The sequence below is a fragment of the Semicossyphus pulcher genome, unplaced genomic scaffold, assembly GCF_022749685.1.
Source record: "Semicossyphus pulcher isolate SPU_LCO1_2020_fin unplaced genomic scaffold, fSemPul1.0.p SCAF_3, whole genome shotgun sequence".
Lineage (NCBI taxonomy): Eukaryota > Metazoa > Chordata > Actinopteri > Labriformes > Labridae > Semicossyphus > Semicossyphus pulcher.
In genome coordinates this window covers 28,589,749-28,700,539 of record NW_027211704.1, presented here as the reverse complement: position 1 = coordinate 28,700,539, position 110,791 = coordinate 28,589,749, and the positions used below count along the sequence as shown (strand labels likewise).

At 39.5% G+C, this 110,791-nt stretch overlaps 2 protein-coding genes across 3 annotated transcripts; both read right to left on the bottom strand.

Annotated features, from left to right (window-relative positions):
- Positions 1–45,900: 45,900 nt before the first annotated feature.
- Positions 45,901–79,537, bottom strand: phf2 (PHD finger protein 2). Of its 2 annotated transcripts, none has more exons than XM_069678072.1 (22): positions 79,276–79,537; positions 65,475–65,560; positions 65,100–65,214; positions 64,506–64,666; positions 62,759–62,900; positions 62,456–62,642; positions 62,071–62,233; positions 61,255–61,342; positions 60,908–61,014; positions 59,790–59,881; positions 59,617–59,706; positions 58,412–58,759; positions 58,145–58,258; positions 55,651–55,766; positions 55,256–55,434; positions 53,424–53,491; positions 52,311–52,477; positions 51,119–51,426; positions 50,203–50,298; positions 50,005–50,114; positions 49,613–49,928; positions 45,901–48,166 (listed from the first exon to the last, which is right to left on the bottom strand). In XM_069678072.1, exons 1-22 carry the CDS (start codon positions 79,371–79,373, stop codon positions 48,078–48,080), a joined length of 3,240 nt encoding a protein of 1,079 aa, XP_069534173.1. In that variant the 5' UTR covers positions 79,374–79,537; the 3' UTR covers positions 45,901–48,077. The 2 variants fall into 2 exon arrangements, with proteins under 2 accessions (XP_069534173.1, XP_069534172.1); XM_069678071.1 differs by having other exon boundaries at positions 51,119–51,405; positions 79,276–79,481.
- A 1,421-nt stretch (positions 79,538–80,958) lies between these two features.
- Positions 80,959–102,342, bottom strand: LOC138606184 (constitutive coactivator of PPAR-gamma-like protein 1 homolog). Its single transcript, XM_069678647.1, has 17 exons — positions 101,631–102,342; positions 99,537–99,783; positions 99,364–99,446; positions 96,419–96,547; positions 95,265–95,355; positions 93,836–93,924; positions 93,482–93,732; positions 92,443–92,536; positions 92,155–92,361; positions 91,775–91,946; positions 88,949–89,198; positions 88,693–88,807; positions 87,791–88,000; positions 85,194–85,395; positions 84,911–85,040; positions 84,704–84,800; positions 80,959–82,559 (listed from the first exon to the last, which is right to left on the bottom strand). The coding sequence occupies exons 1-17, from the start codon at positions 102,102–102,104 to the stop codon at positions 82,239–82,241; spliced, it is 3,162 nt and encodes a 1,053-aa protein (XP_069534748.1). The 5' UTR covers positions 102,105–102,342; the 3' UTR covers positions 80,959–82,238.
- Between the last annotated feature and the right edge of the window lie 8,449 nt (positions 102,343–110,791).

Here is a 110,791-nt window from a genome sequence, read left to right as displayed (position 1 = left end):
AACAGTGTTTGCATGCCAGGCTCAGTGCTCAATTCTAAGTAGCCTAACATTGGCACAGCTAGCTTCTCCCCTTTGAATTACTGAATCCAGGCAATGTTTTTTCAGATGTACAGTAAATCTCCTCGCCATAATAGTCTTCTGCCAGTTTTCTACCTGTTACTTATTGTAAGCATGCATTGTAATTCCTCTTACTTACATCAGACACATTCTGGAAATCGACGATTTTTAAATAAAGTGCACTCAATAAGTCCCAGGGAATGATTTTAGGCATTTCAAAAATACAAACTGATAGACATTGTGGGTTTCCGCTTTTATGTTTTTCTCTCCAACAATATAAGACAGTGATGATTGATATATTGTTTGAAAAATGTGTGTGAACAGACAAATTAGTCCCCTTACACCTATAACAAACAAGGCATGTTTGAACCATTCATGATATTAGGACAGCTTGACTGCAGCTGCATCATATTATCTTGCGTATGAGTCATTCTAAATTGATTAAACTAACATCAAAGATCAAAGCTGTTTGTAAAGTCCCAATCGAGCTTTTGTTTTAGCTGAAGTGTTACAAGATGTCAAAACAACTAGTTCATGAGCATTAAATGGATTATAACGTCCTCCAAGTGACATCTTTAAAGAATGTGCAGCGCTGAAGTTTCAGCATTCATGTTGTCTGGGTATTTATTTTAACTAGACATGCACAAAACAATCATATTCAACCATTTCCAGCAATTGCTTTTAATTGTACAACCTTCTGTTGTGTGTCCAATCCTCTCTCATTCTGATTTGATTGCAGCCTGTTGGAGTATTCAGCGTGGATTAAAATAGCTGAGGCCTTGGGTGCTTGACGACTTGAAGACACAGGCATAATAATCTCCCAGATGTGCCTCACATGGCTCTGGAACCATTGGAGAAGTTTCCTCTCATGCCTTATGTGCATTTCAGTAAAAACAATCACAAACTTCTGGCACAGGAACTGTAGGTAATTCTATGATGGCCTTGGAGACGGTAACAAGAGGTGACAGTTATAATCACCGTTGTATAGCCATGACTAGTGGCAAGATTTGTGGAAGAGATTCCTTAACATGGATGTAAAAGATGTGCGTGGAAAACATGTTGGACATGAGTTGAACTAAACTGGAGAACCTACCCTTGTATCCTTCCTCCAATCTGTCCAAGCTTTGGATCTATTCTACAGAACACCTTCTTTTTTATCAGGACTATAGCAACAGTTACATATAGTTTAGTAAAAGCTTAACACAAGATATGTTTACGTTTAAATCTGCTAATTGTCTGAATTATGGCAGGAGCAAAGTCAGGAGACTTTTTCACAGCTGACCATAGCTTGTTGCCCTCGTCTTACCGACAGTCAACATCAACTCCTTTAGACCGCGATGGCACTTTTTAACTAAAATTAGATCATACTGATTTGACCATATTGAACTATGGCACATAACATTTGGCATTATTGTCCCAATGTAAGCAGTGATGAAGCTTTTAGTTTCTAGCAGCTGTTGGAGGCAAACATCATGCTGATGGAAAAACTTCTTGCAGACATGTTTATCTGTTTAGTAAAGCTGGAAAAATGTCTGGCAGCCAAGAGGAAACTTTTTCTTCTTTTTCTTTTTGCAGCAGGAAACAAAAGATCTGGTTCATTTTAATAACCTTGTTGTGTCATTGTCAATTATTCTTGGTTTTATGTATGTAGAATTGCTGGATCAACTGTGTTAAGAACCAGCCACCTCTGAAGTTTACCGGCATGAGAGAAAGCTGGTGGTGGAGACTTGACAGCATAGGCTGTCCAATACAGTTTGTCAGTGAACTTCTATAGCTGACAAGCTAATCACTAACACGCTACAGACACTATTACTCTCCGAAACTGTTGTTTAGCTCTGTCGCTACCTGGATTATAAGTTGTCAAAGTTTATTTTGTGAATTAAACTCTACCAGAGTATTGTTAAAAACTAAAATAAAACTTATGCATCAAAAATAATAAGTTACAATAGCTCTCCCAGTCACCATTTCCACACAGGTTAAGCACTGTCCAGACAGCTTGCTGTTGGTCACAACTTTGGCCGAAAATATACTTGCTTTTAACTACGAGTCCACGTGCGCATGATGGCTGCTCGCATGTCCTGCGTCTGTTTTGAGCGTAGGCTGTGCACTACGAGGTCGCAAGATGCAGTATGCACATGAACGGAAGGGGCTGTGTGCAGGCGGAGGGGAGAACAGCAGGGGCAACATGGTAGAAAGTTTTAAAGACAACCTGACGCTTTTTCTGCCGTGATCTCAGAATTAACATAACAGTAACCTCCTCGAGTCTCGCCATGTCTGTTGTTTACATCCCGGTCATACTGTAGTTGCATATGGCCTGAGCTCTGGTGTGCCCTCTAGAGGTATCGTCCAACACGCGTAGTGCATTGACAAGTATGCAAACAATTACTTTCATGAGGCAGCAGGTTGTGTGTACAACGCAAGGTTAAAAAGCAAGTTTATCTCCGGCCAAGGTGAAATATAAAATGTGATTTTAATCCTTTTAGATCACATCCCCAGTAATATTGTACATCTATTTGACAATATAGGCAAAAAAAACAAAACAGAAAATCCATTTCTTCGTATTCTTATATCAAAATTCTATCATATTTCTTCCTGTAAAAAAAAAATATCCTGTATGCTTACGTAAGCTACAACCAACCAATTTCAACCAATCAATCTGCAACATTTAGCCACTGAGCACCAAGAACGCTCGGTCAGTTAGCTAGCTACTGCGCTGTGGAGAACGTCTGTCTACGCCCACTTCTCAACGATCAAATCAAATCCCTCTAATGATATGTCCCGCCTGCACGTCCTGTTTCACTCGGAAATACGTCACGATACGGAAGCTAGATACTCTCGAAATGCGTTTCAGCTCGACTTTAAACATCAAAGTACAAAGATGAACTTGATGCAATTTATTTTGCTGCTAAATTTTATGCAATAACAGAACTGTTTTAAAATGCTAAATGTAGCACCTTTAGCTTAGGGGACGCCATAGAACATATTTTTGCAGTCATTTATAATAACACTTTAAATTAAATTAAAATATACAGACTGACGTCCTTGTCCGTTATACCACACCTGCACTAGTTAACCCTGTCAAGCCAAAACCATCCAATTATTTCCAGAAAATTCTACCACTTTGAATATGTTGTCTTTATTGAGCCTTCTGACACATTAAAAACAATTAGACACAAACACATTGCAAGAATTAGTTTTGTTTTGTATCATGATTGATACCTCAGGCATTTCTGTTTTGCAATTCACTGGTTACATTATGTGTTTTCTAAGCAAATAAAAGCAGTCACAACATTGGACAATTCTTAAAATGTTCCCTAAAGCATCTTAAAACTCAAAAAAATCGTTAGTTTTATGTTGTACATATGTTTATGTTGTTTTGTGAAAATTTATTTTGAAGGACAATTATGCGCAAGCGAGCCAATTACTCATCTATTACTGTAATACAGCAGGTTGGAAGGCAATAAATATCTCGGTGTCCACTCTAAATATTTCCAATTATGTTTTTTAAACCTTGAATTACTTTACTTAAACAATAAAGGTGTTAAAGTGCTAAAAAAAAGTTGGCAGATTAACAGATACATTTTGTTAAATACCTGCAGGATCTAATTTGATTCACACATTTTCAAAAAATATTTGGTCATTATCTTTAGCCTTAATCCAGTTATTGTTCCTCTTAAAGTATCAGTAACAACTTGAATGTTTTTCTCACCTAAACTTTTTCAAAATATCCGTGCATCACCGCATGTGGGTCACAGTTTGACGACCTCCATTTTTAATGTCTCATCCTCTGGGTCTGATATTTTTCCCCATGTTGAATTATCTGTGCACTGCCTGTGTCTGGTTGTATTCAACAGGTGTCTTTTTTAGGAAGAAAGTGATCACAGCGATGATGTTGACTCAAAAACGTATCAAATTGAATCTATTTTTCTTCCACTGCTTCACCGATATCTGCTATAAAGTCAGCATGTGTCCAGATCTCATAGAAATGATAAACAGGACTTTATAAGTCTTCTTTATGTTGTATTTGGTATAGTTGATTAATTTTGTTGCTGCACGAAAGCTTGTCTGGGTCTCAAATAATCAACTGCCTATGATGGTTATGTGAATGTTTTTAATAGACATAAAAAATGAATTACTTTGTTAAAGAACTGAGCTTCCCTTCTTTAGTTTAGCACATGTGATGACAGGCTTTTGCTGCAGGAATGAAATAATGAAAGTTGCTGCACATAATTTCAAAAGTTTTAACATGATATAAAACGTTTTTTCTCTTGTTAACCAAGGCCAACCGAGCCAAAATTACACATTTTGGTTATATTCTAGTCTTACTTTGTCAAATCAAAGATGGACTTCTACCCTCTGCCCTTACAACAACCACCTTAACATGATAACCAAATAACACTGCAGATACCAGGAATATCTCGCCGAGCCATAAACAGTATCTCGTCTCTGCAAAGGCAAAAAAAACTAACTTTGTAGTTCTTCAATGTGAAGATTCATGGCCTGTTAACACACTGGGGGGCTCAGATATGCCAGTGCATCCCATTAGAGCCCAGGACAGTGTGCATTAAGGAGCTGACTCTCTTAAACAGACCGATCAAAACATTAATGGTACGTTATAAACAGTGTGCCTTTATCTGACAGTGATTTACTTTACAAAGACTTTAATCCAATAGCACGGCGCGGCTCTGCTCATTAGCAGTGGCCTTTAACTCACACTCCTGGGTGACACACACACAGGTGGACGCTGAGCCAGGAGTGACTATTGTGTTTATGTTATCTTTTCATAAGCTCCGTTTGAAATTTGTCAAACTGCATCACTGTTTAAATATGTGCCAGTCAAAATTCTCACTGCCAGATGGTTGCCTTTTTACTAACCTTGCCCAAGGCTGCTCAGCCACACAGAATTCTGCTCTATTTTCTCCTCTTTCTCTCTCTATAGTTAACTCTCTGTCCTGTTTGTCCTGCGCCTGCAGCCCTGCAAGCCATGTCAAAAACTGACGACCGAGATTTGAATTTCCTTTTACATGCAAACAAGCGCTGGATATAAATTAGTTCCTGTCTCTGCAGACCAGCTAACATATCACCCTAAGTTTTGCAGAGCAGGCGAGACGTCCTTTTATAAAGCGAGTGAGGTAGGTGTTAATGTTTATGGAAACAGTGCGGGGAAAAGGTTGACACAAAACAAGCTAGTAATTAGCTGCAATTTAGATTTAGTGATAGGACCCACCACACACACACACACACACTCACACGCACGAGTGCAACAGAGTACCTCATCCCCTGTATACGCTCCTCACATCGCCTGCGCAGGAAAGCCTTTTCTCAAACAACTGAAGGGTTCACTGAAAATTAAAAGACTTCTTTATCTTGAAAAATATAAATGGTAAGATAAATAAAGTTATTTTCTACTCTTTTAAGTTAAATTTTTCTTTCAAGTACTGTCATTATATTTTTTAGAAATTTAGATGACTTCTATTCTATTTGTATCTTTCCATCCATACCTGCCATCTATAAAGCCTCACATATCTCATTCCCCTGTGCCACAGAGCTCCACTGACCTCCATTTAAAACACATCAAAGAGTGCTACCTGTTTGAGTTACGCTTACTTAGAAAACAACAGGGCCCGGCTCTTAGGAAATTACTGACTTCTATAATTGTTTTAATCTTCAGTAGGAAGCAAAGGCCCAATGAAAGCCATACACAATGTAGAAAAGTCAGAAAGTATTCACATAAAACAAACTAATTGTTGGTTTTGGTCTTGAATTTTGGATAACAAGATTGCAGAACAGCCACAGCTAACTTTTTGAGTCTGCTATTGGAATCTCTTACTGTCCAAAATATTATTACTATAACCATTATGGCTTGAAATAACAGAAAAATACATTTATGACACACAGCACCGATTTTAGAAATAGCTAATTTAAAAATATAGAATTTAAATAAGACATTACTAACATTCTGGTTCCCTAAAATTATATGAAAAAAAAGTTTTATTTCAGGGTTGCATTATTCTGTTTAAACTCCTCAACCTCTCACCATTGATAAATCACTTTTAATTGTAGGATATCCTCAGTTAATGTTCGAGCCAACATGGTGGTAGAGTTTGGACTAGATGGCCAACAAAGTCCCAGCTCAGTGATTTATGAATAAGCTGAAACACTAATACAAAGCTCTATAATTAGGCTCATCATTAGGATCATTCATCAGACTACTTAAGCGTAAGTCCTGCTTGAAATGAAATCTTTCTGAAAACAAGAAGGAAAAATGTTGCTGTCACCTTGAGTCATTTTCCTCAGAATTCACTTTAATATTTACACGTTTCAAAGCTGCGTTTAGAGAAACACCACTGAGCAGTTTCAGAAAAACTGTGAAGGGAGCAGTTTGAACAGATGTACGGCAGAGTGTGTCAAGAATCTGTTTTGAACAATCATTAAAAGCAGTTGCAGTGCTTTGTTTTGACAAGTTAAAAATGTTTTTTAAACCTAATATTTACAGCAGACAAGCATCTTTGCACTACAGCACACTAGACCGCTGGATGAGCGCCCTAAGTGCTTTGCATTCATTCAGCCGGCTAATGTCCGAGTTGGATTGTGAGCAGTACTCTTGTCATCATATGCCATAAATAAGACAAAATCTAATGTTCTTCTGTGCTGCCTTCTTCTCTGTTATTGTAAGCGTTGTTGGATGTAATGATAGAGAGGCCCAGCTGGTCCTATCAGCGTCAGCTCCCAATCTAAACAGAGTGACACAGTGCAGGTGTCCGCTGCCTCTCCTGGCACCTCAGTGGAAAACATTAGATTGGAGCAGGGCTTCCTTTATAGCTTTTAAATGGAGGCACAGGTCAAGGGCTCCCATCCAAGGCCTCGATCAATACCATGACCCCCTCCACTCAGAGTACTCCGGCCTGGAACAGAGAGAGAGAGGTGTAAACCAGACGCTGACCAATGACCCTCCTGCCAAACTACCTGCACCTACAAAGGATTCTCTCTGATGGATGGCGGCTGAAGATTGCTCACGGTGCATGTTTATACGAATCGTCATTTCACAGCTGCCTCTTGCCTTCTTTGTACAGAGCAACTTTCTTCTGAGGGTTTTAAGGTCAGCTTTTTTTTTCTAAAAACAAGTTTGAACAAATAAAAAAAATGTTGAATCACAACCTAGCCCATGTAGCCATAGCTACAACTGACAGTGCTGTTCGTACACATTGTCCCTGCTCCCTCAGTAAAATGACAAGCTAACGAAACTAGCTTTAGCATTTGACAATGCTAGCCTTACATCTACCCATGATTCATTCATGTATACTGTTGAACCAAAATGATCCCTTAAACTACTCCTCAGATGGTTTTCCTTATTGATTACCTGTTCAGCATTGCTCGCTAATTACATCATTTTCATGCTAGCTAAAATAACTCGTAGCAGGCAACAGGTATTGGTTAGATACAAAGTGCATTTTAGGAGGGCCCCACATGTTTTTTTTTTTCCCATTAGCGTTACACTTAGTCTTGCCCTACAGTGCCTGACTCACTATTACTACAGAGTTGTGAATATGACTTTTCCCAACAGGCCGCTATGTTTGTCTCACATTTAACAACACAAAGTTGTCAAGTAGTTTTCATGCCTCAACCTAAACCAGACCAAGAATGTGGTTTCATTGTGAAACGGTCTTAGTTTGGTTACGTTTAGGAAAAGATTGTGGATAGGGCTTAAACAAACCACAGGTCATGTAATTACATGGGACGCGAAGAGCGGCCGCTTGCACTCCTGCGTGAAAGAGCTACCTGGCAGAAAGCCCTGAAGGCTGAGTGAGAAGAGTACTCGCCAGTTCAAGCACATAAATACTAACCAATCAGAGAACAGTAGGGAGAGATTAGGCGGAATTCTTTTGGGAAAAATATTACACCAACCACCAGAGTATTTTAAATTTTGAATAAAAAGATGGGAACCAAAGCCTCCACTTCCTCATATCATACTGGAATTAAATACCGCTGATTTGTATGTAGTGCTCGGTTGCCTCTCAACTGCGGCAGACAGAGCAGTTAAGGTTGACTTTCATGAATAATGGCCTGCTGATACAGTTAAAGCTTACATCACCAAATGGCATGCAAGAGTTCTGCAAGTGTGACAGATTGGCTCTTATTAAGGAAAATCATTGAAAGGTTTTGGAAAAGGAAAATAGGAGACATCAGTGAGAAAAATTATTCATTAAGAACTTTTCATTAACCTTCTAATATTTCCACCACAGGGAGAGGGCTGTTCTCGCTGCAAGGCTGAAAGTTGTTAATGTTCATTCAAGATGCGCAAAATGCCATTTCCATATAAATCCAGTCAGGTTTGGCTCTGTGTCATCACGTTGCAATGAATGGGCGGTGGCGTAATTCATCAGAAATTCATACCTTTCAATAAGACATTAATCGCCATCTGTCAAAGTCATAGAGTGAGACATTTTCCACGTCTTTGCCCCCAACACCTGAGGGATTAACATCACAGCTTGTGCCCTTAAATAAAGGAGGATATTCACAAAAAGTCTTTATTAACAGTGAGGGAATGTGACTCAGTACATTTACTCAAGTACTGTGTTTGAGTTAGTTTAGCAGCATTTCTACTTTTCTGAAGAACTAAAATTTACATTTTGGGGGGTTACGCACTTTTTAATCCATTACATGCATCTAAGAGCTGTAGTGGTTAACATTGACCAGCTACAACATTATTTTGCCGTTTCCAGGTTTAGCATTTATGTAGAGGATGTGGATACTTTTATAATCACTGACAAATTATAATTGAGTCACGGCCTATACAACAGAAAAATAGAAAATAAACTGATATTTACTGGACTGCGGAAGAAAAAAATATTTCCATGTGTGTCAAAAGGCCGAGTAGAGTCAAATATAATCCAGGCACTACATGCTTCAGTGCTTTCTGCACAAGTCACAACAGCATGGAATATACATATCAGCCTGAGATAGCAGGGGACCACACACAGATAAGATGCAGTCACTGTGTCTGAAACAATATGTTTTGTCTTCCATACTAATCACCACAGTGATCCCTTTGTAATTGTAATTCTGTGCTTTGCAGTCATCAGGAACCAAATGTAATATTTCACAGTGATGTTATGATAGCCTAATTCCTCTGGTCTGCCCTTGGCCTGTGAAACGCAGCGTAAACTGACATACAAGTGCAAACAGCAGAGCAAACCGCAGGTGTTAAAACACTATATGGAGCGCAGGGTAATTTTGACATGTTTTTGTTTCATTAACACTGTATTAATCCATCTGAGCGTCCAGTACACCTGTGCTGTGAACACGGGTACGTTCCTCTGACTGCAGCATTCTTCAGTGACAGCTCGACTTGTCACGCCTCTCCCTCCCCGTGTCCCCACCTGTGGTAGTCACAACAATTTACCCCCCCTCACCACCATTTCTCTATCTGAACATCCACCTCCACTTGACTCAATGTTGTTTTGACAGTGTGGAAAAAACAGCTGCTGGAAGTGCAGGGGCAAACCTTCAACCGTCATGTAAAAGGTCGCTCAAGTGTTGGCTGACACAATCAAAATGCAATCCATTAAGAGCTCTGGGATAATAGCAGCAGCAGTTTGTAACTCATCAGCTTTGTTAATGGCCTGTCTTAATGTTCACCGTTAGCTGATGTCATGGCACGCAAGTTGAGCCTGAATACATAAGTAGGAATGTGTTCTGTCGTGACACGCAACCATTACGGCAAACAGGATCATTTTATTATCACGTCTCAATGACTCACTTGAATGTGTCTCATATGGTTTGAAGTGAGAAGTGACAGCTCGGATTAATAGACAGGCACCTTTAAGTGTTTCTTCCTCAAGCTCTGAAACAAATATCTTCGTGTTCTGAAAAACAAAGAAAATTTAAAAAATGCAAGTACTTACATATGGCTGTACAGATATAGTAGCATATCTTGCTTAAAATCTTTGGAAAAGGTAAAAGAAAAACACATCTAAAAGACCACAGTTTTGTCTCTAATTCAAATACACAAGGACATGGATTTGAAAAGGAGGAATGTAAAAAAGGTTGTTTTATGTTGTTAAATATATGTTATTATTCAGTTTGGACATAATGAACCAGACATTGCCTAAAAGTTAACAACTGTTCTTTCTTTTACTAGTAACTTGCAGCTAAAAAGGCTAGAAACCTAGCTACCTGTAGCTACACATGATATGTAGTAGCCAAATAACACTGGATGCTATATAAGCTAGCAATTCATGCTACTGTCACTGTTTTACCCAACTGCTTTAATGAATCTAAACTAAGTCAAGTCGATGCTGTCACTCTTACTTTTAAATTATGGTAAATCATAAATGAACTGCGTTTATAAAGCACCTTTCTATTCCTTCAACCACTCAAGGAGCTTAAATAAAACACTGTGTTTCAAAGTTCATGTTAGCTTACACTCGCCTCTCAAATTGGACAAGCAGATATACAAAATGAGTCAACAATTCTAAAGTTGCAGTTAAACTACATGATTAAAAATAGCTTAGGTGTACTCCATACACATAAGTAGTGGTGAAAACATCTTGATGAATTGAATTTAACAAAACCAATGTATTTCTGTATATAATAATAATAATAATAATAATAAAGAATAATATAAAGGCCTTTCTCAGCAGTGTTGTAAGCCAAAAAATAATATAATACTTAGCTATAAAAAGGTGTGGTCTAGGCGATGGATGTTTATTTACACAAGAAGCTACTTATTTTTTACTTACGTATATACATTTCAAATTATAATACATTTCATGGGAAAATGCACTTTTAACTTATCTGCATTTAATTGACAACTATGATTAACAATTATATTTTGTATTACAAAAACTACATGAAAACCATCAGTTTCAGGCTTATTTGTTATTAAAAAAAAATTAAGCTCTGGACCTGCAACAATTTTAAAAGGCCACTAACCTGTTCATGCATTCATCATGTGTCAGGAAAACTATGCAGTTTTTGTGATATTTGTGAGATTTGTTACATACATTTTGAATTCAATGCTTTACTCATTGCATTACTAATGTTGTTGCATGACTATTCTTTCGTAAGAAAACTATTCCAGAACTTCTTCTGGACCACAAGCATTTACCCCTTGCTTGAGTAAATAAGCCAACAGTTTAACTGCCGCTTTAAATAGACATCGTTATCACTTTCAAGTTTAACTGGAAAAGGGTAGAGCTAATAAAGTTGAGAATCTGCTGCACAAAAAGCTACTCAGTCACAGGAATGAACATCATCTGATTTATGGCTTCAACCAATGAAAAGAAAAGATGCACTTTTGTTGGAAATAAAGTCTCTTTGTGTCTGCCCTCCTCCCTCTCATGTGTTATTGTGTCAGTATCATAGCAATGAGGCTGTATTTGACTTTGGGAGGCTCAATTGTGGCGGCTGAGTGACGTGAACCCTTGTTGGCCCCTCTTAGAGAGGACATGCTGATTAGGTAATCACCTGTGTACACAAAGCCTCCGCGCTCCTCTCCCTCCATATCCTCTCTGACAGACATGAAGGGACGACACAGTTCTGCTTTCACACCCCTTTTCATCGCAGCGTGGATAACAGCTTTGCTGCAGCCTGCGAGATGGTAGAACATATTTACTGTTTCAACAGAATCACCAGGTGAGGTCTGGTCTGGGCTATTGTACGAACGTGGAAATAAAAGGAAACGATGAAAAGTTAATCTTTTAATGCAAGCCAGGTACAGGCCTTTTACCCGCTCAGCTCTGGATCCTCAGTCTTAAGTGGCTTATGAGCTTTTACTCTGCAGGTATAAAACAGCATTATAAAAGGATGTCATTATATTTTTTGAAACATTACAGTTTGTCTTTTATCTTTCCTCTACTATCCACACAGAGTTTATTATGTGTGTACCAGTTAATTGTTCACCTGGTCCAGTTACTAATGAGATAAATACATCTCAGGTAGAGAATCAACACAGATGCAACAAACTGCAGTACATAAATGTTATCTCAGGGCACACGCTGCCTACATTGCCATTCATGAAACTCTCTCCTAATTAGCTTAGCACTACTAACAGATGAGATGGCCCCGGTAAGAAGAGAAGGGTCTAGGTGGACCGGATGGCCTCAGAGGCCTGATGTGGCTCAGACCTGTCACTGCTCAGCAAATTGATTCAGTGGCACGCTCCGCACTGAATAAAAGAGCAGTGGGTGGGGGTGGCGAGAGACTAGCAGTCCATTCATTAATCACTGAGGTAAACAGGCCATCCAGTGACACCTGGTCGGGTTAATGCCTGGGACCCCAGAGTAATTACCACTCCCCTCCCCAGCCGGCCCCGGCCGACCACTCACATGAAAGCTTGTGATTTTAAAGGAAATGGGAATTAGCAGAAACATTTCAGAGAGGCGGTCCTCAGTTCACTGGTAGCACAGAGGGTTTGCAAAATAAGGAGGAGGAGGGGGGAGAGTTGCTGGAGATGTGGGCTGATTGGAGTTTTCCCCACGGGGCATAAGGGGGAGAAAGGGGGGGTTGGGGTGGGGGGGCAGGGGTCAGGCCCACACCAAATTAGTAGTGTCTGTTATTTGAAACCAAAATAAAGCAGCAGCAGCAGTAAATGATTTCCCCAATGCTGGAGTGCCTTTCTGGGCTCTCTGTTGAAATTACCGAGAGGCCACGTCGCAATTAGTGGTTTGTTTCTTTTAGACTGAAATATGGCCATAATTCATAGCTTTCAACCCATTTCATTGGGAAGATGTATTGGCCGGCCGAACTGAGGAGGTAATTGTAACACATGATATGGCAATTTGTTACCCAAGCAGCAAGTACACAAGGTATTTGCATGGACATGTATAATGCTGCGTTGGTATCCCAGGGAATAAAAGCCATTTGTTTCCAATGGGATGTAATTGAAAACTGCCTGTTGGAGTTTTTACACATCTTTTCATTAGAGAGGTATGAGAGGCATAACACTCCAGCAGCTTGTAATGGTTCCAGTTAGTGTCTTTAATGTCAAAATGAGCTAGGATGGAACATAGCTTACATTTGCTCTTAAGTGAATGTTCTCCAGAGTTTTGGCGCAGTCACAGCCAAGGCCTTCGCCTCGTCAACGCTTTGTTTTCTGTAAAAAAAAACCAGTATCAGTTACTGTGTGTTTACACTTGCAAGGAAAGAAACCTTATTTGATAATCCTGGATGTTTTTCTGCACGCTCGGTGTCCTCCGGGCCCTTTGTTTCCTGGAGATTAACAAACTAATCTTCTTGCAATGACTCATTACGCTCTGAATGTAATAATTACTGTGTGAAGTAATGATCTAAATACAAGTGTTTCCACTCATAATGACTCTTTCATTTTCCAGAATGTTGACCTGGCTCGGCAGCGCTCAAGTCTCTTGCCAGAGTGGATGCAGAACATTAAACCTCTTTTTCCTCCTTATTTTTCCTCCCGCCGTCACAACATTTACAGTAAAACTTCATACTTCCCCAGTGATTTTACAGGGTTCAGCTTTTCATTCAGGTTTAGAAGTCATGGCGGGGCTTTAATACAGCTTCATTTAGAAATATTATGTTGTAATAACCTGCAGATTAACAAGTAAAGTATAGTATAGTTTAATATTTCCAGTCCGGTGCAGACTGCAGAGGCTGAGCTGGATTTCTCTCCAGTCCTCCACCAGCACCAGAGGGGCTATTACCCAAGTCCCTTAATGACACTTAATGATTTAATTGTGTAGAAATCATGGAAACAAAGTGATACATGCCTTACTCATGTTGACGTTTAGCAGACCCAAATCCATGTGTTCCCTCACTGAAGGGAGGTACCACATGCTACCTCCACCTCCCCCTCCTCCCGGTCTGTCCTCACCTTTCTTCTGCACTTTTATAGCTCAAGATTTTAATCGCACTAATCTAGAATTTTTATATCTTGGTAGTAGATGCTTCCGAGATTGCAAAATATGTGTTCCTGGCCTTCACATGACCTATGATGAATCCCCTCAAAGTTAAAGAAGATTGTAACCATAACAAGATGTTTAGAGTATTTTTATACCCATTCATGTTGTATAACTCCACGTGTCAGATATACCATCCTACAGCATGAGCTAGTTAAAATCTTAAGCATAACAGCAATTAATCGCATCATTGAAGTTCTCAGGGAGATGGTTACTCTCTCACTTTGGCATCAAGTATCTTCAGAGAAGGTCTGGTCTGGCAGGGCTCGATCCTGCACGCATCTGCCTGGCAGCTCACCATCCACTGATAAATGGAAAACTACACTTAACATCCTCAAAAGACTCACTCTTTTTTCTTCTTCTTCTTTTGGAAATGGGAAAGTTTACAAGTGCTCTGCAATAAATGAGGCCTCAAGTGCACTTAAAGTGACAGCAAGTGTGGATTTAAATGTCTGGGCTTCTCTGAGCTGCTGAAGAACTACACCGACTGTAGATAGTGCCCAGACTGAGGCTTAATCATGTGAACCAGTATCAACACGTCTTTTGAAATTGAAATTTAACTGAAAAGTTGGTATGGGAAAGATGTTACCAAGCCAAAGCTTAAAGACAAGGTGATTGATGTGATGGCATGTAAGCATTTCTGAATAACATGTTTCAGTAACGGTATTACTTTTTTCAATAAGGGTGGAAAATTGTTAAAATATTAGCACCCATATTTCCATTTAAGCCCACTTAATTTTGAAGCAGTTGTAGTCAGAGCTGACCAGATATTTGCAGCTCCTGTTCCACTCTATGTCTCTGCTGCATAGTCTGCTGAAGGTTTCACCATCACTAGAAGTAAAGTGTCTCCTTGGGAGAGTTGTGGCCTGGGTACCTGTGTTGTAGCTCGGGAAGTAGCTCTTCTATGAGAGGCTCCATAGCCCACCGCTGCAGATGTGGTCAGGAGTACCACGTACTTTAAACTGAAATGTTTTTTAATGTAAAGCTGCTGTGATGAGTTTTCGGTGGTTATGAAGCAGACTGAAATGAATACGGATGCATCTATATGACCTCCAAAAGCAAGCAAGACCAACAGTGACCAGATTGATTATTTTCTATATTTTCAATGCCTGAAACTGCTGCCGGGAAGGTGTCAGACAAGGAGATTAACAGCACATGAGCAAAACAGCTTTTGTTTACATTTTCCACGGCAAAGAACTTGACCGAACACATTCAAATTTGAAAAGTGATATGTTTAAATGTTAAAAGAAAGCAGGATGAGATTTTTCACCAGAAAACATGACTTACACCTGTACAGGACAAGATCAGCAAAGAGATAATAGGTACTTCTTTGTCCATGCACCACAATCGACACAAACTGAATGCTCCTCACAGGAGCTTAAAGTGGTTAAATGTGCACTGTATTTTTTATTTTTGTCAGCGCTTCACCTTGACGTCAGACGGCCCTTTCCCTCAGCACTATGTCTCACTCTGCACAACCACCCTGTATGCAGCGCACAATATCACAACAGCTGTTCTGGTTTATAGAAGAGGCAACAAATAAAAGAAAATATAATATTCTGGAAACAACAAAATGCCTTAGCTTCCGTGTAGGAACTCCGGCCGTGCTGACTGTTGTACGTAGTACCCTTCCTATTAATAAGTACCTCATACATCCTCACTTCAAAAAAACTGAATCATCCCTGGGATATTTTTTTTTAGCTCAATTATTTGTGGGCTCACATGTTGTGTTTACTGCCACTGCAGAGAAATGCTTCTTGCTCATGTATGACATTATGAACAGCACAAACTGGGACTACAGTAAGACAGTGTTCAGCTTTTTCTACTACCGCTTTCAGGGTTTGGGAGTTGAACCAAATTTAAACTCTCCAACTGGGACCCTTACGTCAATCTGGAGACCATAGTCAGCCTAAGTAAAAGGCTTTGGAGGCCTATCTGTATCAGCATGGCCAAGGAATGGCCAGAGATTATGGCTTAACCAAAATTTTATTTCCAATTAGATATATGCAATCTATAAACTTTTTTTTTAAAATCATCCATGTTTAAATTATATGGCCACAAGAATTTGAGTATATAGCCCCAAATTAAATAATATGAAACAAAACAGTTAGGCTCTTTTACTTTGGGCGGGTCTGCTGTCTTACAAGAAGATGCTGTCTCTATGTATCAGCCCTGGTGATCAGTCCAGGGTGTAACCCGCTTCTCGCCCACAGACAGCTGGGATAGGCTCCAGCCCCCCCGAGACCCTGAACAGGATAAGTGGGATAGATAATGGAAGGATGGATGTCTCTTTGCCACAATGATATAGAAACAAGTTTTTACGCAAATGAAAAGAGATAATGATAACGTGACAGTTCAGTGAATAAATAATAATGCTATAATGTGAGTTTTGTACACGGTGGGTTCTGCCAGGGGAACTTCATTCATTATTTCCAAATTCCTTGCAACCTCTTCGCTGTGCATGAATGGATGTCCTTAACTAAATAAATTAAAGTTGCACAAAAGCCTTGTCAAGTGTTGCTTTTTTTTTTTGCAGACAAACCCACATAATCAGCATATAAACCCCTGATAGCTGTGAAGGAAAGACTCCAACACTCAGTTTCACCACAGAGCTTGCAACACTAAAGCTCTGTGAGCTCCTGGGGCTTTTTTTAGGAGCGGAGTTGTTCCGGCTAACTCAAGCAGCAAAATAAACTTGGAATTCCCCCTGGTGAGCTGAGCCGCAATGAGTTGAGACACAGAGGTAGGAGGGCAAAGGCCTCTGGTTGGTACACGTAGACAGGGCAAAGCATGCAGTATCCGTAGAGCTGATTGTAGACTCCACTCTCCAACAGTCGAGTACATTGTCATTTTGACTTGTCTCACTGTTGTCGGCTATGTCTGCCCAGAACTGATGATTCTGCTATTTTTAAGTGTTTTAACATGCAAAGTCACTTTGGCATCAGGGAGAAGTTTTTGTCAGACCTCCATGACTACACAGCAAAAACAGGTAACTCTACCCCCCTGTCCCACTGCCTCTGTGCTCCTTAGTGCCTCATTGTAGCTAACTTTTGACTACAATCATTCATAGTAACTGAAGCCATTTCAGCTGTCTGTGCGATTTCCTGCACCACATGACAGCTCTCCATTAAGCCCAAAATGAGATTTAAGGGCTAACTTTTTTCAATCCACAAAAGTTAAGCACAAAAGCAATCTTACAATGTTTTGGAATCACCTCTTGGCTCTTCCTGCTCTTTTTGAAGATGGATGAAATGGCTTTTAAAGAGTGAAGAAGTGCAGATACCTTGATGAAATATGCCTTGTATACAAAAGAGATTTTATTACTGCATGGTTCAGACAGAGCCATCAGCACAGTGCACTTTTCCACTCTGTGTCTAATGTAAATTCCTGCTCAGTGTTTATAATTTCCACAGCAGGTGATTCACTCAATCAAAGAGGGAACTTCAGTTTCCACAGACCCACAACTAAATCTGGAATTACATGCAGCATCAGAGCGAATAAAAAAATCATAGCTCACAGTGATCATTACTTATTTTTATCCTGAAATAAACTTCAGATTGAGCTCAGAGATGAGATTAAAACTGTTATCCAGCTGCAGAGAGCGCACAACCTCGTATGCTGAATTAACAAAGGTTTCTGCATCGATAATCGTCAATCCTCCATGACAGGAGAGGGTCTTCAGTGCAGGTCAGAGGCTGCCACATGTAATCACGGATGATCAGAAAGTCTCCAGGGGGATCGGAGAGATTTACCAATCCCAGATGGGATTGACTCGCCCTCGCTGTGGCACGTGGATGTCAGGAATTACCTCAGCAACATGCTTAAGCAGCAGAGCTAACAAGCATACTGCAACCCTATAAATGGCCTTCAACAGCAAACTGCAGAAAGCTTCAGATAAGACAAGCAGGCATTCCCTGCGTGATGTTCTGATTGGTATATACTGGTGAGCATCGATAAAATCTAACTAGACATGTGAATGTTTTTGTAAGGTGACTCATTTATATTTTTTTCTTATTAATTTCTGTTACATAATAATAATAATTTACCCATCATCAAGCTTTGGTTGAATACTCCATGCTGCCCATTCTAGATACACTAACAGTTGTCTTCTTCAGTTTATCATAGTCACCTCATTTATTATTAAAGTGTTATTAAACTTTATTAAACTTTTCTGATACGTTACTTCATGTCTTTTGTTCCTGCAACCTGCTGCTTTAACATTAAATACGCTCATAATCCTGTCAACCTTAAAATCATCATTTTGAAGTGGTTAACTATTTGTCCCGATTACAATAATAATTTCCTCTACACAAATTCTTCGCTGTTTCTGCTCACACTGCAACAATCCCTTTAAAAGTTCTTCTTATTTTATCACCATTTAACTGCAGAAAGAAGTTATAATTGTCATTGCTATTGATGTAATTTTGTAAACATGTAGTTGTATCAGCACAGAGATACTAAATAATTTTTAAGAAGAAGAAAGAAACAATAACACACAGCACATTTTGGCTCTTTATACACCTATACCAGACATGCAATATTTTTTGCAAGGCATTCATCATTCAAAACTTCAATGACACAATGAGGGATTACTCTAAAAATGCTGTGTGACAGAAGTGGAAATACAGTTTTATAGTAAATAACGTTCTTTTATTGTGGCCAGCCTAAGGCACACCTGTGCAATAATCATGCTCTAATCAGCATCTTGATATGCCACACCTGTGAGGTGGATCGATTATCTCGGCAAAGGAGAAGTGCTCACTAAAACAGATTTAGACAAATTTGTGAGCAATATTTTAAAGAAATAGGCCTTTTGTGTACATCGAAAAAGTCTTAGATCTTTGAGTTCAGCTCATGAAAAATGGGAGCAAAAACAAAAGTGTTCCGTTTATATTTTTGTTCAGTGTAAATTAACCCTGTATGTTTCACTATTTCTGCCTGTAAGTGCTACCATTTTAAAACAGGAATCATAGTTTCTATGTTTACATGTGTTCAAACAGTAAGTATGGGCCTTAAAATAAGTGGTAGCATTGAAAAGCTCATGTAACCAGTGATTAGAAACTTTGCCACATTAATACACATAAACACAACATTAATCTTGTACATGTATATTTCCAATGGGGTGTGCTGTATTTGCTCTGAGGACTTCAACTGTATAATCTGTACAGTGCCCTATTACGGGGGGTACGATGGTGCCTGACTATCATCAAGAGCTTTGTAATAGAGAACAAGGATTTGAAGTGGCTATGTACTCAGGATTCAGCCAGTGTCTCGTCCAAGGACACTTTAACCTGTGGACTGCAGGGACAGACTGCAAATATTCCGATTAGAAGTGGCTGCTCTACCACTGAGCCACAGCCGCCCTAGCTTCGTTAGCATTAGATAAGGTATCTCTTAGGTGTTAGGAGCCAAGCACAATAACTTTGATAATGATCATTTAGTCTCAAGTAGTAAAAAAATGACTGGTCATCCATGTCTTTATGTCCCTAAAGCATGCTTCTAGCTTAGTTAACAAATTTCATCCATCTCTATTGATAAGTATAATTCAGTATCATCTGCTTAACAATGACAATATAATGTTTCCTGATGACATTATCTAGAGGAAGCATAAATAAGGTGAAAAGAGTCGGACCGAGCACTAAACCTTGTGGAACTCCATGAGTAACATCTATGAACTGAGATTATTCTCATAGGATTCAAACCAACTTAATGCAGTTCCTGTAAGGGCAATCAATTGGTCTTGTCTCTGTGACAGGATGTGATAGTCACTTGTGTCTAATACAGCACTAAGATCTAACAGGACCAGTACAGAGAGAAGTCCTCTGTCTGAAGCAATAAGTAGATAATTGGTTATGATGCTGTATCGGTGCTATGCTGGACTCACATGAACTGTCACTGAAGAAAGTCCCAAAACTGATTTCCCACTGCTGAGAGAAAGAGAAGGCATCTGGTTTTGAAATTCTAAAACTTCCTGTGTTTGAAGGGCAAATCTGAACCATTTAGGGCAAGAAGTTAAATTATCTCTAATGTTTAGAATTGTATCATTAAAGATAGTCACAAAGTCAGTAACCTAGGGCTTTAGGAATATAATGGAGCTATGACTCTCTGTCGGCCTGGCTACAGTGCTGAAAAGATACCTAGGCTTGTTTTTATTTCCTTCTATGAGTAGTGGATGAGTGCACCTCCAGCATGCCGTAGGGCCTTCTGTATTTTTTTAGACTGTCTTGCAAGACTAAACGAGATTCTTCCAGTTTAAAGGAGTGCCAAATTCTTTTAAGTTCTCTCAATGTTGATTTTACCAATGTTGGTTTGGACCTTGGAGCTAGCCTCAGACGTTTTATTGTATTCTTTTTAAAGGGGCTAATAAATTGATTGTAATTGTTAGTGAACCTGCAGCACTATCAACAAAAAGGGGGACAAAAGTAAGCATAAGATCTCTGTTGTAATGAGATATGGCAATGAAATAAATGCTGCTGGAATTGCTTCCTTAAATTTAACGACAGTACTATCAGACTTTTGTCCAGTAATGGGAATTCAAAAGTTAAGGAATAATGATTTATAAAAATTTTTGATTAACTTAAGATTCAATCCTAAACAATGCACTTTGGATTCCAGTCTTCGTGGCTTACAGGTTTATGACATGATTTGTTGTATTGTGTCTTAAATGTTTTCAGTTCTTGTAAAACACAGAGCATTTAATGAGGTGACATCAATCACACTTTTCTACTTGGCCTCAAAATTGAAAACAAACGTCCTCATGCAGCCACACTGAGAAATATGAGGGTTTGCTGTGAAGTGGATGTAAACTCACAAACCATGTCAACACTGTGTGAAAGAGAGTCAGGATGCAGACACAGCTCTCACCTAAACAATGTTAAAATACACTGACAGACATGGATGTTTTCTGCACTCGTTTTATGAACGATCTGTTGAATATAGTGCTACTATATGAACTATGATGTAAGTTATGTTTTACAATAGCTACAAAACAAATCAGCGAAGACTAAACAGCCAATAAATCATTCCTGCAATATGAATCCTTTTTTAATTCAACGCTGCAACAAACTCCTCTCAGCCGATGTGAGTATCCTGTTTAACCTGTAAGATGCACATTGATCAGCATGACATTCACACATTTCCAGCCACTTTATTGGTTTTATTTCATGTGACATTTGTTTTAACAGTGTAATTTAACCACATGAATGTCTTCAGACTTCAGAATCATAACTTATCAAAGATACAGGCAGAGAATAAGTTAGTCAATGTATGTCTTTTGTTATCTTCAATGTATGAACTTGATTAGATCCTCTGCTACAGCAGCTGTCATTTTTTGATTGTCTTTTCTTAACTTGATTTTGTTCTACAAAATCTGTCTGCTGTCTGTCTATTATCATACAATCGATTTGAAAAGGAGTCAGGAGAAAACCTGACCAAAAAAAATTGGGATGCAGTGATCGTGCCAAGGAAAATTAGGTAATACGCTTTCATGATTAAGCTGCTTGAAAAATATGTTGGCAGTCGACAGAGTTCAGTTTCAGTTGGCTAATTGAGCTTGCATGACTTTCCTTGCTGTCACTGCACAATCATAAATTAATTATCTTGTTATCTAGATGTGAAACTGTAATGTATTTGCTCAGACCACAGCTTTAATCACCACGCTGTTGCCTTTGTGAAGGACAAGTTTAACAAGCCTGATGATGGAGCTGAAGGCTAAACCGACTCAAGTGAAACTGACAGGCAGAAGAAGAGATAATGAGTGATCAGCTTCAGAAGACGAGGTCTGACACGGGCAAGCGTGGCTCTTACAAAGAGGAATCTAATCAGGTGTTGATCTTGTCAGAATTTGAGAGTAATAAAGAGAAATGAAGCTGCCTTTTTCACACTCAATAGTGCCATAGAAACATCACTCCAAATAATCAACAGAACGTGCTGCAATTGTTTTTCAAACTGCCACTTTCTAAGATGGACAAAAAGCTACAGTTAAAGCTGCTTCGGTCTCTTCTTTAACCACAAAAACAACCTATTGAATCTACTCAATTAAATTGAGGTAACAATTTGCTTTTTATTTGATTGAATATTTTACCGTATGTTTTGAGTGAGATAGTACCTAAATTTAACAACTATGATACAGTAAAATAAATTAGGTTAATTCTACTTAACATTTCTCATTAGATTACACAACTAATTACTTAATAAAAATGAGTAATAATAACTCTTGACACATAGAGACAGACAACTTTTTACACTCACAGGCAATTTAGAGTCACCAATGAACCTAACATGCATGTCTTTGGACTGTGAGAGGAAGCCAGAGAACCTGGAGGGAATCCACGAATGCACAGGGAGAACATGCAAACTCCACACAGAAAGGGCCACTGCGTCTGAACTGGGATTCGAACCAGGAACCTTTTAGCTGTGAGGCGACAGTGCTAACCACTGCACCACTGTGCGGCCTTTTGGGAATACAAGATGCTCAAATGAAAATAAATTATAATCAACAACATTAGCCTGCATGGGTGAATTTACTTACTAATATTGAGGCAAGTCAGCCAGTCTAACCGCCAAGAGAGGGCTACAAGCACACACGCCGATTGGTCGATTTCAGACGTAGAAACCTGCAGCTTTTCTGAACGGCCCATTTCAGAAGCGACGTTATTCTGGAAAAACACAGAATTATGCAATTGTCACTTTTTCACTGTGAACAATAAACACCCAAAAATGAGAAACCCATGCAAAATATGAGAATATCCATTCAATAATGATGTCCCCTTTCAAAAAAACAAAAGGGGCTTTGAAAGATTATCTTAAAAATAAATGGTTAAGTTACGTGACGTAGTTATGATAGCTAGTTAGCCAGCTAGCTACCTGTTGTTGAGCACAGGAGCAGCGTTTGGTGACGCAAGGGCAAGGAAACAGGAAAACTGGAAATCCTCAATAGACAAGAAGTTTCAGTTCAGTTCAGCCTTAGCGGTCTACACAGAATACGAATGACTCATCCTTCATAGTATGAGTCCTTCAAAGGATGCAGCCCCTGAATTGAGACACAGCTTTAAATGTCAAAATACATTTGTCACTTCATAAAAAATGGCCTTATGTTATTTCTATGTCTATTCTTTTGCTGCAGCATTCTGATATTCTGTATAATGATTGTAATTATTGGATATACTGTATATTAGTTTATTTGGCATACAACCCGCATACATACAGGTTTTGATGTATTGAAATGTAATCCTGAGCGTCTTGTTGCATGTGTATTGACCTTGCGGTATTTAACTTCTGTGTGTTACAGTTGAGTGCTAGAAGAGGTTACTCTGATGTGAAAAAATACCTCTTCCTTGTTGATGATGAGGATTTTCCTCCAGGAACAAGCCAAACGACCCACAGAGGCTCCAAACTGCACCTCATGAATCAGTGGGAAGACCAAATTTTGCCATTAGAGAAACTCAAGTCACGCTAAATTAAGCAGCCTGACAATCACACAGCTTCATGTCGGACTCAAAGCATTCATGTGACTCTCTAGTTGGCTCTCAGGCATACATTTAAAAAGGCAGAAAGATTGGTAGTGATAAGCCAGCACATGTCAGATGGGCAGCAGCTTGTCTGAAATCGTACGTCCAAGAACTGAAATCATTGTATCTGAGGGTTTGTTGAGTTGAGCTGGGTGGAGTTTGAGCAGGAGCTTTCTGCTTCGCCAAAGTCTGATGACACTCTCATTAGACTCAACATATTTGCAAAGTGATATCATTTTTTAAGTCTTATGTTGGTCGACAGTTTGAGTCAGGATTTAGGCCCTTCAAACCCAGGTTAAATATGATGTCAGGGTATGGAACGATTCTTATTCTGCACCTTTGTTTAAATCAACACATTTTTTGAAGACACAAAAGTTTAGATATTTTGCTTATAACATTGACTGCTCAAATATTTGTATGGTAACAGAGTTAAATTCTGAAATCAGTGACATGAAGGCTAGTGCTAAGTGACACACAATTAGAGAAAAGTCATATGGTTGGCTACCCAGCAACAAGATTGATATTATTAACAACCATAACCTACAGGTCACATCAGAGCAGGTAAAGCTGTCGCAATAAAACCACTGAGTGTTCTTTTCTGATTTTTGAGTTTCGTTTTGGGGGTGTTTATTGGACTTATGCATTGGGACTTCAGTCTTCCCATAATGTGAAATACTCTTGAGTGAAACAGAATAAGCAGAAAATTATTTTGGGAGACAATTGACCAATCGTTAAGGAAACAACAGACAACAGAGAGAAAAATAAATTATACCAATCTTGCTCTTACGAAAATGCCAAGCTTTTGTGAACCTGCTGCCTCGTGCCAACGACTGAAGCACAACAGTGCTGATATTCAGCATAACATCACTATCTCTGATGTGACATTTCTTTTAACAGTTATACAAGCAGTTATACAATAGTATTAAAAAGTAATAATCAACACAGATTTTTATTAAGTCGTTCCACAACTTCACTGAAACTGGACTTTTGTTGCCAAGCAGCCCAAACATTATCCTGCACTGTGTGTTTACATGTTATCACAGATAAGCTACTTTTTATCATCATTTACTATCTGTATGTTTAAATTTATCAACCAACCAGTGACTGAGTTGGAGTGATACACAGAGTGAAAAATCCCGGTGATGTTGTTTTCTATATTAGCACTCTAGGAATGCATCTTGTCCAATCAGATTACTTGGTCAGAACTAACTGTTGAATTAAGATATAGGATTTAACTTGATTTTTTTTGGTTTAAGATTAACCACTAAGTATTATCACCATACAACTCTGGACCACAGGTGTTTGTGTGTCAAGAGTAAAAGTAGAAGCTCCAAACCCCCAGGCTGTACTAGTACAATAAAGATGCTGCATGCTGCGTGTCTGCATGTCGTATTAACTGCTGTGTTTCAGGTAAATTATTTTACCTCAATGACAAACACAACAAGAATTTTAGCAACAGATTTGTGATTGAAATGTGATTATATTCCCATTTATCACTGCATTGAAAGGTTTATCCAGGGGGAGGATACGTCTTTAGAAACTGTCCTTTTCATTTGACATGATTCATAGAGACAGACAATACGCAGTCAGCTCAAGAATGATGGTGCTTGTGTGAGGCAAATGGCCCGTGGCAAAGTTCAAACACTGACGCTTGAATTAAACTAGTTTGTAAATGTGTCATAAATCTCCTAGACACAGTATGCGGTGACACTGTATCCACATTTCACACTTCAGAGTTCACCGCCGCTAAATAGCTGGTTATCATTCACCCTGTAAAGCAATTAACTCGTTATTGGCTGTGTTTACAGAGGTGCTGGTGTGAAGGAATTCCCTGGAAATGGAGATTACTGCCTGATTTGGGAATGATTTGAAGAGGAACAAACACTTCAGGGTTAAGTTGTCTTTGAATGTCATTTTTCCTGCCCAAGTTGCCTTTTTTTGTGATTTTAGCAGCCTTACAGATCCACAAAGCATTTCATATATAGCTTCAGCCTGTGTAGCATCCCGCAGGGAGTGAAGCACAAACACAGCAATTAGAACTGTTCTGGAGAATCAACGCTACAAAGAGAGCAGACTGTAATCCCCTCCATGTGAGCAGTGCCAGAGGTTATTGTGTTCCCAGGCTTAATCATCCAAACTGCTGCATAACAAAGCTGTAAAATAATTTGTCACTTAGATTGTAACTTAATTCTACAATGTTTTAGTGTATAAAAGTGATGTTTGCCTCTGGTATGTGCTTTGTCTTATTACAAAAAACCCTGCAAAGCTGAGTGGTGTAATGTGAACACAATGTAGCTCTTCACAAACAGACCATCTTCTGTAACTCCCTTAAATCAGATAATTGTCTAACCGCAGTGGGAAACAGAAGCCTTGTGCTGAGCCTTTCTTAAAGCATCTTCCTCTCCTGAAAACTCAGATCAGACGACGTTACAGTCAGGTTTATGAATCACATATTTAAACATAAAGCTGAATGAAGCTGTCATGGCAGGCCGGTTATTAGCATACAGCGAGCATCTTGCCGCGTGTGATTTTCCAGGTGGGTGGTCCGCACTCTGCTAGATGTGGAAACTGAATTAGTGCCCGGCCAATTTTGCCTGCGATCTGGAAACATTCTTTACCTTCCAGAAATGAGCCCAATATAGAGCTGTAATAAAACACCTCCAGCCTCTGGCTTGTTGTTTTACCAAATAACATCTAACTGGCCATTACTCCCCATTAAGGCTAATGGTCGCACTAATTAGGATAATTCCATAAAAGACTCTGTGTTTGGACCAAACTGTGGACGAGCATTAACTTAATGACATGACTGACCGCTCTCAGACGCTGCCAGTGTGCTCTTTTTTTTAAGCGGGCTATTAGTCTAGAGCCTGTTGGATATTGTAGTTTTCAGCATTGTTGGCTTTGGTATAGCTGTTTGTGAGGTCATGTTACGCTTCATTTCTTTTCATAATGTAACGGGTAATTAAACTGATTTTCACACAGCAATGATGTTTAGGTATGTAAAGTGAGATTGGTGATGAAAAAAGTGATGGACACATGAGAACTATTATGCCATCAGGTCAGACCCATTTAATACTGCATTAATCAATATCTTCAGTATTAAAAATACGTCTATAATATGGACTGTACTTATATAGCGCTTTTCTAGTCTTTGCACCCACTCAAAGCTGCTTTTACACTACATGTCACATTCACCCATTCACACACACACATTCATACACTGATGGCGTTTGAGTGGCATAAAGTGCTTAACTGTCAATCACTTATCACATTCATACCTGTTGGCTATGCCAACGAGAGCAATTGGTGGTTCAGTGTCTTGCCCAAGGAAACTTCGACATGTAGCCTGAGAGAGCTGGGGATTGAACCTCCAACCTTCCTATTGAAAGACGACCAACTCTACCACTGAGCCACAGCCTCCCAACATATATGAATGTATGTGTAATGTGTAATGTGAAAAGTGCTGAGACTTATTTTTGACTTATAGGATATGTAATTTAAGCAACTTATAAGTATTCAAACAGTTCAAACACCCAAAAAAGGTTCAGAACATATTATACCTCCTTTAGCTGTCACTGCTAGCAGGCTGCAAGCAGTGCCTATTTTAGCATCTAGCATACATGTATCAACATGAGCTTTTACTTAAAGTAATGTCTTTGGCCATCTGACTTAAAGAATTCCCACATTCCCACTTTTATCCTATTTTTAGTCTCCACCAACTAGCTAGCTATTTGGATGCTAATTGCTCCAATATGTTCACCAGCTAGTAGCTAACTTGGACTGTTTGCTGTTTGAGTTGCAGGCAGCGTACAGTCGTTTTAGCAATTATCAATTTATCAGTGTTTGTGAAAACAAAGTTGTTGAGAGCAGTGAGACTAAGGTAGAATCTTCGCTAACAGGTTTTAGTTTTAAAGAGGCTCTAAAATTCTATTCATGGTTGTTATTACTATTACTGTAATGTATTTTTGTTGTGTTGTTTTGCGAAACACTTTGTGACTCTGCTCTGTGAAAGGTGATATACCAAGTAAACTTATTATTATTATTATTATAAAATAGAGACTTACCGCTCACTATGTGTCCTTCCCTTAATCGTTGTGCCCCAATAATGTGGCCCTTTTCAGGAGAAGACAAGTGACACCAGCCTTGATTTGCAGGCGCTGCTGGCTTAGTTGTCTGATATTAAGTTACTTATATTCTGCTTGCAAATGCTTCCTTCAGGAGGCAAGCCGAACCAGTCATGTTTCCTGCTATTCAGCCCTACACAGACATTTTTGTGTGCCTGTTTTTTAATGCTATATATTGATTGAGATAAGTTGTAAACCAGGCTAAAACACTCTTCTGGGCTGAGGTAAACGTGGTGATGCAGACGTAGCCTGAACCAAATCAATAAAGTTGTCTGTCATTTAACATAAACAATGTTGCAAGATGCAAAAAATCCTTATTTGGGGGAACTGCATACAGGGGAGACAGGTCTCTGTGGGTTCATCTTAAAGTGAAACGAGCAGTTTGTTCATATAATTTTCTAGTTGCTCTGTGAAAGAGTAAAACTTTGAGGAGCTGTCATCTGTCTCATTAGTGATGGTGATTATCAGTCAGGGATTCCTCTGCCTGAAACCCTTTTAAGAGATGTCGAGTGACACTGAACAAATTCCAGAGGATATGTTTTGTCTGACTGAAACAGAAGAAAATAATTGACTGCAGGGGAGCAAAGAATGCTTTTAAAGCTGCTTGGGTTTTTTGACCCTCTTTCATCTAGTTTCCATGCAAAGTCTTTGCGATCCTTTCAGCAATCAAGACGATTTTCCTTGGATGAACCACACAGCTTCTCCCAAATGTTTAGAGCAGTTTAACACTGTAATTTTTTATTTTCATAAGTGAGGCTGCATGGTTGCATAGAGAGCCAGCATACCGTATTAATTGTATTCTTGTGGGCACTGCTGATTGCCAGTCTGCATTGCCGCTGATTAACACGGGCTCTGGAGCGGCGGCTGTTGTCCCAGGTGCTCTGTGTTTGGAAAGAGAAAGCTTCCAACATTAAATACTTCACAGAGGAAGTCTCTCCCAGGGCCAAGGCTGAGCGGCCAGACCACATTGAAACACTTTCTGTGTGCTTTTACTTCCTCCGCTTTGTGTTGTTAAATGTTAGGATTTATGTAACGGTGATCACAGCGAGCAGCGAGCGGGGCTGAAATCACAAAATGAATTTGCAGCAGGCTTACTCAGAGCTGAAATCAGCAGGCAAGTCCGAACAATTAGCATTGTTTTCTTTATCACAGCATCCAGGGGCAGGCAAGGCATTTCTTTGGATCACTGCTGCTTAGCTTTCAACATACAAGATTAACCTGATTTGTTGTCATCTAAGTGAATGGAAATTGGCGGATTAGTGCCATGATGTTTATACAGCAATTGTCATATACAATAGACACAACAGCTGCTGCAGAGTAACAGATCCAGGAGAGAAAAGTGGCTTTCCCCTCTGCTGCTGCATTATCGTATATTGCTTAGTTTCCTCGTTCCTTTTTTGCTCCACTCAGAGCCAGAAATGTGCGGATGATTTGTATGAATCTTTAACAGTCCTCCAACTCACCATTTCCATGCTGCATTCATTTCAACATGTGTAAGATTGTTAAATGATGCTGGCTCAGCTCCAACGTGCCTAATAAAATAAGTGTTATTATTTCTGACTGGACTTTAGACTGGTGGCCAGAGCCCACAGCACCCAGCCTGTCTAAGCATGTGTGTGTGTGTGTGTGTGTGTGTGTGTGCGTGTGCAGTAGGCAGTGGTGCAGCCCCTCGCCAGTTGAGGAGCTGCTAAACGGAGTTGATTAGCGCAATTGGAGAATTCAAGAACAGAGCAGCTGCTTTGATTCGGCCTGATTGCTGTTTGAAGGAAATGGCCGAGAGAGGCAGTGTTCTGTCAGGAACTGTTTGGCAGACTCCAGATGCCCCTCCCCTGCTCTCTCTCTCACACACACAGAAGGACGCACACACTACTCGCAGACCTCCCACTCGCATATTTTCACTCCCTATTCCTCGGCCGGCTCAACTCAACTCCTGCCATCTGAATATTAACGGTGTGTCAAACTAACCATGAAATAATGAGAGTAATGCTCCTGACATTAGGGATGTGACTCATGCTGGCTCGGAGAACTCAGCAACCAAAATGGCACCCAGAACTCCTGAGCCGAGGTGTTCTGTACTGTTAGGATGAAACCAAATTGTTTCCGTTTTAGATGGGAGTGGGGATAGAACATTTGGACGCTTGGCTAAAGAGTCTGGCATTGTCTGTTCTCTTCTCAGCGTGTTAACGACAGGCTTTGTGTTGTCTCCCAGAGAGCGATGAGCCGTCCGCACCGAGCTTCAGCACAAGCAGCTGCCTGCAGCCAGAGCAGCTGGAACAAATACAGCGCTGACCCTCACGGGGCTGCTTTTTCCACTCAGGACTCGAACAGACTGTGTGCCAGCGTGGTTGAGTGATATCAGTCAGGGTTGCTGATAATGATCACCTTCCAGGTCTGCAGGGTCTCTGCTCACTGGAAAGCTTGCTTTCAGCTTTCTCACTGGCGCTAATTCGGAGGTGATGAATGCTATATCCCCGATAAGCCTTTTCAAAAGGAGAAAGAGAACAGAGGGTGAAAGGAGTCAGATTCAGCTGAATTCAGGTGCAGCTGCTTCAGTTTCCCACTAACTGTTTTCTTAATCTTTTGAGAGTAAGCCATCAAAGACACATGGATTCATATCCTGTGATGATTTTGTCACACAAAACGCCTGCTCCGATGTTTCAGCAAATAGCCACAGCCCTGGAGGATCAGCGGTGTAGCTTTGCTCCGGTACTGTATGTACTTTGTTCTGGCAGTCACTCACCGAGCTGAAACACATTATTTCTCCCATGCCAAGTCGGCTGTAATGAATGAACATACATTGCTGCTGTTTCCTCTGCCTCCCCCCGTCTGCTGCTGAAACATGAATGACTCAAAAGCAGTTCAGGACATTTTTCACAAAACTGTCTTCTCCCCTCAGAACCACTCAATCAAATGCCATTTACGTAGGAGGGTAACATATGGTGAGGTGAATGTGAGTGTTATTGTGCAATTTCGCTCACTTTTATTTGGAAATTACCTTCCTGTCCTTCAGTAAAGAAAATGCCAGGGGAGGAAACAGATTTTATACTGCAGAACTGACACTAATTTGCACTTAATAACAAAATATCCATTATTTCTTTTTCTGTTTTTCAGAAGGTCAAGTTAGAAAAGGCTTCTTGTTCATATAAATTCTTTGTGAAAGGAAAAATACACAAGGAGAAGTTTAGAGGGAGTTAAATTCTTGGACTCCTTCCATTAATAGGTCTTCTACTTATTCACTTCTGCCTAAATATGAGGCCATTTTCAGCCCATGCCAATGACAGGCCGAATTGTTGGGTTAAATATGTCTTCCTCTGCACTCGTTACAAACATGTCAAACGCACTGGAACTGCCTCCAATTTACATCATTAGGCCTGAAATTATTGCTTCCTTCAGTCATGGTGGGAACACAATCTAGCAGCAAAAAGCAATTATCATGCTCAGAGTGATTCCTAGTGGAGGGGAAACATCAGGCTTGTTGATGTCTTTTCCTGAGTTGCTGATAGAATTTTTTAACTTGATCGAATTGGAAGTTAATATGCATTTTTTTACACTCATTTAAAAAAATTCTGACTGAGTGTGTGCATAGGGCAAAAGGGGGCTTGGCCATTGGGGGCAGACCAGACATAAATAGGGGCAAGACTGAAAAAGGGTGGGGTGTCAGGGGAGGCCAGTTGTTTGTAGAGGAGGGTGTTGAGGGGTGCACATCTGAGAGCAATCGCAGCGTGTGACAAAATGCAGACATAACAGTCTCCTCCGACACTTGTTACCAGCACATAAACACTTGCCTCAGTGAGATAGCTGCGGCCGTGGAGGGCTTGTGTCGATCTGTCATTTATCAACCACTAATTAACTGTTAATTTGCCAACCTTTGGGTTCAAGCATGCAGCCAATTCATCACACCTAACAAACAGCGTGTCCCGCCGCTCCCGAGGGGTGGTCCCGCGGCCCGCTCACACCATCCATCTGACGCCCCCGCTGACTGCATGAATCATCTGCAGCCTTTGTTCGGCTGCACCGTGATCTCTCCACACATGGAGGTGACCCTTGTAGCAGGAAGTTGTAAAGACTGATATTCTTGTGTTTGTTTATTACTGCTACTCAACACATTTAGAGTACCCCTACTGCTGACATTTTTCTTCCAAGCACGTACCATGTACCATAACATAAAGAATATACATGTTAGTCTGATGTATCACTTTGCTGATACTTAGCATACAACGAATGGATTAGATTTATTTTTTTAAGGCTGCTTTGTTAAGTGGTGTCTTTTAATAATGCGTGGCAAGGATATTGGGGAAGCTGTTTTCTATAGACAAGATTGTTTAGCAGTCTTGCTAACAGTTGACATGCTAGAAGGCTAACATTAAACATGCTAGGTACAAAAAATCTTTATTATGCTAACATGTTTTTGTGACGTTTAGCTTGGTAGCTTGTTAAAAGGTGAAGGTACCTAACATTATCAGGTAACATTTAGCATTTATCTTCCATATGTTTACTGTTATTGTAACTGTTTGATTTGTAGACTATTATTTGGTATGTTAGTGTTACATACTGTAAATATTACTATTAATGTATGCTAATAGAACTTACTCAGATAATTAATTGATTTTAGCTAGATTTTGGTGGATAAGGTGTAATGCCTTATGCGATCATGTTTCATCTTATTTGTTGTCAGTTATATACCTATGTTTTTTTGTTGTTGTTTTTTTTAAATATTCGAAAATAAACTGGAAACTCATTATATCCATGCATGTTAGCTTTCTTATATTTAACATGTTAGGTGTTTATGCTAATGTCAGATCTGAGGCTGATATTCAGTCATATTTTCCAGGTTAATCGGTATGTCAAAAAGAAAAGTCAGGTGCTGATCATGTCATTATACAAATGCCGTGACAGTCTGCTCAGTTATGCAGATCTTTGTTTTTGGTACAAAGTGATTCAGACAGACGCCAAAGCAACTCATAAAGCCATACTGCTAACATGGCTTTAACTTATGCAAGTGCAATTCATGCGTACATAATTTTGCCTTATTATGTATTTACTAGAAAAATGTAAATATTTCTCAAATATCCTTATTATTATTATTACCTTTATTTTATGTTGATGTTTCGTTACTGCTTCCTTATTTTATCACTATTATTATTTTTAATTATATTTTATGTTTCTATATTTAATTTTTACCTAATCACAGCATTTTTCTAATCGGAGCGTCCCAGCATAAGTATTTCAAATGATTGTACTTGTATAACCGGAGTAAACGTCTTGAATCTTGAATCTTGTTTCATTTGAGGCCAACGGTGAAATGGATGATGAGACTGACTTTCCACCTGGTTAGAAACCACATTTTAACGGTAAACCCTGATGACTGTTTTTTTAACATACAGATGTTCACATACAAAGACACTGACATATCAGCAAAGGATTTCAGGAATTGGCATCTTTAGTTTAATAGCATCCATGTTGGCCTACTCAACAAAAGCTAATGTACTGTTCATGGCAGCAGAGACACACACTTACCACTTAAAAGTGATCTATGATGAAAAATGTCTCGGACTGCAGAGCCAAGTCGTTAAGTTATTCCGGTGAGAAGCTGTCAGCGACTGGAATATTTCTAATCCTGTCCAAACTGATTGTTTTCTTGGCAGCGAGACAACAGGGGTGTGTGTTGAGGATATCTGATAGTGAGTGTTCTGAGTGTGTGTGCTCTTGCAAGAGTGTAAAACAAACTTGTGTGTGTGTACTAACAGCAGTGGCTGTGAGCAGGCAGATGGAAGTGCCTACCACACCGAAGTGACAGCACATGTCAGAGCGGTGGAGGAAATGCCCCCATAAAGCATCGCTGTTGACAGCTTTGGCTCGGTCTGTCTGACACCCGACATGAAGCTCCGCGCCTGGCCGGGTCATGTCTGCTAACACACAAACACACACACACACACACACTTCACACATCAAACCACTCTACTGACATGAGAGATATGAGCTGGGGACAACTCAACAGGTTGCCTCTTCACAAGCTCTTAACAAAAAGCTCAGCCTTCTGTGTCTGCAGTTTGGTTGGTATTAGCTGCAGCACATGCATCATACTTGACAGCAGGCCAATACTAACATCCTCATTTTCTCCACTGACAACAAGAAGAGGGAGATTATGCTCTTGCTTGTTGTGCAAATAGCAAATGACTCCAATAATGAAACCAATTTTCCAAATCAATCTGTTGCCGTGCATGCTCCACTTAAGAGCAATTACTCTGAAACAGAATGTGTGGGGCTAATCCATTTAAAATTAATCACAAACTCAATGATAAATCTTCAGCTAATGTAAATAGAGCGGACCAATTGGGGCTATTTGAAATCCTAACTTCTCCGGCTAATCACCTCTCGGAGCAAACACAGAGCGGGTTTGATTTCAGTCGCAGTTGTTATTAGAGGAAGGTATGCCCAGAGATAGCAAACCCAGAGCTTACCCCCCCACCCCCTGCCAACAATTACGCTCACTCAAGCATTCATGTTGAAGCCTTCTGCCAAATGAGGTCGTTTTGCAGCAATTTGACTTCCTTGAGCAAATCTCGGAGGCACTTTTGAGAAAGGGCAGACTGTTTACAAACAGTCTCTGATTGCGTGTGTCAGTCTCTGGGAGAGACGAGCAGCACACCTGTCAGACCTGGAGCCCACACACCTTCATATTTAAACTGATCTGAACGATTCAGCCTTTAATAAATTGTCTTTATCGTCTACATGAGAGAAAATCCAGTTGTGTATTAAAAGGAGCTCCTAATAAGGCAGCTTTATCCGCTCCGTCAGCTCCTGAATGAAGGCGCTAAGTCTTTTCCACACCATGTTTGCTCCGGCCTCACATTGCTGTTTGATGATTAACGTCTGCATAAGTAATTAATCCTCGTTACATAGAATATTTGTGAAATAGCTAAATGAGGCCTCTTTTTCCAATTTGGCTAACATATTTATATTAGGATTAAAGCAGCAGCGTTTAGCGGCCGCTGAAATACTGGCTCAGTGTGCTCTCCCTGCAGCTGCAAGTTCCAGAGCCGGGGCCTGCTCAGTCTAATGTGCTCTGATAGTCCCACCAGAGGATTTCCTTACACCAACTCCCGGCCGCCGCTCGCTTGATCAGGCCCAGGCCTCAGTGCGCTCATTCATCCCGTGGCCCCCCGTACATGTGTGTGTGGGTCAGTGTGTGTGTGGGTCGGCGTGTGAGAGCTCACCTCGGCGGTAATGACAGCCCACTGAAAGGGGACCTGTGGTGAGTCCGAGCCAGCCAGATCTTTTCAAGATGCCTGCAATCAGGCGCTCAGGACCGTGTCATTGCTGTGCCCTTTGCGCTCGCACACACGCCTGTTGGAGCGCTGATGAGCGAGGTTTCCTCAGACTGTGCCACGGTGAAAATCTATGAGTGTGTGGCCTCTCTGACTCAAAGTGAACATGTCCTTATTCCACTCCTGAATGCTTTTTTGGTCTCTCTACAGAACTCCCACTTTGAATACTGCTCACATTTTGCTTAATCATAACTGAGAGCTGCTGGATATTGCTTTTTCGAGCGATCAAAGCTTCAAATACTTACTATGGTAAACATCGATCCCATTAAGTCTGTTTTACATAATCTGACTCAGGGCAACGGTGAGGCGTATCTCTCTGAAGTTTATTTCCTGTAACACATCATTTAGGGCCAAGTGTTCCCAACAGGTCATTAAAATCCCTATAAAAGGACAAAACTGCAAATGTTTGTGCCACAAGCTGGAAAAACAGCGCTCAATCAAAGCACTTTAATTTTAATCACTCATGTTTCCTTTGCAGTTTGGTGCCCACGCTTTGAAACCAAAGAAACAAAAAATAAACACAGCGCTCCTGGTAAAGAAAACACGGATGAATTCACCCTGCTTGGTCTTTCTGTCTGGGTTTGCCCCATGTTTTCCCCCAGCAGAAGCAAACCACTCACTCCCTCACACACCCACACACAAAGATCAGGTGTGGCTTATATTATTTACATGTGCTTTACATATATAAAAAAAAGTTACCTGAAATTAAAACACGTGCTTAAGAACTTTATTTACATTAGCAAATAATCACTAATGCATGTTAGTAATATCGTTTTTGCTCTGTTTTGTCTCTGCAGTCAGGTCTGCCATGTGAGGTGTTGCTGTGAGACTCTGGCCATGTGTGGACACTGTGCAGGCCGGTCTGCAGCCCAGTCACTCTGCAGCCCTCTCTGTATTATTACAGCTGTAAGTGTGCCAGCCGGAGGAAATTTGTCTGCAATTCACCTGAATTAGAAGCGCTAACCCAGCTCTCCCGTGGCACAGCCTAATGGTTTGTTTATTTTTGAGGTTTTTTGCTTTTAGCAAATCATTCCTTATCTGTCATTTGCTTATTGTCCCATTGAGTCGCTCAAAAAAAGGGGGCTGTGGGGAGGAGGGCCCCTGCCACATGGCCCTGGAAACTCCCAACTTTACACTCTTTAGTCAAACAGCCCGACTTTGTGCAGGTAACACATCCATCCAAGTGCCTGTGTGATGTGTTCACTGCCTCACTCATTTTGGCCTTTTGTTTATCTGACTTGTTCAAGATTTCCAACAAAGAGAGACTTTGAACAAATGCCACAGTTATTCTAAATGAAAGATTCAAAATGTCTAAAAATAGCCTTTGATTATAAAACGTTTATATGCTGACTGCAGCACACATTGTTTAAGCAACACAAGTCACTCTGTAATCAGTGAGGCGGACTCTGCAAATCCTCCCCAGTGAGCCACATGACTGAGTCCATCAAACTGTAAATTATCACATGATTGTCTATAAATCATGTCATATGGTGCACAAATATGGTAATGTGGTAAATATCTTGACTCACCCAAATGCTATAATTTTCTTCAGACATCTCAAATGAGCACAGGGTCATGTTACGCTTATCAATTTTTCCATTACGCATTTTATTTCAGTCAGTCAGAATTTGGTTGTTTCCCTAAACAACTTTTACTTAAACATGGGGAGAGAAGGAGTGAAGATTAAAACAGTGGAAGATGTCTAAAATCACCCAAAGGTGAAGAGATCATTAAGAGACAAACAAATTGACATTTCAGGGGAAGTTTAGCAGGAGTGGCCCAGCGGCCAAGTGCTTCTTGATGTGTGGCTAAGTGTGCGTAATGGCCCTGCAGATGTCTTTAGCGTTCCTCCCCATTGAGATGTGGTCGGTGTGGGATGTGGAGTGGAGTTTTTTGTAGCTGGGATTGAGGGTTTACACAGAGCCGGGCAGCCTCACCGTTCTAAATCAGCCCGTCACACACCACTGCGTCCCTGTCAGAGGCCTATCTGCTACCACTTACTCAGAAATGCAACAAATTTACTTATAATTACTTAAAATTTTGCCGTGCTTGTAAACACTTGTGCTCTGACAGTTCATTTATTTTGTTTGATTGCTGCCGACTATTTATAGTGGAGGGCTGCTTTCATACGGATCCTGCATGTCATCTAGTTTCTGTAATAAGACAAAAGTGGCCGTGATGATTATCCACTAGTTTCAGTTAGTTTATTTACTCACTGAGGTCGAGGAGAATGCAGCTGTAATTGACGTACATTAAAGCTTAGAATGACAATCCTCAGGCTTCGTATGGGAGTGTCTGACAGCAGCAAAGAAGGCTCATTATATCAGAAACCTGTGTTCTTTCCAAAATGATTGCTTCCCATCGTTTTTGTCTGTAGTTTGATGTCTAACGTGAGCAGGTTTCTACGAGCAGCTGCATTAAACAACCGATGGAACATTTGGGATCCAGAGTAGGTGTTAACTGCTCAGCAGTGACCAAGGGAATTTAGCTTCATGGAAAAAGTCTTTTAACACTTTTGGAACCTCGCAGCAACTCCACACTGCAGAAATATCCCAGTGTTAACAGCTCACTGAGTCCATTACTTTCCATCACTTTTTTCTTGCCTTTAACACAAAGCAATTACTTGCAACTATTTGTCACAGATTCACAGATATATCATGGACAGTTCAACTAAAGCTGCACCAACCAGAAGTTTTTTATTACATACATTTTATTACATTATAAAATTGATGTATTTTAGATGTTATATGGCCATAACCAATTATGACCCAACTCTGCAGTTCCGTTCAACTTTATGTTGCTTTTTAGCATCTTTTAGCACTTTGTTCAACTTCAGTTGCAATCAGTTCAGATAAACCGACTGTAGACCACATGGGCAGGACTAAATGGCAGGCTGACAAAAGTAGCCACAAGCTAGTGTAGCATTTAGCCGCTAAAGAGTCAGATATTTTTCTGAGTCGGCTGAGTCAAAACAATTAAACCTGCAAAACTTAAGTTGTAATGCTGAAACAGTCAAGTAACCAGAAACACACACAAATGTTAATGTTGTCTCTGCTGGACAAATGCAATGGTTATATGTCTGTGAAATGTTTCACGCATTCAGCTGCCCCCTAGTGGTTAAAAAAAACAATTAATGCAGCCTTGAAGAGTGACTTTTTTGCAAAATAGATATTATCAGTGGTAGGCTACACATTAGTTTTGCAAAATAAATCTGGGACCAACTGAGTTGTTATTTAAGGTGTTTTTTGCAACACATACAAATAAAAGAACTGTAAGACTCTTGTCACTAAGCGTTCGCCCACCAGCGATGGTATCAGCGGCCTGGTCCCCCACATCTCCACTCCTACAGCACACGAACAATTAAGCACAAAGGGGTGACAATGTGGCCGCTGTCCATCTCCTCAGAGCTTCCAACATCCGCCACGCTCCATTTCAGCTCCACAAACACAACGAGATGTTGGACTGATTAAAGCGTCACTGATACAGAGGGAGTCATGAAAGCAAGAAGAGATTGCTTTGACGAGATAACTTCCAACGTAATTGTCCCAATCAAAACTTCCCTGATTGTACTACATTGCGATATCAAAGTTGCAATTTTCTCTTAAAGGACAGGCGTGTAGGAGAGATTCACACCAATTAGTTGTAATTTGTCATGAGTCATTTTGGCATGTACTCCTGGACTCCTGCTCAGGGCTCATATGGTATAGATACACAGCTGCTACAAAGGGGCTGATGAAGTACAGAGTCCCAGCACTGAAGAGAGAAAAAGTCCCTCACCACAATCTAATAATTTCCAGTTCCAAGTCAGCTGGTTTAAGTAACCTTTCATAAAAATCATTTGAAACTTTTATCACTGAGGATCTGGATTACAATCATGTGCAGGGGTTGCATGGTGAAGTCTCTGTCACCATGGTGGCCTTAAAACTAAACTCTGTTTTGTATTAAAGCCCAATGTCAGCAAGATAACTGCTCAGCATTCATCGCTGTAAAAGAGCCAGGCTGGATTTGTCCCATGTAAGGAGCCCAACTTAGCTGGGTTAAAGGAAAGCATTACAGCCAGCAGGCATGTGACCACATAATTTCAGCCAGAGAGGCCTACGCTTCCTCTGTTTGCTGTCATTATGCCCTCAGTAAGCCACATAAAGGCCCAGCCATCCTGTGGAGATCATTGCACTCCTCGCCGCTCCGCCTGATTGGCTATTATCTAAATGAACCAATGTTCTATATCAGGGCTTTTGACTACATAACTACCCTGTTAATATTCAGAGGAAGTGCTGGAGGTCAGGGAGCTCTCAGTCGCTTGACCTCGGGGTCGCAGGAACCTGAGCTGCAGAGTGGCACATGGCAATGAATGAGCCCTAATGATTTAGATGGTATCTGTTACACAGCCCGGAGAAAGCCAATCTCTCCAGGCAATCTGGCCATGGAGAAAAAGCAGAGATTCAAAAATAAACCCCACTTGTTTCAGAGAGGGGTAATGCTGCCTCACCAGCACAGCACGTCATTGCAATCCTGTGTAGAATGATGAATAATTACACACAGATGAGCACACAGCAGCTTTGGATGCACAGCGGGTAGATGCATTTTGCATGCAGTTGTTTAGGGAACCGAGTCCAGGAAACGCAGCGAGTGATTGGTATTGTTTGTTTGTTTACGCTGTGCTTAAGTGACTTCAGCACCTTGTTAAAGAGGCCTTTGACAGCAGGGCCGGTCACAGGATCCTCTCCAGAGGATTAGGTGAGTGTTTGCTTCAGTTGGGTTAAAAACTGTCCCTTTGTGCAGCCGTTTAAGACACTTGTTGATGCGTGGCACGGCTTTGAGTTTCCCTAAAATACTCCGGTAAACATTGGGCTTATGCACAGCAACAAAACCATGACCTTAAAGAGCACTTTCAAAAGCAATTTCCCTCCCCTACTGCTGCATGTAAACAGAGTAATTGTACTTGGGAGACTCCCAGTGCCAGCTGAGAGTGATTAATTTCCACGTCATCCACAATGAAATCAGAGCCACTGTGATAACTGTTATGACAGCAATAACATTTCTCAATACTTAATACAAGTAACCACTGCTAATGCTGATAATGGATTGGTCAAGATACCGATATAAGTTAGATATACAAAAGTTAGATAATAAAAAAAATGGTATTGTTACTTTTCTGGAACATATGAAGCAAACTGTTTTAATTGAGTCTCTTATATTTAGTTAGTTTGGAACCATATGGTATGCACTTAGCAAGGCATATTACAGTTGCTATCAATGCTATCAGGAAATATAACAGTACATTTTGAGCAGCAAACTAAACTGAAAATCTGATTTACAAAAAGAACAACTCTAAATACTAAGACACTACAAACAAATGAAAATTTGAGATTTTCTTGTCTGAAATGTAATATATTTTACACATTTATAAAAATGTAGTCAACAAAATATTTATAGAAAAAAAACCGAAACACACTTTAGAAGTGCATCTTCATATACATTTTATGTTTTTCAGCCCTCTTTTACAGTTTTTTTTCTGATGTGATGCAAATCGCACTTTGTCCAACTGTGATGGCCACAGCCACACAAGGGTAATATCTCCCTCGCCTTCACCTACACTCTCACCTCAACCCAAAGTTTTCTCAAAAGTCCTGCTGTCTTGTGCCTTACTGCCTGGTCCCTAACACCAACCTTTAATTATGTCAACAGGTTTATCTTCAGTGAAAAAAAGAACATGTTTGGTATTTCTGTGATGCTGTCTTGGCTTATGTATATGCAGTAATCCATATGCCCACTACACCCGTTTGTGCTAGCCTACAAGACACAAGACATCTACCTGGATGATTATAGATTTACTGTATTGTCTTCAAGCGTATTCTTATACTGCAAACAAAAATCCTCTAAAAATAATGCTCCACTGTTCTATGCTTGCATTTGTGTGTTGCAGAGTTAAATATGTTGCATCTGTTGTTGGCTCTGTTTACAGAGATCTATCACAGAGTGTGGATCATAGATGTTTATGTCAGGAGGCCTTGGTGCAATGACAGTGTAAAACACTTCACTCACTCATTTTCTCTTTCCCCTGAGTAAAACACACTTTCTGTGCTCAACTCTGAAATGATCACATTTGTTTGCCGTGTGCAGCTACATGTGTCCTGAGGTCGAGCCAGCAGTTGGAGTTGGATACTTAAAAACAAATAATGTGAAATGAGAAAAATGCAGGAGGTCTGTTAATCAGAAAATGCCAGGAAATGAAAGAGTAATTTACTTTCAAGGATCTGTGAAAAGACGTTAATGTGCTGCAGCTATATAAATATGTATTACAAAGCACATTTTGAAAACAAGAATGAGGCTCCAAATGTGTTCTCTTTGCTTATTTGTCCTTTTGAACTGGTTTGTTTTAGAAGTTCATATTGATTCTGTTCTGCTGTGTAAATCTATCAATCTCCCATCTTTACGAGGCCGACTGATAACTATTCAAAAATAAGTTTATTAATAAAAATTGGCACTTTTAGGCTCAATTGGTAGAGCAGGCGCCCCATATACAGAGGCTATCATTTGGTGCATGTCATCCCCCACTTTTTACTCCCCACGTTTCCTGTCTATCTTCAGCTCTCCTATGCAATAAAGGCAAAAAGCCCCCCAAAATAATAATAATAAAATAAAATGCACTTCAAAGTTCACAAGATCAAAATCAAAGGATGAAATAGCAGTAAGTTCCACTCTCTGAAGCTATCAAGACCAGTAAGCAAGACCAGCTAGCACCTACTAGGACTAGCATATCTGGTAGCCTATATTTATCATACATCGCATAACATTAAGCTAATGACTAGTTTAGTGGGGATACAGACAACATTTTCAGATTCGTCAGTCCATAGGACATGCAAAGTAACATAAGCTAAAGCTAGTAGCTCATTAGCTATTTGCAAGGATAGGAATAATGCTATTTTTATATATTATTACTATTTTTAGATATATCAGGAATTTGACAACTAGCCACACTTTCTGTCCGACTTTGTAAAAACAAAAGCAGAAGTGTCAACAAATTGACACCACTCTGGTGTTACTGGCAGATATAACATACATATAACATACAACAATCTTTTCTACATAGCTGCTACAAGACTGTACAATAAAATAGTTTATTTAGAATATGAGTAACAATAAGGATAAGTGTAACAAACTCATGCATTGATTAAGTGGGCATAAAATTAAACCCTAAACTTCTATCAACATGATTGTAATGCACCACAAGGTTTTTTTTTAATTTATTTTTTTACACGTCTCTGTCATGGAAATTCTGCATTCAGATTTATTTTCCATTGGCTGTGGTCAAACAGATGTTTGAGATTGGGATTCTTGTCAAATTGAACAAGTATTTGTTAACATGAATGTGCAGGTCGTGGGCTTTGCATTGTGGGGCAGAATAGTCTTTTTCTTAATCATGTTGTACAATATGTTTAGAATTTTGACCACCCTTTTTATGCTACTGATACATATATTAAGCTAAAAAGATTCCTGCTCCATTGTAACTGGCTTTACTACAACAGCTGTTTCTGTGAGCAGACGGAGAATAAAACAGCCTTTCCACGAGGCCTTGATCACGCTTACATTAATAATACTCTCATTTGGGTGGGCGCTAACCTCACTCGTGACATTCGTTTCCTTGATGGGCGTCAAAACTTAACGATGAAGTGTTGTTTTCCAGTTCCAAATTTCAGGCCTGCCAAAGGTTAAGGAAACACACCACCATAAAATAGAGCCTCTGTGTTTGTCTTGAATTCAGGCAGTGTTTAGTTGCAATCCTCAAGCTGTCGGAGGCCCACTTTTATTCTGAGGCAAAATTGTGTTGTGTTTGACAACGATTTTTAACTTTTAGCTTCCTCTCACTCCATTTCCAAATGATCTTTAGGCCTTCAAATTGACTTAATTGAAGCAGCAGTATGTCTTGGAAGCTAAACAAGCTTCCCTGTCTTGAGTTTGATCCCAGTACAAGTCACCTGTCCAGGCAAAAGTGACATTGAAATCCAAATATGCACCATGACAACAACCAGTCAAAAGATATTATAAATCCTTTTAAGAGGAATTTAATTGATAGTTTTAGGGAAGCAAACCAAAGTACACAGGAAAAAGATGTGTGTGTATGTGTGTGTATGTGTGTGTATGTGTCGGCAGAAGCCAAACGTCTCTCCGCACTTTTGAGTTCCTGGTGAAACACCAGCAAAAGGAGTTCCTGTTGGCTGACAGAGCAGTTAATCCGCACAGAGGGAAGCAGCTCCAAACAACTGCAGAGAAACGCAAGGTTCAGGATTGCCACTTTTCATCACGGCATCAAAAACCGGCAACGTTAGACTCTTTGTTAGAAGATCGCTCCGGGGCTGGTACACAGTTGCAGATCTCAATAGCTTTACCAATCTGTTGGCAGAGGAATCACCGTGCATTATTACTAATGACAGGCCTGCACTCGGAAGAATGGGATGACTAAAAGGCAGAGCGATGGGGGGGAGGAAAAACAATCTTTCAGCGACTTGTATCATTGCACGGCCACACAAAGGCAAAGCTTAACCTGACATTCCTGTGTAATTAAGACATCTCTCACATGGCACGTTTCTCTTGACCACTTGGGACTCTCACACAGGGCCGGAGGGTTTTCAAAGCAGCCGAGGGCAGCCCATTCACATCTGTGATCACTAGAAAGTGCAACATGGCCATGAATGCAGTTAGACTGTAACACTCTGCAGGCATTGTTTTTAATACACTGACATTTAAATTGTGATCCCACTTGCCCTTTCCAGGCGACCAACTGCACCAGAGGAACTGACGAAGAAACAAGGAGGGAGGAGAGTGTTCATGGACCAGAACCCAGATAAGTAGAAAGATATGGATGCTATTTATCTACATGTTTGATTGTATATTTCGAAGCAGATATACTGTTCATTTCTAATTGTATTATTCATTTCTTCTTTTTCTCCCTTATTTAATGATGGGTACGTTTGCATATGCTGGTGCATCAATGTGTTGATAGTTGCAGAGTACATGTCAATATGTCATACACACGATTTGACCCTTAACAGCTGTTAATGTTGGTACTTTATTGTTTTTATATATACTTTGGTTCTGTATGACTGAAGGATAACAAAAGGTGATAAAGTAAAATAATTGTGTCTAGATGTGAGATGTCTAATCAAAGGAAATATATCAATGATTTATGGACGAAAAAGTTAAAAAAGATTTTAAAACGTTTTTCTTCAAAAAATGCCAGCATAGTGATCATATTTTAATCTTTTTTCTACATAATATAATATATATCAACTTGTTTCAGGTATTTTCTAAAAAAAAACAAAAACATATTTCTAATTTTGTGCATCACCTGCCCAATTTCTTGAAAATGTTGTGGACAAATGTGATTGACATAAGAAAAAAATAAAAATGTGTTCACTTGTTTTCAGTTCTCTGATAAAGACAGAAGTTAGAAGAGAAAGAGACTTTTCATGTACTGAATTTACTTTTGAGGTTAGTTCACATGAGTCTCATTTGCATTCGTCCCTCTTTTTAACTACTTATTTTGAGACATAAAAATACACAGAAAGAATTGGAAATTGATGTCAATTAGACTTCTTTTTTTGCTTCAGCTTTCATCATGCATAAAAAGTTTAAAGCAAGCACAATGATTTCTGACCTCATGTCCCCCGTAGTTTGGCTTAATGTCGAAAAATCTATATTTCCACAAAAAAAATGCTCATATTAAATGCATAGAACTCAGTCTGCAGTGGTTTTGTCTCACTTTCATCCTGGTGCGAGCTCCCTTTAATGTCTGTCTGTGAAAATGTTCCTGAGAGGACAAATTATGTGATTGTTGCATTTGCTGATGTCGGAGCACTTCACGTTCTTGTGTTAACAATTAGCTAACAATAACAACTCACTTTGATGCTAACCAGGGTGGAAGCGGGGTCACGACCTTTAACAGCTGCGTGGCTTCTCCTCAACCCCCCAGACCTGATTCACACACACTGATTGAGAAATTGAATTAAAACATCAAGTTAGGGAAATGCAGATTCCCATGAAGATCTCTGCACACTTTTTATTTTTGTGAAATCAATGGTGTCCAGATGTGTTTTTAGGCCGGGATTAAAACAACAAGAAACAAGCTGTGTGATGTATGAAGGCTTCACATTACTTCCTGATTTATTAAATCAGCATTTTAAGTTAATTGACTTATTTTGGTTGGAAACGCTCATTTATAAATGTGCTGTAACGTATTTTCTTATAATCCCCTCATTGATGTTCACATTTCTTCTTTAAAATTAGTTTCCTTTCTTGGCTGTAATTACAATCATGAAATCTGGAGGCAATTGACATGAAAAAAAAACCCTGGAAAGAATAAAAATGTGTATAAAAAGCTTTTTTGAAATGTCAAACCTGTGAGGAAAATAGTCTAAATATGTCGATCATACTGAAACACAACTGCTCTACAATAGCTGAATCGTGCATGTGTGGCCTGTTTGAACATTACTGCTTTAAGTTGATTTAAACCTATCAGTAGAAATATTGATATATTTTTGGACTCCATCTAGTGGCATAACTGTGCTGTTGCCTTAGAGCTTTAAACTGATGCTGGTTTTATGAGGACCAAGATCAAACGTATATATTGTATGGCATTAAAAGTAAATTAGGAAATATTTTACTAACAAGCAGATCATATGTGAATTCTCTGTACAATATACTTGCTCAGAATGGTGAAAGGGTCTCCTCCAGTATCTCACTACTTGAGAACACTTCTACGTTAATACATTTTTAATGGTGTTGACTTTGGCATGGTTTTAATTAATGACTTGGCTATAGCTCCAGGAGGAAGGTTCCCAAAGTGAGTCCAGAAGCTGAAAGCTCTGGTCCATTTATTTGTTAAAAAAACGGAACCAGATCAGTTTGTGATCAGTGTGATGCTGGACCTGATGCAACTACAAATCATGACAATGTGGAGCAGGAAAAAAACATGTTTAGTCGTCACCACAGAAGCCGTCACATTGCAAGTGGAGGAGGAACACATTACAAAGAAGGTTTTTCCACAGTAACTGTATTGCAAAAGTAAACAAGGCTGACAATCATATCATTCAATAACAATATGTTTGTTCCTCGGAGTCTGCCATTTCTCGATGTCTTAAAAAAGTGAGCCATGATCTCAAACAGAATCGTCTAAATACAGAAAAATATAGATTCAGGTCAAAAAGGATTGTAAATACTACTAGTACTGTAAATAACAGTAAGGGAAGACAGCTACAACAGGTATCATTCACTGTCCTGGCACAGTGGATGCATTTAATAGGTCAGACATACAAAAATAAACCACAACAAAGTAACACACATATTGTACAAATAAAAACCTGAAAATACAGTATGTCCCAATGGCAGAGTTTGATCGGAGCGCATGTCATACTGTATCTGAGAAGTGGACACGTGGTTTACATGTGTGACTAAAACACTGCTGCTATAGAGTATAGCACATTAAACTGTGTTCAAAATGTCCTGACCAAAATAAAACGGTGTGATGGAGGCTTATAATTATAATATTAACAATAATAATAATAATATGTCACATTGGAAATGTTTATCATGATACCATAGACATTGAATGAAGACAGAGTGGAGATAAAAAAAAATGTTTGCCAAAGTAAATTCTAGTGCGTAACATGTTCATGATGCCCCCCAAAAACACATTCAAAAACCAAGAGAAAAACATCCCAAAAAAAACAGAAAAACAAAAATAGTCTGCTAAGGGTATTTTCACAAGTTGATGAAATATTCAAAAACAAAAACTCTTAAGAATTGTACAAGTATAAAAAAGCTACAAACATTAATAAATTACATCACTGACACATAAACACTTCACAAGGTGCTAGTAAAATAATTCCGAAACCCTTCAGGATACTAGAACTCGGACAAGAGGCTGGTCATAGAAACTTTAAGTGTTTTTTTTTTTCCTTTTATATAATTTTCCCCCAAAGCTTCGTCTCTTGTTCAAACAGAATCACAATACAATTAGCTTTGTGTATGTAAGGCCATATGACAATAAAATGTATTTCATCTTCAGTTGTTTTCCAGGCAACACCTTCAAATCTACGGGGGGAAAGAAAACTGTGATAAAAAAACCATAAACAAAATAAATGTTCAAAAATTAGGACTATATTGTATATCCATATATATATATTTTTATTCATTTATTCATAATTAGCAAAACCGGTAAAAATGTAGAATCAAGCCTAAAGGGGAAAGGATACAAAAAGTAGTAATTTAAAAGGCTATGTACAAGCTACATTCTATATACTGTACTGTGTGAAGCCATAAAAATGCCGAGAGGAGTCTAGGGTGTCGGTGCTGCCTGTGAAAGCAAAAGAAGAGAGAAAGTATCCCCATGTAACTGCAGACCTGACATGGATGAGGCTTATCATTAGCTACAGGTTCCTATGCTGTGCATGTCCAAACACACCAAATCCTGTTCAGCAGGCCTCCGTTACCATTTAGTCCTATGTTAGCCTATGTTAAACTGCTGCTGTTTGATACTCTTTGTGCTTTGCAGTTTTTGCCACTTCCTATTCACTGTATGACCCAAAACGAATAAATAAATACGACCGCTGATAGTGCTCTGCAAAAAATAAGTGTTAACATAAAGGGATAAATGCTCAATTTGACACCAATCAACAATAAAGAAGGGAGTCGGTTTTTCCATTTCAACCCGTCGTCATCAGCGTAGCAATGATAAGCTGCATCCATTTAGTAGGAATTAACATGTAAAATCCCCCAACCCTGACCCAAGCGCACATGCAACTGAATACATGCAAGGGATACTTTCAAAAATCTTGGAATGACTGCAATGTACTTCTACTTCATGTTTTAGCAACCCCTGATAAACTGACAGCTGTAGTAAAATGAGACATGTTCTCTTAAAAAATATTTATAGTAGGTTCTGTACACTTCAATATCTGAAAGTTATAAAGTATAAGTAGAGGCAAAAACCTATTTGAGTGATGTTCTTCTTAGAAATTGAAAAATGCATGATTTTCTTTTTTTTCTCCTCATTGTTGGCTTTATTCAGTGAACGGGGGGTGAGGTTGGGATGGACCCAGCTCATGAATTCCCAGTCCTACAGCAGTCTGCTGCGTGCTACAGGAGGAGCTTCCCGTTTCGATGGATCTTTAAAATCTTTCCAAGTCTCTGTTTGGCTGTTGCCATGCCTTTCTTTAGCCGCTTAGCTGTAAAGAGAACAAGAAAAGACAGGAGATAAGAGATCATGTCCAGCTGGAGTGTTAGAGCTCCTGATGTAGCTAAAACTTTAAGATTGTTTTAATAGATGAACAACAGAATGATGTACCAGATACTCAAACATTAGCCTTTTTTACACAAGTTTGCTAGCTAGGAGTCTTCCCTGCTTTCCTGCTGGAGAATCGTTGTGTTCTTGACTCATTACTGCCACCAATTGACCATAAGTGGAATAGGATGAATATATTGGCAGTAATGTGTATTGTAGCACCTTCCTGCTGCCACAGAAACACTTGTCCCTAGCACAACTATAGGTCAAAAACTCCACAGGGTGCCTTAAAGCTAAAAGAAATACTCATTTGAGTCAAAGTTCCTCTTCATTTCCAGGAGAGGTCAACAGTTTGAACAGATAAGGCAATGTTCCATTAAACAGAATTGTCGGAGATATTTTAGGTTATTCAAGTTTAATTACATAAAGTGATCATAACCTGTAATGTGAACAGTACATTAAATACAGGGGACACAACCTGGTCAGTGCACACACATTTACTTTTTTACGTTTTTCAAATCCCTATCAGAGGCTTTTTTAGAGGACCTGCATTTATCTCCAGGGTTGCCTGGTCTGGGTCCATCTGCAGCACCAAACATACAGCTCTTTTACACAATTCACAAAAGCATGCGTTAAAGGCAGCAGCTGCTAAGCCAAACTGTCTTTTTGCTAATAATTACTAATTACTTTTTCCATTTCATTGTTTTCCTGGAACAAAAATTGATATTTCCTTTAAAGAACTGTAGTGTTTTGTACTTAATGTTGGGATTATAGTAATTCCCAACATTAGGTTATTTGGAATCAATTAATTGCAAATGTGCCAAATAAACAGAATTATTCCCAATGGAAAAACTACAAAGTCAAACCACTATTTCCATAAAACTTTAATATACTGTTTCAGATAACAAGACTACAAGCCTGCAGCTCTTAGTCTGTGAGACTGCACTTAGCTAAGTGGGGCCTAGAGCTACATGCAAACAGCAGCATGCAAACATCTTCAGTATGCTAAAATTAGCCAGTTCTGAACACAAAGTGCAGCAAAGACTGATGAGATTGTATTTATTTGGAAATGTTTTAAAATAAGAAATGAGATGACAAGTCAGTTATTAAAGTCATCATGTGGAGAACATGAACATGTCTACAAAATCTAATGGCATCCATTCAATAGATGTTGAGATGAGTCAGTGTGGACCAAAATAGTAGGCGGACTGACCTACCCATTACTTAAAACCAACTGCTATCATAGCTAAAAATTCTACACACAAGGGCTTTACACTTGATGCTGTTTAAAGTAAAGCTACTAGGCATCCAGCTACTACAAGTTTCTGCTCTGAATTCTCTACCAACTGTAAGAGAAGCAGTCTTACATCTACTGTACTTTACGACTCACCTTTTGCCTCTGCTGACCCCACACGGTCCCCCTTCGCCATGCTGCTGCTGTTGGTGCTTGTGGAGTTGGTGCTGTTGTTGGGAGAAGACATGGACGGTCGCCTATGGCTGAGAAAGACCCCAGGCGCCATGGGCTGTGGCCCCCCTGGCGACTTAACCGTCCCAGTGCTGAACTCGTGGTCTATCGGGCTGCCATCTTGGGAGTCCAAATTGTGATCCGGCGAGCTACTGTCCTGAGAGATTCTCTGGGGCTCCTCAATTACTATTGCCTTCTTTTTGGTGCTTTTCTTCTTCTTCTTGGTTTTTTGCTGCTCCTCCTATTGACAGAATATTTTTTTTTGAGTAAATCTCACAGGAATAGTTACTGTTTGACGTAAAATGGTCATGACATACCTGATGAGACAGCTTTGCTGCAGCTGCGGCCAGCCCTGTCTCTATGGAGGCCACTCGGGCTCCGTCTCTTGCAGGTCGTTCCTGTCGAGGAACCGAGGGTCCTACACGGGCTGTGATGACATAGATAGAGGGGTTAACATAAATTCAAGTTATAAATCTATACAGTGTAGACATTTCATCTGTAATGCATGTATTTACCTGTCGGGCTGTATGGAGTGTCGTCACTACTTTTCCGCTTTTTCGATCTGGATTTGAACACAGGATTATCCTCTTCGGACTCCAACGAGGGGTAAACTGAAAAACAGAGATGTCACAGATTACGAACATGTCATGCATGTAAGGTCTTCACTGAGAGGATGTGGAAAATCCACCATTACTTTGTAATTTTTTCCCCATATGTTAAGCATAGAATGTGACTTTAGTGCACTTATTTCTTCTTTCCGTGCTCTATAATGTTGGAAGTTTCCAGCATGCAGGACAGCTGCGAGACAGCTGTGGACTGCTTCTGTCTCTCTGCCTGCTCCGCCTGAACAACCGTTCCAATCAAGACCTCTTAATACTGATAATTGGATGATCAAGATAAAAAATTGCCTGTTTACAGAAGAACAAAAAAGTGCCAGTGCGTGTGAGAAGCTTCATGCAGGCCTGAAGATTTCAGAGCAAGAATGTTCGTGCTACAAACAACTAATTAGACACCAATTAAAAGTTTGAAAAACATGTAAAAAACAACAACTGGGAAGTCGTGTTAATGGCTTATTAACAAGCTGGGAGGGTCCACACAGATGTGTTTGGACCAGGTTCACAAAGAAAATGTTTCTGTAGAAATAAATGGCAAACTGGAGCAACACGAAAGGGCGGATTTGGACAGGACGCATGAAAATAAACATAAACCATATCATCTACTCCTAATGAAAAGTTCCAGGACAAATTTAGACTTAAAGACCCACATGTTGATCCATCAGGGGTCAATGTGTGGCAACAATTATGGCAGATAATTATTTTCTCATTTGTTTAGAAAATAACCCTGCAACACTGGCCTGACCTCGGAAAGCTCCATTTAAATACATTTAAATAAAGCAGGAAAAGGAGGGATGACTCAGCTTTTGGAACTTACCATAATCGGAGTCCTTGAAACACGCGTCCATGTGATCCTGCTCGTCATCGTAGTCCAGACTCTCAATACTGCTGCTTTTCCTGGGCTTCTTCGGGAGTCGTTTGGTGGGTCGCTTGCTGTTGTTACCGCCGCCGCCTCCTCCGGCCTTCTTGCCGCCTTGCGTGCCGTGCGAGTTGCTCTTCGACTGGCTATTGTTCTTGGACTGGCTGTTGCTCCACGGCTGCTGCAAGCTGTCTGAAGACGACAGGTTGGCCATGGACAGCATGCCCTGAATGGCCTCCTGTGTGCTGGGAGATGCAGGTGGCTGACTGTAAGTACGTCAATAAAAAATACACAACAACAACAGCCATTACACAGCAGTCAACACGCTGGCAGAGGAGAAGAGTGAGAGAAATCAATGAAAAAGGCTTCGTAGTCAATGGAAATGTCACCAGTTGTGCTATTGAGCATTGTTCTCATTTAAAAGCTGTAATATAAAAAAATTATGTAACCTGGAAGAGCAAAGAAAAACCGTCAAACCATCATACACTCCACAGACATCTGATTATGTTAAGAAGCTGCTATACACACACCTATTAAAGGCTAAGTTATTAGCCGCTAAACAATGAGCAAAGTGACGATCAAACATGTGGACGCTTCATTCCCTTCACCCACAGAGTTTCCTCTTCAAAGCACCAGAACAATTTGAGAAATTAACATATTTCTGCCAATGTTTTCTTTCTTTCTTTCATTGCTCATTTGTAGCTTTCAGTGTGGTGGAAATAGACCATCAAGAGCCGAACAAAACAGCAAACAGCAAAAGGCAAAGGGAAGAGCCTGGAGCCATGCAACGTTTGATAGATTAAGGCAGGATGAAACAAACATTGACTTAACACAAACTGCTGACAGATTCTACGTAAATTGTTGCTTCAGTTGCTAGTTAATTTTTCAGCTCCGAGCAAAGTTATAAAATTAATCTTTTTCATCCAATTATATTGTCGTTGAGCGGGCCATTTGTTTGTCAGTGGGCTGCTCCATTAAGGAGCATAATTCCTAAAATTCATGTACTGTGAAGACAAGAGGTCCAGTGGGAGCCATTAAGAGAGTAATGCTGTAAATGTACTGTAGTGTGTTTAGATGTAAAAGTTCAATTGCTGCTGAAGGAAATAAAGTGAAGCAGCAGAAAATGAAGACGTCAGGGAGGTTAGTCTACCTGTTGGCGCTGTAGTCGATCCCACCCACTTGCTTGCTCGCCTGAAGCAGGTCAAGAATCCCTGCGGCACTGCCGCCCTTTTTCTTGACCTTAGAGTTGCGACTTTTGACCTCAGGCTTGGCCTCTGTGTCTATGTGTAGGGTCTCTTCATCAGAGGAGTCAACACTCTTTGATTGTGTAGAAATTGGGAGACAGAGAAAGAGACATGAGTGACACAGCAACAGAGGAACATGGTTTAGCTTCAAACACTCGCAGTTAATTTACTTTTTTTTAATGTGATTCCTCCCATTTGAGCTATTTTCTTCTCCAACATGTTAACTATTTATTACTAATGACCGTTTTCCTGCAGTTTGTTTTATGTTACATAACCCATAAAAAAGGGGGGGCCTTGTTGAAAAACAAATGTGGACCCTTACTGACCAACCTCTTTGTGGCTATTTTGTTCAACACACATTTATTCAGATGTATGCACCATGTTTATTTTGACGCATGTAGCTAAACTATTTGAAATACAGAGCTGCCTGAGGGCGTTGGTTGTGTCACATGATATTCCCAAAAAATGGGCATTCACTAACATTAACACAAAACAAGAGACACACAATAAATCTGTGAGCTCAGAGAATCCGGGTTCCTGAAAAAAAAGCCACTATTTAGTAATCCAGCCTAATTTGACTTATAAAACTATATCACAATATCACTCCCTTTGACCTCTAATCAGTAAATGCAATCAATAGCATCTGCTTCTTCCACTTCCTCCATTTATGCCACAGTTATTTCCCTCATCGGTGTGTGGTGGTCCACAGCTTTGGGAGTTTCTTCCTCTGATTTAACCAATATGTGTGTTACATTTTTAAAGTTATTTTCCTAATCCGAGCTTTTAAAAAGCAAAGCAGTGTGTTCTTCAACATGAAATCCCCAGGAACACTACAAGCTTTTAAATACATTTAGATGAAGAGCATCAGAGCACAGAAGGGGATATAGCTTACATTAACCAACAGTCAGTGGACGCACTCTTCATGCACACACAGTTAAATCAGAATACAACAGCTAACATCTTAGCTATTTAGCGTTAAGTAACGTTATTAGTCATAGGAGATGTCATGCAACACGTACCTTGGTCACCATGGGTTGGAACTTTGGTTTCTTGGCTGGCTGAATTGGTTCTCTGATGTCTGACAAAACTGAAAGAAAACAAATCCTCATTGAGCAACAGCTAAAAAACACAATTTGTTACTAGATTATGCAGTATCTATCGACTGAATTGCCAAACATCATTCAGGGGGTAATTTTGCTGGTCATTTTGTTTATGTGGCTAGATATTTATTTTTTCATGATTAACATTTTGTTGCCCTTCTTGCAACAACAAAAGACCACGAGTAGGGCTGCAACAGATATTCTTAAAGGTATTATGCTAATTTCAAACTTCATACTTCACTCTTTGATACCTGTGCAGTAGCTTAGCATAGTTCACAGGTCCAGGTCGGGACTTGTTCTATAATCCTCGGTTCTGGGTCTGTTCAACATTATGTGTAATACCCGAGTGGATCCGGGAAGACCCGGCCGTAATTAGAAAGGATTCAGTGCTGTGTGCGTCTTCTGTGTGTATTTTAACTTGCAACAATGTGCCATTCGCATGAGAACATGCGGGAAATAAAGTGGAAAAAAACAGAAGAAAGAGCAAAAACGAGTTGAGTGACGAGTCACGTGACTGCAGGTTCAGCGAAAAGTTGAAGCCAAAGCTGGTAAAGATGGATACCTTCCTCAGTGATGTGAAAAAAAGGCTAAAAGAAAATGAATATAAAGAGGTAAAACCCTAATATATGCAAATTATGGACAAAGACTAGAAGTGAGTAAGCACAGTTAAGTGTAACACGTGTGTGTGACTTTTAAACGAGCCGTGCATTTGTCATCTTGGACTTTTAATCTGAAACAACTAGTGGATTAGCATTGCTGTTTTTATCAACACGGCATGGATAACAGAAAACCTGGATGTGTTTTACGAACTTTCTTGGCGGAGGATGGATTATATGCACAGCCAAGCACAAGGGAGACGGCTACGTCACACAGGTAGGACAAAAAGTTTTGCTTTTGACAGCTGACGGTAACTTGTTGGTAACAGTAATCAGCTGTGAAGTCAGTGCTGACCGGGTCTGTTTCACCGGCCGGAGTCGGGTCCGACATAACTCAGTTTGGGCCCCAGCTTTCAAACAAGAGACGGGTCCAGTTCGGTTCCGGGTCGCACAATTACGGGTCTCTTAGGGTTCGGGCAATACATTTTAGACCTTTGAAGACCTCTAGCTCATACAGCCTCTGCCTGAAACAACTCAGTCAGCTCTGTCCCTTTAAGTAACCCGCCCCCACAAGCCCACTTTCTTCTGATTGGCCAGCTCTCCAAAGCCTGCTGAGGCTGCACTTTGTGACGTCACAAAGTGCAGCCTCAGCAGACTGAGCTGAGAAGCCTGGGGATTACTCCAACATACATTTACCTACAAATTTGAAACTTCACCCACATTTAGTCTCCAACATTGTAATATTATATATACTTCTTACAATTGTGACACAGCATAATACATTAGAAGAAAACCGACAGTAATCGGTACACACAACCATGTAGTAAGCTATGTGACACAATGATGTCACAGTTCCTATTCCAGCCTAAAAAGCATTGAATGCTCAATTGTGTTTCTGACCAATTGAACAAAACAGTAATGAACATGTCAGAGATGTTCTTGGAGGATTCATGGGTCTGTAACTGAAAACTCAATTATCTGAGCAAAAATGTAAAGCCCCTGTTTAAGGCTTTTTGATACTGAATGCTGCTTACAAACATATACATTTTTTAGTCAATACAATACTAAATATGGAAGTTTTGGTAGTGATACCCAGCCCTAGTTCATAGTTATAATAAACTTAAACACTGCGTGAAGTGAGTCCCTCATACTCACATGACTGATCTCTCTTAACCGTGTTCTTTTTCCGTCTGATGGGGAATTCGTCGATCTTCAGCTCCCCCTCGTCTGAGACGTATTCATACTCGTCTCTCACTGGCTTGGTTTTGTCCTCTTTCAGGTTTTGTAATGATCCGAAAACACTTGAGTTGGTCTGTGGTTTCAGCGCCTTGGAGCTGAAAGGGAAACCACAGGACAATGAGGGAGTGATATGAGGCTGAGCCAGGCACTCAAAGTGAGAAGTCCTTGAATTAGCTCTAATGGATACGCTGCTGATAGCCACATAGCTCTATAATCATCATAATACACCACATGAGAAGGCTAACACGCTCTCGTCTCGAATGACCTTTCATGACACATTTATACTGCAATCACAGCCATTCCATACATACCCGAGCATTTTCTTGTGAGACATAGTAAAGCTGAACCGGTCTTTATTGCCTGATAGTGGCGTTCTGTCAAACTTGCACTCTTCCTCCATTTTCAGCAGGGAGTCTGGTTTACTGTTCTGTACAGTAAAAATGAAATGATGTCAAATAAGCACACAAGCAAAAGAAACCACAACAATGTAAACTGATGGACACTTTGGCGTGGCTGATATTAACAGGTTTTAGCTTATCACAGATATTCTGGTATCAGTGTTGAAGCTGCATTTATCAACAATCCTTAAATGTCTCAAATTGTGCCAGTAAGAGGATGAACCACAGAGTATTCTAATCCAGATCTCTAGTCCCACTCAGCTCTATGAGGCATTTCTGCACCTTTTTGTTTTAATTTCCAAGCTCTCTATACAGTAATCATATGATGGAAAACCTTAAAATAGAATACATAGAATGCAGTTTGAATGCTCAGGTAACAGGCTTGTCCTAACTAAACAATCATTCTTTTCTGTTTTTTACAGCCTGGTGAAGTTTCTTTAATAGTTAAGTTTAACACTTATATAGTTCATATTTTCAGATTTATAGGCAATTTTTTTCATGTATCTGTTAATGTGCTAATATCTTTTATCAATGCTATTATGAGTATATTAATTTACTCTTTGACGTGTACTGTTTCATGTTAATTTTTGGAAAATGTCATGCTCAGCACAAAACGAGATCGAGTCGGTCGTCTTTCAATTGGAATGTTGGAGGTCCGATCCCCAGCTCCCTCAGTCTACATGTCGAAGAGTCCTTGGGTAAGACACTGAACCCCAAATTGCTCCCGGTAGCATGACCAACAGTGAGTGTGTGAATGTGATGACTGATCGACAGTTGGGCACTTTACGTAGCAGCCTCACTGATATCAGTCTATGAATGTGTGTGTTAATGGGTGAATGTGACATGTAGTGTAAAAGCACTTTGAGTGGTCACACGCGCTTTATAAGTGCAGTCCATTCCATTTAAAGATTCCTTAACAAAAGCATTTAAAACAAACATGGAGCCCGATTTTTACACTCTTAAATTTCAATATTGGAAATGACCTCAAATATTAAATAATACTGATGATCATCACGAGGAATTTCACCACATTTCCTTCATGTGAAAGTAAACTGACTGCCTACATACTATATTAGAAATGTAAACTATCAGTGTCTCATCTCTTTAACACGTAATACGTAATTCATGTATCAACCCTAGTTAAACAACACCAACAACGAAGCTATCAAATGGCTAATAAACTGAAATCCTCATATCCTCCAATATCATATATTTTATGACTTACAATAAAATCACTATTAGTAGTAATTTGATTAACATAAAGAATACACTGTAAAAAAGACTTGTCATGTTACTCTTTACAGATCTTATTGACTTTTTATGTTTTCTGACCCATTTTCAGAGAAACCAAATCTACTGAGAGGAATGCAAAACAGCTGCCATGTGAATCACCACCGAGCAGACAGTGTAATTAACTGAAATCCAAGAATATACTTTTTCAAATATTCACTCCTCAACTCCTCGACTCTGAAATTAAAGACATGTGATGAGGGGTGTGATCTGAATCTGACATGTCTAAAGCATATTTTGTTCATTGACAGCAACATATAGTTTGGTCCATAATGCCGTGCACAATACAAAGAAGAGCTGTGAACCTTTGCATGAGTCAAAAGTGATCCTAAGTGATAATGTGGTCTCCAGTGACCTTGGTAAACATCTGACAGGGTCTCAGCTCCATCTGCAAATGTTTGGCCCGACTCGAATGAGTAGTTGGATGGAGCGACTGTAAACATTCTTCTACAGTTTGGCATTGAATTTTCCATGAAACCAAAAGCCCTCAAAAGTCTCCTGATCAACAAAATTACACTTTTTTTCCAACATAGCCTCCCTCTGTTGTCCAGCAATAATGATATAACTAACTTTGTTTAAAAATGAGGGGCACATGTAAATACTTGGATGGAGCACAGTGAACATCTACAAAGCGTTATTGCATTAAGTAAACAGTGGGAGGGTGGATGTTTCTCGAGCAGCTCTAATGAACTACAGGCAGAAATGTGTGACTTAGAGGCCACATCCTTATTTTTGCTGATTGCTTTGAAGTGAGCTGTCAAAAACACTTTTAGAAGGGCCTCCTTTTTTTTCTACTCAGCTGCTCACAACTGCTCGAGTCCTCTTTTTCTAAGGACATCAAGCAAGCCTCCTCTTTTGTATAAACTGTTTAATGACTTCGTTTTTATGTACTTCTGCTTTAAAGTAATAACCTTGAAGATTTTCATTTAAATAAATGTCTGTTAAGTCACTATCTATCGCCGAATGAGGTAACACAATGGTGTTAAATGGTGATAAATCTCCTGCAATTACCGTTTAACCCCATAGGTGCTGCCAAAGAGAATCTTCGAGATAAGCACATTTAAATTTATTTACTATAGAAAATCATGACATAACGTGTCACCTAAAATGAGCTTACCTTATACTTCCACTTTGCTTCTGTCTTGTTTTTGTTCTGCTCTCTGATCTCAAACTTCTCCACATTGTTCTGCTTTGATTCCTTTTCTGACATACTCAGGACATTCTTAACAGCCTGAAAATGGACAGATTTAAATTAAGACACAGTTATTACCTGAACAATTAGCAATATAAGATGCCTCACATATAGTGAAAACTAAGGATAGAATGAATAAAAACAGAAAATAAGAGCACGTTTTGATTAATGCTGACATTATCATGCGCTCACCTTTGTCTTTTTTGGCTGGTCCATTTTACTCAAGATGTCTTTTGCATGGGACTCAAGAGCTGCGAAGGGTTTAGGCGGCGGAGACAACTCTTTCCCTTTCTTTGCCTTCTTCTTTCCCCCTTCCTTGACCTTGGGCACCTTCGGAGGTTTCGGGGCCTTGGGCATCTTTGGGGGTTTTGGAGGCTTGGGAGGTTTTGGGGGTTTGGAAGCTTTCTTTCGGGCTTTCTCTCTGCTGGGCGAGGGGACGTGGGCGGGGGACACGGGTTCTTCAGGCTCGGAGTGGGTGGAGGGGGGTTCCTCCACTGGTACTTTTATGCTGGGCTCACTCTTAATGGCTTTTGTTGCATTCTAGATATAAAAGCAGGGACATGTTAGACGTAATCAATTATTAAACTAATCATAATTAAAGCACCAATGAAATAGGGCTGAAATGTTAGTTACTAGAATCTTAAAGGACTAAAAGTAGTAATATTTTTCCATTGGGAATTAAACATTGCACTTTCTGTGTGGCTATTTTGCTAAGATATTACGGTACTGCAAGATTTTCATGATGAGTAAAAGGAAGCCTATTTGGTTTTATACTTTAGTGGTAGCAAAGGAAGTGGTGCATTTTGCTTTTGGACCTTCAAAAGGAATCAAAAATGGTGCTTTAAAACTTCTACTAGAGAAGCTAAAACTAAGTTTTGTACTATGGGTAAATGTTGATGCGAGGTGATGGGGTCATTAAAATGAACCCTTATTTATCCTGTGGGGAGCATGGATGATGTTGCAAATGTCATGGTATTCTTCCATCAGATTGTGTGATACTTGTATAGTCATAAAGCTGACATTGTGTTTCAAGGATGAATATCCACTGCACTATACTTTCAAAAAACACTTGACATGGACCAATACTAAGCAATTTTTTTCAATTGATTTAGTGCTGCAACAAAAGTCAGAGGTCTCATTAGAACCATGAGGGATAATCCTCTTGGCATCGTGAATATCTAAATATGATTTGAATGCAGTGCAAACAGAACAGATTTTATATGAGTATTTGGACAGAAGCTTAAGGATTCTGCCTTAAAGCAACATCAGCATCTTGATGTACAAATTGAAACCATAATTTCTTTCAGCCTTTTGGGAAACCTAAAGTTTAAATTACCTAGATATTTTAAGGAGTAGTAGATATTTAAAATGTTTATACCAAAATAAAATCCAAATACCTCTGACAGTCTGATCTCTTTGGCAAGATCCTTAATGAGCTGTGATGGCTTCATGTTCTCTGGAAGCTCATCTTCATGTTCCAAGAGGGCCTGTTCAAAACAGATAAACTATCAACACTTTTCTTAAAATCTTAGACAGACAATAGACACACGAATATCTTATCTGTCCACACCTGTTTTTTAGTCCAAGCTCTGAAGGCTCCATTGATGATTTTGGCACCATGTACCAGGTATGGGGCTGGTTGCTTATTTGCTTTATGTAAACCTGAAGAAAAAGAAATGCAAATGTTATCATTGAATGAAACATGACTTTTAAATTTCCAGAGGATAGTAAAAAAGAACCCAGCACACAGCGCACAGGTCTGTGTGTGGATTTGAGTTTGATCAGGGCTGTGACACAAATGCATAGAGGTCAAAATCTGACACCTTTAAAGGGTTTCTGCAGAGGTGTGCCTGTTTTTAATGCTTTGGAACTTAACTTCTGGGAAACAATCACAAAATACTGTTTTACTTCTCTGATTCACTACTTTGTTCTCACTAACACCTCGCCCTGTCTTCATTCACTCTCTAACAAGCTCCAGGACCACTGCTGCTCTCTTTCAGCATTGAGCCGGGGAGGAGGGGCCAACTTTGGATGCTTACAAACAGAAAAGGACAAATCCTCCCCGTTGTGCCTTTAATGTGGATTTCCTCTTTAATTTCACTTTAATGGCAGAAAAACACTGTCTGTAAGTGGATTTACAGCCAAAACAGGAAATTATTATTAACATCAAGGAAAAACACCAGCAGCAGTGAAGTGACCCTTCTTCCTTCACTAAGAGCTGAGCTTGAAGTTAGAAAGAATAATAGTACATTAATGGCAAGGCCTTGTGGGTAAAAAAAAAAGTGTGCAACACACACAATACACACATACACGGAAAATGGTGGAAACATAAACAATTGGCCGAAGCCAGCTGAGGGGAGTTTAAACACAGGCTTGTAATGGAGCAAATGATTCTAGCTGAGCCAAACCTTTTGAAGCTAATCATCTGTGAACTCTGCGATTCACCGATTTAATGACTGAAATAATATTAGAGCATCCAGCTCCTCATCTGTGCAGCAGACACACTGCCCTTCCCCGAGTGTGCGGCTCGGAAAAAAGCATTTCTGACAGTGTTTGTGTTTTCTCTGCTTTCATGCATTCCTCCGGAGTAATTGCGAGTTAAATAAAGCAAGTAGGTTTACATGGACACAGCACATATTAAAGCAAAAATGAAATCTATAAATATATCTAACTGATTTAAGAGTTTACCTTTGAAACGCTCGAGGAGATGTCGTCCCACATACCAGCACGCCGTCTCAAAGTTGGGGAAGGGGTTGAGAGTTTTGACCTTTAGCCGCTTCTCGATTTCATACGCTCTGCGGAGAATGAATCAAGATGTTTCAGCTAAACATCCGAATGCATTACCAACAGATTTATTACAACAAACTATGAAATGTACATGGTATTTGCAAATGTTGAGAATTCATAAACAGATTAGTGGGATTTGTAGCTAAAAGCAATGTCATGAAGACGCACTAAATCCCCCAAAATAAGAGCATGGCTGTAAGCAGAGACATAGTGGATGATTGTGTGTGTAATAAAACAGGTGTTCCAACCTCATCTGCATCTCCACACTGAGGTTGTGGACGAAGTGTCCAGAGAACGCCAGGCAGTCAACTGGAGTCAGTATTGCATTGATCCAACCTGAGGGGGAAACAGAGTGATTGTAAATAATGTAAAAAAAAAACACATCAATATTACTTGTTCCAATTTGCTTTCTAGTTGTGATCCCTCATCCACTACATTACTATAAACGTGTATTAAGCATTCATATATTTTTTTTAAAGTAGCCTCGTCTTGTTACTATTAGTTATTCAAGAGTGAAGTTATTCAGATTTTTTATTCTATTAATGAAATCTTTGTCTCCATTACTTTTTACAACACATTGATGAGCCTCGAAAGGGATAAAATGTCCATCATTAGAGTCCGAATTAAGGTCTTTAATTCTTTTTCTTGGCCAACCAGTGGCAGAAAACAGTAAGATATTCACTTTACAGTGAAAAGAGAGAAACCTGAAATTGCAGCATGTTTAGTATTTGTGCTAAAATAAATTACTTCAGTGATTAATCAGTTATAAAAATTGTCAGTCTCTTAGGACTTAATATTACAGTCCTCCATTGTTTTTGTGCACATTTGGTGTCAATGGGATCTCTCCACCAGAATCTTAAATATTATTTTCTAGGACTGAACAGTTCTTGACCAGTAACATTAATTACTGTAACAGTTAATACTTCCTTTTAATGTACTGTCAACATTACAACATCTTCACGAGTAATATTGCTGCAATTTCTCTGTCCTTTTTGGCAAATTTAAACAGTATTATGTGTCTTCTTAAGTGTCCTTCTAATTAATGATCTGTGGGTAGCTCTGACCTGATGGGATAAAGAGGGTCTGTCCTTGCTTCAGGATGCACTTGTAACACTTGTCCACCTGGTCGGCAAAGAACATCTCGCTGTGATTGGACGATGATCTCCAGCGCTCGTACAGAGACAGGTTGGCAGAGGTGGGCTTGATGAGGAAGAAGATCTTTTCTCCCTGCAAACGCAAACACAATCAGATCATCTGGCAACATCGTATTACTTCACATTTCTTCTTGAAAGTATTTTTAAAAAAATACTTGAGAATTAAAGACAGGTGCTGTATAAAACTGCCAATCATATCTGATGCTACAGACTGTAAATATCTGTCAACTGTCTGATGACTATTTTTGTTACCACTTCTTACTCATACATTACAATAAACATGAGTGGGACAGACCTTTAGGACATGGTACCAGACGGAGGCGCCACCGCACTCAATGTGGAAGTCTGTGTAGCTGTCTTTGACACAGATGAGACAGTATTTGGTGACTTTCGGCTTCCCGAGCAGAGCGTCATCCGGCCAGTAGTTTTCTACCCAAGACAACCGCCGCACAATCTGTGGACTCTCCACTATACTGTTCATCCTTTCCCAGAAAAACAGACGCAGGAATCAGTACCAGCAGTTTTCCAGACTCTTTATAAGTCAAATCTCACTTTATGACTTTATCTTAACCTTCACCATCATGTGTAAAGCATGTACCTTGTGTCAGAGAACTCCAGGTTGATGACATTTAACACTTTCTTTCTGTTTGTGCTGTAATAATAATCGACAAACTCTTTGAGCTTCATCTTGCTGTCGGACTGTTTGGTGACATCAATGACATCCACGCCAACATCGGGACCTGAGACAATAACAGAGGACACAGAAGACAGGATGAAACAAATAGAAGAAAAACTCACCGCCTACAAGCTAAACATTTCCTTTAAACAGGAAACTGCTTGTAGCAGTAAGTAAATGTTCTCATCACTGTGAACAAGCACAGAGAAAATAAAGAACTGATGCGCCCCCTACTGAAAAGCAAATAGTATATCACATAAATATCAATAAATGCACTGCAGGTCACCAACTATAACACAAACATAAAATTATGAAAAGCTTTTACTTTTCATAAAAATACTTAGGATGTGCTTACACAAGAGCATACATCATCATGTGTTGTTCTCTCTTCTATTGCTCATGCTCTTATTTTTAAATTACTTGTGTGTCTGCTTTTTAAACAAAGTTATTGGTATGGATATTTATATTAATATTAGACATGTTTTAGAACAGTAACAGCTGCACTGGAGTAGTACATAAGTAAAGTAGTAATAGTTATGTATTAATACAGAGGTGGTATTATTAGTGCACGTGATACTGTGAGAAAGGCAGGAAGAGTAATAGCAGTAATCAATAGTATTAATGACAGCAGTACAAAGTAAAGCAGTCCTATTAATAAAGTAGCAGCAGTAGTATGAGTGGTGGTCATTACACTTACACACTCACAGCTGCAACGATAGTAGTAGGGGGAGTGCAGTCAGAATCAGACTAAGATTTAATGCAGTAGATTTTTTACATACAAGGAATATTGGCCATCTTTTACGGTGCATAACAATAATCAGTGAGATAAAAGAAAAAAGCAGTGGGAATTTTTAAGAAAATAAAAAATACTAAACAGAAACATTCGCTAAAAAATAATTAATATACATCCGTAAATATATTAACTGAAATGAAAAAAGCTATAGGATATTTGAAACAAAGAAAATAGAATTTGCTAAATATTGAACAATGAGAAATGAGACAATAAAGAATATTGAACATGCAATAAAAAATGTAGGTTAATATAACATATTGAGTCAATTTAGGGAGACTTCATGTTAATGTAACACACTGTCAGCGCCTTGTTGAACAGACCTGTTGCAGTCAGAAAGAGGCTGGTTTTGTGGCGGGAGGTTTTGGTCATGACGGACTGCAGCCTCTTGCCGAAGGGTTATAGTAGTGTAATCATGGCAGCCATAATAATAGTAGAAACAGTCACATCAGTGACATCACTATTAGTAGTCATAGTAGTAGTAAGCCTAGTCATTCGGTCAGTAATTACAGCTATAATAGCAGCAGCAGCTGTATTAGTAAATACAGTAGTAATTGAATAAGAAAAAGAATGAGAAGTTATTACGTATTAGTATGTTTAGTTAGTAGTGGTATAAGTAGTATTAGTAATAACTATAGTTCAAGTCATTCTACCTGTTCCAGTAATATTAAAAGTAACAGTTTGGTCGTGAGTGTAGCAGTCAAAGGAGTACTTCTACTAATAGTACTCTGACTGTATAACTGTAGTATACTACATCAGTCAATACAAATTACTGCCGTAATATGGGCAATAATCGTATGAGTTATGTAAGAAGGCACAGTAACTGTAGTCGTAAGAACAGTAATATCAGAAGTATCAGCAGTGAGCAGAGTTCCTCACCGACATAGTTCTCCACATCACTGATGTAGAAGGTGGGGGCGGGCAAGGACATGCCCAGGCCGTCTTTCTTCTGAGCCAGGATTGGCTCGTTGAAGCCATTCTCCTCCAGGTAATCCATGTTCAGCTGACTGCCGCTGAGCTTCACCACAACATCGTCAGCACTAGAACCGACACACAACCAGAGTGAGTTATAGAACAATTATTAATCATGTTAAATGTGTGTCAAGTGTTTCAAAATAAATGTCACAAACTAACAAAATTAAATGTGATTACACCCAGCAGCTACATATGAAACTATCTGAGGGGAAGATCTTAAAAAGTTATAAGACAGTGCCCCCTAGTGGGACTCTTTATGTGAGGAGGTACATTCTAACTGTCTTTGATGACATATCTGTCACATGTGAGGAATCACTTAATTTAATATAAGTTTAATTACTTAAATATGATCCTTCTTAGAAAGTATAACGTCTGACTATTTCAATTATAAAGAAGGTTTAACTGAAACTAATTCTCATCTAACATTATGACTCTGCTTTTGCTGTAGGTTTTAACTGTTGAACGGTTCAGTTGTGAGTCAAACAAAACTGTCTTTACCTTGGAAACGTCCGACTGCGAAGCTCCTTTATGAACACCTGACTGCCATTCTGAACAGCTTTGATATCTGTGCTTTGCCCCGTGTCATGTTTGCTCCAGTTCTTTTTCTTTTTCACTGCAGAACAGAAAATATAACATAAAAATCATCAACATCAACATTAAGAAAGTATTTTCACACTGCAAGACATGACTTGAATTAATAATTCAGGGGGGGAAAAAAATTGTTTTCCTGCACAGTTTTATATCACGAGAGAAAGTAAAAAAAGGCAAAAGCTGAGAAGAAGTAAAGTGATCACTAAGCTGTTTCACTTTTTCTTTGTTAAAGAAATAACATCTCAGTGTGCATCAGTCAACACACCTGTGTGTGCTACTTACGTGTGGATTTGCCGTGAGTCTTCTCGCAGTTTGGACAGTGATATATGTCAATATCTGGAGCGTCATCTTCATCCACCTCCACACAGCTGAAACAACAAGAGCAAGAAGTTTTTATGATTAGGAATGCAACTTTTAAGGACCCACTTTAAAAACCATTAAGACGTTTGTTAGTGTTTGAATGTGCCTTTTTTGTTTCTCTATATTCCACTGTAGTCAACTCGCCTGAAACTCTCGCCTGAAAAGTTTTATTACCAGTCAGTTTTGTGTAAAGTCTTATTGCATTGACAGCAGGGCTGAAGTAGATGATTAGTTTGATCATCAACAATTATTTTATCGATGTATTACTTGTAAACAAAACTTTTTTAAAAAGTGGAAAAAAGCCTACAGTGAAAGTAGCGTCTCCTGATTAGATTTTCAGTTTACTGTGATATAAAACTCACAGAAATTGCAAATCATCACATTTGAGAAGCTGGCAGAAAAGGTTTAGTTGTTGAGTCACAAATGACATCAACAGTTAATTGAATATTAAATAGTTTTGCAGTCAATAATCAATTATTGTTCTAATTTAATGTGCAAATTTATCTTAGAAAATTTGACACTGTGTTTGTAATTTGTTGGGAAAATAAATGTGAATGATGAAGTGACACTGAAATAGACCTTTAAAAGCAGAAGGACATCAGGCGCTCTAATACAGGACAGTGCAGGACAAGAGGAAGGACAGTGAAGGACAGCACAATTTGTCCATCAGACAGCAGGTTATAAATACCCTCTGCACACTGTATAGGATATTGTACATTTGTAATGATTATTACTAAATCTGACACTGTTCAACTTTGTAGTGTCATCATAAACATTTAAAAAAGTTTTACTACTGTCTGTCATGTAAAAATGGCAAAAGAAAGCTAATAATTTCTGACCACAGACTAACACTCATGTAGTGCTCCAGATGATTAAGTTGTAACAACATGGAAAGGCTTCGGCAGTGAAGCAGAAAATGACAGCAGCATTGTGGATAAGAGATAAAGACACAAACAGTGAATGGCCGGCTCTTCCCGCTGTTTCAAACAGCAGCTGTCACGCTCTCTGCACAAGCAAATTCCTCCCATTTGGAGCCGCTGCTCCCAAACTCAAATGAACTGGGAGTTTCCCACAATGTTTCCTTTTTTCCCTCTGTGAACTCCACGGCTCTACTACACCGCCTACTCGCTTTCACTGAAGGCAAATAAATACAAGAGTGGGTGGGCCTGTGGAAATAGTGGAAATGCCTGTTCATGACATCCATGACTCTGTGACTGAAAAGGAAAACTCCTGAAATTTGCCCTTAACATGAAATGTGCAGGCAAACAGATATTTAGACACTTTCACTGAAAGCTTTTTGGGCTTTCAAACTTTTCATTAAGAATTTAGTGAGTGTGACAGTCCCTTTATTCCTTTGCCAAGGAGAAGAGATTTTCATACAAAAGAAGACTTGTGATCTACTGGTGCTCTGCTTTTAAATCTCAAACTACATGACCTTCATTGACGCATTTTTTTTTTACCAACATGGGAGTAAGTTGGAGGCTGTTTATTGTCTTTCTGTCACCTTGAACACAGAAAAGCTATCATTAAGCCCCACACCAATATTTTGACAGAAAGTTTGTGTTACAAACTTGGGGCCGGGCAATTTAAAAGACATTAGCCTCAAAAAGGAGGGGTTTAATAAAACACTAGTGAGGTGCATTATGGGAAATGTAGGATGCAGCACAAGTGCAGTCACAAAGTGTAATACTAAATTTCAGGAGTAGCACTTAAGCAGATTTACTGACATATCTGCTGCTGAGGTAAGGACACATTACATACAGTAGGTCTGACCACATCATACTGCAGCAGGTGGAATTAATCATCAAAAAGACACACAAGAGGTTAACATGATAGACACAGCCCAATATGATGGACAGTAGGTAGACAGCCATTTTTGCTACTTGCATGACTATTGTTTTGTTAGTACTGCATATTTCATGCTTCCTAAGTCATCAGTTAATCTCTCTATTATGTCCCAGGATTATTACACAAAATACCTTTAACTGTGAGTATACAAAGAAAAGCCATAATGTACAGCGAGCATCATGATTGTGAAAATAAACAGGGTAATGTAGACCCATGAAGCTTGTATTTGTTTTGATTATTAATTTTTTAGGGGTTTTTGTGTTTTCTGTTTTATCTGCATCATTTATTTCACGAGTTGCGTCACTATAAATCTTTCTATCGATCTACATATAATTTTCTTTTCTGCACATTACATTTGCTAATGAAGGCGGATGAACTTAGTGAAAAGCTAGTATGTGAAATTATTTTGCACATGCAAATGATCACACATACTTTTCCTAAGGTAAAGAACTATTTCTGGGTTCCAAACATATTTAAAGTGAAAATAAAATATTACAGCCTAAAAAGTTTATATCATTATTACTATGAAGTCAGGATGTATAATCTTTTGATACTTTAAATTGTTCTGTTAATGACTTCAGTTTTTTTTTTTTTTTCAATGGAAGATCCTTTATAATCACACGACAACCTCTCAGTTTGTAACATGTAGCGCTGGCTCAAAGTTAACTAGAGGATCCTCTAGAGGGGACTGTAATGTTAAAGTTCAGTCAAAACTGCTTCCCATAAAGGCAGCTGAATGTTACATTCTTTACCACTGAGCATCAGGGAGTAAAGAGCTTTAAGATATTTAACATTCCATCAAAAATCTTGGTTATTGGAAAATAAGGTCTGTAGTCTTTGAACTACAGTACTCTAAAAGTGGAGCGCATTGGAACTGAGTGTCTGGTTTCTTGTGCTGATGAAACTTCTGTTTTTATGGTGTAAGGATTGTTGATGGTGCCCTTAAAAAGGAACTTGTACTCTTCTCTTGTTTGTCTAAATTGCTTTTATAAAGTCTAAGATATTAATTTACAACAACTGTTTTATCTTCTTTGCATCACTAGTGACCTCTGCCCAGAGACAAATGATGAAAATGAGCTTTTAGCTAGCCTATATCTGATAAGAATCATGTGTTGAGCACTGTCCCTGCTAAGTAAAAGTTCACTGATTGCGCCTCTAATTTAGTGGCGGCAGGGTGAGAAAGCCTCTGAAACAGCATTTAGGTCTGACAGCAATACAACCTGACATTGAATTCTGGGACTAGGCTATTACTGTAATGAACTACTACTACTAAACAGTCATACCTTCAGCTACGGGGCCATGATTTCTAGTAATTCCTCTTCAACCATTGATTCTTTTTTTTTCCATCAACATCCAAATATCCAATATCCAATGAATATCAGACGTCAAATCATTAAGAATTTAAGATTTTTTTAAACATAAGCATATGACTTAATTAAACTAAAAAAAAGCAAGGAATTAGGAATTAATAATGCTTATAAGAAATACAATAACATAAGACTCATGTATAAGTCCATGTGATATCAGTTACACAGAGGGAAATCATGTCCTGACCAAGTGAGGAGACAAATCTGTCCCATAGAGACTCTCATGGTACACTTTTCGAAGGTTGAGTGGCACTGTAAGCTAACTGTGTTCTTTTACTGGCATGAAACGTCGTAAACGTGTTCTTTGCTGGCTAACGTTAGTAATCTAATTTAACTTAACTGTGAGCACATCCATTGCCCACTTGTCTGGCTGTGTTTTTGGACCCTGCCAACATCTCATTCTGTGTCCCCCCCTCCTCTGCCTAAAAACCTCCTTCTCCTCGTGGTCTACTTGTCAAATTTCTTATGAATACAGATACATTTAATTACTATAACAAAGTGACTATTAACCTATCATACAGTATTCTGTAACTCTCTTTACCGTTAAGAAATGTGTCTGTATTTATGCTGCGCTCATAATGCTAAGCCTTTACCAACGTACGTCTGCAAAATCAGCAGCACTTATCCACATCAGCTAATCTATTGTTTACAGCAAAGCGATTTGCCCACTCTGGTCAAGACAAAGCTTAAGTCATTGGTTAAAACAATATTGTGTTGAAAGGTAAAAAGTCATGTTGCTTTCAGGTACATTACAACACTATCATTTAGATGCCTTATAGTTAGAGTTGGGTCAGAAAAAGTCAAATATAGCCTTAGTAGGAGAACCCATAAGGAAGTATTCTTAAGACACACTCAAGTAAATTATTTCTTCTATTTTTCAAATAATTTGAGAATTTCTGCACAGCCTCTCTGCCTCAGCCTCTGTGTCCAGCACCCCAAGATTGATCCTGCTGAATGGATCTGTCAAAATGGTTTGATAAATTGATACTATAGCTTGTGACATAAGTCACATGACATATAGCCTAGCTTCTGAGGTATCCTAACTACCGTTCTGAAATATTTACAGCTGGAGGACTGTTGGTTTTAACTATTACTGCACCACAGTGTATCCGGCATGTTCTGAGTGATTTAGTGTCTCACTGAGAGCATGTTGCTCTAGAATACACAGTAGCTATGTCTATGGTGGTGGTACTGTAAGAGAGATTTTCTGCTCTGGTGGTTTCAATAAAATAACTCACAACATGCAGGCTGATAATCTTAATCCTTACCTATAGTGAGCTAAATCACTTTTACTAAAACTAGAGGCTGGCAGCCTGGCATGCATTCAAAGAGAACATCTGTTGTTGTGCAGATTATAGGTGATCACAGAGACAGGGGGAGAGAGCATTGAGGTTTAACAGGATGATATTGAGCAGCGTTAAGAAGTTAAGATTCAGGTGCCTTTAGTAAATCAGTTGGCAATGTCTATGTACAGTCTATTGTACCAACAGCAGTAGGCTCCCTGCTGCCTCTGATCCTACCAGCATGTAAACCATTATTAGTCCTGTAATGGTAGGAGAGTTTCACAAAGGCTGACCAAAGGCTATCATAAAGTCAACTAAGTACTGAAAAGCTGCTGTGCTGGTGTTGTTATGTCTGTTACAGGGGATTGTTTTCTCCGAGCAAATAATAGATGCTGACTATGGAGGGCAGAGTCACCATCTGACTGATTTATCGTTTGCATAGCTGTGTAGTTCCCAGGAGAGGCGGTCATACTGTACCTCATTCACATGTTTATGAACTCAAAGTTTCCTGTTAAAATCTTATTTACATTAATGAATGTGTGTTTTTATGTTGTAGTAAAAAACTAATAATGATGCATAATTCATATTCATCATTTATATTCAATGCTGACCCTTTAAGCTTCCTATTTTAAGTGTCTATTTATGTGTGTACACTGAGAGCAATGTTAACCAGAGATAAATTCCCTGCTATATAGCTTTTGCATTTTTGGCCAATAATGGCCGTTCTGATTCTGATTTCATGCCTTTCAGGTGTCAATCCTCTATTGTTTGTTTCAGTTTGGCCGGAGAATCGATTAAGATAAGATACGAGAACATAAGATAAGCTTTTATTGATCCCCCACAGGGGAAATTTACTTGTGTACAAATTAAAAAAGTACTCAAGTAATAAAATTCACTATCTATTCACAGAGACTCAAATAACATAGCCAAGAAAAGCAGCACCTATGGAAAAAATACACATTAAGAAAATTGGAAAAAACTTTTTAAAAAAGTAGTCTATATTTTAAGGGCAAATCCATTCATCCATTATCTATACCACTTATACTGTTCGGGATCACGGGGGGCTAGAGTTGATCCCAGGGTATACCAACGAGCATGACTGTGGGAGGAAGCCGGAGAACCCGGAGGAAACCCACGCATGTAAACTCCACAAAGAAAGGCCTACTACATCTGAGGAACCTTCTAACTGTGAGGTGACAACGCTAACCACTGCAACAGGGAAGAGCTCTTGTGGGCAAATATCAATCAGTGATAGAGATTTCACTAGAAAAAAATATGGATTACAGTGCAGTACTTCCAGTGTATTGCTATTTTACATGAAGATGTTTTAGCAGTTTACCAGTAAAATTGTGATGGCAGTCATTTCTTTTAAATCAAGCGTTCAAACTATTTATACTGTGAACTGAAATAAGGAATTATAACATCTATGAAAAATATAGTAAACATCTGTGATTAAAATACAGTAATAATATCTGATAATAACATTTTTACAGTGTAACTATTAGCTAGTTAGCAAATGTCTTTTAGAAATGCCAGGTAATATAAGCTATCATGCATGCTAAAGAAAAAGGCTGTTAACATAAAACAGGCGATATTCACTCAACAGAAAATCAATCAGGCATGTCGGTGAAATGATTTGTCACTAATCAAAACAACACATGTATGAATAGTACGAGGAAAGAATCAATACTACGAAGACGGCTGATATGTGCAATACTCAGCTGTTTCAGTCTTGACCCAGTATATCCAATATGGCTTAATCACCAGAAACATTTCTACTACAACATGCTGCTTGTTGTTAGAAGAATGAGGGGTGCTTATTGACAGACGTTCCAATATAAATCTGTTAACACTGTTTCCACTTTATTTTGGACAGACGTATTGTTTTGGAATTTCATTACATTTATTTTATTTAATTTAATTTACAATGCAGTCAGCAAACCCAATACATTTCCATACACACCTATTGTGTTCATTGTGTCTGTGTAGCAAGATAAATCTTAGAGACACGTATTCCAGCGTTTATAATACAGTAGCTGTAAACGGCCAGATCCAAAACGCTGTGATGTAAGTGTGGTGAAGGCCTCGAGCTAATCCACTGACAGTCAGGCTTTGTGGACTTCAGGTCAAGTCAAGACACATTCAAAGTGCTTTTAACAGACTGGAATACCAGGCACAAATGGTACATGGTAGGTGACTTACTTTACCAGCATGTCATTATGAGTATATGAAATAGGGCCTACTAACTCTCCTTATGCAAACAATTGTATTTGTTGACTCTGTACCATGTTCGGTTATATGTACTTTGAGTTTGTAAAATCAAACATCAGAGTAGTCCTTAGAGGTGATTCATAGCCTGCACTGAAGTATTTAAATGACCACGAATGGCTTGTATAGTGGGAGAAGAGGTCTTAGCTACTGTATGTATATCACAACTACAATAAAATACTGCTGAATAGTATAAGGTTCATTGCAGAAGAGAGGACATGGAGGACACGTGGCGCCTGAGGTACATAATCTCCATCTATAGTGCTTTTCATATTAATAGCAATTGTTGCACTGTCCAGTGATAACATCATCCAAACATGAACAGCGCTTCTAACTGTTAGGGGTGAAAGGTCAAGAATCTGCTTCTCCTTGCCTTAGCCAATTACTTTAGTTGGAGTTGGTTGTTTTTCATAAGAAGCTAAAAATTTAGGAACTTTTTAAAATTAGACTGATGGTTTTTTGTTGTTGAAAAAAATAGTTTTTTCATCCCTTTCTAGGACTGCTGGAGCTTGCTAGACTGTTAAAGGGCTGAAACGCAAGAGCTGCTGGGAAGCATCCAGGAAACCAAGTTTTTTTTGTTTCAGGGGAAACCAAGGTTTTTTGTTTCAGAGGGAGCACAGTTGCAAAGACAAAACAGAAAAGATTTCCAAATTGATAGCACTTTCTAGATTTTGTGGGTGGTAGTGCATGGCAGTTCTAAGTTGGTGGAGTGATTTGTTACAAACTCCAGCATGTTAACTGTGTGCTAGCTCTTCCCCCCTCTATTACTTCTTCTCAAACCCACCAGGGACAGGCAGGGTCACCCTGTTGGTGATGCATGAGTCGGGTATGCCTGCATGACTCATCTCTCTTCTGACCACATTTAACTTTCGTAAGTCTAGCTGCTGTAGCAGGAGTTTGAGGGGTGCCTCTGGAGCTGGGACCAAGCCCAATGTTGCATATTTCCAACCTGTCATACTTAGGTGGACCCTCAGCAGTGCGGTTCCAACACAGTCATGAAGGCTTTCAATACAAAGTGGGTGTGGTTAAATCAACAGGGGAATAAAAAACGAAAGACATGTCCTGGCATGGCCCTCTTTACCCCTTATGTCTGTGCCACACTATGCCTATATTTTTTCTCATGGTGCTTACAGATCTCAACAGTAATACAAAGTGAAAAAGAAAATCGCAGCTGTGTGAGCTGCAGCCATTGAGCAAGGCAGCAGTGACACACAGGTAGAGCTCGGCAGAGTGGCCAAGGAGAGAGCCTGTGGGTTCAGAATGTTTGTGGGCTTCCCTCAGTGGCCAGTGTTGGAAAACTATCCATTTTTTCTAGTCAGGACGTACCAGAGTCAACCATGGTTGCATTTAGTGTTTTTCCAAGATTGCTGCTTTTATAGGAAACATTACAAAGATTTCATCCAACTGGTGAAAAAGGCTTCAAGAGCGAGGAATGACAGCCTAGATGCTTTTGTAAACTTTATAATGGGATGCATTTAGGACTGTCTCTTACATGAGATGAAGACAAGTGGCTACAGGGCAAAGACACATATAAAAGAAATTTCAAGATTTAAGTTCCTTTAGTCTTGTGGACAGAAGCATTACTTCAAAAGGATCTTGTGCTGTGTGTGCTTAAGATATAGGAAAGCAACTCTTTGCTTACAGTTAGCCACTACAACTTCATATTGCAGTGTCTTCAGGTGAAAATAGAGAGAGATACTTTAGCTTCTGCAATGTTTTATACACCTGCTAAGCTAAACAGCCTGGTAGAGCAGAACAAAATGTTTTAGGAGTTAATAAAACATCGACAAGTAAAAAAAGTCAAAGTGCAACTTTTTAAAATATTTTAGTAGTATTCTTACTAAGTAACTACTCATAATATCTTTGTTATACTTTAAGTAACTTGGGTATGGGACCCGATGGGCAGGACAAGCTTGACAGAAGTTTGCTGTAGGGCAGGTAAGATATTTAAGTAAGAAAGACAAAGTCAGTGGTTAGACCTGCTTTCACTCGTGAGACGGGTTATCTCAGAGAAAAACTACAAACACTGAGAGAAAGACAGATTTGAAGGGGATTGTTAGTGTGGGTCAGGTGTGTGACAGCTGGGGCAAGATACTCAAATACAGTGCCATAAGTATTTGCTTTGTAGTAGATAATCACGTAGGTTACTCATCAAGTAATTGCTTGCAATTCAAGATAACTGTTATGCTATCAAGTTGCTATGTACAGGCATCAGTGAAGTTGAACTGTAATGGACACCGTGTAGTAGTGTTCAAAAAGTTCATACTTGTGTTTTTCATATTTGTAAAATAGAGATAAAATTGTTGCATCTTAACATGACAAAAATCATTTGTTTGTCATCTGTAACGTGAAAACATCAGATTTCTGTCAAAGAATTGACTCATAGTCAGTTATAAGATCCCAGCACACCACAGATCCTGCCAGGCTGTGAGCTGGAGAGTCGTCGCAGTGGACAGCAGCATCGAAGGATGTAGCTTCCACCGTCTGGCTCAACATTTGTTAAGATAACCTCACTGACCATCATCACGTCATCAAGCAGAGAGTTGGAGCAGCCTACAAACTGGAGTCATGCTGCCTTCTGGTTCTATTACCCACCTCCCCAAAAGTATACTGACTCAAATGACTTACCCACAGAAGTTAGCATTTGTTTTAAGCACTTCCAATTTCATGTCTAGTAATAATCCCATTGACAATTTTGTCAAGCAGCAGCCAGAGCTTCTGCTTATTAATGAATAGTAGTCTTTTCATATTGTTTTGCATGTCTTAAGCAGTTCTGGAGTCAATTTCCAAATTTTGGATTAGTGTCAATAAGAGTATTCAATGCTAGTTCATCAAAATTGAATGCATGTCAAAACAAACAAGGCACCACTCCAAACAATCCTAAATTTTAAATGACGTAAATATTAAAATGGCATTTAGAAAAGAGACTGTAATATACAGCTATGACACAATATTTCACCTTGACTACACAAGTCATTGAGGCCTAATAAGAACATTTATTGTAGCGCTATTGAATTTGAATTTGTTTTTATTCCAGGACCATTTTCAAATAGTGTAGAAACAATGAACCTACAATATGTCACTATTGTATTTTATAGTTATATCTACTATTACAGACATCAAAGAAAAAGTGTAACATTCGAACAGTAGCCTACATTTGGCAGAGTTATGTTTGAGGTGTATTCAGCCTAGCTTAGCACTAAGACTGGAAGCTAGCTTCTAACTGCTAGTTGCATAAATTATTTTGACAACAGAAGCAGGCAAATGAACCCAAATACAGGCAGACACACAGTTTTGACCATACTGTATAAATAATGGACGCAACCACCATGACAGCTCCCATTGGTTTGTCCACTCCTTTTTTGAAGCCATTAGTTTGCCATGCATGTTTTCTAGAGTCAGATGTGACCATATTTGGATGAGAAGCTGGAGAGGCACAAGGGATTGGCAAACGTTAGGTTATCAAAGCTGTATTTTCTGTGCCCGTAGCTAATTCTTAAGCTAACCAATGAGCTGCTTAACCATCGTATTTCCTCCAGAATGAGATTCTACTTGTGGTGGCAGCTGACTGGAATTGTTTACCTTTTGGACTAAGGAAGCAAGAGCATGGATCATAGCTGACTCTGTTGCCTGCATCTCTGTAGGAGTGACAGTGAGCGGCAGATTAATAGCATCAACCAGTTTTCTCAGCCATCAGCCAACAACAACGCTGAATCCTATGCGCTGTCCCCCACTGACAAACTATTGTTTGATAAACACTAAACAAGCTAACAAGTCAGATACACTGAGTGCAGACACAGATACCTGCTAATTATTGCTAATATAAAACTAAAATAATGCTATAATTCTCTGAACGAACTGGAGCAAAGACTTCTTGAGAAGTCTGTTTGTACAATAAACCAAACGAGAAGCCATAATGCTTGTCTGATATTTGCATGAATAAATCCTTAAGCCACCAACAACACAAACACTGCCGAGAGGCTAGGTTCAGTGTCTGAATTAGCTGAATTGACATCTAGCAGATAGCTGGTGGCAGCCACCTGTCACTCAAAGCGACCAGGACCCTAATTTCAGAGAACTTAATAATAACATTTTAACAGGGGTGTTATGTGTAAATTTCAAAACCTATACAGTTGTCATGAACAGAGAACATAACAATAGTGACCAAAACTTTTTGGTTCCAGGCTGTAAACATATTTAACTCTGCTTCAAAGTCTGTATTTTAATAAAGGGCCTAATGGGGTTTGACTCGCTTTTGGAGCCAGCCACTAGTGGACACTTCAGGAACTGCAGTTTTTGGCACTTTCATGTTGGCTAAATTTCTCAGCCCCACAAGGTTTCTGCTTGGTCTTGACATATTAATTATCATGTTATGGTTAGCAAACATGTTACACATGTAATAATATTAGCACCCAGAGCTCATGTTTCTCTCTAATGTATGGTAAGTTGAGCTGGACAGAGACACAAGCTAAACAAGCCTCACACAAGCACTGAACCAGTACAAAGAGAAACTGATACCAGATCTCTTATCAGAATCTATGGCAGCAAATAAGCATGTTTCCAAAAACATTCGATTTTTAGCAAATCCTAGCATAGAATTGACAAAAGTAGGCCTACATGATAACTACTACCTGCAATGTTACTTGTGTCAAAACACGTTAGAGCACTGGTAATACATTTTACACACCACACAAACTAGGCCTATCTTCTTGGTATTTTTACAGCTTCCTAATTAAATTACCAGATATTTCCTCTTCCTGCCGCATAAATGTGTAGGCTACTACATGCCGATTAGCAGTGTATACTAGATTAGAATAGTAGCTTATAACATATCTTCTACTCATCACAACAGAGCATTTAGACAGCAGAGAATAGCTGAGCTAAGGTGCATAATACTGTATTGCATCAATATGCTCAATGGTGACACTGTGTATAATAATAATGCTGATAACATCCAAATACAAATATTTAACATGAGACATAAACCTTTAATACTTAAATTACTTAAACTTAAATAATTTCCTGCTGTATGTGACAAAGTAGAATCATGTTGATCAGGTTATGTAGGCTAAATATGAAAATAAATGGTATAAAAAATAATCTTTTGTAATTTTCTGTATTTTTGGCTTATTCTGATGCATGACTGTAGATCATGGCTGGTCCTTAGCATTTACTTCACCACTTCATAATGTAATAACACTAAAGTCTCGGGAGCTAGGGGGAGCATTAACTTAGTGTTGGGAATTAAAGAGTGCCAGATCTTATGGCTCCGTTCCTTTCCGAGAGCCGAGCTATAGGATCCGAGGTGAGAGAGTGGTCGGACTCACGAACATGCCTGCACTATATTCTCCCGTGTCAAGACATGCCTTTAAAATTTAAAAGGAAACAGCATAATAACGTAGGAACAATTAATCAACGTCATTGATTCGCCAATCATTTATGACACAACTCTGTATGGCTACAGAGATGTCAATTTAAAAACAACAAACTTGGCGGAGGGTTATAATGTTGCTCACAATCAGCACTATGTGGTGACATGATTCCGCTGCATATGACTAATGGTGCGTTCCAGACAACTGGGAACTCGAGAACTTCCCAGTAAAAACTTCTGACTTCCGATGGTGAAGGTCGGGGTAGATGAATCAGCTCTGAGTTCACAAGTAGGAACTCCGACTTTGAATGGCGTTCCATACCAATTTTTCTAGTGGTTGGTTGGAAAAATGCTGCCTTCCAGACTTTACCGTTCGGAAGTCGGAAATTTCTCGAGTTCAAATAGCAGCTAGTATAGCGGAATTGCAGTTGAATAAAGCTGTCTGTGGTAATCTGGCATAAAGGGGAGTGGATCTAGGGCGCGCAGTGAAATTTGGGCACAACTATAAAAAGAACTGCTCTCTCCTACGACTCGGTTCCCGTCGTTCGCACCAAAGAGTCGTTCAAAAGAATCGGATCGTTCGCGATCGTCACAACACTGCATTAAAGGGTTAACGTTCAGGCGCGTAAATACTCTTCATTGCTCTGACGGGCTTGTTCACCAAAGGAAACACGATGAACAAATCATCTATTACCAATAACACACTCTGAGTGCAGCCGAACAGCATGAAACATGACAAAACAAAGACTAGTGCAGGGGCAGACGTGTGTAGCAGCAGCTACGACAACAGGAGGGAAATATAACATGATGATAACAGGGATTTGGCTGAGATCATAACAGCATATGTGCGGCGGGGAAAGTGATGAGCGGCGGTGGACGATACGTCTACCTTTAATCGCAATTGAACTATATAGCAAATACATTTGACACGAAGTAGAGACAAACAAGCTCAGTTATTGTAAAAATGTTGTTCTATTAACCCGCTGCAGCTTAAGGGCATCCAATACGGGCTATTGTCAGCCATAGCTGCTGCCTGGCAGGAAGGCTGTTCGGGGCTGAGCTCAGACTCGGGTCGTGATTTTAACCGTGACAAACAGTCGGTGTAAGCTATGAGAACGGTTGGGTTTGATAGCATTTACTGATAATAAAGGCGAAATATCGGCCACAAAGCAGTCAGGAAGAGGGCGAAGGGGAGAGAAATGAGCAGCGAGTCTGCCTCGGCTTCCCCCGCTGCCTCTGCCGCCCGCTCATTACAGCAGGAGCGGATCAGTTTGGGGCTCTGCGGGGATGTTAAAGACCCATCAAGCGCAATTAATAGACGAAGCCCACAACGAAATCACTATATAAACCACAGTAACTTTTTATAATGGGAATCTGTTTAGCGTTATTCACGAAAAAATGTCACAACCCAGCTTGGCTATATTTAACTCCGCCTTCTTCTTCTTCTCCGAGCGGCCTCTCTTCAGATGTAGACGGGCGACTGAGAGCCACAAAGCTGTCAAACGCACCGAGACCTCGCCATTTTTGTTTGTTTTCCACAAATGCAAACCGCCACAAAAACACCACGGTGAGCAATCTGGTCTTACCTTCCGTGGAACCAGTCCTTGCAAGCATCGCACTCGATCATAAACTGGGTCACGTCGTAAGGTAATCTGCAGATGCAATATACTGGTACAGTCGCCATGTTCAATTCACAACTACGTCGGGATAGACTGGGGGGGCTGCAGGAGGAACAACGTCCTGCAAACAATATGATCCAATATGATCTTCCCCAGAAAAAAAGCCAGGGGCAGACCCGCCGGACACATGAACCTAAACGCACATCTCCATCACACCACGGCCGTGTGGTGGAAACGATGGAGGCTCGTCGTAGCAGACTTTCCTGAAATGCATTATTATTATTATTACTATGTGCATGCCCCCTGGTGACTGTACGTTACGGCGCCGAGGCGGTCATATTAGAAGCCAGAGGAAAATGTAGCCTCGATGTCGTTGCGAAATAAATAAATAAATAAATGTGAATGTTACGTCAGGGAGCTGGTTTAAATCAGCGGAGCTCAAATCAGATGAATGAATGCCCGGATCAATCAACATTGCAGATATCAGGGATAGTTTTTTTTTCTACCAGCACATTTGATGATTGCAGCAGTCTTTATTTAAAACATAAAGGCAAAATAAAAGCCTTTTATTATCAGTCTCAGACTGCTTATTGTAAGCTGGAAAATAAAAATAAAAAATATATATATGTATCACAGCGCAATGTATTATTATGGTGTTACGTAATATTTAGTTATTATGTAGTCTAATTAAAGAAGCAGTTTTTGGCTGATTTTATACTTAATTATCATTAAATCTATTTCAAAAAAAAGGATTGGGGGGGAAAAAACTTAAATTAAAATTCTAGGAGCTTATTATTTTCACTCCAATAGCCTGGCTGGCCTTGTGAGAAAAAGATTTAAAACAACTTTAATACTAAGATCAAAGAATGTCACTCACACCTACAGAAAATATTGTTCTATAGGCTGTAGTTAATTATATAAAATGCACATATTAATGTAACTGGCTTGACAAAAATATTAAATTATTATTTATTATAATAATTATTAAATATATAAAAAAAAAAAAGGTCATTGGAAGAACAAGATACCAAAATATATTTCAATAAACGTATTGATGAGGAACTGTTAAGGCAGAATTAAAGTTATTTATATGTTTTTTTGTAGGTTTCCTGTGAATTGTTTAGTTTTGTGTTTGAAGTGATGTTATGTCCTGTATGATATTTCAGGTCAAAGTTCACCAACATAAGAATCCAAAGTATCTTTTGTTTGTATCTTGACGAAAGTAGGAAGTTAAACTATGACTTGTTACGCAATGTTTAATGTGATTAAAAAGCTGTGGGGGAAAAAAAATGTTGTTTGGCCTCCTTTTTACTGTAAAAACAAAATAGTTATTAGGAATTTTTTTGTAAAAATCTTTTTATCACTTAAGTAATAGCACGGTTAATTTTTTATGTCTTGCACCTTAACTGCTCTTAATGATTAGAAGATTATACTTAAGTAAACTTTACATTTCCAGAAGGCACACCTTTTCGAGCCATAATTTCATAAATTTGCCTGGTTGGATTTAGAGCAGATTTTCTCACTCCACTGGTTTTAAAAAAATGAATGCAAGGATTTAAATATGCAGGAAGTTAGTGAGCAGGAAAAGGGTGAAATATTAATGCATACATGTTGTTGCAATAAGGGATAAATAAAAAACCAAACAACAACTAGTACTAAAAGAATATAGTTTTATTAAGCATCGTAGCTAAGTTTCTTCAAATACACCACGAATCCATCAACATTCAATCAATCCCAACAGCAGTTCATTCTTTACAATCCATGAGTTAGGAAGAAACTCTGATCAACTTACATAAAAGTATACTATTCAGCTCTTGCAGGGGACTGGGGGAATTCACCGTTTGTCTGATCACTAGTGCAGGATGAGAAGGAGAATTCTGAAGAATTCAGTTGAAATTTTAAATGACAATTCTGGTGTGAAAAAAGTACTACTGTTAAAACAACACCAAAGAAAGTGTAAAAGTTGATAACTGGCTGATGGCTAAAGTCTGAATCAGAAGGTGGAGCGTGCTGCTTTCAGCTACAGAAGGAGTGACTGTGATCACAGTGATCTATGGGATTTTTTCAGATAGTTGACTAAAGCAAAAACCAACAACAGAGAACAATAAAGTGTGAATTCAATATTTCTGTTTCTTTTATAATTAAATGCAACAGAGGTCATTATCACAAACAAATCAAGGTCAGAACAAATCTGTTACAACAGTTAACAACTTTTATGGGTTATCATTGATATTAGCCATCTCTTGAATTTGCAAATGGGCACAGTACCAGTAATGAAAGAAGAAAAAGGACCACATGCATAATAACTACAGACCTCTTAAACTGCGAACCATGCAGAGAAGGTTTTTGTTGAAGCGGTATTACAGCCCTATATTTGATTCAAGAAGTTGAGTATCAGAGTTTGACAAGATCTCTTGTATCTGATTTTTAGAGCAATTTCTTGAAATGTTACAGTTAAATGACTGACATTACATGGAGCTCGTCTGAAGGAATGGACACGTTGCTTATATCTGAACAAAACTGAACGTGGAGACCAATGCAGATGTGTTGCATTTTGCTTTTCTCATTAAACTTTGGATGTCATTTAGCAGTTACCTTGACAACAAAAAACTGATAGCCTAATGCAAACACATTACACCAAGTACAGGAAGAATATCAACTTATAAGAACTAAAATATTTCAAAATTGAAGCTTTATTATTCTAATGAAAAGGAATAGTAGTGTTCTCATTAACATGTAGAAATATTGGTGATAGGAGTAAACGACTCCTTAAACTAGCAGTGTGATAAATCTCTTGTTTACTGAGAGGGATCCGAATTTCATCTCTTTTCTTTGCCAGGATAATTCACAATGACTGTATGTTTTTCAAATTTCCAGATATCCTTACCCTGTTCCATCTTTTATCCTTCACCCTCTCTAGAAAAATAGGCTTACTCTTCTTTATTTAAGACGACGGCCTCCAGACCTTCATCTCTGTGGCAGCCGCTGTCTACATTTAGTGCATTAAAGTGAGGATTAGAAGTGCACGTCTTGGAGTCGCTTCTTAAGGCACTTTCAGGTTGGATGGGAGCCCTGCGTTCCTCTTCATCTCCATTCAGCTGGTCTGGCTCTTTGTCCCCCACACCGTTCTCCGTTGTTAAACCATCACACAATGCAGCAGAAGATTTCCTCTCCTCAGCTTTGGACCGCTTTCTCTCCTTTACTGCATCATGTCCAGATGTAGGAGCAGGCTTATGAGCGGGCTTACTCGGCTACAAAGGAAAGACAAAAAAGGTTTTTTAACTGATGCCAAAGACAGCTATGCTGTGACAGAGTCTGGGAGGATTCTTCTTTAAATGATGTGAGGCATGGAGAAAATACAGATGTGGGCTGAATGTCTTTATAACAAACAAAATGACTGGAGAGCAATTTAGAAGTTAATTAGCAGTAAAATTAAAGGGTTTTAAAGAGCACAAAGACCAGCTGAGGGGCTGTTTAGTTCCCACTCATCCTGTGCTGAAAGCTCAAACAATAGCTGTGGATTTTGTTGTTGCACTGTAATTAAACAGTGAAAAGAGCAACAGCTGTATTATGATCTTTGTCTACAGTGAAGCACGACTGATATGATAATGATAATCCCACATTCCTAACAAATAGATCCTAGAGGTTGTTTTTTCCAGCTTTTTTATCAAACTACTGTGGCCTTTATGTCCCTTGAAAGGATTAATTTTATGGTAATTAAAAATATAAATTTGGAAAGCAATCAAGCATTAAGAAACTTTTTTCTTAATGGTAAATTATGGGCCATAGTTTTTGCTAACAGCTGAATGAAAGGCAGAGAGAGAGAGAGGGGGGACGACATGTAGCAAACGGCACGGGTAGGAATCAAACCAAGTCTGCTATGATAGGGACTGAGGCCTAAACTATGACCGAACTGATGTAGAAAAAGCCACAATGCTTGAAAGATACCTGGAACCTGGTGCTGGTGGTGCTAATGAAGTGCTGTAATTTCAAATAGCAAGAACAATTAACGCGTGTTCCAAAGTCACTAACAAACTGCATCAATGGTGGGATAAGATATATTTTCCCAGGGAATCCTTAACTTTAGATCACTGTTTGTGTGTTCTCAGTAGTGCTGGTCTTATACCTCTTGAGGTTTGCTTCAACATTTGTCTACTCATTTTAGACTGATCCGACATTAAGAATTGCATTCAGAAGTATGGTAATTTATAGAGCTTGGTGATAAATCAATTTTATCGATTAATCGAATTTATGGTTTAGGAAGATTTTAAAAAATGAAAATCAATGTTCACTCAACTTGGGTGCACACGGCAGGGAACCGCCACAGCTACGCAGAACCTCTGAGCTCCCGTAGTTCACAGTAAGGCTCAGTTATCTGGCTATCCCTGCTGGGAGTCTCCCTTCCGAGGGGGTCTTTAGTGTCAAATGTTTAGACACACTTTCCCATTCACTTGTATAAGAAAATGTGTCCAAACCTTTGACTGGTAGTGTATGCAAAATGCAAATGTTTAATTTTCTTGCAAAAGTGTTTTTTCCTTCAGGAATACATACTGTACATTCTTTTCAAGAGCCTCCTTTTTATTTATTTAATAAAGTGTGGTTAAAGTTAGGTTTGCAATTTATTTATTCCGTATTGGGAATTTAATCTTTGCTTTCATTTGTATTGGTAAAATAAAAATTATCTTTTTTTAGTTTGTTTTAAAGAAAAAACAAAAAAAATATAAAATCGTAAATCTGGTTTGGTAGTAAAAGTGGAGAGATTTTGGGGCGGCTGTGGCTCAGTGGTAGAGTCAGTCGTCCTTCAATCGGAAGGTCGGAGGTTTCGTTCCTCAGCTCCCTCAGGCTACATGTTGAAGTGTCCTTGGGCAAGACACTGAACCCCAAATTGCTCCCGGTGGCATAGCCAACTGAAAATGTGATAACTGATTGACAGTTGGGCACTTTACGTAGCAGCCTCTGCCATCAGTGTATGAATGAATGTGTGTATGTGACATGTAGTGTAAAAGCAGCTTTGAGTGGTCGCAAAGGCTAGAAAAGCGCTATATAAGTACAGTCCATTTACCATTTTATTTTTAAGGCCATATCGCCCAGCCCTCGTTATTTATGTACAGTACTTTGTGCTGCTGTGGGCTTTATGTTAAACACTGGATTTAAAGTGAACTTGTGTTGAAAGTATTATAAGTGCAACCTTGAAAAATTAAAGTTATGACATTTTTGGAAATATGACTGGTGCACTCATTCAGACACACAAAAATGTGCCAAAATCCTGTACTGAAGGGAATGACTGAAAGGGGTTCATTTAGAGTCTATGGGAAAATACAAATGTCTTTGTTGAGTGACAAATGTGTGCAGGCATAATGTCTCCCATATAAAGAATGATTCATCACTGACTTACCAGGTACGCTGTCTGACTCTTGAAGACTCTTGTGTGGTACCTGCCTCCGCGACCAAACGTCCTGATGACAGGGGTGGAAATCACACCTCTCGGACGACTACAGGTAAACGGAGACGGAAAACAGACAAGATGGTTTACAGATAGAAAAGCAAAAGAAAAAATGTAAAATAAAGTTTGTTAGCTATCTCATCATCTTTCCATACTTACCCTCTGTTTGGTCCACCAACAGACACCACCTGGACTGGGAAGCCTCCTCTCCCTCGTCCACGTCGTGCTCCAGCCCACTGACCCACCACAGTGCCTGCTATCTCCAGCTTCCCACCCTGAGATGACACTCCTTGAAGGGAGATAAAAAAAAGTGCATGTCTGGTTCAAAATCTTTCACAGTGATTCAGGAGTTGGTTTGAGGAGGAATGTTAGAAGCTTCAAATTAAAAAATTTGTAGAACGGCACATGTACTGGTACTTTTACTGGTAGAGGCAGCACTGACCTGGTATCCCTCTGCCTCTTCCCTGAGGAGGCATCATAGGGGGTGGGGGGAAGAAGGCGCCAGGGGGAGGGTAGAAAGGCATCCCGTGAGGAGGGGGAATCGGCAACGGTGGGGGGAATGGAGGAGGATGGGGTGGCCGAGTAAAGTTCAGACCTTCCAGGATGCTCTGACGCATCTTCTCCACTTTGGAAACCAGCTCAGCCTGAAGAGAGAGACACTCTTGAACAACAGATCATTCTATTTATACACTTATAATTTCTACTATCATGATTAACCCTTTAATTCAAAGAACAAACATTAAGTAACTTTCTTGCCCGAAAGAGGTTCTGCAGAGTATTCTTATTCCTGTGTCCGCACAAAAAACAAAAGTTTGATACGTTTGTAAAAGATTCAAACTTCACTATATACTGTATGTTTACATTGCATTGTTTGTCATTTTAAACTGTCTAACATTTGCACTACCATCATCTTCCACAAACCTGAGAATCTGTACAGCTCTTTAATTACACCCTCTTATTCTTATGTTCACTGACAGTAGGAGCACTACTGTTACATAGCTTTTTTACTTATTTTTATTCAAATTCTATGTTTATTGTTCTACACCTAAACACCAAGTCAAATATCTTGTATTTGTAAATCTACTTGGCAATCAACTTGATTCTGATTCAACTGTCTACTTTGTTTATTTAACGGCAAAGGCAGATCCTGAAATTTTGGCTTAAAAGCCAGGAGTTAGTTGTATACTAACTCCTGGAAATATAACAACTTCTGTAAATTGCTTTTGTGTTGTTCCTTTATCGAAATGTCTTTATTTCCTGATTCAGACGCTGGCTTTTAGCCTCTTGGAACATTTAGAGGATCTTTCACAATAAATCCTTTTTATCCTCAAATGACAAAAAAGTAGAATTTCTCAGAGTTCAGGAAAAGTTATTGTGGCTATTGTGTAGTTTTGTGGAGCTCAGCAATGTTTCCTAAATTCTAATAAAATCATGGCAGTACATACAGTATTTGATCACACATGGAATGTTTAGCAGCCTGTTTCACGTGTAAAGCCCAGTTCAGATCAATGATTCCCAATGCAAACAGTTTTAGAATGTTGCAGAGAAAATTGCAGCCGTATGAACTGGTTAGTTGCAGAGCGTCTCAAGCCGTTGCGTGGAGTTGCAGAAGATTTGACTTGTCAAATCTCAAAATGCAATTTTAGAACTGAATGATGTACCTATTTCACTTCAGCCAATCAGGAAACAGCATAAATTGGCGTAGGCACCCTGTCTCTGGTGCTGCAGTAGCCAAAGATGGCTCCAGATCCTCTCTTTCCAAACTATCTGTCTTCAACGTTTATTAATCAATGTTACAGCTAACATTGTGAGCATGTCACTGTCACAATCAATTTCTTTTTTTTAACGATAACAGAAATCCAGCTATATAGTTCATGTATCCTAGGCCTAATACTAACGTTATATAGTATTAACCAACGTTATAGTATTGACTCCCTCTGCTTCACCAGCACACAGCTTTGTTTACACTCATATTCATTCTGTTTCTTTTGAAACATCTGGTGTTTAACACAAACTAACTCCCCATTTGGTTTCCTGTTGGGCTGAACTGGACTTGGTGTTGATTTGGTACAGTTTTAATTTCTGGTTGTTTGTGCTCATCATTGTCTAATATAAAGTTTATGGCTGTGTGTTTTCTCTGATCCCATCTGTTCCAGCATACAAGCATAGAAGAAATGCAACTCTAAATCAAGTTTACTATATATCAAACAGCCTGTTATGTTAGTTTAACTACTGTTTGTACTGTGCTAGATGCCCTGATGGACAAGGAAATGTTTCAGCCCAACAATAAGCTGTCTGAACAAATTATTATGAGATCATAATTTACCTTGGGATAGTTCTACTTTGTGACATTTGTAAGCCAAGTACGAGTGTAAAGATGATTAATGAGCTCTGAGACAACAGGACATTAACAAAGATTCCACTGCAAAGAAGAAAGAGGCTTAAATCGGGGGGAATCCCATCCCATGTGATTCTTTGACATAACGTGACACCTTTAAAAACCACAGTGTATCTCATCAGAATGCACTGTGTGCATCTGATTTAAAATGAATGTAAATAATAAACTGCATCAATGACGTCACATGTAGTCGTGCTCTTGCCCATGCTTTGCTGGCAAATTTATACGTTCCTTAACGCAGCGCTGCCACAAGCAATTAATCAAAAAGAATTTCAACAATCTGCAGGAATGTGTATGCCATCACATGCAGGCTTCTGCGTCTGCAAAACGTACACATGAAAAAACAATAACATGCAATCAAAAAAGAAAAAGATCTACAAATTTCTAATTAAACACAAACTGCTGTATTCAGTTTCATAACCATGTCAAATTAAAGTAATAATCTTTATATAAATAATTTTCATTTAAATAAATGTCTAGGCTAGTTAATACAGAAGGTAACTTGTACCTAAGATGGTCTTTCTGATCTGATACTGCGGTTTTGACAGGTTATATGGACTCTTCAAAGATCTGGATATGTTTTTCTAACTAGGACAAATGTTTTGCTGGCTGTAACATGTGCGTGGTGTGAATGAAGTTACCTGACCGTCACAGAGGTCGATGAGTTGGGCCTTGTCCCTGTTGGCCCTGATGAGTTTACTCTGAAGTAGCTTGCCATCAAAGTACATCCATGGACAGCAGTGCTCCCAGGGAATAGGCTGACCACATGCATCGTTGGCAAACAGAGCCATGTCCACTCCGCTCATGAACAGAGCAGCCAGCTGGACTCCTCGAGGGTCCAGGTTATCGATCTGTTGAAGAGAAACATCCAGACTTATTAAATGTCCAAAATAAAAGAAATAAAAACAGACAGTATAATTATCTACCACAGCTGCAGAGCAAAGCACAGAGCAAGCGTATATAGCCCATTCACTCCCGGCTGCCCGAATACAGCAGTACACATCCTAATCCAGCCAACATAAAAAGCCAGCAGACACCACCTAGATTTTCTGGCACAGCGTAGAGCACACAGGCTGACAGAGCTACACACAGACAGACCACAAGGACCAAAGCGTACAGCTTGTGTGGATGGTTTACATGAACAAAAGGCCAAATAAGAACAAAGCACCAGCACTTTAACGATTTGGTCCTAGACTTGCTAAACCATCCACACGTGACAGGAGAACCCCTGCGAGTCACTCAAAGCTCTACATAAATACATCTTTTAATGCAAAGCTACAGCTTCAGGAACAACAAGCTCGTACAAAACAGTGTTTTGTCAAGCAGGTTGTTTTGTCTGCAGAATATGAGGAGTGTCCAGAGAAACAGAGCAACATTAAATCTGACAATTCTCTCATCAATCAAAGTGATATGTAGAGCAGTTAAACAAAACAAGCCAAGTGAGCGATTGACAGGAAGGCAGATTATGTTGAGGACAGTCATGTGCTTCAGGATTTTATACATTTCTCCGACACTCCTCATATAATTAACACTACAGATTCACCTTCAGTTCCTGCAGCTGGTCAGGCTCATAAAGTTTAGGAGAAAGTGCTTGGGCTAGGAAAGCGTCAAGTTCGTTACGACGCAAAATTCTTACTCCTGGCCATTGTAACATAAACCTAAAGCAAAACAAAGAAGGTTAACAGCGTTACAAACTCTGTCCTCCTTCACTCTCAATGTACTTCACACTACACTCACCTAGAGAGTGACATACACAACCTTTTTTCTGTGTTTAAGGCCTCTTCTGAATTTCAACTCACCGCAGCACACAACAGAGCACCGTGAGGGGCGTGGGCACGTTGGCAGGGTTCAGCATGGCTGGAGTGTCAGAGCGCATGCAGGCCAGGAATGCTCTCATCCTGCGGTTCTTGTCCTCTACGGCCTTTCCCAACCAAAGCTTCTTCAGGTTGGGACAGGTCCACTCCCTGAATGGCAGAGCTTCCACTAGCTCCGGAGTATGGGGAGACTTGCCTTTGTAGGCAGCCCACTCTTTGACCAGGACATGCATATCTGTGAAGCAAAATTTGGAGGAGAGATAAAGGTTTGTATTAAGTAAAAGCACTTCTACTTTAAAGTAGGACCAGAGAGTTACTAATGAAACATCCTACACTGAAGAAGGGTAGCTCATGAGAGTTTAATGACAACTTGATGATGTGTTTTATTCTTTTGAAATTTGAGTATCAAACTGTTTAATTTTTTATTTGCTGGAAATTTAGTGTCAGTCCATCTTCTATTAGCATTATCACACATGAATGAGAGAAACTGTACATTAACCAAAATGGACGTGGCCCGTGACAAAGCTCCCATTAGTTGCTTTTGGACTATGGTCCCAACAATCCTTCACGGTACATTTTGATGCATTTTATTTATTCATTTTAATATTTCTCCAAGACTGTACACTGAGATATGGAAGAGTAGTTAATGAAATTCCTGATAAGGAAAGGTGTGCATTAGATACCCACCTGTAACGTAACAATAATTTAAACTGGATTCTTAGGTCTTCTGTTTTGCCCGATACATTTTGATATTTGTTGTCCTAACATCCATTTTTAGACACAGTTGCTCTTACTGATTTTTCAAGCCTCCCTTGTATGTCGTCTACTCTTCGTTTGTCAACTGTCCAGTTGTGTATGCACTATTACACAAATGAAGTTCCAAACGGATACTTAAAAAAAAATATATTCTTTTAGTTGAATGCTGCGTGCGAACAAGGAGGGTGACTAAGCATCTTGCTGGCCTCTACCATGTCCAAGAGAGAAAATAAAGAGCAATGCCAATTTACTCCAACTCTAGAACAAGGGTTTTTGTCAAACATTTTAATATACCTACCAGACCTACTGTTGAAAAGCATATACCTGAGGATCTTTTCTAAAACAGCCTGATGGACCCTACCAAATGCTTTTCCACATCAAAGCTATGAAGCATTGATCGAGTGTCCCTCTTCTCAGTTATTGATTGAGAGTTCAAGGCTCTCCTTAAATTGTCAAGAAAACCAATGTGATGTAGCTTAAAAAGTGTATTGATAAGTCTGGGTTATTGATAAGAATTTTAATGGACAATTTATCACAATTATGTGGCATATGGTAGACAATGATTGATTAGTTAATTGAGAAAATACTCATCAGTTTAATCTGAATGAAAATGAATGAAAAAAATAACTTAGTTTTAAGCCCAACAGAAAGCATTAAACCATCTTCATTAGGCTGGACATTAAATCCACATGCATGGCTGAATTAATAGATGGACAGGCATCTTCAAAAAATGGCCTCCCCAGTCAAACTGTTTACAATGTCTGGTGAATTTTTTTTGCCAGACATTGAGTGTCCAGTTATTCAAAGTGGCGACATGAACATCTGCCACAATAAATGTATATATAGATGGACGACGTGTCTCCATCTGTTCCCATTGTACGAAAGTGATGCCAAAATAGCCCCTGTGATAGCCACTGCCATCTTGCGATGGTGACGTAATTTGGAGCAAGAGCTGCGCTGTAGAGATCGGCAGGTGAAGCAGCCGTAGCCACTTCTGCTAACCAAAACACACACACTTAACCGAAAACTGAAAAAAACACCAAGGATCTCATTTGCCGGCATGTTTAACAGCAGAACAGCTTCTTTGTGTTGGTCTGAGGTTAACATTTAAAAGGTATGGAATGTAGTGATTGTTTTAAAGTTTCCTCTCGCGGATCGTCCTCCCCTCTGCTAATCTGGAACTGATCAGCTGCAGGAGCCATATTTATCAATAGAGCTGTCAATCCTAATTTTTACAGCATCAAAAAACGAATTAAAAATAAACAGGATAAGAACAAACTATAATGATAGTAATCATGTTTGAGAAAAACTGATCTGGCGTGTATTTTGATTTCATAGATTGACCCATGTCCCACCTGTTAACATGGAGGAGGCGGGCTATACCGCCAGTCAGCAGGGGGCGCTCGAAATGTTTTGGCTTCACTTTTAGGGAGCTGTCATGTCGTCCATCTTTTTATACTGTCTATGGTCTGCCATCAATCATATTACTGAATGAATGAATGAAAAAACACATGATTTGTGTCAATAAAGCTTTTTTCAAAAATTCTGCTAAAATGTGAGCAAAAAAAGAATACACTGGTACAGATCCTTAGATGTTGTACTGGGGCCACTGCTTGCATATTTCCACTGTAGTAGTGACAAAAGAAGCTTTCTTTTTTGGTGTATGTGTGCAGAAGTAGACTGAGAGAGCACACTGACAGGACAGAGCAAAGTTCATCCGTACAGCATGAACTTGTTTCAAATAAATAAACAGTCAAATTTTCAGTGGTAGAATCTGACTTCACATCAGTCAGTCACATTCAGTCAGACATGTTGTGACATCTCTAAAACATTCCCAAACATCAGCAGAGGTGGTAGATGATTTGTATTAATTCAAGAAATTTGATAGAACAACCTCTAGAACTTAACTTCTGGACCAAAAAATGTATTCCTGTGAATGTTTGGCCAGTAAGAACCAATTCCCTACTCTGAAACTTCAGTTAAATACAGGTCCAGAAATGTCAGTATGAGATAGGATACGCTGACATAAAAGAGCTTTTTGAACACAGGACTCACATTCAGGGAGGCAGTTCTTCCTCATGGCGAGTCTCTCAGCCTTCTTCCTGGCCTCTGCCAGGCTGAAGAGTACTCCGTAAACATATTGACGGATGGGCCGAAACAGCTGCACTGCTGACGGCAGGTCTTTGTTAGCTTCATCTTCAATGGTGACAGATAGCTTAATCTCTCCCTGTAAAGACACACTGTTACCTACATGCTGCACGATGTCACGACTCATTGTATAAACGTCAGATTCCACACACAAATATGCTGTCAGTTAATGCATTCTGACAAGACAAGAGAATATTTGGGATTTGGTTTTCTTTGGTTTAAATGAACAAAATCTAAATATTAGACACAGACTGTCATAAATAAATAAAAATCTAAACGATTCCAACCTTGGTGACAACATGGTAGATGTAGGGGTACATAAGCCCCTTCTTGTGTCTGTGCTCAGCCACCCGCAGGACTTCGGGGGCCACAGCCGGGAGAGGTGGGATGGTGATGTCCATGTGGTTCCTGGTGGGCATTGAGAGCAGGGAGGGGATCTGGGAGTTCAGGCTGTGGAGACTAGGGCTAGGGACAAAGCTCACACTAAGGTCAGCCTGGGGACAAACAGGACACAGCGGTTAGTTAGCTGGTGAAATGTCTAAAGAGTGCTTATGGGCTCCTGAGGTTTCTCTCACTTTTGTTTGGTCTCCCAGGTCTTCCTCTGGTGTGTTTTCAGAATGAAGAGTATGTCCGTTTTTCTCCCATCCGCCCTTATGGTCACTAAAATGACTTTTAAAAATAAACAGCATACATACAACTAAGTTTTATTTTTTATTTTTTTTAAGCAAGGATTAACAATTGATTATATTTGTCTGGCAGTGTACCAGTAGTCAAACAGTGAAACAATAGTTTATACAGAAAAGTATAAATGTTTAATATGAGCGCAGTGTCAATTGCTCTTTAACAGAGTACAGAGCACAGAGTACCAGATTCTGTTTCACTAACATTTATGGCCGGACTGAGAACTGAATTAAGACAGGGTTTCTGTATAAATAGACCCTGTCTGCAATCTAAAAACCGAGATGGACAGCCACACAAAAATCAATCAATTATTGTAACATCTTAAATTTACAGCTGCCCACATATATGCCGACCAGTTTAATTTTTCTTTTTCATCTGTATGAGATCGCCATCTACGACCGTTGAACTTGCAGAAAATTCCCCCCCCCCATACCTGTCATTAGCAGGGTCTCCACAAATGCTTATCAAAACAACACAGAGAGAGAGAGAGGTGCTGAAGGTGCGAAATGTCGTGATTAATATTCTTAGACCGCTGATTTAAAAGCTTTCAGTGCCTGTCCTTTGGTCTTAGATTGTTTCCATACGTCATTAGCAAAGATCCTCTGCCATACGCGACTTACTTGCTGTTGTGACAACAGGATCGGAGGTGAAAAAATTTAAAACTAGAGTCGTGTTACTTAGATGTCGTGTAAAACTTTCTGCTGAGGAAGAAAGTCAAAAGAGCAGACACAAACAGAGAAAGGAACTGATAGCGCCATAAATTGCGTGTCATTTGCACACGTTATCTGCTCACTCTCAAGGTCCGATTCACAAATTGCACTTGTGATATGCTACTTCAAGAATTAGACTTTTTGTCATATTTGCAAAGGTTTAACGGGAAAAAAGAAGCACAATCTTTTAGAGAATTAGGTCCCAAATATATGTTGAACTTACTTGGCAGTTGTGCCTGAGCTCTCTTCATTCTCTGAGGAGGATGATGCAGAGGAGGCATTAAAGAGAGCACCCCTTGTGTGGTTGGGGCTGCTGGCCTTTCCGGGGTTGATTGGAGAGGACCTCTCATACAGCGGTGTGTGCTTCCCTTCATGGGGAATGTTGCTGAAGCTGTTCTGCTCTGTGAGGCCTCTCTCTGCAGAGTCCAGAGCAAGGCTGCGCTCCATCAGAGGCTCTAGGAATGGGAGATGGACCTTAAGATAGAGAACAAAAGCAGAAACATGTCATTGTTATCCAGCTAAACTACCTGCAGCATTTCACTGTTGAGAACTCTTCACTACTATTTTGCGGTCTTACCCCAGGTTTAACGGGCAGCGGCACCTGTGGAATGTTGAGCATTTTTGGAGATGGCACTGCAGCAGGCACTCCCATGTGTTTTGGTCTGACTATGAAACAAATAAAAGAAAAATTACAGCATACAGACCCAAGAGAGCGTGGACCTGCTGCACAGAGCTGTATTTAGCACTGAGAAACAAGGTGTTGTCGGTATTTATTTGTGGGAATTTTGTTAAACATATGGGTTAGTTTAAGGATAACACAGGCTTATTTGAATACATTCTAGACTCAATATAATAAATTAAAGCTGAACTCTACTGTCTTTTGAGGCCAATACCAATTTTTAACATTTTAAGTTATAACATTTCATAATGATAAGAGTAAATCGATCTGTATTATAAACATATATGCAATGTAAATTAAATCAATATCAAACGATAAAGTGACTAGTTAAATGAGTCAACTACAAAAGTCTTTTTGGGGGCAGCCCCAACAACAATATATCGTAAGATACAAGAACAACACAACATGTGTTTAAAGTGTGGTTACAGACTGTTGGCAGCCCCAAAAAACTTTAAACGTTCTTACTTTCAGCATTTAAACAGCAAATTGTGCATAATCAGCCTGTGTATGGTTGTTTCCTGTAAACCTTAACTTCCTGACATTTAGGAGAGTACATTAATTGCTCTAAACACATCCGAGTAGTCACAGCCGGAAAAGAACGACTGAACTAGTAAAGTAAGCAAGGCCTCTGGCACTTGTTCACCAGATATCAAAATGTCCACTGAGGAACAGCTACTATGATACTATTTGCTTTTATTAGCATTTTTTTAATCCATTTTCTTGTACCAACCAGGAACCACTGTCAAATATGAAACCCTCCAGATTCAAACCAAAGCTTCAGACAAAAAACACTAGCTGTATTGAAGGTCAGACTTTATGATCAAACACTGCCTGGCCAAAGAAAAAGTCACCACCTGGATTTGGAAAATAGGAAAGAGCCTTCCATTAGATATTTACGGCAGTGATTGTTTCAGCTGGCAACAAGTTATTTAATCCTAACTGATGCAGTGAGTAGCTTCTCATTTCTTAAACAACCATGTCGGAAGACATATCCTGTGGTCGTGGAAAACATGTGCCTCTGTTTCAGAATGGTGAAATTGTTGGCCTGCATCAAGCAAAGAAAACTAAGGAGTTTGCTGAAACTACTAAAATTGGGTTAAGAACTGTCCAACGCATTATAAAAACCTGGAAGGATAGTGGTGAACCATCATCTTCAAGGAAGAAATTTGGTTGTAAAAAAAATCTTGAATGATCGTGATCAGAAAAAAATGAATGCAACCTTTGTTGAATGTTATTGTGACATTGCATAAGCTTTTCAAAACAGCGAATGCGTGCCGTAATCATACGAAATATTAGAGTGTACATCACCACATTAAAAGAAACCCACCGAACTGTAGAGGGAAGTGAGGGGGTTTGCTGGCCACTGAGTAGTACTCCACTGCTTTCTTGAAGCGGATGACTTTGTCATCAGTGCACGACTAAAAGAAAAACAGAAATGAGAATAACAGAAAGAGAGCACAGTCAGGAGAGAGGTCAATTATTTGTCCACAGAAAAACAAAAACATCCACAAAGGTTTTTTTTATGTTCTCTGCTTAAATGTAGCACCTACGTGCTCTGTGAAGAATGCAGTTCTTTTTCTTACATTTCACTCACCATGCTAGTGCATAACCTGTTATTACAGACTTAATAATGTCCTATGACAGGGAAAAGAAATTGATCAATATCTTAGGTGGTTAAAATGAAAATTAATCGTAAATGGTGTCTCTGGTATAGTGTATGATTATACCCTAAACAGTGTGAATAAGTCACATGATCAGCTTTTGCCCTTTGTAGGGAAGTACATGTATGATTCATTATTTTCTCTTGAGTCTGTGGAAAAGAGTATTTCACCTCAAAATTCTTCATAAAGCTTTTTATCCCTCACTTTTTTTTCTATTTCTGTAATCTCTTTATCTAGAAATGTCTGTGAATAAATGCAAATCAGTTTGTTTTCCAACCACAAATCTGTCAAAGGATTTTATTGTTCTTAGAACTGGAGGTTCTCTGACTTTAATATTTACTAGACAAGCAGTGATGTGCATGACAGCTCACATTCCTCAATAGAACAGGAATATTCAATCATTACGTCGGGCTCTGATCATCATGTTCACCTCCATGAACAACAGATTTTAGCGAAAAAGCTTCTCTGCAACCCCTTCTGATGCTATCTAATGTGTTTTTGCAGTGCAGTCCTTTACCGTTGTTTGACTGCTGCACTACTACACATGCAATGCATCCATTGAATTTTTTTGTATTCTTTGAAGCATAACGTGTGAAAATAATATTTTTTACACAATCAAGCTGTTTTCTTTTGGATGGTAATGAACGAAAAAAGAAAACCACTTCTAAACTACCACCAAGTTACTTTCATGCAGTAAGAAGCGTGTTATGAAACAACCAGCATCATGCATATCATCATTCAAATGACAACCATCAGTGTCCAATTATAAATGAATAGCCGGTGCCACCTTGACACATCCGTGCAGCTCTATTTTACATACCTGTGAGTGTTTGAAGATGTCCTTGGCAATGGCCTCCAGATCGGTGATGTCTGGGATGTTGCGGACGTAGTCAGCCACGGCCTTGATAACAACATCACAGGGTGGGAGCACAAGCTGGTGGGCACGCACCTGAGGAGTAATAATAGATGAATGATGAACAGGTCAACCACTCACATAACAAGCACACTTACTGACACACACAATGGGGGGTTAAAAGGGTGATGGAAGTCAAGACACACATACATAGGTTCCTGTGATTATCTACTAAAAGTCCTGTGTGTGTATGCATGTGTTTCTGTGTGGTAAGTACTTCTCAGACATACAGACACGAGTGTGAATGGTGAAATGGTGAACACAGCATCGGAGGTAGTTACAGAGGTGTAACAGAGGCAAAACGGCGTCTGTGTAAACAGCAGAGCTGGCAGGGCGGAACAGCGGCGTGTGTTTGTATGTGAAGCACGCGCTGTCGCTATATATTCCACAGCGCTATATAAAAACACACACTGGGTTGGCTTTACGCCAGCGATGCTTGGTCCAATGTAAAATGCCAAAGGCGGCATGTCGGTGGGGCTTCGTTATGGCGCTGATGCAGAACAACAATGTAAAAAGGACTTCTGTCTTGGTAGCTCACCTCTCAGACAAGTCACAGCAGGCAGGATGAAGTGTGGCTTTGTTGGATTAAAAAAGGTCAGGCACCAACAGGGTTGTGTGCAAGTTTTGTCATTTATATAATCACAGCCATGAAATAATCAGGAAATCTTTTATTTCTCTAAATGCCTTGTTCTTGCTAATGTCCATCCTTCTTATCACTACCCCCTACCTCGCCCGACCACCCCTGCTCTTGCTACTGCTCATTTAGTGTAGGAGAAGAGGCCAACTTTGAACAGTGTATTTGTAAGCAGCAAGTAACAAACCCCACCCATTCTGTCTTTTAAGAATTTGCAGTGATGTGATGTTCTTTATTGAGGATGAGTCTTTATGTGTCAGGTTGGATACAGCAACCAATAAAGTTAGGTTAAAAAATATAAATATATATTTGTTTGGTTCTTAAATATTGTTATAAATGTATTGTAGTTATACCAACACTAAATTTTCACATTCCTTTGACAATTACATTCCATGTCTTCTTCAAGCCGTATAGCTGTATCAATCATTTTGTGCATCAGGCGCAACTGATCAAAGCAAAGAAAACACTTCAGGGACAGCCCGAGAAACCTGTTTAAGCATGTGAGCACTTCGTAGCACATGCACTAGCAAGACATTTTGATTGTTATTTGTCACACAAATGAAATATGTCAGTCTCAGTACGCAGACATGTGAACCAGATGGCTTTGTGTTTAATCACAGATAGTCTTTTAAAATCCAACAGCTGAACCATTTACACGTCATACAACTGTTTGACTGAGCTGCTGTACCAATCCCTGAGTATTTTGCTTCTGTATATTAGCCATGCATGAAAATTAAGCCAAATAACTACACCCAGCTTGAGGGCAGCTGATGGTTCACTGTGCTATGATTCAGTCTCTGTTTTCACAGAGACCCATGATCAGTTTCTAATCTATTTGTTGCCATCTAGCGGATTTTAATTAACCCACAGACAGTATATAAGAAGTGGGTGTAGGAATCGTAACGCCACACATTGGCGTGTGGATCAAAGTTTAAAAGCCAGGGTATTTTTTTAGGCAAAAGTGACCTTATTTGGAAAAGAGGCAGGATATGTATTGCAACACCTCTATCCTGGTTGACCGATTGCTCTGGTAGCAAATTGTTAATCAAAGGAAGCTGTGTCCTTAAGCATTTTCTGGGAACATAATTTACTAAATTATTATAATTGTGTATTGAAGAAGACTAGAAGCTAGCAAATGAGACCATAAAATCCTCAGGAAAATGATTATTGAGGTAATGAATCGACTGAGAAGTACAGTCTTTTTCTCTGGTTTCATACAACCTGAGCACTTTTTGCTCTCTGCATAGTCACCCCCTGCCCACCATTATTAAGAATACAGGTTTAAAGCACTTCTGCACTGGCTTCAGAGACCTTAGACTTTCCATTCACTTAAATGGGGACATAATAGCAAGTAGAATTTCAGGTTTTAAGTAATCAATTGTCAATGGCCAAACAAGCCTTCTAATTAATATAATAACAGACAGAGGGTTAAATCAGGCTTCAAAGAACCAAAAAAAGATCACATTGTCATTCAGCATCCTGCTGTTAGAGATGGAGACCTACATGAACACACAAGGTATAAGTTTATTTTTTTCACCTGAGACATATCTGTCTTGGTGCTACGCCTGTAATGGTTTGAAGTGGGTGGGGCCCAAATTGAAAAAAAGGTGACATCACATACTTCCATGCACCAATAAGCATTTAGCGACATTTAAATTAGAAGTTGATGACAGCTGTGTGGTTGTTTGCTTATGTTTGCAAGCCACTGTGAAATGTTAAAGGTTGCCAAAGAATCCCAATGTTTCCCAACAGATTGGGTGACCTTTTAAATGTTAAACCCTTAAAGATAAGATTTCCATAAACTCTCAAGAGATAGATAAATAAAAGAAAACTATGAAGCTGAGATATTATGACTTTTAGTACTTACAGTGGGTCAAGCTCATAAAAGCATAAACCTCACATTACCCACAACGCAAAGCCAAAACATAATCAGGAACTATTTTCTTCAACTTTATAACACTGCTCCAGAGCCACAAATGTCATTTAACAACTGTTTACACAGGTTGAAGAAGTACTTATGAGTAAACGATCTTTGGGCATATAATCTGTGGCGTTTTCCTTTAAAAGTCACCTTTTGTTGAGAAAGTGAGTGGCAATGGTAGTTTTTTGAGACATTCATCAATTCAGAAGGCCAACTGCAGGTGCAGTGTCCAAACCTGTGACAAAAATATTCAGCTCAGCCCTGTGATAATACAGCAACCATCATTCAAATCTTTACCTTCAAAGATGCTAATGGATGCTCTGGACCAAGTAAGCTCCAGTGAAAAGCAGCCAAATCTTCATCAGGCAGTATGTGATTTCCTGTAAAACACACAACAGCACATTTGTGTTAGTAGGCCACATCTGAACCATCAGTATCATCTATATTCTGTCCAGCTGAGTTAAAACAACCTAAAAGCGATGCAAAAATGACAAAACGATTTGGGTTGAGATCAAGCTGCCGTGCCACTTCGTGCATCAGGTACTGGCTGGTGGTGAGGCTTTTGCCGTTGCGGCTCAGTTTGAGGGCGTGGGCGCTGAAGTAGCATGGGATGTTACACAGAGCGTAGTCAGAGTCATAGGCCACCAGGCCGTGGAAGCCGTTCTCCCTGCATAAGGCTATCACTTCCAGGTGGTGGTCCTCGATGCTCTGGACAACCTGAGGAGTAGCCCAGACAAGAATTAGGCTTTAGATGGTAAAGCCTCAAAATAAACCTCTTACATAGACATGGTGCATTAGGCACTCAAGAAAAAGCTAGAGAAACAGGATTACAAACCAGGTGCAGTTTTGTTTGAGCTGGTCTTACTGAATAAGCCCTACACAGATGATTAGTTACTCAAAGAAAGGGAGACAAATAATTGGCTATTTTTGAATCTTATCCAAAGTGCATATCAAGAGAACCGGGTCTAAATTTTCAAAATAATGATACCCCTAAGCTGGGGAAGGCAGCAATGTAGGCTTCATTGAGCTAATTTACCAAAAAACCTTAGTGGTAGTAGTGGAGAATCGATCGATACGGCATTATATCGTCGTCCTAACTCCTGCAATACAATTATCGATAGACTGGAACCAAATATCAATATTTTAATTTGCAAATATATGGCTCTAAACAGATTTCCCTGTGATTTTGACTCACAACATCACTACTTCATGTGGTGGTGCCACTTATGACATGAATATGCGTAACATGAACAGAAATTAATTGGCAGATATCGTGATGCATCATTATATGACTGTCTTGCAATATATCAATTATCCCAGAATCGCAGTGTTGTGATATTATCGTTATTGTGGGCCATGTATCACCTATTGTATTGTGACTTACCCTGCAATTCATCACTAGTTTCTCATGTACTTGATTTACAAATTTTGCACCAATCCAACTTCTCTCTAGATACCTTAACTCGAGGGATCTAATCCTGATTGGCCTATACAATTCTCAGATTTGAAATCTGTATACCATAATGTATCATTTTAAGCAAGGTATCATGTCAGGTCGCTGGCCAGATAAATATTACTGAAAGCAGCACAAAACTTCACTATTTACAAGTAGACTAGTTTAATGGGGGGCAGCTATCTGACTGACAACTTCCACACTAAATCAAAGGAAGTATTGCCCCCCAACACAAATATAGATCAAAGAATCCCTCATTGTCAAATGCAGGTTATTATAAAATGACTGAATCATTGCCCTGTAAACCATTTCAGATGTGTAATGACAGCCCTATAGAGCTGCATGCAAGTGATAAAAACTGCATGTAGAATGAGAGTACTGTGAATAATATGCTACGATGCGTATTAATTTCTGTACTTCGTTGTGCTCCTGAGCTGGTAATCTTAAAATGTTGTATCTATTTTTTTTCTTATTATTGATGAATCCCAATTGTATTGACTATTAGTGCATTTGGCCAATACAATGCAAGAAAATACTGAAAGATGGCCATCATAATTCCTCAAAGTGGAAGGGGAATTTGCATTGAAAGACTTACTGTCCAACTCAAAAGAGTAAATTTAAAAAAGACAGACATGAATCCAGCAAATATTCACATCACACAGGCTTTACAGGTACATTGGGGCATTAATAAAAATATTTTGAGTTCCAGAGTGACTGGTTTGTTTTCTAGGCTTCCCTTTCTAGCTCTGTAAGACAGAGACAGGTCAATGAGTCAGTTGTTTTTCTTTTTTTTTCTCCTTGCTATATAAACACGACCTTTTCTTAATGATCAAACCCACAATTATAGTTTTGATCACATGCATTCATAGTGAGGACATGCCAGAACATCTGAGTTCAATATTAAAAGGCAGGCCATTGACTTCACTGCTTACACTCCTGGAGGCACAGTCATTAACTTCTTGGAGTGTGTAAATTCTATTATGGGTTTAGTTGGTAGTGATGACATGATGGTGGGTGGCTAGCAGGCTAATCAGAAAGCCTGCTAATGTCTGCCGGTGGTAGCAAGAGTGGCTCGGCTCAACAGGCACCGCCAGGCCGAGTTTTCACTCACCCCGACGCGGAACCTGAGGAGCGCCAGTCGGATACAGTGGGCCATGCACACGGGAGGGAGGAACCAGACTTTGGGTGGTGGGGTGCCCTTGTTCTGGACGTGACTGATGATCTGCTGGGCGGTCTGCCTCTCGTTCACCTGTCGCTTGACCCACTCGTGAAGACGGCCTTTCTCCAGGGCGCCATTGAAGCACACCAGGAGCTCAATGTTTCCGTTGAAGCAGGCCTTGGAGAGGGCGGCCAGGTAGCCCAGCATATGGTTCCATTGGCCCCCGCTGACCCAGTCGGTGTAGAAGCCTCCGTAGAGCCGGTGCAGGCAATTCTCGGCGTCCACCAGCAATCTCAACGGACTCTGAGGGGGTCTCTGCCTGCCACCTCCAACCATACTCCCCCTGGCTAGCTTCTGAAGCTCCACCGGCACCACCGCGCTGGGGCAATGCTTTTCTATGTACTCCTGAAGACCTTGGACACCCATGTTGACTCTTGGAAAAGCCACGGAAACTAAAAAGTGAAATTAAACTGAAGCGGTTGTAGTCCGCCTCTCCTCCTGACAGTAACTGAAAACCGGTTGGTAGCTGAGGATATTGCAGGAGTTGGAATAATTGGAAAATAACCGAAATATGCTGCTATTTAGACATATTCAATTTTAGTTTTGTTTTTTTTTGCTTCATGGCATCCAGCTGCCATGTGTCGGTTCACGGAGCCATGTCTGAGGTTGTGAGTCTGACTACTGAAAGGGGGGGAGACTGAGGAGAACACATGACGACATGACGCACACGCACAGACACGTTCAGAGGCATACGAGGAAACCAAGATTGTTCACTGCTGCTTTCTTCCGTAATTGCCAAGAAGGTCACTAAAACACATTCTTTTCGAGTTGAGAGTTTAGAGATAAGTTTGACAGAGATAAATTAGCCTATTTTAAGTCAGCAGTAGTTAAAGCTCCTGTGAGGAGTATTTTGCTGGTTATGAAACAGACTGAAATTAATTCTGATTACTCTATATGACCTACAAAAGCAAACCAGACTATCAGCGACAAGATTGAAATCGATATATTTTTTTTAATGCCTGAAACCGCTGGAGGGGGTAGGCATCAGACAAAGCGATTAACTGCACGCTGCCTTTGTTTACATTTTCAGGGCAGAAAATTAAAGTGAGTGATACATATGACTGTTAAAGAAAGCAGGATGAGATCTTTTGTTAAAAACCACCATTTAAGCATGTACAGGGCAAAATCAGCAAAGAGGTACGGCTTTGTCCACAGGGGGCGTCAAAATCAACATAAACCGGATGTTCCTCACAGTAACATGAAAGAAGTAACATATATTTTTCATCATCCTCATATGACAGATGTTTATAGTAGGTGAAGGGAGGAGGGGAGGAGTTCAGAGTCCTTGGCATAAAAGCCTGTTTGTGAAGCTTGTAACCTGAATCTAAATGTCCTGCTACACTAGTACCCACTGCTATATGGACTGTACTTATATAGCGCTTTTCTAGGCTATGGCTATGCCACCGGGAGCAATTTGGGGTTCAGTATCTTGCCCAAGGACACTTTGACATGTAGGGAGCTGGGGATCGAACCCCCGACCTTCCGATTGAAAGATGACCGACTCTACCACTGAGCCACAGCTGCCCTATATGGGGTGGATTCATTTCTGCAGTGTGCCAACATGCTGTAATAGACCTCTCTTATTTACCAACCATTAAATGCTTTGTCTGTCACATTTTACATTTTACTTGAAGCATTATGTTGCTTTCCTAATCTTAATATGTAATAAAGATAAATTCTAACATCTTACCAACATCTACCACCACCTATAAGTTTATTTTGGTGCGTTGTTGGTGGAACTATTGTTATAATTTTCCTTCAAGCCAAGGCATTATTATTATAAATATAAGAATTTCCTTATTACCAGAAATATCAGAATTTCAAATGAATCCGTCCTAAATATGTAGAATTCGAAGTTACACATAAGTACAGTACAAATGTTGTAGGCCTAGTAGGTGTACATTTCCCAATGCCTCGAATAGGCTACTACAGTCTTACTTGATATAGGTCTGATAAGTCATATATAAATCTGAGAGTTCAGAACCAGCTGGAAGTTGTGCCATGTAGCCTACTTTAACTGGTAAATGTAACAAAACTGGAAAGAACTGTCATTTTAATCTGATGTAATTTGAGTGTGAATATTGTACTTGTGGAAGGCAGGCAGTGTGAATGGGAAGGATGGAAAATCAGGAATCAGTTTTCTTCGCTGCAAAAAACATTTTATTCAGGCCAGCCATACAACAGGAAAAAAGATTCACCACAGAAACAACAACAAAACATACATATTATGAAAGAAGTAAATATTAACTTTTCCTCGATATAAACATTAAAAAAACACATCTATCCACAAACAAAATAAACATTGATCAATGAGCGAGAAGAATGTGCACCTTCCTCTCGGCTTTAAATATCAACATTAATTTCAGGTAGTCTGTTTACAGACTGGCAAAGGAGACTGAGGTCTCCATGACAGCTAATTATTACATTTGACTTTAAACTGTTTTTGATTTTTCTTATCCTATTCTTCCCTGATTGTAATGCAGTTGCATCTTTAGACTATCCTAAAGCTCCTGTGAGGAGTTTTTATCTGGTTATAAAACAGACTGAAATTAATTCTGATTACTCGATATGACCATAGACTGTATAAAAAGACATGACAGCTCCCTAAAAGTGAAGCCAAGACATTTGACCCCTGCTGACTGGCTGCAGTATAGGTCATAAAGCCTGCCTCCTCCATGTTAACAGGTGGGACATGGGTCAAACTATAAAATCAAAATACATGCCCGATAAATTTTTCTCAAACATGGTTTCTGTCATTATAGCTAGTTATTATCATGCTGATTTAAGTCCAAGTGTTCATTCCAAGTTTATTTTTAATTTGTTATTTGATGCTGTCAAAATGATGATTGACAGCTCTGTTGACAAATTCGGCTCCTGCAGCCAATCAGTTCCGGGTGAGTGGAGGACAATCCGCGAGTGGAAACGTAACTAAAACAATCACTAGTCATCGAAGTTTCCATACCTGTGAACATTAACCTCCAACCAACACAGATGTTCTGCTGTTAAACATGCCGGCGTGCGGGATCCTTGCTGTTTTTTCGGTAAGTTAAGTGTGGGTTTGGGTTAGCGGAAGTGGCTACGGCCGCTTCACTCGCCGATCTCTCCTGTGCAGTCTCTGGCTCCATATGACGTCACCATCGCAAGATGGCAGCGCCTATCACAGGGGCTATTTTAACATAATTTTCGTACAATGGGAGGAGATGGAGACACATTGTCCATCTATATATACAGTCATTGGATATGACCTATAAAAGCAAACCATTAAGCAACCAGCTTTATTATTTCACTTTAGTTGTTTTTAACACCTGAAACCGCTGGTGGGGGGTAGGTGTCAGATGATGCGATTAACTGCATGCAGCCTTTGCTTACATTTTCCACATTTTCCAGGGCAAAAATTTAAAGTGAGTGATACATATGACTGTTAAAGAAAGCAGGGTGAGATTTTATGTGAAAAACCACCCCTTAAGCATATACAGGACAAAATCAGCGAAGAGATGAGGTTAAGCTTTGTCCACAGGGGTCACCAAAATCAACATAAAATTTTTGTTTAGTTTAAACAGTGCATTCTGGGATTGATTTCATACATCTCCCTGTGGCATGGATCCAAATATCTTTGTGGTATTCCTGTTTTAAGATTTATCTAACTTTGTTGAGCTAATGATAAGTTTACATGTTATTAGAGAAAAGTAATTTTTGTTTAGATAATTAAAGACCGAACTGACCCATTATGTGACGAACATTGAGTCTTTATATTTTTATCATTTTACACAAGTGGACTGTAAGTTAAAAACACACATAGCTAAGAAAAAAGTAAGAATATCTACTTAATTTAACATATTCCATATAACCAACAAGTTTTTCATCTATTGTCATGTTTCTGCATCAAAGTATTTAAGGAAACAAAGACGAGTTAAGAATTGAATTGAATTATTTCAACCACTCATCAATTTGTTTTTCATTTTTAAGAGTTTGCAGAGTAGCATAGTTGTCTACACTGTGGATGATTTAGTGTTGCATTCAATGTCACAAAAGTCAAATGTCATTACCTTGACCATAGGTCATGTCTGCCTTACATGCCTATACATCCCAGTGGATTACCAGGGATTCTTACCTTTTGTAAGAACCAGAAACCAAAGAAAAATACACAGGCACGTTTGACAAATGAATACAAAGGCGTGGTTTACAAATATAAATTCAATCTTTATTTTCTTTCAGCAAAAATATTAGTTTAAAACACAATTATATTTAATTTAGCCAATAAATAACATCAGGCCATGCAAACAGTCTATTCAGGGGGAAGCAATGCTGCCAGAAGGGGGTGCAGCTGTACCAGCACCGGAACCCCTGCAATTCCAGTGCCCCTTTGTTTATCTCATCTAAATAAGGAAAAAAAAAGAAACACTACAATGGGCAAACTAAAAGAAAGAACCAAGGCACACAACTAATGAGATACAACAGAAGAAGAAAGCCCTGATACAACAGGTCCGGCGCCGATACCCCTACTGCCCCTTCCCACAACGTGAAGACTACGGAGCAGGTTAGATCTAAGCAGCACACGAGCAACCGCGTCAACAGAATATTACTGAGCAAAATATAACTGAAGACAAAGCAATGCTTTAACTCATGGAAACAAAAATGTTCAATTAAAGGCAACAAAAACCTTAACTAAAGGCAACAAGAGCTTTAACTAAAGGCAACAAAAGCTTTAACTCAAGGCAACAAAAGGCAAGACAGTGGCCGTCTGCAACCAAAAGAAAATAGAACATGTTAATACTTTGACTGACCAACATGACACCAAAATTATAATTAATATAAACAAAAATAAACAATAAGGGGTTACCTCGGCTGTCCGCAGCGCTACAGCGGCATCGCTCCCTAAGCTCGCCACCCCGACATGTCACAACACCCCCGCTCACCGACACAGCAGCGACAGCAACCAGTCAACCGCCGGCCCGGTATAAAGTTAAAATCACAATCTACACAAATACAGACAGCATGAAACTCAGCCCGGCCCATACCTGCTCTGGAAACGGAAGTACTGCAGAGGGTGAGGGGAGCAAAGACAGGGTATTTTATCCCCAGAAACTGAGTGAAAAGCCACAGGTGATTGGTTCCCCCCTTAACCTGACACACTCCGGAGCGCACCCTACCAATCAGCCGGTTACACATATAAATAAATATACTAAAATATAGGCTTTATTAAGTTTTTTGTACTATTTTTGTTACAACTCTGTCAGTCAGTCAAGTCTTCTATATTACTGTGCACTTTGAGTCGTTGATGGGAGAATCAGTGTCCCAAGTGTCCGTTCATATTATGCCCAAGACAAAGATAGTTGACAAGCCTGCCTTCAACACAAGAACTCCTGCAACAACAATTATTTTTTGCTGTAAATAATCATAGAAATTTGTTCTCAATAATTGATTTCACAAATACACAAAATGATGTTTGATAATGATGAGAATGATGACAAAAGTCATCATAGTAGAACAGTTGATGGTGTGTTCAAGTGATACGCTGCAGAAGTTTAAACAGGGTGTTTGTTTCTGTCTGTAGATTGACCACTGATCCACTTGGGACTACTGACCTGTTACTATTCGTCATTCCAAGGCTGGGATGTTAAAGTGTACCACTAACAGACAACCCTACCTGGAGTGATTTTTCAAGCACCTCCACTCCTCTTGCTGGCCTCCAACGTCTTATGCCCTCCCAGGGAAGCACTTTTCTGGCAAATTTGAAAATGATGCAAACACCATGTCAGAGGTTTAAGTCTGTCATGGCCCAACCAGGTAAACTGTCAACAGTGACAAGGACCACAGTGCATGGGCCTGTGAATTATGTCCTCGACGCTGACCCTCTAACTTGGATCGCAGTGCCTGTCAGGGAGGACGGCCATAACCTCCTTAGTGTTTTACCCTCTTGTGAGGCTCATCTATGGCAGATGAAAAAAGGATGCAGACGTGCTGTGTGGTGTGTTGTGCTGTTATATGCCATCCACATTTTATACAAATCCAGACCTTCATTCTCTGATAACACCAACAGCGATGGCGTCCAAGAGACATTTGTCGTTTTGAAAGCCTCTCTCTGAGCAGCTCGAGACCCGGGTATCTGAACGACAGAGGAAGCCTATACAAATTCACCCTGCCAAACATAGCTGAGTCGACAGTGGCTCTTTTGTAGAACACCCTCAGCCAGTGTATCGACAGAAAAGCAAGACTTTTCCAACTCCTCCTGGCCCTGTCGGACAAACACCACTTTCCCCCTCCACACTTAATAGTTCATAACATCATGTCCACGTCAAATCACATGACATTATGGCAAATCCCATGATCCTACTACCTCGGGTGTCTCTGAGGGCGAGGTCCTTTCAAACTTATCAAAAGCCTTTCCTGTGTCAGAGCAAGGTCACAGACCTCGCGCCGGAACACAATGAAAAAACACACACTGGAGCGACTTTACACCGGTCTTGCTTGGTCCAACGTAAAATGGCACAGGCTGCATGACGGTGGAGCTTTGTTACGGCGCTGTGACAGAATTGCAACCTAAAAAGGGCTTATGTGTCTAGTGTTGCTCCTGCTACATTAAATGAACCCAGCTTCACCATCAGCCACTCCCAGTGCCTTTCCCAGTTATCCTTTGTCTAACACTTTATTACCTCTAATCCATCCCCTTGGTCACCCACTCTCAGGCCTCCCCAAGTTTTTGCAGCAGTGGAATTTGCCACTTTATCGTGACATTATTTATTTTTCCTTTCCTGACCAAAGTTCAGAGATCAATGACAACTTGTCACTTATCCTAGATCTGGCACTGCGGTTCTGTTACAACGGTTTCCCCAACAGTTACTTATTTCCATTTCAAGGCGCTGGACATCTATAGGAATACAACCAGGGAAATAACTAGGTAACTCAATCTCACCACCTCTCTGCCACGTGTCTGCCTGTATCAGTATAAGTCTCATCTCATCGCTCTTGTCAAAGTCAACACACTTGCTTATGCCTGACAGAATCACCAAGACCGCCAGTTGGTTACCTTCTTATACAAGGTTTTGCATATGGCCTCCACCCAAGTAAATAGATAATTTCTTATTCCTCCTATATGCCACAATTTGCAGTCAGCCATCTAAATTGGACACTGTTGACAAAATCCTGGATAAGGAGGTTAAAGACACTTTCAGGCTAAGCCCACTTCTATGCCACTTTTTTCTCAAGTTCAGACCTCTCTATAAAGTACACTACCAATAAATACACCATCTTCCTCATCCTTCTTGCAGACCAGGGAGCCTAGTTATTCAAGACAGACATCAGTACCGCCTTTATAATCCTTCCCAATAGCCTTAACTACAGGCATCTTTTGGGTATCCTTTGGAAGGGAGCATACACCTTGCAGTGCGTTTCACATTTTGGTGCATTAGAAGCCCCCAAAAATTAGATTCCTTATCCGAAGCACTTTGCTGGATCCTCACCACCAACAACAAACTCCCACACATCATTCATCTCCTAAATGACTTTCTCACTGTCTGGACACCATGTTACTTGGGAATACCTTGCCAATTAGTAAATTCAACTGAATTCCTCACTCATTTCAAAATCCACCTACGCAAACAGTTGCACCCAACCCCAACTGCTCTTACTGCTAGGCCACTTCAACTACGTCATCCTTATCATCCCAAAAGGTCAATCCTTCTTGTTGATCCTCCTTTCCACAGCATTCTGTGTTTCACTTGTCCATGACCATGTTAAGCTGGATGAGGGATGCAAACTGGTGCTTAATCTGTAGCATCAGCTCCTTCAAAACAGCACACCAACACACCAACAGATTCCATTCACCAACGAGTCCCGACTCTCACAGCTGGAAATCTCACTAAATCGCTCACGGTCAACTGAGACTTTAGAGTAAACAAATATTGTGGTTGACGGGCAGGAAGAATTGGCGATTATTATTATTACTGAAAATTCAGGAAGAAAAAAGAACCAACTGTGGATGAAGTGATTGAGGCGGTGTGAACATGGGCTGTACATGTTACTTCATGCTCCCCGCTTTTGTCGCCATGGCTGCGGTTACTGTGCTTCCTTCTTCAGTCAGCTTGCTTCCCCATTGGCTATTGTTTTGTTCCACATCCACCAGTTCCTCTCCTTCTATGGCATTTCCTTCTTCTATGATCACCCTGTCACTACACACTGACATGTTGCTGTACCCACACAAGTTCCTTCTGTTGGTTTTTGTGGCAGCAGGTGGTTCCCAGCTAAATGGCAACCGGAATTCCTTGTTCCTTCCTCCCCTATCTCACTTCTCATTTCAGAAATTCAGCCTCAGACCTTTTTCTGACCCCAGTCCCACAGTTTTCCATCACCACCTTCAGCTGAACCCTCAATTAGAAAATCCACTCTCCTAAACTTAAAGCTTTTTTAAATGTTATACATAAATGGCATCTTCATCTCCAATATCTTATAGAAAGTAACTGAAAATGTTTTTAAGTGGTTCTTTTCTGGCTAAATTAAAGCAAAACTAAAGTACTTTACTAAATATATTAGTGCATTTTCACAAAGGATTGTTTCTCATCAAGACAATAATTAAGATCCACTGCCTTCATAATTGAATTGGCCAAGTAATCCTAAGGATCCTCCACTAGAGGGAGCTGCATATTGCTGAATATAATTTCCATCAATCAAACTGGGTTTTACATATCATCATGTTTACACTATGGTGTTATTACGATCCTCTTTATTTTGAAGCTGTGGGGGAAACATCCTGTGTTTTATTCATTAAGGAAAAACGAATCCCCTTAAATGAAATCTGCTCTTACAGATTGAATATTCCTGCTGAAGTTTTGTTTTGTGACACACTCAGGTGACATGATTTATAAATATGATTTAATTTATCAAGCTGTCTCCTCAAATGAATAAACTTAAAACGTATGGCCTCTTTTACAGACCTAAAAATGACATTTCACATATTCAAGTAGAAAGTTGAAAAGAATAGTCAGTGCTACCCAACCATTGCATCAGGAAGCATTTCAGTGTGGTTGCTGTTGTTGCCAGACTTCTCTTTTCTCTTA

Bases quoted from the DNA above. Each gene is read 5' to 3' on its own strand.
- LOC138606184 (XM_069678647.1), bottom strand. From the start codon at position 102,104: ATGGGTGTCCAAGGTCTTCAGGAGTACATAGAAAAGCATTGCCCCAGC. The intron at 96,548-99,363 runs GTAAAGATTTGA...ATTACTCCTCAG, and splicing joins ATCCATTAGCATCTTTGAAG to GTGCGTGCCCACCAGCTTGT. The intron at 88,001-88,692 runs GTGAATCTGTAG...TCTCTTCAACAG, and splicing joins ACCAGCTGCAGGAACTGAAG to ATCGATAACCTGGACCCTCG.
- phf2 (XM_069678072.1), bottom strand. From the start codon at position 79,373: ATGGCGACTGTACCAGTATATTGCATCTGCAGATTACCTTACGACGTG. The intron at 59,882-60,907 runs GTAAACTCTTAA...CTTTTTCTTCAG, and splicing joins TCTCCTCGAGCGTTTCAAAG to GTTTACATAAAGCAAATAAG. The intron at 58,259-58,411 runs GTGAGCGCATGA...GTCCATTTTCAG, and splicing joins ACCAGCCAAAAAAGACAAAG to GCTGTTAAGAATGTCCTGAG.